Source organism: Argopecten irradians, chromosome 15 (assembly GCF_041381155.1).
Source record: "Argopecten irradians isolate NY chromosome 15, Ai_NY, whole genome shotgun sequence".
NCBI lineage: Eukaryota > Metazoa > Mollusca > Bivalvia > Pectinida > Pectinidae > Argopecten > Argopecten irradians.
The window spans coordinates 19571487-19715665 of NC_091148.1; the positions used below are offsets into that span (position 1 = coordinate 19571487).

The following is a 144179-nucleotide window of genomic DNA, read 5'->3' on the forward strand; positions in this document are numbered from 1 at the left end:
CACGCTATCTGATGGTCACGGTTAGCTTCAGCGTTAAATGAAGTATACTTATCCTCTTAAGAAAAAGAAACTTGTTATCATTTTTCCGAAAGGGTAAATTTCAGCATGAAGTTTAAGTGTTTAGATTTTCCTTGTATGTATTTATATCAATGTGTATACCTGGACGAATTTTACCTGTACAGGTAATGTAAAGTTAGGTAGGTTAAGGTAGGCAGTCTATTGTCGGTATCGAGGTTATACACGTAGGTGATATTCTTTAGTCTCGTCTAAAATATGAACATAATACACAGATATGTCAATTAGGGCGCGAAGCGTGATAGGAAACAGACATTTCTAGTGTTCCGACATCTTGTCATTTTTTTCTGGTCAAAGGTCATGCAAATAAAAAGGTAAAAGTTGAAAAACACTTATTGAAATGTATATTGTCGTACATAAAGTACTTTAAAGTGCATTTGTTGAAAAGTATAGGACGTAAAACGAAACTGCATATACCATGAACGACTAGTGGTAATTGATATCGCCCATAAGTCGAAACTCTAGTGTCACATTGCAATAGCCAAGGTCATTTAAAGACGACCTGAAAGTGCAAACGGCGTGTTATGTTTGGGTTGAGTGAGTGTTATTAGGGAAATGTGGTATGTGGAACTATTGCCATGTTTCATAGTGCTATCTCACTGAATCATACAAACGAAGACACTAAACAGCACACCCCACTCACTGATAAGCAATCGAGACATTCTCCTATGTATAAAAGAGGGGAAGTTGCAACATTTTAGCAGATCATTGGGGCCTTTCTCAAAGGGTAAATAATGAGCTTACATCCTACCTTCGATGAAATCAGTTGCACGTGTAAAGTATTTAAAATTTCCTAGATCCATTCTCGATACTCCATAGTTAAATACACTGTATCGCTGCCTACATCGGACGGAGCTTCTTCAGGAAGTTTTCTGAGAGTGTGAATTCGAGGATTTGGGAGAAATATGACGCGAAGCCCACGAATGGAAATTATATGAAAATTAGGATTTAGAAATGTGATGTACAGATTATTTGTTTCACCATTAATTTTATTGTTTGTATGATTTGCCACTTTGCAAAATATCTTGCATTTTGTTTAAATATGCTACACCGCTAGCGAGGGACTTTTTTCTCTTGTCAATAACAGGACCAGACGCATTAGAATTTGTCCATAATTACAAAAGCTACTTACTCTACATTTTTACCACCATTGGAAAGTCTGGGCTTCTCATTTACTTAAAATAAAGATGAAAATATTGAAAATAAAAAGTTGCGTCCGGATAAAAAAACCATGACACTATGACCTACGGAATAAAGTACTGTTTGTGCATGCATCTAAAACAAAACAACTTATATAATATTATTTTTTGTGTTAAACAGATATACATTTACAAGAGTAAACACCAATTATTGTTCAAAAGATGAGTATCGTTTATGTTCTGTCGGAGTTGGAGCATCTTTAAAAAACCAGATGCAGTTCGTGACTAGTTCTGACTTCCGTGTCCAGATCGTAACCGTCCGTGCACGTCCGTGACCAATATTAATAAACATACCTAGGGTGCATCCTTGTGCGTCTCATAAAGCAAATCCTCCATAAATATCATGATGTGTGGTTTAACATTGTGACGATTGAATTCTACATTAAAATGATACGTTAATTCTTACTAAAAACTCAGCTGAGTATGTATGGTTTTTCCTCCTGTCTTTCCATTTTGATTTGCATGCGTTTTCATAGCAACCACAAAACCGACTAACTTTTTTGTCATGGTAAAAAAATATCAAAGTTCCACAGTGGGATTTGCACCTAGGATTGAGACTTGTTAATGACTTAGTTTGTTGAAATTACCTAACACGTGGTTAAAATGAATTTTTAGTTCTGTAATATTACTCTTTTTCCCTGCTTTATGCTATTTCATATGGAGATGCAAGGGAGGCAACTCAAAAATATAAACATCGTTTAGTCACTGATAAGGTGACATCAATCCATATGAACAACCAATTGAAAAGTATTGTTATCTTACATTGTACATACAATACGTATATATTGAGGTGGTTAATGGGATCATTAAAGTACATACATGTTTTGCTATTTACGTAATTAAAAGATGATCCATCGCCAACAGAGCACAAACGAATGCTTTGAACATTAATTGAACAGATGTAAAATCGTGTATATTAAGGGATTGGATTTCGTTTTTATGTTAACCATGCTTGTATGGAGCAATTCCTCTAAGAATATATTCTATGGGGCGCTAACGCGCCCCATATTGAATATATTCTTAGAGGAATTGCTCCATACAATCATGGTTAACACAAAAACGAAATCCAATCCCTATATTTACACTCACACGACTTTTTATTTATAATTATGCAATAAAATCGTCATTTGAAAGTGACGTAAATATTCAATAAATGTCGGTCAAAAGTGGGAGGAGCTTACTCAATTGAACAGCGAATGATGACGCTTCACGTAAGGTAGAATTATTCATCCGCGACGACAAAAAAGTTCAATATTTTAGTGTAAAATAACCGTGACAAACAAAGTAAATTTCAGAGATAATTTTATTTAATCAGATCAGAACTTTAAATATATATTCAATTTTGCTAAAAGTTAATATATAGCGTAATAACATAAAGAATTTGTACACAGCCACATGTGTGAACTCGGTGACTGTTATTGTGCAGCGAGGCGAAACTGACGCACGCTTACACACTTTAGTTTGCCGGAGTTGTCAAAACACCGATTTTCAAGTAGCTCAATGTGTTTGAGATGTCGTCTGACTTGACGGTTTTACATCCTTGGGAGCCATGTGATTATATAATCTACGCTTAGATCCATATCGACATCGATAGATAAAACAACTTCACTTGTGTTCGATGGATACAATGTGTTTGTGGTCACGCGGAACTGTCAACACGTTGATTATTAGCGGTGCATGTTTTATAATACACATGATTAAATACATGTACTCAAAGAACAAAGACAAGAGGATATGTTTATAACTGACTTCTATCAGAGGGTCTCACACCCGTCCACCCCAAAGGCTCGATCGTAGGACGAACATAGGCACAGAGGTAATGTTTACATTTGACACCCATCATTTTTAACAAAAATGAAAGCACGTCGCCCTGGTCGGGATATTTTTCCGTTTCTTAATACAATTGTTAATTTAAAAATTGTTTGAATCATGTATAAATATAAAACATGTATATATTGTTTACATTTTTCCAAGCTGCTATGAAAAACAACAATATACACGTAATGTTGCGTCAAAATGTAAACAAAACCATGTGTTTCTTTTTAAAAAGTAGTCCTTTTACGTTGCACAGAACATTTCCTTACGCAAGTTCAAAGTTCAATGTTACCATGCAGTTATGGTAAACAAAATCGGCTAGTATTAGCGTATAGTGACCAAGCCTAGCAAGTGTAAATATATTTGTCTAATTAACACAAAACTACAAATAAAAAAAATCTTTTGGTGCATGCGCAATCAGTAAAATAAGAAGCTCAAACTTTTAAATGGTGATAGTAGTAGTTTGCTGACATGTGTCGGTAGTCTCCATTGTTCTATCTTTCTTCTAAAATCCTGATGCATTGTAATTTCTTGATAATAAAACGCACAAACAAAATCCTGACTTTATCACAAACAATGATAAAAACGCACCCTGTAATATACACGAATTTTCATGAATGGAAAAAATTCTAAAACTTAAACATGAAAGATAATATATCAATAGCTTCATTTTAAAACTTAGGCTCATAAATGCAATAAATCTATCAATTTTATTTACTTTGTTTATTTGTGACTTTTAATGTGAAATTATTATATACCCGTCATCACAATGCATACTCACAATGTACAAAGTTTTTCACAAACTAAATATTGCAAATGCATGATAGACTACATATATATTACAAGACCATATTCATAGTTCGTTTGCTGATTCAATATATCATATAACGTGTGAGTAAATCTACGATAGTCAGGAGATGCAATGCATTATACAAAGCTAACAAAAAAAATGCACACACATATAATCTTAAATCACAAAGCTCCATAAATCAATAACATATTCCAGTTTCATTAAGTACTCCGTTATTTTGTGTCAACGAGATTAACAGATGTCATCGTGGGACAGGACAAGCTGTATTTATCACAACTGTGGATATCTTCAAATGCTCCATCTCACTTCTACTTGTTAAAACTAGTTATTGAGAAATAAAGCTTTCAAGTGTATTGCTGGAACACTGACATACCAGTGAGGATGTCACCGAAGGTTCTCTACAGATTAAAGTAACCATAATTTGATCTTAATACCAGATTGGTCATGTACTAGTACCTGATCATATGTTTGTGTAATTGATGTCTGTCTGTGCCAGACGTGCGATTAATACCGGATACATTAATCAAGTTTGTTCTTTGTTATGATGATTGATTCTTAGACAATAAACAAAATATGACATCACAGTATACATACGTGTGTCAAAGACAAAATGGACTAGTTGTAACCCGACATCGGTAGTCCGAAAAACTCGCAATGCGGACGGAAACGTCAGAGAACGCTTTTTTTTTCTTTTTTCTTTTTTGTTAAGTAAATAGAATCCCATCCCCGATATTCCAGGGGTTACTATCATTATCGTAATATCCATCCCTGGACTATGACATGGCATAACTAAAGGCTCTGTCTACAACCATGAACAGGAAATTCCATGTGCATCAACATAATCGAATAATGGTAAACTGTTGTAAACTGTATGGTGTCGCTTTCTGTAATCTTCAATATAGTTTTACTAGCTTGTGATTGGTCAGTGTTTCTCTCCTGAAATGCCTACAGTTTTACTATGACATATCGCGGATGTAACAACAGTACTACTAGAATGTCGAGGGTGAGTGACTCCCGACTGTCCAGAAAATCCGGACGGTTTAGGACAAAAGTGTTGGTATCATTAAAGGTTCACTATATGCTTATTCATATAATTTTCATAAATATCATCATTCCCTAAAAACTGATATAATGTTAAATTTAAAAGAAAAATAGATTATATTGCATTCAATATCAGTGATTGGGATACAATGCGTGAAGTGGAGAAGGTTTTCTACTTCTTTACAACTTTGAAGGGTACATTATGTATACATAGTGTAAGGGGCATATAAAAGAGTTAACGCTTAGCTTTATATTCTGAATTACATGCAATCAATATTTGAACAAGAACATGTGATGATTTTATGTAATGTGTAATAAATAGAGCTGAAGTTTCTAAAACATTTTACGCTTCTGTGGCGCCTGCGTCAATTATTATGTTTTTTTTTTTTTTTTTTTTTACCTATTTACTTATTTTTAATAAACAATTTACCTCCACTCTAATCATACGCATATTGACTGGTTCTTAAAGGCGTATCAGTAAAACCGTTAAAAGATCGGCTTATTTCATCATTATCAAAATTAATAGAAGACATATGATGATCATTAGATATCAATCCCTGTCAGTTTAACTCCGCCGTACCCATGGTGATTGTGGATAGAAAATGGGTAAATGATGTCACATGAATTTTGACTTCTTTTAATGGACTGATATGACTTTTGATTTTTACAGTTTACCGTTATTACTACACTTTAATCACTCTCTAAAGAATTTTGAATAGATTACCTAAGGAATGAGTTTACAATGCTACTTATTTGAGCAAGGGAGTGTGGTTATTTGGAGGTTGAGGGGAATCATGAGGGACTCAGTGTGTAGTTAGTTAGTAGGGAGGGAGTGAGTGAGGTGATTGGGTGAGTAAGAGAGTAGTTAATTTAAAGCGATCGAGGTGATATCAAACTTACTTGAAATCATTTTTCAAGCTTATGTCTGTATTGTTGTACAATAACTTATTTGAAATTATTGGAGGATAATTGGTTACCTGTTAGTTGATGAATCGAATAATCGCCATCACCGGATGTTGAATAATTACGACGCCATGGCAGTATGTAATACTAAATATTGTTTTTATGTATCTTTTTAATGTACAGTTACAATAGAGTTATATCCCTTCGCCCTTTTGTGATCTCTCTCTTCACTCCAGTCGTATTGCAAGAGTTATACTTCTTTCCTCGTTCCTTGAAGATTCAATTATTCTTAGCATCGCTTTCATTGTGCATACGTACAATTCAGCATTGATGTCACCATATATTTTTAACTTCATCGGGGCATGAAATGAATTTTGTTTGCAAACTGTGTGAATCCGTGTATCAGATTCTCACAAAAGTTTGAAAACAAAACTTCATTCATAACCCAATGAAGTTAAAAAAATAGTTACACCAATGCTTATAATTAATTTTTCAGACTACATGATAACATAAAATACGTTTAAACGTATTATTCCATTGATTTTCCACTGTATTGGTTTTTTTTCTAAATTAATAAGCAACGTCAACGTCTCTATTGTGACGTCATGATAACGTCGAGTTTTCGCGCCATTCTCCGATTTTTTTTCTTCATAGTCGTATAATTAATGTTTACTTGTTTTCATACTAAATCCAACCCTCTGATTGCCAGATTTTTTCCTTTATATACTATGAAGATAAAATTCTGTTATCAAGGAGTCTAAAAATTAATTATAAGCATTGATGTAACTATTTCTTAAATTCATCGGGTTATGAAATAAATGTGTTTGCAAACTTTTGTGAGAATCCGCTACGCAGAAAGTATGAAAACTCATACAACTTAAGCAAAATATGAATAAATATAAACTATGAAATGTAAATACTTCATAATAATTGAAAATGATGCTGGAACCATTTCCATTGCAGTACTGAAAACGGCATCTTAATTTTTTCTCCCAAAGGTCTACAGGGCATAGTTGTTCAAAAGGGGATTAAGCTAATCACAGTTTCCAATCTCGATAAATATTTTCTGGTAATACCAATTTAACAAGATTTTATAGGATTCTTAAGAACATCATTCGTTACCTGCGTGCTTGTCTCGGTGAAGATATAATCACAAATGTTGCAGTAAATCAGAAATGAAAATCCGCTAATCATGTCATTAGGCTAAGCATCCTTTTAACAGCCGGACCCTGCTGAATGATTACCTCTTTGTGTTGTGCATGAACGAAATCTTTCAACATATTCCCTAATACATTAGTTCTTGACACCCGTTAAAGTTATATGTACCATAACTGCGCGAAAATTTTGACCTGCTATTTTTTCTTCAAAAAATCTATAGAAAAGGTTTGGTGAATAAAGTTGTGAAAATTATTGGAATAGACAGACAAACATTTATGATGGCGCCTGCGCACATTAGTTACAACACTGACTTTGTGCACTCTACAATTCTTGCTTTTAATGTTCTATGTATGTTGAGATGGAAACAAAACTGTAGGAATCACTTTATACTTACTAATAACACTGTGGAAGTGTAAAATGAAATTGCAGCCACAACTCGGATTCATGGTCTGACTGTATGTACTCATTTTACTGCACAGTAAATATAATAATTTTTGACAGTACTGACAAAATCATTTTCAGCTCTTATTTGTACTTGTAAAATTAAAACCTATGCATTTTACATCTTGTAATTCCAACAATCTTGGTAATGTTTAATGGTGAAAAATATATTAAAAGCTCTTCTTGATTCGTGGGTATGAAGATTACGGCACATATAACTTTAAATGTTGGTAACGTTTGGTGGTGAAAAAACATGTTAAAAACTCTTCTTGATTCGCGGGAATGAAAATTACCGCATATAACTATAAATTAATTATAACGTGTAATATTAATAAGTCAATCAGCCAAATTAACTTTCTAAACAGTAGTGTTCACTCTCCCAAGTCGCTGATGATATATTCGATAAAATGAATAAGACAAAATCAAGTTTGGATTATTTTATTCAACAATAGAACAGAACAAATTCTAGAGTTGTCGTTCTTAACTTCCGCTCTCTCTCCCGAACGTGTATGAATATCTCTTGCCATAAGTTTAAATCTATTCACGCTTCAATTAGAGTTCTCCATATTGCAATTTTTAGCAAATCGCATTAATTATAAATTACATATTACAATAATGTAGTCAAAGAAATTTGCTGGAATTAGCAATTATAACATTTTTTAGCAAATTTCAATATCTACAAAATACAGATAAATGTAGCAAGAAAGTAGTCTAAGAGTTTTGCTTTAGTTTGCAATTATTGCAAGTTTCATTAACTGCCAAACATAGACAACAACAGTGTGGTCAAAGATTTCTTCAAGGAAACTCACTTATAACTATACATATTGTACAGTTTTCGGCTTATCTCCATAACAATTATTTCGGCAAAACAAAGAAAAAACATATTGTTTTGATAAGCTTCAGTATATTTATTTATTTTAGATAGTTGGTTAAAATTGATCTCTAGCTAATATTTAAGTATATGAAGTGTTTCCAATGCGATGGAAATGGTGCGTCTTTACACTACTTACATCAAATTGTTCCACGGAAGAAACCATGACACATTGCGTAATAATGTCACTAATATTCAGCTCCAAAAGCATATCCCATATCGTTGAAATCAAACTGAAGACGCCAGGAATAAGGACTCACTATTGAACACAGAGGCACTTAAGACGATCACTCAAAAAAGTTGCATATATCATAGATCATATTTGTTTTCCACCAATCTGATTAACACCAGCTCTTAAATACGCGTGCGCTGGACGTGACCCAATATTGGGTTTTCTACGATCTTCATACCGTAAGCGTATTAGAACAGCTGGTTTTGATCAGATTGTTTTACCCCATAAAGTTTGACCAATAAGGTTATGTGCAAGATATGTCTGAATATTTTGAAATATCGGCTTCACATTCTTGTCGGTAGTAGATTCAACCACAAAGGAATTAAAAGAAGGTTTTTTTTCAAAAAATCTATATCCGCCATTATTTACTGATAATAATTCCCAACCACTAAACTATAAACAGAACATCAAAATATTGAAAATCTCCGCGCGGATAAATTCATAGGAGTCACTCCCAAATGTTTGAAGGGGTTTTCTAATACGTCCGAGGGACTATCGGAAATGTCCCGTATTTCCTGCATGTCCTCCATATCGAGTTTCACTTCCTCTAACATGTCCTTGTGCGCGTCACAGCTCCTCTGAAGCTTCAGCTGATGGATGTCGTGACGTAAGGAGAGCAGCGTCCTAGCCAATGCCTGGTCTTGCGAACGCATCTCCTCCTGAAATAGTTATCAAATGTAAATGAAAACGTGAATATCTTTCGCGGTATATTATACCATTGTACCGGATTGTAACATCTTTCTTCAAATGGCGAGTATGTTTAGTTTGTCGCCGCCATACATGTTTTCATAAGCCTCACCAAATCAGTAAACACAAAATTCAAAACAGGTTATTTATGCTTTAGGAAAATTAATAAATAGAAAACACATATTCGTGACATATAAAACATCGCTTTAGCATTCTTATACTTTTTTTTCACTTAAACAGGTAAAAAATAGTTATTGTGGAAACATACTGTTTTCGAATTTGAATTTTGTTCTCTAGACGGTAAATATTACCTATCTTTCATTGCCAAACTACTTCAAGCGGTGACTAAACTTTGTCTGATCATTACCTTTGGTGCAAAGTTGTATTTAGTCTTGGTATCACTTTTAATATTATAAGCATGCCTTAGTAAACTCGAAATTTCTTATTGGCAGGTTTTAACAAAGCTAGAGCTGACAATGCAAGATAAAAGATATTTGTTTGACATTTTAACAAAATAAAAGTATTCGTAAAATCGTTTTTGAGACGATCCCTTTTCGAATGCTGCCAATTTGATTTTCTCTCTACCAGTAATCAACATACATGAGCTCAAATATACATGACTTAAGATTGCTCTCTACCCTTCCGTAATGTTTTCTATGGAGAAGAAGCATTCAATGAGACATCGTGTCTATTCATTCTGATACTTACTAATTCCGTCCTCAACCATTCCAATGCGTCGTTTATTCTTTCTTTTCTTTCATCTGTGAGTTTATCATTGTCATTTCCATTTTCGTCGAAATCTAATTTTAGATCCGGTTTGGATCTCCGTCTTGGGCGATCTAAGTATTTTTCCCGCCATTCTACATAACTAGCCCTTCTTGTCCCTAGCCGCAGTCTCGTAGCTGTTAACTTCAAACGACTGAGATCAGAATCACTTCCGGCTAAATTGTTCGTAGAAGAAGAAGTATTTGCTGCACTTCCGTTTCCGTTATCATCACCTGCGTCACATCCGGTTATTGTGATCAGTGGATTTAAAAGTGATGAGGTACTACAGTTTTTGCTGCTTTCATTGTTGTTATCATCGTTGGTTTCAGATATACTGTCTAACGAGGGGCGATGATAATCTCTCATCTTGTAATCATGGAAGTCCTGATCATCGTGGAACAGGAGTGGTTGGTGAAGCATTTGCATTTGTACTTTCATGTGTGTCCGTTCGTCCGTGTCACCTAGTCGGGAACTGTTCTGATTGGTCAATCTGTCAACGGAAAAGTGATGCATTAAATATTTATTTAAATCAATATCATGGCTTTTTATTTTGGCTTTTATTGTCAACCAACTTGTTTTTGTGACGACATGATTTCGCCTGCAAAACGTGATAAAACAATTACAATTTAAAAATTACAAAAGTTTTGTTTTTAGTAGAAATGTATGGTCGGATCCAGTAGATATGGCTTAATTTCTTCATTTTAGTTTCATTAATTATCTCTTACCTATTAACAAAACAAAACGAAATAACACCTTGCGCGTTATTTCTAATTATACTCATAAAAATTAACCTCACAAACCTCATTAAAATTTCAAATTAATACCAAAATGTAAAAACATGCATTTTCAGTTTCCATATTGAAAGCAGAGAGGAGGAATGTGCAATAAAGTTTCTTGTCTTCATAAATCACTACATCTAAAATTAAGAATTCTACTAATCAAAAAATAGCATTAATCTGAAATACCATCTTCAATACACTATGTACATATATATCAAGACACGTCGTGAAAATTGTATGAATGTTATTTTACAGGTAGGACATTGTCAGTGATAATTTACATTCCATTTCTACGCAACACTCATAATTAACACTAATTATTGTCTAATTACTAACGCTGACTTTACCTGTAATTAAGGATCACAGGTAGTGCACAAGGACATTAATAATAGAATCGGTCTGGGTTATTCATATGGTAACATTCTCGGATGATTGGAATCATCGTCGATCATAAATCAATATACATTAAGTACAAATTAATTCAAACTTGATTTATTGCCCCTACTTGGAAATATTCGATATGATCAATGTGCATAATGTACTCCCCATGCGTGCCATAGAAATATCCGATATGACTTTCAATACATTAAAGAACTTTTCTTTTTATTATCTAGAGATTCATCAAAGATAAAGAAATATAGTGTGTGCTCGTCTTCAAAAGATGACCGAATTTCCTGGGAAAACGACTGACATTTAATGTCATTGTTTCGCCATCAAAATATAAATAAATGTCCGAAGTATTAATATAAGCTAGAGAGGTTGGATGGAGGATATTTTACAAATGTCTCACATAGGATTATGGATATACCTTGAGTGTACGACAGACTCATTTGTTTTTATCTCAAAATCTCATTAGAAAGACTTTTATGACGAGACGATATTGCAGCTTTGGACACAACGAGGAATGAAGATGTTAGCCTATTACTGTAGACCACATGCCAAGACTTCGAGCTCAAAGTAGAGACTCATATTTGACAAAAACGCCATCGATGGTCATTTAGGGTATTTTATCTGTTGTTACAAGCAATCACTGGCGACGGAGATAGTAAAACCCTAGTAATTTATTGATTGTGCATGTAAATACAATGGTATAGTTGCTCTAAAGTAAATCCTTATTAGCGTTCTGGTAATAAGGTAGCATGCCACCGATCATATAAGGAGATGTATGATCAAATACATAGCCATCATACTTTTTCTACAATAACTTTTGAGGTTTTTCATTTTATAAGTAAATGTTTCAGCGTAACATTATTCTTACTCTTACATGTTTAACGTTCAATTGTTTGTTTGTTTTTGGTTTATTTATTTATTTATTTATTTATTTCATATAAAAAAATCTTTTCTGTTTTTTAAATACTGTGTGCTCCAAATGAGCTGAGATTGAGTTGTTAACATACGTTTAGTATTTTCCAATATTAACGTAGATATTTATCATATATGAATACCAACTAACTTAAAATATATACATACATAGTTAGATACAATACTAATTCCCAATTAGGATTATTTATATTTTTTACTTACGTTCGGTTTCCAGTTCTAGAAGTTTTCATGTTTGAGAAAAAATGAATTCGTAAAACAACGACCAACCTACTGCTCCACATTAGCCTCAAATAACAGGTACTGTAACTCATTGGAAGCTCTATACCATATATATAGGAAAGTGGCATTTGTTATAATGATTGTAAACAGAATCAATACCATAGACAGTAAGACTAGTAAACTTAATGAACACTTATTTAGAATCCAAACTATCGATATTGTTGTCCATGGGTGATTTTACTTATAGGCGCCGGTGAAATTGTATCTCTTTATTAGGAATCATAATGCCGATTTGGCCTACTTATCTTTAAAGATCGAATCCTTGAAACTATTTAGACATAGCCATTGATAGCTAATCGAGTGCATTCAAGTATCACACACACAAATAAACTACAATGTATATAATAAATTATGTTCGTAGGACTTCCCAATCTTAATTATTAAGAAGAATATTGTTGGAATTATTGTAGATTAAATAAAAATATTGTTATTCAATTAAAACCTCGAATTAACAACCTCTCGGGTATATTAGATCAATGAGTATTTGTCTCAGCGTTAAGTCCTTGAACTTCCGGTAGTCCTGGACTAACTGTGCCGACGAATGAGTGGATAAATCCATCTCAACATGATGGAGACTTATTTGTGAAGCCATTGGATCGTTTCGCAAAACGATGGATTGAAGTCAATGGATTGATGGCTATAGATTAAGGCACATGGGCAATGTTTGAGTAAATACAATACCTGATAGTGTAAACCTGAACATTTATAGACATATATTTAATTTCATCACTTGGAGCTTGATTATTATCATATGATATGTCGCCGATTTAAATCATATTGATAAATATATACTAAATCGGTTTCCATAAACAGGTAAACGTGTGGTTTTATTAACCATATCTCATCTTTGAAAGGCATGTTATTGTGTTTTCATCTTTAAATATTACTGACCTGGAAGATGATACACTTTCAACATTGAACAAACGATAATCATGATATGAATTGTAATTGGTGTTTTCTCAGGTAAATTTTGTCTTATTCACACACAAAATTATTTTTAAAAAAACTGTTTTCCTTTTGTGTGTGCGCAATTATCATTTTCATTCTACATATGAAATTATATGAATTAACTGAAAGAAATTAATACTAATTCGTCTGCTTTCATGTTTTTGATAGAAGAAAAATACTAATTTCTGTCAACATTCGTCAACGTGTAGCATCTTTAACTTTAATATTAAACATTATAATGTATAACATGACATTTTCATGGGTTTTTTTTTCAAGATTTTGATTTTTGATATAATTTTAAATCTCGATGTTTTTAAATCCATTGTAGATTTACTCAATAGTTTATTGTTGCGATTTACTTTTTACAATTTTTTCGCGAATGCTTATTTTCGTGACTATCAATTACACAGTCTTTGAAATCGTCATTCACACGAAAGGCTCTTATATGTATAACAATAATCTTGATAAATTACGCAGGATATAAATTTTCGCGAATTTGGGTGTATCTGCGAAAAAGAATAGAGAAAACTAAACCCCGCGAATATTAGGAACTATGTAGTACTAGCAATATCGTGTGTCTTATTGTCCTGGCAAATTATTATGACCTGTAACCATACCAAAAGTAAACTGTGAGCTCTGCGTCTCTCTTTTTTGGGGTTTTAATCAACTTTTATATTTACTTGTTGTTATCTTATGAGAACACATGATTTCTAGCAACTGCGGTGTAATTCGTCGTGCACATTATGTACAAGTTTTTTTCCATTCTCCATTCTGCTGCCGAGTTTCATTTTTGTTTATTCTCAAAAGAGATTTGATAAGTTAATATCAAGCTATCATGTCCATTGTATCAAATATTATAAGACTCTTTCATATGCGGATATGAAGGATAGGGATATTCTACCCGTAAAGGTAAAACCGTGCGAGGGTCAACACAAAATATCCCTATCCTTCATATCCACTTATGAAAGATTTTTTTTCTTTCATACCTCGACTTTTTATTGCAATTTTACAACTATAATATCCCGTCATTTTGAAATAAATTCGAAGAAATCCACAGCTGAAAGTCAATTTTTTTCAACAAAATATCCGTTGTTTGCATCTTTTATAGTAAAACCAGTCAAGTTTGTGAAAAAAATGTTAAAATATTACCGAGGAAATAGAAATTTTGTTGACGCCATGACGTCACGAGGCTTTATTGCATGGGTAGCCATGCAATACAGCCTCAAGCGACATGAGAGTATTGCCCTGGACCAGCCAGTATTACACTCGTAGGTATGAAAGAAAATTGTCTCCGTCAACTGTGGGAGGTCTGTTACTAAATGATCTGGCCTGTCGTAGCTGAGATATGCTTTATAGGACTCATGCGCACCTAAATCAGCCAATTAGTGTATGGTTTATAGAAGTCCTCGTAAAACAGAAGCTAAATACTGCATCACTAGGAAACATCCTCTGACACGACAAAGGAAACGTGCTTGTATCGTATCAGGGTTATAGATGTTTTGAAGCATCAGTAATTTACTTTAAGCAACCGTCGATGTGTTTAGGTAGTTATGTACTATCTGAGGTTGGCGGCAGCAAATACGCTTTTAGTTATTTGTAGTTTATTTTGTTACTTTAAATAGGCAGATGTAACATAACTAAAATAATGAAACAGAATAATGTCTTCGTAACAAACTAATCTAAAGCTCATTTAGTAAAATTGTGGAACCTCAAAGATAATAAATAATGATGCAGTTTTGATCTTAATTGAAGTCATTTACAGCCTGCATCTGTAGTGCATTTCGTATTAGATAATACAATACTATTTTGAGGTCTAAACTATTGACGTTAAATTTTAATTTTATTTATGAATGGTTATAGTAAATAAAAAGTTATGGTTTATCTTTTGAGTTCACTACCTGGCAAGGTAAAGGCGTGGTTCTGGGGGTTTGCAATCACATTTTGTACATATTTGAAACGTTGAATGTGTGAATGATCCACTCATATATATTCCTATGTGACACCACTTGAACAGATAAAATCCAACTAATTCAGATTGAGATTTAAGTAGAAAACATCCTTGTGTGTTGTAATTTCAATGGACTATGGCCTTAAATACTATCTGCCATTGTGAAAGATTTGTGTGTGACCTTGTGAGGAGGTTAAGAGAGTTTTCTAAGTCTGACAAATCTCTATAACCATATTGTGTTCCGAGGACACTACCATTGATTAACCCACACCTCGCTACCCTAGTGTCCCGCCCAATCAGTTATTATTAACACATTCACGCATCGATTCATTAAAGCTACTAAACGGGTTTCCATGGTCAACATTGAATAGTAACCTCGCTTCCTGATCAGTGGGAAGTTCACTATAGAACTTATTCATTTACTAGGGAGGGAATTTACATCTAAGGATTTCTATGTAACATAGTTATATAGTTAAGGTTGTCGTCTGGAAACCTAAGTAAGGATGTACTAAGCCTTGAAGTAGAAGAAAACAATTTACGGCAACACAATTTTGCGGTTTCACGGCTTGCGAATTTTTCACAGCTATTTACCCTCGCGATAAAGAGTAACAAAATGTTTCTCTTCTAAAAGGTAACGAAGTAAATATATAGCTTCTGTAGTATTCCACGCTGTTTTCCTTCGCTTATTCGATATTTCAGTTACAAAAAAATGTACTTACTTAATGCGAAATCTCAAATATTGCTCTTAGTTGTTAGTTTCCTATTAAACCAATAGTATAATGTTGTGCCACATTTTCATGTCTAAAAGGCAACGAAATAAATCTATAGCTTCTGTAGTATTCCACTTAGTTTTCCTCCGCGTATTTGCTATTTTGGTTACATAAAACAGGCTTTAAATATACTTACTTATGCGAAATTTCTAGTATTGCACTTAAATGTAAGAGTTTTCCACCAATAACTTAACATCGCACCACACTCTGACGATATCTCCTTGTTGATACACCTTCATTTGATTGCTACGTCCATATCGCATTGTTTTATACATGGACGCCCGGTCTGACCTTTTCTATTTAATTTGGGCCTGTCACCATTAGGTTAATTAACATGTCACAACTTTAAATCTCGTCACTGTCGACGAATGAAATATATTTTCCATATCGGTATTATCCTACATACCTTCAGGTCAAAGGTCATTGTAAAAGCTATTTTGAAATCAAACGGTATTATTTAATTGTGTGATTTACATAGATTTGTAATTAACTCGACAGGCCAATATCAAAGGTGACCAATTATCATTAATATATGCATGTTTATTGACATTTTTAACCTGTACAAGAACAGTAGCCTTTTCTTTGGTCTATATTTAGACTTGGCCAGACTCGTTTAAGATTTATATCGTTTTAATTTCAACTATTACTGTCGTTAAATATTCTTGTTAAACAGTTTTAAGATTTATTTTAAGTCTTTTAAAGACCTTCGCTTATGCAAAATGTAGTTGCAAAGGATTCCCACGACATTGCCAAATGAAAGACAATCTATCAAAGCATCACGGTATGTGTAGTATATAACATGTATTTGTTATTTCAAGTTAAGCTTTGCGATTGTAGAAAATATAACTCACAAGATAAGGATATTTCCTTTGATTTCAATGTCGATATTAGAAACATAAAAACCAAATTAAGTTAAATACATGTGCACTGCCTTTCAGAAAATACCTTTACTTTTATACACAGAAGTATTATATACAAAAGCTATATCAAATTACCAATGATTTGTGGAGAAGTCGATAACTTCCACTAAATAAACAAAAACTTTCATATAAAAAATATTGTTAAAAAGTCATAATCTGTAAAAAAAAAAAAAACCAATATATAACCTATATTACTAGTTTATGAAGTCACCTTTTGAGGATTTAAGGATATGCATGCCGAACGAAAAGGTTCAATACTTCCGTGCCGGAATTGCGTAATCAGTCGATATCGATTACGGTTTATTAACGGGCGTATGTGTTTGAACGTTTGAAATGCAACCTCTATTTGATTGCCGGATGCTGTAATATAGAGGGCGCTTGTTTCCGCGACATTCTGACGTCTAAGCAGGTCAGATATTAGGAGTATTGACATTTTTTGTGTGAGTGTTTTTATGTCGTAGTGGTTGATTGTTAGTCATGTGTGCAGCCTTGTCAAAATCAGCATGATCCATGTGAGAAAATTAAAATGCAATCGATTATTTTATTGGAGAAACGTCATTTAAATGACGATAAAATTTGCTTTATATAATATTCGGTTGGATAAACATAGGTTAAACTACAATATATGGTGTCATTTTTTTCATTTGGTTAACTATTTAAACTAAAATAATTCAAATATCATTTGTGATAGGATATCTTATTTTCATTTGTTTACTGTATGGCGTTATTCTGATGTTATTCTAAAATAATATATTTTAGAGACAAACATCATTAAATGGACGAGAGATATATAGGTTGAAGAGTGAGTGCCCAGAGAAAAAAACACCAACCTACATTGAGTCTATGGCAACTGCTCATCTGGACTTCAAAACCGCTACCAATAGAGAGGGACTAGTAGTAATCTGTCAATGCACATTTTCCACCCGACCACTGCAGCCCCCTTTCCGAATAGATACGTGTTCTGATCTATCAGAGTTACTTTCCTAATTCCATTCCGTCAGTACTGACGGAGTGAAACGAAGGGAAGTAACTATGATAGATCAGAATGTCAGTACTGACGGAGTGAAACGAAGGGAGGTAACTCTAAAATATCAGAACGATGCATACGTTATTACCCATCAATGCATCCTCGACACTCAAGGTGCTGCTCTTACTGTCAAAATATACATACCTGTACTATAACATAGCAAAACTGAAGGCTCCGTCTGAGACAATGGATGAACTGTGGTTCGATGTACATCAAAAGAATCGAATAATGGTACATTGTGGTTGGCTTTGTGGCTTTAAAGTTGAGCGTTGCTCTCTGTAATTTTCAAAGTACGTTTCTACTGGTCTGTGATCCGTTAGTTTTTCTCTTGAATTAACTCCAGTTTTACTATGACATTACAGAAACTTTTTAGTGACAGTGAAAGTAACCCCTGGAGTATCGAAGATGTCATAAATGTGACGATTAATATTTCTTCGTAACATTAGCTGTTGTAAGGGCATTTAAATATTTATTCTTTTTAAATGCCCTTAGTTTATTACCTTGTAAAGTGTAACTAAAATTAAAATACTATAAAGAGGTGTAACGTACCTACCATGCCCCTTTGACTCCTTATTAATTAGTAATATTTTAAGGTATCGTAGATATACATCAAGTAAATCAAGCGTTACTAATATAAAGCTATATAATCTGTAGTTACTAAAGTTGTTGGTATACCCAAATATCTATCTAACAATACGGCTTCGAAAAATGATTTAAAATTTTAAAGACTTTAAATTTCGCTGAGGTATAAAGCCTGTTATCAGTTTAAATGATATGAACATCAAAACTGCGGAGATGATGAGGTTTAATAATGAATTTTCTCAATGTCCTCTCGCGATGATGTTCCAGATCTGCCCTTACCAACAGACACAGATAAGCCATGAATATAAATCGTGGTAGATCTTTGCTGATTCAAAAAGAAAACAAAAACTGTTTCACCACTGCAGTGATTCATTGTCGGTTATCCTCTATAATATCTCCTAACATATAGCGACCATTAAACTCAAGGTCTATTAAAGTTTTCTTTAATACATTATATCACCTACTGACAGAGAACTATCATCAATGTACTTATGGCAAATTCTGGTAGCTCTGTTTTCTCTCGACTAAGCTTAAGGATTTAGAAAGGAAATGTAATTTCATATCCTGAACATCTTATTGAATTAGAGTGAGCTATTTTCATAAGAACGAACTTGAATACCTTTGGTAATTATTGAAAAGTATGTGTTAATGGTAAGATTGGTAAGAAAAATCAAACTTGAAGATTCGTAATATGGAGTTTTTGCAAAGTGTGATCGTTTCCTCCAAATTGCTGTTAAAATCATGACGCAACGACAATAAAAAAACATGGCTTAGTCATTTGGTAAAGAAGTAATACTCTCAGCAGGTACACGGGGCACAAGAGAACTGACGTCAGCCAGTACGGTTATACCATCAGCCCTGACAGCATTCACAACATGCTGCTGCAGCGACATAAAAACAGGCAAGATAAACGTTTGGAAATTTGGGCTGTGATTCCTATGCAGCCAACATTCTGTCTCATATTGTGTTGTTCGCTCGTCCGAATGGTAATTTCGAAATATGCTAAGTCGTGGTATTCGGCCAAATATACAAAATCATTCATCTTCTCTCGATGAACCACCAGTGTACATCGTTTCTTATATAAGACTACAAATAGTTCCCTCATGTCCCTAATTATATTCCTAAAGTCACTTGCCATCTCGTTATAAGGATTCCAGACGCAATTATGACGTTTTCTTTGAAAGCATGTTTTGGCAGTGTTTAAAATAGCTCATCTGAAATCACGATTCGAACATAAAGAACATATTTTAGGTTATTTAAGAACATTTTTGTCTGTCTGCATTACACTCCATTTTAATATTACCCTATCCTGTCCCTTTTCAAAGGTCCTTAATCATGGAGAAACATGTAAGAGTATAGGATAATAACTCAAACGTAATGAAACAATTGTTTTTTTATATGTATGTCCAGTGTGACATTCATTTTGTTAGTGCATAATTTTTGTTGAGCGTTTTTCAACTCATTATTACACTTTAAGCTGTTATTACACATAAGTGTCTGATGAGAAAAGGTTGGCGAATCGCTTCAAAGAGTGTATTCTGATCTATTAGAATAGAGTCACTTCCCTTTCTTTCACTTCCGTCGGAACTTAACTATGTTACATCAGATTTCATAGAGTGTGACGTTTTACACGTATACTTCCACGGCATAGAGTGTGACGTTTTACACGTATACTTCCACGGCATAGAGTGTGACGTTTTACACGTATACTTCCACGGCATAGAGTGTGGCGTTTTACACGTATACTTCCACGGCATAGAGTGTGACGTTTTACACGTATACTTCCACGGCAAAGAGTGTGACGTTTTACACGTATACTTCCACGCCATAGTTGTTGGTAATTCGGATCCCACATTAGACAAATCCCAGGACCATATGAAACATATAGATTTTTCCTCTGGAACTCCAGTTTCCTTCACCACCTTCAATAAACGTTTTATAACACCATTTTGGGTGTTAGTAATACCCCAAACAAAATAAATAGACCAATAGCGTTTATGGGAAAGAACTACTCCATATGTGTTTGTTTACATTTTATATTGCCAGATGATGTTCTTGGATTGAGACAAAATCACATGTGATATGTACGCATGAATTTCTTTCTAAATCAGCAACACCTTTAATAAGAAAGTTATGTCATGCGAACTGAACTGTAAACGATATAATAAATATGCTACTATATATAACTATACTTAATAAGTTAGGTCATCCGCTTCATTTATTTCTAAAATAAGGTTTATTGACAATTTAGTGTTGCAAGTGAGGTAGACCTTTTAACAAATAAAGCCACCATTATGATATACATCATTAAAGTGTACATGGGTCATTTAACCATTCCGAACACAATTTTTATCACAAGAATGCATGACCATTAAATTTCAAATAGAACGAAAGTTGTAAAAAAAAGTCATTATTTTTATACAATACTGTGTATAAAGTTCAAAAATGACTTGCAGAAATTCGCAATTTGAGGAACAAAAAGAAATATGTCACTATTATGTGAAGCATATGGTAGAACTACTTGTTTCAATAACGTTTTATGCACTTTTAACTATCTGATGTAAGTTATTCATAAAAGTAAAAGATGGACCTGTCATCAAGGCTTTGTCTATATATATATACATAACTGCGATAGAATATCTTACAAGAAATATGGCAATGTACTATATCAAATTAGTACGCTTCATACAAAATGTAATAAGAGTTGAATGATTCCAACAGCTTCAAAAGAATTTTAAATGATAATCAAGATTGTACGTGAAGATTGGCGAGTGACTTTTTGACAACCATTCAATATAGTCCTAATTTGATGGGTTGACACTAAATGTCAAAACAACATGGGAAGTCCGGAAATTTTTTTTATTATTATTTTAATTAAGAGGACAGTGCAGTGTGGGGGCGAGAGAGATGTTCACAAAACAACAATGAATTTTACAAATGTCACGTAGGGTCTCTGTCTGACATTTGAAACTAAGGTAATTTATGGAAATTTACGAATTATGGTAATTCAATCATTCTGTATTAAATTTCGTGAATGCTTGTCATCAGAAATGCAACCTCACTTGTCGACAGTTAGACTATGCATCTTTCTGACACGTTCAGTTTGTTGACGGTCATTACAAGTTCCATTTCAAAAAATTTCTCCGTTTTACAGCCGATATTTTCAATTTTCCCTGACTTTCATGGCGGTTACCTAAATAATGTTGATAAAGTAGCACATGCTATTCGGTATTTGCATAATACATAGTTATCTGCTCTTGTGGGTAGGTATTGATTGTGACGTCATGTGTTTGCGAGCGTAACATCATACATTTCGGAGAAAATGACGTCAAATTTGCGCCCTTAAAATATTGACGTTACAATCGATACCTACCCGCAAGGGAGCTAACTCTGTAATATGCAAAGACGGAATAATGATAGCCATAACAGTTAAAAGAGTTTTCCTAAATTCTAGCCGCGATGACCGTATAAATTAAAAAGATGCCCCGTCATATTACCATAAGCCCTCCAAATCTTGGTTGCTAGTTCGCATTTTATTAAGGAAATACCTAAGATTAAGATTAACCACAGAAAAATATAACAGAAGTGAAGGAAATTTTCATAACTTCAGAGTTTCCCCATAACTTTTGTATGTTTTAATGAAGGTTTTAATTTGAGGCCTACTTAATTTGTATCCTACAGACAAACGTTTGTAAGAGTCCAGTTTTATCTGAAATACAACTGTTAGTATTACTTCTTCGGCCTATTTTTAGACTGAAAGTTTTACCTTAATGGTCAAAGTAAAAATTCTATAATCGGTTGTTTTTATTGACTTACGTATTCTGATAAATATTTTGACACCTTGGAACATGTAAAACCTCACGAAGATTTGAGACTCTCAACCTGATTATAAGATACGTAATCCAATACTTACATATGGTAAGGTGTGAATGTTTAAACTTTACATTGTCTCAAATGTAAACAAGCGAAGGTGCGTTCGTTATAATCCATATGTGACCAGGGGTCACATCACAACCTAATATCTATTACATTAGACTTACACAAGTGCCGATTATTCTGCGATTCCCTACTTAGTAATACTATTTAACTGTTCCATTGATACCGTGTTAACTTACAGCTTAGATTTATAGGATTGTGCCAGGCTTGGACATGTCAAGGCTTTCGGTAGTCAAAGGAGGCGTGTAGTCTCAGTTGTTCCTCTGCTAACCTGTGAAAATAAAAGAAGGAAATTATTTTACTTTACAATGTATCTCAAGTCGTAATTCATGTTTCCGAAAATGGCACATGTTCAGAGATCATGAATGAAATAATACGAAACCTGACATTCGCTATTATTGGGTTTATTATTTTAACGTCCTATTAACATTTGCAAACATTTTTGAGAAACAAATCAATACATACCAGATTTGATAATAGATATATGCCTATTACGTCAGGAATCATTTTTATATTCTAGGTCTAAGTAAAACACAAAACGACGGTATCATAGAGTTTCCACTGTATGGTGTTAATATCGTTAGTTACATACAATGACGTTAAAAATGTTTACAACAAAGTGAGCTATAGTTGAATAAAGGCACATAGATTTATATTTAATCAAAGAATTCGCAAAGAGTGTGTCCAATTTTTTTTAATTGCAAAACTCCATCTTTTTATCAGTAGAAAATAGTGGGTATTTTGATAATATTTCTGGTAGGTCATATTGTGACGATAATTTCGAAGATAATTTTCATATACACTGGTATCGTAGTTTGTCGTGCTTTGTTTTGTTATCGTTTTCATATTGACAACTAGGTTTACATTTAGGACGTGCCATATTTAGGAGGTGGCGAAAAGCCAAAGTACTCGAAGAAAAAAACATCGATCTACGATCATTATCCATACAATTTCCTTACATGAAATTCCAACTCGACACTCAGGGAAAGGATTATATTTGTGTGTTTTCTGATATCTAAAACGTTATCTAAACTGTCTTGTAATTTAGATGAAAAATTTCTGTGACAATAAACTGTCGCAAATTATGGCTAAAGATACGGTGTCAACATAAACACGCGATAGATGGCAATTCCAGCTCTTTAAATCACATTCCTATCTTTTGATCTTGTTGTGATGTCATATAAATGCACTTCTATATACTGTTTTATCACTCAGCCAACACAGCTGTTTTATGACAGTGTTTACGACTTGTACTTTACAGCAACTATTTTTCTCTTGCCTTCAGCTTTTGCTCATTTCGCGGACGGCTAGAAATCCCGAAAATTAATCTCCGCTATAATGTTACAAACAAAGGTAATGTAGAAAGAATAGTCTGGCATGCAAACGCGAACTTAGGACTCCGCGAATATGAAGTCGTTTACAAGATGTCGCCTTACTGATTTTAGCACATTAAAAGCATGTGGAATGTTGTTTTAAGTGTTTATGATATTCCAATCATGCTAAATATGTAGTTTATTAAACAAAAAATCTGACAAAATACTAAATGTAAAACATGATAATAGAGTAATCTATTTTAGATTTTAAACGCGAAAATACGTCTCTGCCAAAACGAAATTGTTTACAGTATATAATACTATACACATTACAGGAATGTGGAATGTTGTTTTACTGTTTTATAATATTAGGCATTCCATTTAGGCTAAATATACAATTCACTCAACAAAACATTCTCACAAAATACCAACGGTTAAACATGATATTAGAGTTATTTATATGAAGTGAGGACGCGAAAATACGTCTCCGCCAAAATGAAAAAGTTTACAGTATAACACTATACACATTACAGGAATGTGGAATGTTGGTTTTACTGTTTTATAATATTAGGCATTCCATTTAGGCTAAATATACAATTAATTAAACAAAACACTCGAGTAAAATACAAAAGGTTAAACATGATAGACTAAAGCTATTTGAAGTATTTGAAGGCGAAAGGGCAATGATTTTTTATAATCCTAATTTAATATCATTAACTCTGTAATCATATTTGTTAACCACTATTGCCGTAAAGTAATACTGTATTAACAACATTAGGGCACTGTAACAACATACCGTATATACTAAACAACATTCAATACTAAAAAACACATAGCATGCCTATTCCGCATTTGCAGATTACATAGTCAGATACTATGTCAGTCTGTAGGTGAGTGACGCAGCGACGTTCAAACTTTTAAAAATATCGAATCATTTATGGTAGCTGACCCAAAGGCCGTGCTTGACCCTGGTCATATAGAGCGTCCACCCAGAATATATAACACCTTTTTCCTAAAGAGAGATTTTGACAATCTCCTTCCAAAAGGGGTGGGTGGTGAGGCTGATTTTCCACATGTGTCAGATACTCGGAGGAGAGGGTGATTCTCTTCCACATGATGTCAGAGATACTCGGAGGAGAGGGTGATTCTCTTCCATCATGTGTCAGAGATACTCGGAGGAGGGTGATTCTCTTCCATCATGTGTCAGAGATACTCGGAGGAGAGGGTGATTCTCTTCCCCATCATGTGTCAGAGTCGGAGGAGAGGGTATTCTCTTCCTCATGTGAGAGATACTCGGAGGAGGGTGATTCTCTTCCATCATGTGTCAGAGATACTCGGAGGAGAGGGTGATTCTCTTCCATCATGTGTCAGAGATACTCGGAGGAGAGGGTCATCCAGCTTTACAGATAAGCCTTCTCTTCCATCATGTGTCAGAGATACTCGGAGGAGAGGGTGATTCTCTTCCATCATGTGTCAGAGATACTCGGAGGAGAGGGTGATTCTCTTCCATCATGTGTCAGAGATACTCGGAGGAGAGGGTGATTCTCTTCCATCATGTGTCAGAGATACTCGGAGGAGAGAGGGTGATTCTCTTCCATCATGTGTCAGAGATACTCGGAGGAGAGGGTGATTCTCTTTCCATCATGTGTCAGAGATACTCGGAGGAGAGGGTGATTCTCTTCCATCATGTGTCAGAGATACTCGGAGGAGAGGGTGATTCTCTTCCATCATGTGTCAGAGATAGTCGGAGGAGAGGGTGATTCTCTTCCATCATGTGTCAGAGATACTCGGATGAGAGGGTGATTCTCTTCCATTTTCGCCCTACGGTAGTTACAATGGGAATAAAATTGCATCTTCAAAGCGATTAGTCAACTGCCCGTGCGGGTAGAGGTTTTCATTGTGACTTACGTGTGTTAACGAGGAGTACAACGTCATTGTTCTTCATTGCGTTTCAATGTATACCAACCCACAAGGACAGATAACTCTGTAATATGCATAACATGATACATTTAACACAACTATGCTATATCATAGAATAGTGTTATATATTATATATCGCCATGAACGAGTCACTATGATTTGTCCGATTGATGGGGATTGAAAACTCTTACTGAGAGGAGAGCGGCAAGAATACAAATGGAATAGATCCTATCTAGAACAATGTAATTAGATTATTCACGAGTGTTAATCCTTGATCTTTGATTCTTCATTACTTTCCATTTAGTCAGTACATACATGTAAGCTTTCGTCAGCTAAGGGTGACGCACCCGTAGTGTTGTGAAATCCGGTAGAGTATTAGCTACCTCTGGAATCATTCAGTCAGTATTTACTGGTTAATCAGCTCCCCAGGGAAAGTTTTCTTAAGATAAGAAACAAGACTGGCTTAAAGGGGTCGTACTTGCTATTAATTCTCAAACTTCTTGTATTCAACATACATGTATATTTTAAGGATTTCCTAGAGGATTTTTTACCATTGTAATTACATTACATTTAAAATAGTGTTATAGAATGTTGATTGACTTTGTAATCACGATTGATCGACGAGTATCATTTTGATTCATTTGTTTAGCAAAATATACCAAAAAATTGTACATTTCAGTTAAACAAACCAAGTCGCGATTTCGTCTATGATTTGCAAATTAACATATTTAGATATTCAATTTTCTCATTTGATCAATTGATTCGGAAGGAGATTAGCATGATGTAAAACTACTTAACGATTAAAAAATATATTCCTGCCCTAAGCGAAATCCAAATTTAGATACTCAAAGTACTTAGTGACTGACTAACCATAATGTATGAAATTCCACTATTTTTTTTGTCTCGTTAAATTCCTCCACATTTTCGTAAAACTATACTTCTAAAAGTTATCAAACAATTGAACTGAACTATGTAACAGGCTTGTCTACGCTCAGTACAGATAGCTTTCAAAGTCTTTTGCACTTTTATCACTTGAGGTTATGCACTGAGATTCATCTCGAGGAAGTCTGTCATAGTTTTGTTTTCTATACAGTGGAAAATAAATACCTCTGTGTAATCTAATTCTCAATTGGAACATTATGGAAACTTTATACAGAATCTATATAGTTTACAGATAAACCTTTTCGTGAAAAGGATATGTAAACGGACTCGGTCAACTGATTTTAAGGAGGCAAACTTTTCACTTGGATTATGTTTTGAAATGGTATACGTAATTATGGTTGAAGTTGTGAAATAAAGTTCTAAAAATTACTTTCTGGACATTAGTAAAAGAAATAGTCAGCGGTCTCTTATTTTATGTCCAAAGAACCAAAAATATCAGGAAAATAAAAAATAAGTAACAACAAAAACATAGCTTAAAAATATTGATGGGGATCTTTCAAAGCCGAAATATATATAAAAACTTAGCTCGATTTTGATTTAAAGACAACGTATTTGTGTACTTGCGTTTTGTGTTGAAATGATGACTTGGTGGAAACATTATCTGATGTTCGGGTAACCTAGTCTTCTAGATGACGCCCTTATTACCCCATTAGTAATATAAGTACTTGTGTAGTTTACGATACAGGACTGAGTGTATTGGATAATATAACATTTCATTTCCTAATGTACCGTATCACATCATGAATTACACAAAGGAATATACACGTGCTGCGTCTAAGAATGTCACGCTCTATGCCCTAAGATATTTACATAAATATTGTATTTCCTTAAGTTTGTGATTAGTAATGATAGAAACCTATAATTGATTCCATATAAATACTCATTTACAGAATGGTACCAGTCAGTCAAGTGTAGTTAAGACGACTTAAGGTTTTGTTCCGATACTCCGTCGAGAACATGTTGTATCTAGTGTCTTCTGATATGATAACTTGAGCTAAGAAGGAAAGTTGCTGTGTCATTAAATACCCTTATATGATACACATAACGACAAATACCACAAAAGGTTACTTCTCTATAGAATATTTCTTACATTAAGACATAAGGGAACCTATCGTGCGAAAGATCATCTTTAGATTACATCAGTACATTTTGCAATTAAACTAATTAACATACTTAATATGTTATATTTTGCGCATTTGATACAAAAAAAGAAAGAATCTATTCTGTTAGAAACGATTGAATTCTGTTGAAAACGGTTGAAAAGTGAGAATGGGTAATAAAAGTATAAACGGGTGAAAACAGTATACAGCAAAACCTGTAATAGCGACCACATCTTCATAAAGACCACCTGCTCCGTCTGTTTTCGAATGGTCTTTATACAGTGAAACCTGTCTATAACGACCGCCAAGGGACCAAGACAAATTGTCTCTATAGCCAGGTAGTTTTTATACCGGTGTTGGAATCGACCATTTGGGAGCTTAAAAAAAGGCGATTTGTAAGGCAGGTGATTTTTTTACAGAGGTGATCGCTAAGGCATGTTTGTCTTTATGACGTTTTAAGTAGTTTTTTGATATATGACTGCTGATGGTAAAGGTACCTTCAGAATATTACGACCATAGCAATAAACAGCAATAAACAGACCGGGACATCTTCATAAGAGGGCAATGAAATATTCTGTTTTTATAGTCACACTTTAATTTGGTATTAATGAAATCTAATTGAAAGATATAATCACATAAAATAGTGTAATTATTTCATAATTATATAAATACCTTTCTATACTTCTCTTTTTTACCAAATTGATCTCCTGAACATGTCACATATCAAATTACTGTATACGCCAAAGGAAGTATCAAATTTTAAATTCGGGACACATGACGTCACAACCGCAATTATTTCTCCAATTTTGTTTAACCAAATGGCAAATCATTTCCACTTTAAGTTTTAAAAATACGGCTAACTTAACTTGAATAGGAAAGGAAAGCATTAAACATTTTAAAGAAGACTTCTTAACTTAAGAATCTTTCCTTAACTCATGTAATGCTTTCTTATGAAGAATTTTAAGAAAAAGAATTTCATAAAGTTATGGATTCCTTGTGAACTGGGCTGTTGACGATTTTCACAACTGCACAAATAACTCCCCTCCTTCAGTAAACGAACCCCTGACACGAACAGTTAGTACCGGCACACCAGTTACAGGGGCCGTGACCTTACAACTCAATACTACATATCACATATACGTAACGAGTAGTAACGGGCCACATCCGCGGCTATAAACAAGTACTCGTGACGGCAATCAGGCCTAGATCTATTTCACTCAGTGAGTTATGAGCATTGCTTATTGACTTACGATTGTATGGGAGCAACAATGTATACTTGTAGATTAGCCAGCATTGTTTCCGATAGAAATATTCTTTATCATAAACAAGAACATAGAAGTATTATTTACATTTTTAAGTCTTGATAAAAACACTGGAAGGAAAGCCCATTTAAACAATGGTTAACACCCATCATATAATAAAAGTAAACTTGGTATGTATATGTATGTGATGTTTGTTTCAGAGTGTAAATGGAAATCACCCAGTAATTATATATATATTGTAAAAGTGGAAATTTTCGTGAGTTACTTTGATATCTTACACTGCGACTAGTATTTTGTGTTTATGACATCCGGTATATTGATACCAGACCGAAAATATAAATTTACGAAAATAACAATGTCGTGAAATATTTTAACTTGTAAATCGCAAAAATAAACAAAGTGTGTAATGATTTTATGCTACACAAATGGAATGCAGATGTTTAAGTATGTCAAAACTAAAGATATATTATATTTTAATGACGTGACGTCCTCCCTGTCTGCCAGTTGACAAATACAACACGAGAGACACATATCCCCTGTAATGTAATTAATTGGCACAAATCGACTCTAATCTATGTCAGTGATTACTTAAGTGCTTTAATGGGTAGCCTTTCTGACCTTGTGGATATATCAACAACAAGCAAGGTCATACTGATAGATTCACCCTTCCGCCCTTAGACTTCCATGTCATTAGAATCAAATCCCCAGAGCCAAGACTACTGTTATTGAGCTATTTATAAAGGTATGTATTTAAGCCTTTATCTACAGTTGTTAATACCTCGGTGGTGTTTTTCTGGTTGATTTCACCATCAATCTTGTTCAACAATATACCAAAATGAATTGTATCAGACACAACTCAGCGACGTCCATTACTTGTGTGGTGTCGATAATCCAAGCACAAAAATCTTTACACACGCCTTAGAAGACAATGGCCGTTTGGCCCAAACAGATCACCGATGATTTTATCGGCTATAAATTAGACCACGTCAAAGGTGGTATGATATTTTTCCTCTAGAACCTGTAAAAAAGCATCATGAAATGAATTCATAGTGAAGTTATAAATTCTCCGTTTTATTAAATGCAGTCATTATTGTGCAAAACATATAAGGTAACATTCCCAAGAGTTAATTTTACTCAAGCCGCGCAACAAACAAGTGTCTTTCGACTTCAATTTTTCCACTTCTATTTCTTTGAGACATATATACAGGTGTCAAAAATTGTATTGGCTTTGTAAATATCATTCGCACAGTTAACCATAAATTACTATATTCAATTTGAGATCAGGGTTTATCGGAAATAACGTTAGATTAGAATGATTCTTCCAGTTGGCTTTATTTTCAATAGCAGTTGTGGATTCCAACAGTGCTATACAATGTAAACTGTTTTTTCTACTCAATTGTTATACTGTATGCATATGCTATAAGTATATAATTATAACATTATTAATTTGTACTTTTATAGTATCAATATTAAGTATCTTCGGGTGTTATTTTATTATAAACTATTAGAATATCTTAGTAATGATATTTATATACCAAGTTATCATTTCTGAATGAAATCCCAGCTGAAACCTCTCCTGTCATTTAAAGAAATCCTAAAATTCTGATTTTACGTTCCCATACAGTTTCTGTTATCAGTGATCTCTAACTATAAACGCCGTGTTTAAAGAACATGACGAAAACAGATAAGGATAAACGTGCCGATGTAGTTACGTAAGTTATCCACAAAAGTGTCCGACCAGTTCCCAACTAACAGTTACTAATGCTATCCATTGACTCCAGTAATAAGCGGCGACATCTCTAATATACATTGTGTTTCTTCCCTGTATTTGCACGTCGAACGTTGCCAATACTGAATTCATGTACAACGATAAGATGATACGTTAACTGATTGTTTTTAAGCGCTACAGTTTCCATTGATGCATGTAGATGTATTACTTAGCACAAAAACACACAAGATACAATCCTTTCCGATTATCATCCAGAATGGATACGACCGTAATATCAAAATTGGACTTTAAAAAAACCTTCCTTTTATAACTGCATCGGAAAAGCATACATTTATTTGTATGAAGTCATAGGCTCTGAAAAAACAAATCATTCCAAAATGAGAACAATGACCATTGGTGGAATATCATAAATATATATAAGTATTCGGGGAAAAGCAACCGACCTACAAGTAAATTTTCCTAACTGCTCTTCGTTGGATTTAAAGTTGAACCTTAGGTACATTAACAGTGGCAATGTATCGGAATGTTGCGGTACATCATTGTATTTTAAGAAAGGTATTACCGACGATATCTAGATCTTAAGTACACCCCTGTTCTAAAAATGACACCATAATCCGTGGAATTTTTAAAGTACAAAATATGGTTCTTTTAATCATCTGTTTAGATGATTAACTATGTAGACATAAGCCCTGAAACCGTCTTGGCTAGTTTGAAGATTTAAGAATTAATAAGCAACATTTATCAGCCTTTATTAGGCCCTACAAGTGACAGTTTGAACTTTACCACATGCCTATATAAACAATGTTAATGTCTACAGTAGCGTTAACCTGAAGCCGCGTTACCCAGGAAAATAAATTTATAGAATGATAAAACATGGTATAGGGAGATATCAAAGTGTTACTCACACTGCATTAAACTAAGATGGCACTAGGATCAAAAGGATGTGCAGTGATAATCGTCTCGTGCTGTGAAATTGATTAAGTTATGTATGCAATGTCCTGCACTTTCAAATATGCCTACCCAGCAACCGAGTCGCGAATCCTCCTAAAAATGTAACAAATTATTCGTACAGCACTAATCTCCTGGTGCACCTTTACTGCCGAGGCATGGTTTGATTTTATGTCGTTGTTAGGTTTAAACGTAAACATTCAAATGTCACTTGGATGAGTTTGTTTGGTTTAACTTCATATTAATTGCCATGGTCATTTAAAGATGCTCTACCACCTACAGAGCATACACGATACTCATCATCTGAACAATAATTGAAATAACTTGTAAATGTATGTCTAATTAACACAAAAATTATGTAAGATAACTTGGGTTGTTTTTGATGGTTGCGCTATCAGTACTTCATTCCATATAGGGCATTATACCATGTGAGTTTTTTGGGACGCAAATAATTTTTTTTTTCAATCTTGAAGTAAAATAAGAAGCTCTAACTTTTCAACGTAGTAATGGTGGAAAGTAAATAACTATTGCAACTGAAAAAAAAATTTTCTTCCGTTCCTGTTTTTGATAAAGAAAAACTAAAGTGTCATTTTTAAGGAGTTGTCGGATTGGTGGGAGGCTGCAGTATACTAATGTGTTGTGTTCCCTTGCCATTGTGTTGCCTTGTGAAAGAGATTATATTGGTGTGTCATGGAGATGACAAAAGACACAATTGTATGTACCTTTTGTTACTGTAAATCACTTGATTATCGTGAGACCCAAATGTTCGCGAGAGAAATACAATGTTAATTGAAATGTTTCGCGAATAAACTTATATATGACTTCACTTTTGTAAGTAAGAATTCCTGCATGATCGCGAATTTACGTTTTAACTACTATATTGAAAATAACGACGACGCCAAATATTGTTCACTCAAAAATGGAACGTTTAGCAGTAAGTGCTTATATAAACTAAACTGAGTTGTCATTAGGAAAACAAAGCATCACTTAAATTAAACCTCGTGTTATAGAACGATCCACTAAGTAATGTAGGTAGTTGAAGTTTGTCTTATTGTTTATTTTAAACGCTAGGTTTGAAGATATACTATTACTCTAGGGTGTCCAAGGATTTTCTGTCAGAGTAAATCGCGACCTCATACAAGTGAGTACATTGTATATTTTCATTCTTACATTCCAGGCGACTTAAATCAACAATCTACACCTTGTAGCACAAATTCTAGGCTAATAAAATTTATCAAAATAGCTTCAGGAATGCTTATGAACTATATATCTTATTAGCTAACTCATCTTCTTCTAGCCTTAAAAACAAGTTATATTTGTCTAATGCACTAGATTGTATTTTTATTTAAATCTCAATAGAATGTTGCATGAAGTAGAAAAAATGAAAGTTGAAACTTCACTCCAAAATAAACTCAGATTGCGTTTTTGTAACGATATGTACTTTCCAGTTTCTGTTCTAATAGATAGTACATTTCAACCTTATCACACAAGACAGCTTTTCTCGTGGTGCGAGGTAAACGACCTTGACCTGGTGAGGTCATTTTGAATAGTTGTGTAAATTAGGCTACGCATTACAGTAATCTACTCCCCAAACTCTCTCCGTGTGTGTCGAACAATGATCTGAATATTTTATAGCTCAGTCGAAGCGATTAATTATGTAACGATCCTACAATCGCCGTTTTATTGTCCGTCAACAGTGACTTTGTATTTTATGTGTGACCTTCGACCTTTGACAATGGAGGTTTAAAATCCAGGCTTAAGATGTTCCACCGCTGAAAAACAGTATTTTTCCCTATTAAAAACACGAGCAAAAAAATTGTTATTTTTCTTCAATTAAAAAAGTTACTTTCTTTACACTATTACCACCATTGAAAAGTTTGAGCTTCTAATTGTACTTCAAGATGAAAATATTTAAAATAATTAATTGCGTCCCGAAAACATTCCGTGGCACTATGACATATATGGAATGAAGTACTGATTGCGCATACACCAAAAGCAAAATAAATTATTATATATTTTTTTGGTGTTAGATAAACATATACATACATGATTAAACACCAGTTATTGTTCAAATGATGGGTATCGTTTATGCTATGTCGGCGGTGAGGCATCTTTGACAGACAACAGCGATCCGAAATAACAAGGGAATTTTTTTTTAAATGATAACTGATGTTTTAAGAAAAAAGAAATTAACATTTTTAATTAGTGATGTAGCGACCTCTAAATTTTGTAAAATAACGAAATCTTATTCTTAACTGTAAATTTATTTAATAAGGACAGATAATTTTCCTTTCTTTGAATCTTAGAGTCTATGTTAAGGGAGGATAGTTTGTTGACATGCCTCCTAGCAGTCTATCAGTCTTGATCCCATGTATTTCTGAATGAACTTTCATTGATCATTTCAATTGTTTAATTTGAAACTTGTTTTCCAGTCCTATTTCTCTGTACTTAATGCCTCATGCATTACATATTTAGTTTACATAAGAAGATAAATGAATACCTTATAACATAAGCCAAATTCCTTTGACTGTTTAAATAGTTATTTATGTCAAGGATATTTTTTTATTTGTTCAAATACTTTTTTTGCGAAATTGAGCATGATGAATTTAAACCTCAAGTATCAATGTAAATACAAATGTGTATTAACAAAGATCCACACAAAGGATAAATATCAATGAACAATATAGAGGCTCCACACGTCTAATGCAGTAAATATATAAACATAATTGTGGTTTTTAATCTTGTAAAATATGTCAGATATTACCTTAGTTTCTCATACTTTATGACATGAACTATCCATGGGTATACAGGTAATATGTCCTCACGTGAATTTCACGTGACTTTATTTGCATCTGCATCTCACGTGAACGTAACTTAACTATAACGTGAAAACATAATTTTAAAATCATATGTTTGGTGCTTTCAAATCATTTCCTGAAAAGAAGAACACCAAAGAAAGAATGATACAAAAGGTTTAATACCAATCAATACAACAAAGGTTCTACAGAGTGAATATACCGATAGCTAAGTTGGAAGAAAGGTTCTGGCTGGGTTGAAATTGATAACTAGAAATCAATAGTCAATGTAATTTAGGACGGACTCGTCCGTGTTTACGGAGAATCTGTATGGTGAACACATCTGTGCATTGTAATAGATTGTGTTATAGTGTAATCTCACTGAATCTGACTGCTAAAGATCTAGAGCAGCACACCCCAACCAGTACGTTATAATGGAAAGCCATTTAGAATAGACGGTAGAATCTACCGTAATGTTATTACACCATACAACATTGAATTCAAGTCTATGGTTAATGGCCATTTATTTTGACAAGAGAATACCGTAACATTGTCATTTACAAAAAAAAGTTATTCAGAATACATTTTACAAGAAATGGATATGCATGTTACTTTTATAATAAGATCCTATGTTAAGATATCGCATAACTGAGCAGTAATATTAGCTCGTTTTAAATATTTAATAGTTCGTCAAAAGATGCAGCTTATTTTTAATGAGGCGTCGATGAAAAAAAATATCAAAGAAGAAGTACTCTTCTAAAGCATCTGGAACCAAATTTTGATTGCATCCTAGGGATTCCAAACTTATTCTTAAATGATCTAGATGGGAGGTTAGTTGGTCCTCCAAAGTATACAAGCTGTCTATGATTTAATCACGTTGACATTATAAGTAACATTTATTTATCTAACTTTATTTTTTAGATATGATAAGGAAAGTCATGTTTTGAATGAGAGGGACCTGGCCTAACTCAGCTGCAGCAAACTGAAAATGTTTATTGCAGACCGATTTCGTTTGATGTGTTTATAATACCAAGACATTTAATGCACGTGCATCGAAATCCTGGTCGATGTTGCACGTGTAGATACCTATCTCGCGCGCTAATCTCTATTGATACTACCATGTTAAACAACGAACAAGAGAGATAGCCAGAACGGCAGGGAACCAAATGTAGTGACGCGCGTGCTGGATTTAAGGGTCAACTGGGCAAAGTCATAATCACTCCTCTACCTGAAATAGCACGTGTTATCACCGAGTGAATCAGCGCCGTACACATAGCTCGTCCGTTTGCCATTATTTACAGAATGTAATTTGTGCAATCCTCAAAACTACATAGAACTCACTGTGTACCCACACTACAGACAACACAGAAAATAAAATATTGAGGAATTAGTAAATACGTTATACATGTATATTAATCATAAGCCTTAAAATACAATATATTTTATAATTTTATGTTGAAGGCATCAAAACGTCCTGTAATATCAAAAGCTACTGAAATCTTCCGTTAAGATACGATTGATTTTTACTATAAATATATGTAACAAACTCAATTAAAATATAATTCAGCGGGTATATTATAACTGTGGATGTAGATATCTTAATCATTGTAAAGTTGTTACAATTTTTCGATTTTTGTTGGGCCGATTGGTTAAGAAGTCCACACATACCTTATTACAACACACGCTCCATCTCTGACTGTCGATAAGACGTTAAAAAGTCTTTCCTTCAGATGCAAAATAAGCATATGGTTTATTATAACTCTGTTTACATATACATGTGAAATTTCTCTCCAGGAACCACTAGTCTTCTTGTGCTTTTTAACTATTTCTGATTGAAAATAATTCATCCAATATATATTTCCTTGTTATTGATATGTTTATCTCGGTCTATAAAATTTTGCTGTTATTATTGTTTGTTATCTTCAAACCTGTGCCTTCCAATTATTGTGTTCCTCTTTAACACGGCGTTAACCACTATCTAAATCAATGGATTGACAAAGAGGGCACTGACCAATTTGTTCTGTCTATAATTATACACGACATCCCTAGTCTTATCTTAATTGGCCAGACAGATACTAATTACCGGAATGTTTGACCGTACTGTCCGTGTTTATCAGTTATTCAAGGATTGTCCGTGGCTGTTTATAGAAATAACTGACCGCATTCAGACTACTAGAACAATTCACGGGGATGCATATAGATGGACATCAACAATGTAAACCGAAAACTGATCGACCGGAAATGGCAGCTAGGTATCGTCAACAATCAAAGAAACATACGAATATAGATCGCCTTTGTTTACGTGCGTAAGTTGTGCATTTGACCTCACTGTGAACTTTGACGCTTCGACACTAAATCATTCAGTGATTTCTGTTATACGCATAACAAAGTATCATCGTCGAACTGTTGATAAAATATCTGACCAACAACAATGTTTGCTTTCATTATAGTTTCGTTTTGATATATTCTGTTGTTTTTGAAACACCATAATGTTAAATATGGCATAGCTACATAATCTTATTATTGAGATTAAATCCAATTACTCAGAATCTATTATCACAAGGAGACACGTCATAGATATATACCACAGTCTCCCAAAACACACATAAGCTCACCAAACACTCTCACATCGCATACTTGGTTTGGTTTGGTATTGCCGGATATCCCTAAATGACGTTTGCACTTGTTGGGACGTTGAGCAATATGAAACATACACTGAAATTTAGATGAGATTGTCAATTTATTGATTACTATCGGTCAGTCAAACATTAGCGCTTCATGGATATTTTTAAATTTTTCAAATATATAGTAGGCCTAGCTTGAAATATTGTGAATCGCTTTATTTTCGAGACATACATATTTTCGCGTAACTTCAGGAGAAATCTCAAACGCGAATTCAAATTATTTGCTAAAAATATAAATAATAAAGAATGTGTTCACGAATTAGTTGAAAGTATGAAAAGACGCTAGACGTAGTTAACACCGAAAATAAATTGGTGGACAGTAATTTCACTTTTTACAAGTATCCTCACAAACGTTATTAAAGTATTGTCTGGTAGATGTAATCAATGACTGGGACTGAAATAGATATCTGCATTAGACACCATTCATAGGTAATCTGTTTCGTTATCTTTAGTTAACAGCTAACCTTACAGCATGCCAAACAAAAGTGCACGTTATTATCTAGAATAGTGCATCGAGGACTCCCGTGACGTCATATACTTTTACGTCAGCTGCTGAACATCAACAGTATTATCTACCAGTACTCCTATAGCCCAGGATTGTCTTCCAGTGATAATGTCAAATTACCATTGGAGGAAACGCGGTACTTTAGTAACATTTATCACCGTGTCACTTCATAGGTTGAAAGCTACAGTAACATCTAGATAAATTTTGTTTTCAGCGTTTAGAGCATTTTTTTCGATTTGGTAAGAACTAAATCTAATATCGAATTTATCTACATTGATTAAATGCTACAATAGAGGGTAAAATCTCCTTTGATCACTGCTTTAACTACAACATTAGTATTTTGTCGATTTGGTAAGAAATGAATATAATATTGATGGTACACCTCTTATTTCTAGTCTTAGAAATTAATGCTTCAAGACTACGGGAAACTAAATGAGTACCAATGAAAGGAATTACATAAAAAACACTTCTAATTTATACAGAATAACACGTGATATGTATTACCGTGATATTGTGATATAATGAAGGTAATAAAATGTATTGTAATTCCATAACCATTCCTTCCTAGGACCTCAAAGAGGGTGTTATAGCAACGAGCGAGGTATCAAAACTGGAATTAATGTGATAAAAAAATGTCCATGCAATTGATAGCTTGATTAATTATTCCATCTTAACGATGCAGTAAATAACTGAAGCAACATCACGGAGTGGGTGTGTGGATGAGCTCCTAGCTATATATGGATATTCACTTCCCATAGTCACTGTCTTTGTAACGATAAAATGAACATTAGAACCCACGAAGAATTTGATTACCAGCAGAAAACAAAAACGTTATGTATTAATTATACAAGCGAAGCAATAGAGAATGTTTCATATCCCCTATGGGGATAGCCAGAGCTATTTTATTTCTTTACAGTCGCTACAACGTGGCGAAATAGGAGGAGATCTGACCATTCGGGAACCTTTCAGAGCTTACAATACCCGTATACAATTACGTTTTACGTTTTGAGGTGTTAAATATTTCTAGCAATTTTCTCTTAGTCGTCAAAATGTTCATGAATAATAAATGATATTTTGATTGTAGTCAGGTTGGTTTTTTTCTAACTTTGTTTTCCATCGTTATTATTACAGTTTAGTTGTTGCTTTCTTGCCCCCATCCTCGATACTCCAGGGGTTCCGATCACTTACGATATCTACACCCCTGGATTATCTCGTAGTAAAACTGGAGGCAACAGAACAGAACAGGTAATTGAGTCCTTTGATGTACATCAAAAGAGCCGTATAACGGTACACTGTGGTTGACTGTGTGGCTTTGAAGTTGGGCGTCGCTCTCTCTGTAGTCTTTAAAGGAAATCTTTGAAGGTCTGTGATTGGTTCAGATCTGTTCACCTGAGCTGCCTTCATTTTTACTATGAGATAGTCCAGGGGTGTAGAGATCGTAAGTGATCGAACCCCTGGAGTATCGAGGATGTCTTTCCCCTATTACATACCATTCTATTGTTAACTATATCTATTTTGTTCCCGCATACCATGGGTTATTGCTTATATATTGATCGTAAAAATGAGAAAAGCTATTAACTGCAAGAACAATATACAATAAAGCTCTTTATATCAATTGCGAAATAAAATTACCGCGATAGACAGTTTGGAATAAAAATCGCGAAGACATATACCGGCAATGTTTGCTGTCATATCTATTTGATATTCTTCAATACGATTGTTTGAAATTGCATAAAAACACGAAAAATGTGGTTTGTTCAGTTAGAACCAAAGACTAGATGCTTATGCAAGAAACCGATTAGTGTGTAAATTCATCCATCATTATTCATCACAATTTGTCTCCGACAGGAAATTCAGTTAACGTGTCTATTAGAGTTGTGACGACTCACGTTATACGATGTTACTACAGTAAGTAATTAGCTGGTAACATAGAGTTCCTACGACAACACCCTGACTTATTATATAACAAACCCCGCCTTACATTGATACGTGCCTCCGTTCATGTAGTAGTGATTATGCCATATGATCCGACACAGCGGAGGCGGAAGACGTATAGTAAACCTCATCATTACCCAGTTACTTCCGCTCTATACTATCTGCTATCCTGTTCGCTGGTGTTCACTTATGGAGGTCTATGGCAATCATTTCGCTATAAAACGCTTGTGGCAAACTAAACTTGTGAAAGAGTTATCTGCCCCTGTGGATATGTATTTATTGTGAGGTCATGTACTGGCGAGGGTAACGTCATACGTTGCAGTGAAAAGGACGTGAAATTAGCTCACAAATTAATGACGTCATAATCGATACCTTCTGGTTAGGGAGATAACTCCAATGTAACATACAAAGACATAATAGTAGTTTAGTACCTTCAATGATTGCCCTGTAGTATAAATGATCTCGCTTTTGACTTGTACGATCAATGATAAAACACTAAATAAATGCTAGAAAGCCTTGACAGAGTTCGCTTCAGAGAAATGTTGAAAGGATGAGAGGAAGATTCACGTAGCAAACATTTTCCCACATATTCAGTTTGTTTGTCGTTAGTGGTGTATGAGTTTACACTCAGGTTAATTCAATGACTGGCCATGAGCAAACCGTGTCCATATGATAACAAAATTTACTCAACCATAAAACAATAATTTTCAAAGCTTTTATCTTTTTCAGTTAAAAAGATGTAAATGTTCAGCATAGAAGATACTGATCTTATCAACGGGAGATTAAGTCGAGCGGTGGACAAAAAGACATGTCGTAAATACATGTTTTCTTTGTGGTTATAGATAACAGATTGAGATATTCTGTAAAAGACATATTCAATATTGACAAACAGCTGATTTAATCTTTTTATTTGTGCCCTAAACAACCCTATTTGACCTTTCATTGACACCCACGGGAGTTTATACGACACATGTGCTTATCCCTATAGGGAGGCTTACATCTTGATGGATATGATACATACTAACCCCTGTTCACGCATGCATGCTACAGTTATTTTAAATAAGATTTTTGTATTTATAGTTATTTCATCTTTTGCGAAGTTTGATGAATTTAGTTGAAGTTTTATCGAAAGTTAACAAGTTCGTCAAGAATACTTTCAAATGAAACTAAATTCGTCTTATCGATCATTAGTGTATAAAGACCACTTGCACAAGAAGACCGCTTTTTGAAGGTCCCAAAAGACCAATTCCAACACAATACTACATGAAAGACAACTTGACTATAAAGACTATTTTTCACTGTCCATTTTATGGTCGTTATAGAAAAGTCTAAACATTTAATAAAATTGTTAAATATTTCATTCAAAATCCCGCTATGTTAGAGCAGACACACAGAGAAAAGTGTATAATGTAAGATTTCAATACTTTTGAAAATATGGACATTTTCCTGTGTGTATCAGTGAACTATGGACATTTTCCTGTGTGTATCAGTGAACTACGGACATTTTTCTGTGTGTATCATTGAACTATGGACATTTTTCTGTGTGTATCAGTGAACTATGGACATTTAAGTATTAGTAGAAGCGCCATTATAAATAGTTCGGCAGGTATTGTTGTATAGATAAGATAATTACAGCATGCCACTTCACTCTATGCTTCAATGTCGTTCTAATTTTCAAATTTGCTTTGACATGTCCTATCACACATAATAGACTCCTATAGTTAATATGTAAATATCTTACAAGGATCTTCGATGAAGTCAGTGTATTCAATTCCACAGTTTTCGTCTATCTTACAGATATAATAATGCAGTACAACCCTGTGAGAAGAGGGATGACAACTAGTGACAGTCACGGCTACTCACAAGCATTTGATTACATGTGTTGTAGGGGTGATATGTAAATAAACATTGATAAAACGTCAACAGGATTTCATTATGAACTCTATGTTTACTTTAAGCTACCACTAATGTAGAAGAAATCTGACTTCGATAGTACACGAGAGGGATGTTATTTCGTTTGGATATTCAATGTAAAAGTTTTTGTTTGGCAAGCTTACACTTAATGGTTTTTTTTCACTTTTTATCGACACAGGAATACAGATTTCATCAAGTCAGTTCGATTGCTTTCCAATGATTATTGTTAACTGAAACCAAGAATTCAACAAGAACTCAAATCCATTTCTGACTATGACAATGATCGACCTCCACTCTCACATTGTATAGTTGTATCCATTATCAGGAAGTCAGTTTAGTATTATTATAAATGCACTTAGATTTTAACGAACTAATGGGTCTAAATAAACAGTGACTGGTTGAGCAACATACTTCTTATTTAAATCAAAATTCAATTGAAGTTGCTTGTGTTTACTTTAAAATAACCAGAGGATCCGGACCCAGTTTCATGAATATGCTTTAAAGATTGTCCACCACTGACAAATAGTATTTTCTCCATCAAAAATAGGAGCAGACGAATTAGTACTTTTCTTCACTTGCGTCCCGAAAACAATCCTTGGCACAATGCCCTATATGCAATAAAGTACTGATTGCCATGCACCAAAAGCAAACTAAATAATTTTGTATTATTACTTGTGTTAATTATGCATATATATGTGCGATGAGTATCTTTTATGCTCTGTTGGCGTTGGAGCATCTTTAAAGAACTTTAATTGTACTAATGCTTTCCTACGGAAGGTTTGCTTTAGGGAATTCCCTTAAATATCCATGCAAAATGCAAAGGCGGAAAAACATACTAGTATTTAGCATTTTATGCGTCCTCATTCCAAATGCTAAAATCCTATTGATGTTTTAAAATTGCCAGGATTCTATGTGGTTCCCATAAGGAAGAGGCATTAACAACAAGTATATATAGAATTCTAGTTATAGTCATATCAGGGTGATTTATTGGTTTAACTGCGGTCCTACGTCTTACATTCCAATACATCATATTTGAACATTATTGTATTAATATTCACACCTGGTTTTAATATAAAAATGCATCCATCTGTGCACATGATTGTAAGTTATGGTTATGTTATTAATATTTTATGATGAATATATCAAACTTACGTGATATTTATGTTAACAAGCTACCTTATCATTACAAATATGTCTGTTGCATTCTCTGAGCATGACAGAAGTTTTAACTTCACGTGAGAATATATTTCTTACTTATATCACGGGTACGTGTTATTCATATAAAGATTTTTTGTATTAAGTAACCTCTTCTGATTTAGTTAAAGCTTGATTTGTAAACATTGCGGACAATGAGTTGCATTTTCAGTGGAATTTCACACATCACACCGACAATATAAAACGTCATGACCCTTGTAAAATTTACAGTGCCATAAACTTCACTTTGTATGCGGGCCATAGTTCTCCTTGAGACATAAATATTGTTTACATTTCATGTAAACGATGGTTAAATACACGTAATATTTGCATTGATTCATCGCGAGCAGCTTCTATAAGTCAAATTTAATGCGCTGAAATTGAAAATTATACTCCAATAAAAACACGAGTATTTGGGTACATACTCATCGTAAGAATTGCATGCTTTCATGTTTGGTGTTGATTTACGATTGAAATTTACAGGTATGGCGGACTAGTGTTATGTCGAACAAGTCAAATCACTCATTTACAGATTTAAAAACTGTAAGTAACTTTAATATGAACTTATGTAGACTCTATCTCATATTGAGACTATTATGCTTTTGTGTTTGCATACCCTCAAACCTGTTTGTTGGGCTGTTAATTACAATGAAACAATATCACGCAAATACATTATACATAAATTATAAGTTTCTGATAACGCGTTCGGTTAATTAATTTATGTGTAGATTTTGTGCTTATTTATTGATATTTAAGTATTTTAATTATCGCAGGTCAAAAATCTCGCTACTTGTTTTACTTTTAACAAAAAATTTGAAGTTTCATTAATCTTAGTTAAGCGATCAATGTGTTGAGATATAACTATTGAAAATTATTTGATGATCTGATATTCGCAGCCCCATAAATGTCCCACGAATAAGGTAACATAACCGCCAGAATCATGTACTTGCATATTACAGGGTTATCTGCTATTGCGAGTAGGTATTGATTGTGACAAATATGAACACGCCTAGCGTCGTATTTTTTTTAGAAAAAGCTATGTGAATTTCGCTCAAAAATAATGACGTCACAAAAGTATCCCTAACAACAAGGGAGGTAACTCTGTAATGTGCAAAGACAGAGTAGCCGTCTATCCCGATATTTAGTTTTATCGGTTATCGGATCGGTCCTTACTAACGAGACTTTGGGATGTACTTTACCTAAGATAATGTAAACCATGTTTTCTTAAGTGTCAGCTCGATTGTGATCTTGTTATCCCGCCAGACAGTCTTACACCGTCCGATATCTGACATACAAACAGCCAGCTTATATCATGGTACAGCTGCTAGAGTTGTAAAATAAGAAAACAAAAGTTACGATTTGATGACGAAAGGGGAACAATCAGGCACACTAACTCTGCAGACTAGAATCTTACACCAGCAGAAACCTCTCGACTCTAGATTTCTACACCAATGAACCTTCTCAACACAAAAGAACATCACAACAGCGTTACACCTCTCAACACTATACTCCGGATTCCCTACTCTTTACAATGGAAAACAATATAAAACCCTGGAATATTACACCATCAACAACAGCTCTCGTCATCTCGATAGCTTTTGTCACCGTTCCATTAAACACAATAAGTTATGATCCCATCGCTCTTCGAAATGTACATTTTATATCTGTAGCGAGTGGCGTCAGCTTAAATGGCTGTTAACGTAATGCATGCGCTATTCCTGTTATTTTTAAATTTTGATGCTAAATATAAAAAGCAGTTAAATGATCTCGAGTTGCCACTTTCAAAAACCATCAAGACGCAGATCTGTAATGAAAAGTTGAATGGTATAATGGCTGATTCGGTTGTTTTAATGTAACTTCACGGTGTTATGAAGTTGTAGCAGCTTCGATCACCGAGTTTTCCTGAGTATCCACTTAGGGCGCTAAGGAGCTGTATCCTTATGATCAGACGTATGCCAGACTATTGACAGGTTTGGGGACGATGGTTGTACTTGTGTCAGCAGTGTTATCGCATACTCTTTGAATAGAGTGCCAAAAAGCTCGATAACGCGAACTTGTATAACACGAACACCGAGTACGTGTTTTGTCGAGGACTGTTTTCGATAAACATAATACCTTGAATTAATGAAAAATATTCGATTTACTGAAGTTTAACTTACGACCTTGCACTACCAATTGATTTAGCAGGTAAATATGTAATCTAAGGAAAGTCGACTTTTTTTAATGACATAATTTGTTGATTGGATATTACATAAAACATCAAACTAACAAAGCTTCAAAGTGCAAAGTTTCTGACAAGAATTATAGGCTAAATACATGTATTCAGGTTATACTATATATGACATAGCATCACCGAGTGTCATATTAGAACCACCGAGATACAATTTGAGCGGTTTATACCACAAATTAGCATTTCAATAGTCCCCATCGGTTTTTTGTGTAGTTTTGTTCATACGATGATGTTCTGGTATCATAAATACATACACACTACACAATTATGTAAAGATGGCTCAAACAGGGTGGTGTAATGCATTCATCCTTGGTGGCACATTTAGACTCTTCTAAATCAAAGACTAGACCAGCCCATTATGAAATTCCAGGGGGGAATGGGTTAAATCTTCTATTTCAATCATCATCATTACCGACATCGTGTACAAGGCGGAATATTTACTTTTCCCTATAGTTGCATTACCAGCGTTTAACTGTCTCCTATTTTATTCTTCTTTTTTTTCACACAATAAAGATAATCCCACAAACTCCTTAAAGCGAATGGAAATATATATTGGATCGTTACACTTTATCATTGGGTGGTACCACATAGATTGCACACCTGCTTATGAAGGTGGGATGCGGTTAACCAATCATGTAATTTATACCTGTATATGTATTCAAAATAATTCATTAAGGGAATCTGCAGTATATACACTCGTGACATTTTATAATTTGTGGTCAAATTATCAAAACCACAAAATCATATTATGTATATTAATCAACATTTAGAATTCATTGTGCTGAATGTTCATAGGCTAAAATGGTAACGATGTGACACATTTCTTCATAAGACAATAGCATACAATCGTCCATTGTGTCGGCATGTGCATCTTTAATGTCTTATTTGGGTAATTTTGCATATTTCGTGCATTGCACCACACCTTCTTTAATGCACAATGAACAATAATGAAAGTGATAATGAAATTTGTTTGACAAATGACCACACGAACATGTTTGAAACCTATCCTGATTCAATTAATTTTTCATTATAATACATAAGAATGCATCATGAAATCGTGTCATGTAAACGAAGATATTTTCGCACATCGTGTCGGTATCATTTATGCGATAGATATAACTTAGGGAAATATAGATTATGTATTCACAAAATGCTACTTGCAGTGGAAATATTCACGGTTAAAAGGCCCTCGTGTAATTAGCGAAATCTCTCCCTATCATAAATTTCCTTACGTACAGTAGTAGCGCAGCAACAGATATGGCAAATACTATCTTGATAGCCATGGCTTACAATAAAACCTTCTGAATGGTTCTGATATGCTCTCTCCTGCGTACGATTTATTTTTTGAAACTTATCAAAAAAAACAAAAACAATGATGCTTAATGATTAAAACTATAAAAGAAAAAAACGTAAATCTAAGTCTAATGTTATTGCGTATTAAGAGAGTGTGTGGTACAATATCTAGTAATATGCATAATCAGCTAAAAACGCAACGACGCCAGTTTATGATGGAGAACCATAAAATAAGTTTACAATTTGCCACGGAACATTTTCGCTCTATTAACCAAACACACGAGAATGTTTTCCCATCTTTCTTATCAACAAAGCGTGATTCAGGATAAAATTTCTCGTGTTTACTTACCAATTACAAGGATAAGCCTTGTTCTGTGTTCGAACAGTATAAACTCAACGGCGAGAAACAGGTGTTACCGATACGACATCACAAAAATAATAATGTTTACAGGAAAATATGCATTCTCTGCATGTTTTACATTTTTCTGTTAACACGCATCTACTTATTTTTATGTAACATTACTTTGGTGACACCTTTTTAAAGGGTTTAACACGTATATATTATATAATTACCTTCCTTGCGGGTAGGTCCCCTGTGACGTCATTCTTTTTTGAGCGAAACGTTATTTTCTCTTACGAGTATAGCTTTGAAGCATATGATATCACAATCAATACCTATTCGATAGGGCAGATAACTCTGTAATATGTAATATACAATAAAACATTATTAAATTATCTTTACTTTCTATCCTGTTTGATTGAAACATAGAATTTAAGTAAAATGTATATCTTACCGGCCCAAGGTTTTGTTGGGTTTTTTTTTCAATGGTGGTATAATGATATGACATGAAATGTTATTTTCTCCACAGCTCCATCATGTCCTGTTTGAAGCTAACATCTCTTGACAGTACAAATACACATGGTGTAATAAAATGTCCATACCGACTTTGAAATTGCACACGTTTGCCTTGTGGGATTCCCAACACACTCCCTCGTATCAATCGATTGTTTTCGAGTTTTATCCGACTTCAATGACATCCAAGGTCAATGTTCTTCTCTTTTTTTCGATAACAAACGAAATTGTTAAACTGTCTGTTGATGGTTGACAATTAATATAATACTGTCTCTATGTCCTCTTGCATTATCAAATATTAAAATGTTTCAATCATAACCAGCACATTCTGGCATTTGTTTACGAAAGATTTTAATTAAAGACTAATGATGTGCCTAACATTTGTGTTAAGTCGAAAATGTGGACATTTCTTAAAGAAAATTATATTTACTTAATTGTTTCTACACGTATTTTTAATTCAAATATGAAATCAAATGAATTGTTAACTTCTGTCATGTATTTGAATGATTAATTAAATGTCTGTTTCTTATTTTGTCGATTCAAAATATGAGAGATGAGAACAAACCTTTTAATGGTTATTTTTGAATCGTTGTCTCTGTCAACATCAAAGCAGAGATTGATAACTAACCAACTAAACACTAAGGCGTAACTTTTATCTCTGTCAATAAAATGTCACGGTTTGTAGGAATGTAAATAAATAATGATATAGATCACTGTAAGTCACATTCCTTTAACAACACAATACCTTTAACATAGAATCGATAAAACACTACATTACCAATAAGGATTTCACTGAGATCAGCAAAGATCAGCCAAGTAATTTAAGACTAAACATTCCAAGTGTGTCAGAAGGCAACATGATACAAAACAGGAAATCTATTAATATTATTCCCATTGTTACGTCACTTTCTTCTGTTTTACAAAAAGATGCTAAAACATTATTTTCTGTTGACGAGAATTAAGATGGTGGTATATGTATCCCGTCTTTGAACATTGCAGAGAAATCGCCATTGTGGTAGGTATCCATTGTGACGTCATTATTTTGTGAGCACTGTTTTCTCTGAAAATTATGGTGTTACGCTCGCAAACACATGACGTCACAATTAATACTTACTTGCAAATACTGATAACTCTCTATTGTGAAAATACATAATAGGTGCATTATGCATGTATAACCTTATGTCTAGAACGTATGTAACTCTAGATGTTCCGAGCTAAAATACCTCTGATTTCTAATAGAGAAAGATTTTCTGGAAAAAACCACATATATTTTCATTAACGTCATGGATCCCTGTAAAGTTACTTACTGATAAAAGATTAACAAATAATATTTAACACTTTTCTTTTAATTGGTCTTCATCCCATTATGGGTCATGTTAAGATAACCTTTGGAAATGGCCAATAAAATTGACACTGCCATCTTGACTGGGGACGAAATAGTTTGAAAAAGAATTAATTTCGTGTACGTAGTCATCTCGCCTAAAGTGCACAACATTGCTTAATGTATATGTTTATTTGGACGAAATGTGTTATCAATAGACGTAGCAATGTGCAGAAATGTATTTGATCTGAACCCCACGATGTAAAAGGTCATCCGTTCATGACCTCTTATTGGATGTTGTCAGGTCCTTTATTGAACGGAGTGGTTGGAAGGATCTGTATTTTAATCAGATTGCTAAAATTGCAAATACTGCAACAGCATCTTCTTTTTTTGTAGTACATGTATATACAGTAAATGAGTCTGTATATCTTGGCATGATCAGATAAACTAGTAGAGGTCTCTGATCCTTCAGGAACAATTGCATGATATTTCAAATATTTATTGAAATAGGATGTCTACACGGGAACCATTCCTTTTTATTCCACCACCAACTGCCGTGTATCTGTCGTATTGAAAGTCAACGACGTAAATCAACCTTCATTTAGAGAGTATCTTGCCAAAAAGTACCGTCAAACGTGGTCGGAAAATTGTTATTACTGCTGGTCGGCTATTTGTACCCAACCTTCTCGTATAAGATTGTGTCCTTACCCGAATGTAAAAGGTTAAAATGAAGGGTTAGTGAAAGAGACAGAGAGCGCTAATCCTCCCAGATTTTATGGTTAGACTATCCTTTCAGTTTCTTAAGTCTCTGTTATTATAATCTCTGTTTAATTGATTGATTTAATTATTATTGATCAGTTTACTTAAACCAAGTTTCAGTACTTTTGCTTGCGATTAATATTCATTAAATTCCTTTTCAATTTTAACGAATTATTGCAAAAAGCGTTTGGGGGGAATAAAAAATCTCCATTTTTAATTTCGAAAAATATAAATTGTTTAAATTATATTCAGCTTACAAATTGGCTGACTCTTTTTAAAACAATACATTCGAAGGTATTGTTATTGTGATCCATGTGCTGTGCATGTAAGTATAGTCTACTTATGCTGTGGATAAGATACTATCATAAAACGAAGACACTATTGGATGCAGCTTTCGCTGTCTCCAATGTTACGTATACGTGCCTCTCCCCTGACAGACATACTGTATCTACAGATAATAAAACTTCAAATGTGATTAACGAGATGTGCCTGTGTATTATGCTGGGCCTATCATTGATCAAAGATCTGTACTGTGTAAGAGAAAACCACTAACACTTATATCCAACATTTTACCGAAAAAAAAAAAGAAAAAAAAACTCGGGGTCTGGATGAAAATTATTTTCTTATTATCCCCCAATGATCCGTTGTGCTGAACTTTTCTGGTTTTAGATTGTGTCCTTATTAAGTTTTTCTATAATATCTGATTTAAAGATATCCTTTTTCCATTCCGAACTTTGTAATGGTGGTTTTATATAATAAAGAATGATAGATATTATATCCTCTAGTGTTACCAGACACAGAATTAAACAAAACAATACCATTAACGACCATATTGTCCTCCGTTTTGTTTTGTTGTCAACATAAAGTATAAAGTACAACCTGTTTATATTGATTAAGATGTGCTGTACATATAATGTTTATCAAACTATGAAGAATCACCAATATCGTCTGTAGTACCACATATTGTCTACCTTAGCACATTTTTGTTTGCATGGATATACACCTACTGGTTTTATCTCGGTCACAGTAGCTATTGTAAGGTGGGATAAACAAAGCTTCCTTGCCAATAACCATTACATCACTTAGGTAATAAGACAGTTTAATTACCAAGCTTTTTTTAAAAGAAGATCTGTCAGACGCTGTATCGAATATTGAACATTTCGCCACACTAGACTTGGAATTGTTGACAACGGACAGAGCTGTTGTGTGGTAGGTTCTGAAGATGACAGTTTCCATGTGTTTTATTTTATTTTATTTTCATGTTTTATTTTTTATTTTTTTGAATCATTGTGTGTGTGTGGTGAGAGTGGGAAAGGGAGAGAGAGAGAGAAGAGAGAGAGAGAGACAGAGAGAGAGAGACAGACAGATATATACAGAGAGAGAGAGACAGACAGAGAACATTTGAATTGGAATTTCAAAGTTAAATGCTGACCATTTTCATACCTATAAAATTCATAGAACTCTTTAAGATATTATCTAGCATCACAAGAAAATAACATTTGGGAAATTACCATATTTATAATTAACAGGTTTGTGTAGATTTCTACAGCATAATTCATCAAAAGTGGGTTTCCAATAGCATTGAGGTTGAAGCGAAAAATCACTAGGTTATACTTTCGACTAGTTGTGACACATCACTTTAAAATGAGAACCAAAATTAATGGGTATGCACGGTAGCTGGGCCCTTAAAATCACACTGTAATAGCACACAGTCAGACCAGCTGCATTATGCATCTTAAAGATATTAATATCTCACGTTATGCAACGTATATGTATCCCGAATTATTGTCAACATTTATCAACACAGCGTGTAGCAACTCTTAAAGACACCACAATGATATCTGATGAGTGCTAGAAAGAGAAGACGGCTGTTTTAAGATGCTTAAACATTGCTGGTGCTGTGTAGAATATTGCTAATTTAAAGCAAGTTCAGCAATTACCAGCAATTGATTTTGGACATAATAACCCTGGCGACATGCAGGAGTCTCGATTGATCGAGCTATTTTCCATTGCTCCTCTTTAATAACAATCCATGGTACGTCTCAGCCCTGGAGACGGTAAGGGAGATATTTTGTGAATGAAAGTAAGTCTCAGCGCCGTCCTAGGTGGCTACAGAAAATAAAATAATGATGAGTTGTATGATTACATAACACTAGACGTGGCAGTGTAAAAACGATTATAGACAAAATTACAGAGATAGATGGAGAAGGTTGGGGCGGCTGTAACATCGCAATGTTTTGTAAAGGACTCCAAATATCGATCATATCAACCTACTGGGGCTTCATACACTCGCAAGTCTGGGGCACTGGGGGCTGGGAAAAAACTAATGAAGATTCATACACTTGCAAGCCTAGTACACAGGGGTCTGACATAAAACAATTGAAGGTTCATATACTGGCAAGTCTAGTACACAGGGGCCTGGAAAAACTGTTGAAGGTTCATACACTGGTTAAGTTTAGTATACAGAGTCAGGTTTATACACTGATAACTCTGAGGCACAGGGCCTGGCACAAATTGTTCAAGGTTCACATACTGATAAGTCTGAGGCACAGGGGCTTGGCACATATTGTTTAATATATTCATACACTGGCAAGTCTATCTCTGGGGTACAGGGGTCTGACACAAACTGTTGAAGGTTCATACACTGGCAAGTCTGGGGTAAAGGGGTCTAACACAAATTGTTGAAGGTTCATACACTGGCAAGTCTATGTCTGGGGTACAGGGGCGTTGCACAAACTCAATGCAAACTATTTGAGCTTTGTTCAATGGCAAGTCTTTGGCATGGCATACAAGAGTTTAACGTGGGTTCCACCAAAGGGCTCATCTGTTTGTTTCTTCGGCGGACACAAGATGTAATATTACAGATGTCAATTTTGGAATTAATTACAATTGGCTCTTCAGTATGATTGAAGGTTCTTTATATACTGGCAAGTCTAGTACACAGGGGCCTGGAAAAACTGTTGAAGGTTCATACACTGGCGAGTTTAGTATACAGAGTCAGACACAAACTGTTCAAGGTTTATACACTGATAACTTTGAGGCACAGGGGCCTGGCACAAATTGTTCAAGGTTCACATACTGATAGTCTGAGGCACAGGGGCTTGGCACATATTGTTAAATATATATTCATACACTGGCAAGTCTATCTCTGGGGTACAGGGGTCTGACACAAACTGTTGAAGGTTCATACACTGGCAAGTCTGGGGTAAAGGGGTCTAACACAAATTGTTGAAGGTTCATACACTGGCAAGTCTATGTCTGGGGTACAGGGGCGTTGCACAAACTCAATGAAAACTTTTTGAGCTTTGTTCAATGGCAAGTCTTTGCTTGGCATACAAGAGTTTAACGTGGGTTCCACCAAAGGACTCATATGTTTGTTTCTTCGGCACAAGATGCAATATTACAGATGTCAATTTTGGAATTAATTACAATTGGCTCTTCAGTATGAGAATAAAAAAAATAAAATCTTTTAAAATGCATACCTTAAATGTTTAATAGTGGAAATAGAAAAGCTAGTATTATTCCAGGGATACAAATATACAGAGAGAGGGAGACAGACAGTGAACATTTGAATTGGAATTTCAAAGTTAAATGCTGACCATTTTCATACCTATAAAATTCATAGAACTCTTTAAGATATTATCTAGCATCACAAGAAAATAACATTTGGGAAATTACCATATTTATAATTAACAGGTTTGTGTAGATTTCTACAGCATAATTCATCAAAAGTGGGTTTCCAATAGCATTGAGGTTGAAGCGAAAAATCACTAGGTTATACTTTCGACTAGTTGTGACACATCACTTTAAAATGAGAACCAAAATTAATGGGTATGCACGGTAGCTGGGCCCTTAAAATCACACTGTAATAGCACACAGTCAGACCAGCTGCATTATGCATCTTAAAGATATTAATATCTCACGTTATGCAACGTATATGTATCCCGAATTATTGTCAACATTTATCAACACAGCGTGTAGCAACTCTTAAAGACACCACAATGATATCTGATGAGTGCTAGAAAGAGAAGACGGCTGTTTTAAGATGCTTAAACATTGCTGGTGCTGTGTAGAATATTGCTAATTTAAAGCAAGTTCAGCAATTACCAGCAATTGATTTTGGACATAATAACCCTGGCGACATGCAGGAGTCTCGATTGATCGAGCTATTTTCCATTGCTCCTCTTTAATAACAATCCATGGTACGTCTCAGCCCTGGAGACGGTAAGGGAGATATTTTGTGAATGAAAGTAAGTCTCAGCGCCGTCCTAGGTGGCTACAGAAAATAAAATAATGATGAGTTGTATGATTACATAACACTAGACGTGGCAGTGTAAAAACGATTATAGACAAAATTACAGAGATAGATGGGGAAGGTTGGGGCGGCTGTAACATCGCAATGTTTTGTAAAGGACTCCAAATATCGATCATATCAACCTACTGGGGCTTCATACACTCGCAAGTCTGGGGCACTGGGGGCTGGGAAAAAACTAATGAAGATTCATACACTTGCAAAGCCTAGTACACACAGGGGTCTGACATAAAACAATTGAAGGTTCATATACTGGCAAGTCTAGTACACAGGGGCCTGGAAAAACTGTTGAAGGTTCATACACTGGTGAGTTTAGTATACAGAGTCAGACACAAACTGTTCAAGGTTTATACACTGATAACTTTGAGGCACAGGGGCCTGGCACAAATTGTTCAAGGTTCACATACTGATAGGTCTGAGGCACAGGGGCTTGGCACATATTGTTAAATATATATTCATACACTGGCAAGTCTATCTCTGGGTACAGGGGTCTGACACAAACTGTTGAAGGTTCATACACTGGCAAGTCTGGGGTAAAGGGGTCTAACACAAATTGTTTGAAGGTTCATACACTGGCAAGTCTATGTCTGGGGTACAGGGGCGTTGCACAAACTCAATGCAAACTATTTGAGCTTTGTTCAATGGCAAGTCTATGCTTGGCATACAAGAGTTTAACGTGGGTTCCACCAAAGGACTCATATGTTTTGTTTCTTCGGCACAAGATGCAATATTACAGATGTCAATTTTGGAATTAATTACAATTGGCTCTTCAGTATGAGAATAAAAAAAATAAAAATCTTTTAAAATGCATACCTTAAATGTTTAATAGTGGAAATAGAAAAGCTAGTATTATTCCAGGGATACAAATATACAGAGAGAGGGAGACAGACAGTGAACATTTGAATTGGAATTTCAAAGTTAAATGCTGACCATTTCCATACCTATAAAAATTCATAGAACTCTTTAAGATATTATCTAGCATCACAAGAAACTAACATTTGGGAAATTACCATACTTATAATTAACAAGTTTGTGTAGATTTCTACAGCATAATTCATCAAAAGTGGGTTTCTAATAGCATTGAGGTTGAAGCGAAAAATCACTAGGTTATACTTTCGACTAGTTGTGACACATCACTTTAAAATGAGAACCAAAATTAATGGGTATGCACGGTAGCTGGGCCCTTAAAATCACACTGTAATAGCACACAGTCAGACCAGCTGCATTATGCATCTTAAAGATATTAATATCTCACATTATACAACGTACATATATCCCGAATTATTGTCAACATTTATCAACACAGCGTGTAGCAACTCTTAAAGACACCACAATGATATCTGATGAGTGCTAGAAAGAGAAGACGGCTGTTTTAAGATGTTTAAACATTGCTGGTGCTGTGTAGAATATTGCTAATTTAAAGCAAGTTCAGCAATTACCAGCAATTGATTTTGGACATAATAACCCTGGCGACATGCAGGAGTCTCGATTGATCGAGCTATTTTCCATTGCTCCTCTTTAATAACAATCCATGGTACGTCTCAGCCCTGGAGACGGTAGGGGAGATATTTTGTGAATGAAAGTAAGTCTCAGCGCCGTCCTAGGTGGCTACAGAAAATAAAATAATGATGAGTTGTATGATTACATAACACTAGACGTGGCAGTGTAAAAACGATTATAGACAAAATTACAGAGATAGATGGGGAAGGTTGGGGCGGCTGTAACATCGCAATGTTTTGTAAAGGACTCCAAATATCGATCATATCAACCTACTGGGGCTTCATACACTCGCAAGTCTGGGGCACTGGGGGCTGGGAAAAAACTAATGAAGATTCATACACTTGCAAGCCTAGTACACAGGGGTCTGACATAAAACAATTGAAGGTTCATATACTGGCAAGTCTAGTACACAGGGCCTGGAAAAACTGTTGAAGGTTCATACACTGGTGAGTTTAGTATACAGAGTCAGACACAAACTGTTCAAGGTTTATACACTGATAACTTTGAGGCACAGGGGCCTGGCACAAATTGTTCAAGGTTCACATACTGATAGGTCTGAGGCACAGGGGCTTGGCACATATTGTTAAATATATTCATACACTGGCAAGTCTATCTCTGGGGTACAGGGATCTGACACAAACTGTTGAAGGTTCATACACTGGCAAGTCTGGGGTAAAGGGGTCTAACACAAATTGTTGAAGGTTCATACACTGGCAAGTCTATGTCTGGGGTACAGGGGCGTTGCACAAACTCAATGCAAACTATTTGAGCTTTGTTCAATGGCAAGTCTTTGCTTGGCATACAAGAGTTTAACGTGGGCTCCACCAAAGGACTCATCTGTTTGTTTCTTCGGCACAAGATGCAATATTACAGATGTCAATTTTGGAATTAATTACAATTGGCTCTTCAGTATGAGAATAAAAAAAAAATAAAATCTTTTAAAATGCATACCTTAAATGTTTAATAGTGGAAATAGAAAAGCTAGTATTATTCCAGGGATACAAATATACAGAGAGAGGGAGACAGACAGTGAACATTTGAATTGGAATTTCAAAGTTAAATGCTGACCATTTTCATACCTATAAAATTCATAGAACTCTTTAAGATATTATCTAGCATCACAAGAAAATAACATTTGGGAAATTACCATATTTATAATTAACAGGTTTGTGTAGATTTCTACAGCATAATTCATCAAAAGTGGGTTTCCAATAGCATTGAGGTTGAAGCGAAAAATCACTAGGTTATACTTTCGACTAGTTGTGACACATCACTTTAAAATGAGAACCAAAATTAATGGGTATGCACGGTAGCTGGGCCCTTAAAATCACACTGTAATAGCACACAGTCAGACCAGCTGCATTATGCATCTTAAAGATATTAATATCTCACGTTATGCAACGTATATGTATCCCGAATTATTGTCAACATTTATCAACACAGCGTGTAGCAACTCTTAAAGACACCACAATGATATCTGATGAGTGCTAGAAAGAGAAGACGGCTGTTTTAAGATGCTTAAACATTGCTGGTGCTGTGTAGAATATTGCTAATTTAAAGCAAGTTCAGCAATTACCAGCAATTGATTTTGGACATAATAACCCTGGCGACATGCAGGAGTCTCGATTGATCGAGCTATTTTCCATTGCTCCTCTTTAATAACAATCCATGGTACGTCTCAGCCCTGGAGACGGTAAGGGAGATATTTTGTGAATGAAAGTAAGTCTCAGCGCCGTCCTAGGTGGCTACAGAAAATAAAATAATGATGAGTTGTATGATTACATAACACTAGACGTGGCAGTGTAAAAACGATTATAGACAAAATTACAGAGATAGATGGAGAAGGTTGGGGCGGCTGTAACATCGCAATGTGTGGTAAAGGACTCCAAATATCGATCATATCAACCTACTGGGGCCTCATACACTCGCAAGTCTGGGGCACTGGGGGCTGGGAAAAAAACTAATGAAGATTCATACACTTGCCTAGTACACAGGGGTCTGACATAAAACAATTGAAGGTTCATATACTGGCAAGTCTAGTACACAGGGGCCTGGAAAAACTGTTGAAGGTTCATACACTGGTGAGTTTAGTATACAGAGTCAGACACAAACTGTTCAAGGTTTATACACTGATAACTTTGAGGCACAGTGGCCTGGCACAAATTGTTCAAGGTTCACATACTGATAAGTCTGAGGCACAGGGGCTTGGCACATATTGTTTAATATATTCATACACTGGCAAGTCTATCTCTGGGGTACAGGGATCTGACACAAACTGTTGAAGGTTCATACACTGGCAAGTCTGGGGTAAAGGGGTCTAACACAAATTGTTGAAGGTTCATACACTGGCAAGTCTATGTCTGGGGTACAGGGGCGTTGCACAAACTCAATGAAAACTATTTGAGCTTTGTTCAATGGCAAGTCTATGCTTGGCATACAAGAGTTTAACGTGGGTTCCACCAAAGGACTCATATGTTTGTTTCTTCGGCACAAGATGCAATATTACAGATGTCAATTTTGGAATTAATTACAATTGGCTCTTCAGTATGAGAATAAAAAAAATAAAATCTTTTAAAATGCATACCTTAAATGTTTAATAGTGGAAATAGAAAAGCTAGTATTATTCCAGGGATACAAATATACAGAGAGAGGGAGACAGACAGTGAACATTTGAATTGGAATTTCAAAGTTAAATGCTGACCCATTTCCATACCTATACAATTCATAGAACTCTTTAAGATATTATCTAGCATCACAAGAAACTAACATTTGGGAAATTACCATACTTATAATTAACAAGTTTGTGTAGATTTCTACAGCATAATTCATCAAAAGTGGGTTTCTAATAGCATTGAGGTTGAAGCGAAAAATCACTAGGTTATACTTTCGACTAGTTATGACACATCATTTTAAAATGAGAAACCAAAATTAATGGGTATGCACGGTAGCTGGGCCTTAAAATCACAATGTAATAGCACACAGTCAGACCAGCTGCATTATGCATCTTAAAGATATTAATATCTCACGTTATGCAACGTACATATATCCCGAATTATTGTCAACATTTATCAACACAGCGTGTAGCAACTCTTAAAGACACCACAATGATATCTGATGAGTGCTAGAAAGAGAAGACGGCTGTTTTAAGATGTTTAAACATTGCTGGTGCTGTGTAGAATATTGCTAATTTAAAGCAAGTTCAGCAATTACCAGCAATTGATTTTGGACATAATAACCCTGGCGACATGCAGGAGTCTCGATTGATCGAGCTATTTTCCATTGCTCCTCTTTAATAACAATCCATGGTACGTCTCAGCCCTGGAGACGGTAAGGGAGATATTTTGTGAATGAAAGTAAGTCTCAGCGCCGTCCTAGGTGGCTACAGAAAATAAAATAATGATGAGTTGTATGATTACATAACACTAGACGTGGCAGTGTAAAAACGATTATAGACAAAATTACAGAGATAGATGGAGAAGGTTGGGGCGGCTGTAACATCGCAATGTGTGGTAAAGGACTCCAAATATCGATCATATCAACCTACTGGGGCCTCATACACTCGCAAGTCTGGGGCACTGGGGGCTGGGAAAAAAACTAATGAAGATTCATACACTTGCCTAGTACACAGGGGTCTGACATAAAACAATTGAAGGTTCATATACTGGCAAGTCTAGTACACAGGGGCCTGGAAAAACTGTTGAAGGTTCATACACTGGTAAGTTTAGTATACAGAGTCAGGTTTATACACTGATAACTCTGAGGTACAGTGGCCTGGCACAAATTGTTCAAGGTTCACATACTGATAAGTCTGAGGCACAGGGGCTTGGCACATATTGTTTAATATATTCATACACTGGCAAGTCTATCTCTGGGGTACAGGGATCTGACACAAACTGTTGAAGGTTCATACACTGGCAAGTCTGGGGTAAAGGGGTCTAACACAAATTGTTGAAGGTTCATACACTGGCAAGTCTATGTCTGGGGTACAGGGGCGTTGCACAAACTCAATGAAAACTTTTTGAGCTTTGTTCAATGGCAAGTCTTTGCTTGGCATACAAGAGTTTAACGTGGGCTCCACCAAAGGACTCATCTGTTTGTTTCTTCGGCACAAGATGCAATATTACAGATGTCAATTTTGGAATTAATTACAATTGGCTCTTCAGTATGAGAATAAAAAAAATAAAATCTTTTAAAATGCATACCTTAAATGTTGAATAGTGGAAATAGAAAAGCTAGTATTATTCCAGGGATACAGGTAAATGCAGAAGGTCTCAACAACGTCGAAGGACATTTTACTACTGTTGGTGACAAACGTGTATGATTCCATTTGCGAAAGGCAAATTCACTACTGGTTTTGAAGGTCGAACGGGTTACTAATGTGCAACCCGACCACCTCTTCTTTCTTTCTTCTGGTATAGAGTAAACATTAACCTTCAAAACCAGGGTTGTTCATATTACACCTAAGACCCACGACATCATTTATCTTATACATACTGTACTCACTTTAATTCGCGGGACCCCTATTTCCCGATTTGGTAAAGGTAGCCTATTCGCGGGGCATTAATTTTGCGGTATTGACATTCTTCTAAATATAATATTCACAGAATAATAAAGTGGTAACGATGTCAATGTTATTATTGTTATCTATGCAATTCATTTTGAGTATAATTACTCAAGACTGGCGCAATTTTGGAATGGATACACAGTATTCAAAGTTACAAAGATGACGGAGCAATATTTAGTGGGGTTTTTTTTCGCTATTACAAGGAAAATAAACCACCCGTTATACAATAAAAATGTCTACAAATAAACCTGTACTGACACGAAATGTATCGGCTCTACGGCAATGTAAAGTCAGTGTACTCTTACAGGTAAATCTGATCAGACATGGTTGATGTTACATGCAACCAAGCCACTTCAGTTGTGAGGTTGTCTACATTATCAAGTAAATACTTGTAATGGGGCTAATACCTTGGCCAGTATATCTAACATCATAATGTGATGCATACTCATATACCGTAATTCGATATAGCTTTTTATGCCATTTTTCGAACGTTACTTTGCATTAAAGATGCTCCACCGCCGGCAGAGTATAAATGGTATTCATCATTTGAACAAAAATTGGTGTTTAATATATATGTCTAGTCAACACAAAAAAAGAATATAAAATAATTTGTTTTGCATTTGGTGCATGCGTAATCAGTACTTTATTTCATATAGGATATAGTGCCACGGAATTTTTTTCGGGGTGCAACTTATTATTTTTCATATTTTTAACTTGAAGTAAAATTAAAAGCTCAAATTTTTCAAAGGTGGTAATAGTGTAAAAGTATTCAAACATATGTTTATGAAATGTATGCATTAAAACGGCTCAATCTATATTTTACTTTTCATTGCGATCATTTAGATGATACTGAGTTTTATAACATCGCTGCATAAACGAGATAAAGATACGTGCCGTTGGAAAGTTTTAAAAAGATGTCTATGCAAAAGCACTTTCATAAACATAAAATTTCATACACATTTCATAAACGTGTAGAGATAGGGTGGCTGGTTATAGGATAATCCTTGGACACCAAAACCATAGACGGATCAGCGGTTGTGGTGTAGAGATGGGGTGGCTGGTTATAGGATAATCCTTGGACACCCATAACTATGGACGGATCAGCGGTTGTGGTGTAGAGATGGGGTGGCTGGTTATAGGATAATTCTTGGACACTCATAACTATGGACGGATCAGCAGTTGTGGTGTAGAGATGGGGTGGCAGGTTATAGGATATTATCCTTGGACACTCATAACTATGGACGGATCAGCAGTTGTGGTGTAGAGATAGGGTTGATGGTTATAGGATAATCCTTGAACACCACAACCATGGACGGATCAGCGGCTGTGGTGTAGAGATGGGATTGCAGGTTATAGGATAATCCTTGGACACTCATAACTATAGACGGATCAGCAGTTGTGGTGTAGAGATGGGATGACTGGTTATAGGATAATCCTTGGACATCACAACCATAGACGGATCAGCAGTTGTGGTGTAGAGATGGGGTGGCTGGTTATAGGATGAACCTTGGACACCACAACCATAGACGGATCAACAGTTGTGGTGTAGAGATGGGGTGGCTGGTTATAGGATGATCCTTGGACACCACAACCATAGACGGATCAACAGTTGTGTGTAGAGATGGGGTGGCTGGTTATAGGATGAACCTTGGACACCACAACCATAGACGGATCAGCAGTTGTGGTGTAGAGATGGGGTGGCTGGTTATAGGATGAACCTTGGACACCACAACCATAGACGGATCAACAGTTGTGGTGTAGAGATGGGGTGGCTGGTTATAGGATAATCCTTGGACACCACAACCATAGACGGATCAGCGGTTGTGGTGTAGAGATGGGGTGGCTGGTTATAGGATAATCCTTGGACACCACAACCATAGACGGATCAGCGGTTGTGGTGTAGAGATGGGGTGGCTGGTTATAGGATAATCCTTGGACACCACAACCATAGACGGATCAACAGTTGTAGTGTAGAGATGGGGTGGCTGGTTATAGGATGATCCTTGGACACCACAACCATAGACGGATCAACAGTTGTGGTGTAGAGATGGGGTGGCTTGTTATAGGATGATCCTTGGACACCACAATCATAGACGGATCAACAACTGTAGTGTAGAGATGGGGTGGCTTGTTATTGGATGATCCTTGGACACCGCAACTATGGACGGATCAACAACTGTAGTGTAGAGATGGGGTGGCTGGTTATAGGATGAACCTGGGACACCCATAACTATGGACGGATGACCAGCGGTCAATCAAACAGGGAACCACATGCATTTTGTTTTTTATATTGTGTATGACATTGAATAGGTACATGTTTGAATTTGCGAGCACGAGCTATTTACTGCCTGGCGTTCGGTCAATGCAGGTACTTGGCCTTAATGTGAAAGTCAGTGTAAAATGTAATACGTGTATACGTAAACAATCGAACTTTGTGGTCAAAAGCAGGATGGCTAGTGGTCGGATGTTCGACATATTTCCACTTCATGGTAAACATGTCCCGTGTAAATGTTAAACATAAAAGCATGTCGGCATCTTGACGGACAGACTATGTCACCCGACGCCAAACTTCCTGATCTTTTATTTACGAGATGCATTAAAACTCGACCTGTATGCTGTCGACATGTCCTCAATTCCAAGGTCAACTGGCGTTATAATCCTTGAGAGGGTGTTATATCATAGTAAACAAAGACATGTTCGTCCATGTTTAAATAATACACCTGTCGGAGTGTCTCTACCTATCATCTGGGACTTCAGATACCGGTGAAAAACACTTATAAAGGTATAAATAAAGGTAGAAAGACAACATTTGAAAGAGCTAGGGGATGGATACCTTACCTAAAAGGTTTAGAATTAATTACGAACTTAAATACAAACATCGCATTAATACAGTATTTCATGAAGAGAGTAAAATCTGTATGATTCTTTGGTTCAATAACTTGTAAACTTTAACGACATATGCATTTACAAGCTGGCCATCAAGTCGAATGAGGATGAACTGTTATCGAGGCTCGTTATCTCCAACACGACGTGCTTCTCATATATTACACTATAATATTTGAAATCCGAATCATTTGATCATTGAAACATTGTTTCAAACTGAATTTAATGTTACTTTTGTGTATATGTTTCTACTCAGTCGTTCCTAAATAAATATAACATTACCTAATCCTTGCATGTTTTATGGTGCCTTTTCTTCTACATTGTATATAATTCACATTATAACGATGCACACAATGTGAAAGTTTCATGGAATAATTGCATAATTATACATAGAATGACAGCATGAAGTACGTAAGTGTGCATGCATCTTCACTTCACTACCAAAACGACGACAATAGCAATAGCAGTTCGTTCCATTGTGCATTATGAATGTCAAATTAGTTCTTTAAGATGCATATTATATGACGGAGTTGATAACATAAAAGTTATATTTTGTTTCATTACTTTGTGTAAATTAGCTAATTATTGATTATAAAACATGTTGTGAGTGGAGTATTAAGATATTCATCCCGATAGAAAACGTAAATGCAAAATTTTAAAAAAAATTTTACAGATTACATAACAGCTTTATGTGTTTATAACCTTTAGTTCGGTCAATATGTTGTTATACTAACATGGCTCATCGCTGTCCATGATAATTCAAAAATGAGCTAATGATTGATATAATGATATACTGTCCTCACTGTGTGCCCATAACTAATATGTACAATGTATACTATAGATTCTATACCATTATACAATTGACATTACCAGGCTTTAACAAACAAACATTAAAACATAGTATATCTGAAATAAACATTAAATGCCTCCGTTGTATTTTTCAGCAGCTTGACTATTGATGCATTTATATCAATTTTGATTGAAATATAGTCGTATCATGATATTTTTCTTCTACATGTGTAAACATATGAAAATTAGTCAAATTGTAGTTATCAATTAGACCCTTTATATTGTTAATGGAAAATACAAAATATACATGTATACTAAATCAGATAACTTACCTATTTCATCTAATTACGATCCAAAAATGAATTTATAATAATCCATATTATGATATATATGTCCCACACTGTTACTCAGCACTAAATTCAACGATAAATTCCAGGGCTTCACGACGTTCACTATCCCATACAACACTATAGCTCCTAGGCCTCTATCAGTGTTATTGTTGTGTGCGGTGTATACGCTGTAGTATGGTGTACTACGCTGTGTGGTGGTGTATTGGGCCCGGCGCTCCCTAAGCTGTGTTACATTCCTCCACTGTGTTCTGAACATTTAAAGGTAGACTTGTGTATAAGTAGGTGTTGCCTGGCCTCTGTTGTGTTACATTTGTTAAATTTAAAAGTATCGCTCAACATATTAACTCAAAATCTTCAATAATTTCTAATAATTCAAGTTTTTGTTAAGGCGGTATGCTACGGTTTTTAATCCATGTCTGAATGTTTCTTTCTAATAATTCAAGTTTTTCGTAAAACGAGTGTAAGACTTTTTATCAATAGATTAATATTTGTTTATCATAATTCAGAGTTTCTGCAAATGAATACATTATCAAATTTGCATGTCAAATATTTCACAATGTGTATTCAATCGGTAAGCTTGTGCAACCTTTATGTTAAGTATCGATTATTTCAAAATAGGAATATCGAAGACAATGCCTTTAATTTTTCTTCTTTTTATGTTTTTATTCGTGATTTTCATTCGTTTATGTATAAATACCGTGATATTACCTCAGCTCCGATTGTGATGCTATAATACAGAAATGTGTAATCAACAATTTAAGATTATGGAATAAAGATGCAATGTATCTGTCATATATAGATATATATATATATAAATATATACCGTAACTTTCGATGTGACGGTTCGTCAATGTTTTGCATGTAATTGTTTCTCTTGGGCATTGATTTATACAGTAGGAAAAAAAAAGGTTTTTTTATTTTTTCCTAAAGTCAAAAAATTTGCATAAACTCCTAACAAACGATATATAATTAAAGTTTTTTTATTGAAAATAAAATAAAGCATATGCTTCATAATCAAGATCTTTAGAACATTATTCATGCCAATGCTACCGACGAGTTATAACAAGTAATTCCTTTATCACAAGGAGACACAATACTTATATACCACAGTCTCCTTACACATACAGGCATCTACACTCTACACACACTACACATAGCATAAAGGGGAGGTGTTCTGACACGACCCTGGCTGTCAAAAAGATGTTAAGATTAAGTAATAAACAAAACCACATTTCAATTTAAAAAATAAAACAATTAATTTGAAAGCGATCTCTAATATTGCCTGTAATTGATAACATAGGTCAAGGTGCTTGGGTAATGAATCTATGGATGTTGTAAGTATGCATTTATACATTCTTTTGCTAATACATTGCGGATGACAAATCACATTTTTAATAAATGTGACGCGAAATTGTACTTAAAATCACACCTCTTTGCTGTAATTATGTGTTATTTATATGAAAAAAACACCAATTAGAAGAGTTTATGTAGCATTTACAGTCCAATCCAATTTCCTATGTACTCGATATAGAAGGGTTTTAAAACAGCGAGATCAAGAGATTTATACTGTCAGTATAAGAGGTAAATATCAACAGTCATGCCGAGTTTCAATGAAGTTAATACATAGAGTTTATTCACCTTAAAAGTTTCACCTTTTTATCGTTCTTAACGGACGTTTTAAAGAAAAAATGTGTGATGATGAATTGTGTTTCTTATTAATATGTCTTCTGAAATTTTATTAAAACATGTCTATTAAATCATTATCCTACCATGTATATTTCATTTACATTACTCGAATATTATGTACTTTTCACCAATTTCTTACTGGCTATCAATCATTTATATATATATATATATTATCATCAGTAAAATGCTATTTTTATTTACTTTGTTTAACAATGAACTTATTTTATTATGAAACATGTCCTTTAAAGTTAGTTTCTATATATTTACTATAACCACTATTATTTACTTTTAAGCATGATCCTAACGAAAATCACTCGTTTATATATTTGATACTGATAACTGTGCCATTAAATAAGAATATCGTAACCTTCATGTTACATTTTCTATACTCACCTAGTAATATATAGCTTTCAACAAAACTTTACCGACAATCAATTATTTATATATATTTTTCTGATACACATTCTGTTATAATCAGCAATTAGCTTAGTTATTTTTCTATTTAGGTATTAAAAAATCGCTCATTTAAATCGTATTATTAATGTATTTGTTATATTTTACTATTATGTAGTTTTCAACATTACCTTACCGACATTCAATTATTTGTATATAGTATCTTAAAAACCGTACTGTGATATTCAGCCTTATTGTTGATCGACAGGACGGTAAGATATGTCTGACAATAAAGAACAGATAATTGTTAATATAATTGATTGAGTGCCAAGTCTTTGTTTGTTTTCATACTGTAAAATGTCACGATGAGAGGCGTGGATTCTGGTTAATGATTAATTAATATGTATTATCTTACAGAGTAATTGATAGAAATATATACATTTAAATTGATTTCATTGTCATTTCTGAACTAAATGGTGATCGATCGTTGTAAGTTATACCGTGACTCCCTCATACACTGCTTGTGAAGATTTTAAGGTTAAACACCAAACTACTGTTTATTTATTTCCACAATTAGCATGTTTGTGGCATCAAAGTGACGCTTAATGACTGTTTATTATTTTGGTATGTTCTAGAGAAAGACTGTCGATATTTATAGAAACAGAGTGGTGTTAGATTAAAACTATTAATGCATGTGTTGTTTAATAAATGATTATTATGTTGGTTTTAAATAATATTAATAAATTAAAAATTCGATATTTATAGAAACAATGTTGTGTTCAATTTAGACATCTAATGCATATGTTGTTTAATGAATGCTTCTTAATTTGGTATTGATCTTATATAAAACTTGGAAAAGACTCGATATTTATAGAAAAAAATGGTGTGAAATGAAGATAATCAATGTATATATTGCCTTAAGATAAAAAGACGTGATCTACATGTATATACAGATATTTAGCTGGATGTAATTATTTTGTTTTCGATAGACGTAATTATGTTATTGAAATGAAACTACAAATGTATCCAAAGTATGGAAAACAAAAATGTATTACTCCTGGCGTTATTTCAATTTTAAAAAGGTTTTTCAATATTAACACTTATGAATGCCTTATATTGTGGATTTCTATTTTATTCCGTACGTATGACCATTTAGATAACATGTTTTGCATTTATTCTTACGTATATATATATATGTAATTGATTTTAGCTGTTTTCTTTGTCACTTCACTTAGCACCACAACGAGAGGAGAAAAGTGTTTTTCACATGCCTTTTTTCATTTTGTATGACTAAATTAATGTGTTTTTTCTTCGATTAATTACGATAAGTCTATATCAATCCACCATCAAACTTACTACAATGACGATGGCGTTTGGTAGTTTGACACTTACTTAATTATCGCATGTTGTATTAACTTAAAAACAACATTACTTGAATACAATATTTACGAAATCGACAGCAAAACATTCTTTGATTTAACCTCAGAACTATGAACTTATTTTAAAGTGAAGGTACAGATGTACTTTTAAATGTTTATTTAGCTAAGATGAAGATAAAAGACATAATGTACATTAAACACGATTGAGAGGATGACCTGAGGCCATGTATACAACTGACCGTTGGACACGAGAGTCTTACGTCAATAATTATAGGCCGCCTCCTAATGGCAGCCATTACAATAAAATGTTAAATTGAAATCTCGTGAAGTGACCAAGATGTACGAGGTCATCGAGGTCACATCCGCAGTAAAAGGTCATCCCGCGCGTTGAATACATTACAAAGCGTCACGGTGATCATTTAGACAAATTGTATAATAGATAAATTGCCTGTCACAATTGGGAAACTTCTGTTTCGCACGAGTCAGGACAATTGGAATATCATTGTTTACATAAAGGTACGGAAACTCCTAATAGATACAATGTGACGTCAAGTGGTAAGGCTTGACCTGACCTGGTCACGACAACATCTGCCTCCGGCCAAATCCTGTCCGGTGGTCATTAGTACATCACTGACCGTTACAGGACCTTTGTTGGCAATCAAGATAAGTCAAAATTAACTCACATACGTGTTTTCATAAGAACGATCCAGGAAATTGAAAAGTATGCAAAATATGCGGCAAGGTATTAATTAACTGTTTACATTACAAAAGCAATAGACTGTATCATATCTAAATAAAACAAGAGAATATAAAGTATTTTATCAATAATACAATAAGAGCTACATGAATAATGCGAAATTTTATTTTATTCGTATATTGCATTGATCAGAACTTGTTTACGGCTTTATCTGCATTTTCAATTTCAGATGAAATTTTGTAATACAATTTCAATCATCATTAACATATATAAACAGTATATGTATAGTACAGTCAGTACAGTTCAGGAAAATATTAACATTTATAGCATTATGTGTGATATATATCTTTAAGTATCTTCTCTGATGAGAACACAAATGCTTCTAACGACTAACTTTTTTAAATAAAAATGGATTTATGGAAATAGCTATCATACTAAAGTAGAAAATATAATAAAAAATAATATGGCGGTGTACTTGATTGTGAGCTTATTGTGAATCAAAAATTAATATTTGATGCAGATTGTGAAACTAAACTTTTTTTACTCTGTCAATATAATTGAAATGTATTTTGGTATTATTTTTTCCCTTCATAGCTTGTAACTTGATGCTCTTTAACTCCGTATATCTCCCACTTCCTACCTCAAGAACGTTTGTGCCAATAATTGGTACATTTATTTTAAATATAATCAGAAACAAATTGAAAAGGGACATGTTAAAGTATCTAAAGCATGCGCAACTAGTCGGGACACGCTTTTGGCTTTTTATTATATATAAACATTTGATATATTTTTTAAAGACTTTTTAGCATATATGATACCTGAATGATACAGTATGGTGATGTTATCAATGTTTTGGGCTTATATTGGTTTGTGGGTGTATAATGCATGATACAAGGGATAAATACATTTCCGTTCGATATAGAAATTTGAATGAAGGTCAGAAGCAAAATATTTATATTACATTCCTTCTTGCCGTATAAAAACTATACAAAAAGTGATAAAATATTTGAACTTATTAATTTTACTTATTATTGCTTGCTGAATAAGTCTGAATAGATAAATAAAATGTTAACTTTCATAACACGGGCCTCATGTGTTTTTGTCATCGTTTTGATTACCGCGCAGGAGTTGATTAGTTCTTCTTGGGTCATTCAGTCATAGTGCTGATGCTATATTTGTTATAATGATAACATTTTAAGTTTTGTCTTCAAATATAGTGTAAATTTAAAATAAAGAAAAAATAGGTAAACAAAATAAAATCCAAACGATTATTTAAAGTTCTAAACGAAAATCTCAATAAGTCTATAATTTACTACTTTCTAAGGTGTGTACGTAAAAAAAACCCTGCCATTTTGACATCCAAGACTGCAACATTAAGATAACTACTATGCTTCCCTGCCATTGATAATGTGCGAAACACTAAAAATCCCCAGATAGTCGGCTCCCGATAACCAACTTTTATGTATTCTATTACCCCCTCTAAGACAGCGCATTCAGGGTGCAGTTATAGCATATGGACAGAATTTTCAACTTAGAAGACTAGCATTGTTATTTGTTACCATGTAGAAGCATCTAATTGTGTTCGCTTATTAAAGACGTATCTGCCCTTACGAGTAGGTATTGATTGTGGCGTCTTGTATGACATGCCGTAACGTCATACGTTTTCAAAGAATAAATACCTCACTCAAAGGGGATACAGTGATATGTAACTGTAATATGTACGGACAATTAAAACAATATCCACAGGAAACGAGATTAAATTACAAATTAATATCATAAACTTATATCAAATGGGCAATTTTAATACAGTAGTAACAATGGATAGACATTTGCAAGTTTCTAATCTTATTATTAAATAGTATTGAACAGAGTAACAACTGCATACCAATGATGCACTGACATCCATTTATTAAAGCATATAGATAAATTTAATTACTAATTTAAAATTATTCAACTTCCTTCACGTGTCATCAACAAAACATAATTCTGATGCGAATTGATATCATCGCTTAATACAATAAAAAGAAACAAATGTGGAAGTTCATAAGGTCAGAGGTAGAGTTGCCCAAGTTCACCTAATCCAACTTGTATTACGAAACAAGGGCGTCAACTTTAATACGATAACATTTGTAACCGGAAGTTGCGATAACTCTAGCCAGACAATTGAAGTCTATAGCTCAAAAACCTTAGCGTGATAGCGAGAAGATATAATGGATACTACATGGGATATTTTATTTCATTTACACAACGGTATGAATATCATTTCTTTCACACAATCTCCCAAATATTTGATACAAGTATCTATTATCGTCGTTACACTTAAAAATCGCTGAGTTGAGGCATTGATATTATTACACCACCATCGTGGTAATCCCACTGGCCGCAATCAGTGAGGGCGGTTATAGTGATAGCAGTCTGACTGAGGGATTGGTGTCTAGGCGTGAAAGTTACTATGACATCAGTTCTTCATTACAGGGGTACTGTTTCTTAGATATTCAAGATAGAAGTTCGGGTTCAAGTGTACTTATACTGATCTGCATTTTTCTGAATCAAATAGACAAAAGAATCAGCATCGTAGGTGGTTTATTAGAGAGCCAGCTTTATTTTAACGCCTTCACTGTCCCTAAAAACACGTGTAATACCGAACAGCTGTTATTTTTGTGGGGTTTATAATTCCAAGGATTCATGGGACATTTCCATGGTCATGAAAATTTCATCCTCAAAAATGAAAAATTGATGTATTATATAATTATACTTCTATAGACCAAATTACGAAATTTGAAATCCGCTTAATCAAATTGTTTTCGTTTTAATCCGAAAAAAATTAATCCGCGAAAATGACCGTATATACGGTATCTATATATCTGCAGACACTGATTATACCAAAACGGGAACAGGGAAGTATAGCATTTAAATTGGAAACAGCGAAAAGTTTTACTGTATATACATGTACCCTGCCAATTCACACTTAAAATCTTTTTGTTAATAAAATATATTTAAATTGAATATCTTGACAAGGAGGAGCGAAAATTCACAAAATACGATGCAGTTTATCTAGTATCATTTTAATTCCATCCTCAGTGCCAGGTGAAAGTCGCACTGTCCCTTATCCTTGGGCACATAGGTCGCACTTACTCTAGTTAAAAGGTGATAGGGCAACTTACAGATGGGGTCGAGGATGGTTTTTTTTCAGAAAGTCATCGATTCTTTAAAGTCAGTTTTCATCTGTGTTTCCCTAGAATGCAGTCAGATACGACGACAATTTATCCATTTTTATATACATATATACTAGAAACTAATTTTCTTTCGCGTGCGGTTAATTGCGCAATCCAAGAAAATTCGCGAAAGTTTGTCTCTGCGAATTGATATCTACATGACCTATGTTAATTGAACTCGGCTGAAAACATGTTTTAGAATACAAATGGCGAGAATAAGTCGTCGCGAAAGAAAGTTGATTTAAAGTAACTTATAAGAAAACGAGAAAGTTTTTGTATGCAGTCATTTGTTTTGTAAAAGAACACAACTACTCAATTAAGACCATATTGAATTGAAAGGTGTTACCCAGTACCAATGAGAAAGATGCTTAAAATGGAAACTCTCACGAATGTTATGAGACACTTTGGTGAATTTCACATCATTCCAAACGAAACAACAGACAATTGATATAAATACAGTATCACTATAGTCACTAAAGTGACGTAATCTTTTCAGTGATATATTCCGTCTTTGCATATTAAAGAGTTACCTACCTTGCGGATGGGTATAAATTGGGTATAAAGGGCAGATGATTCGACATAAGAAATAATAAATGTTTTGATAACTCCCTAAGCTTGTTCATTTTATTTCATATACCCTACAGATAAGACGAACGCTGTATTATGTTATGGAGATCTAACGCACTGGATAATTCGACCGCAAATTTAATATCCGTCATTTGGAGACAAAATGTGATATAACTAGTCATAAACAGAGTAAAATTAAATGTATGATAACAAATTGAATGTCGAAAAGACGGTTTATGTATCCTACGTCAGACAGGCTGTAACTTGAAGTCTACTTTATTGTTTCATCTGTAAGTAAATTGGTGAATTGATATTTACATTCTTTTATGCTGAAATTATTTTTTACTACAAATTGGTAATTTGTCAACCAATGTTCGTCTTATTAGTGGATAATGACACAATAAAACATGTACGGTTTCAAGTTTAATTATGGTATTATTGCCCTATAAAGTATATCAAACATTTGTATGCATACCAATGTAGTATTTAAAAGTGACACGATGTGTAAACCTGTTGAAAAAGATAGTTTTCAACGATATACGCGTCTTCGTTAAGTTTAGGATATATAATATGTTTTATTAAATCAAATACTTACAAATGTATTCATTGGTAGGAAAAATATTATACTTCAATGGTACAAAGTGTTCACAGAAATACACTTGTATCGATCAGCCAAATATGGTATAGTGCCCTTATGTATATAATATTATATAAATCTGGTTTTATTGGTTTAACGTCCTATTGGAGTACCCGGAGAAAAACCACCGACCAGCGGTCAATACCTGGTAACTGCCCTCACATAGGATTTGAGCTTGCATACCAGAGATGGAGGGCCCTATGGTAAAATCTTAGCTACTTGGTCACCACAGCCCCTTTTATATAAAACTAATGTTGTAAACAACATATGCTCCCTTTTAACCTGCATTCAATAGTTTTTTTTGTTTTTTTTTTATTATTCTAATGTCGTATTAACAGCAAAAATCATGTGATGGAGTGCTTGGTTTGTTGGTGGAGAAGACTTGGGGTACCCAGAGAAAAATCACCGATCAGTGGTCAGTACCTAGTACGCATTCGTGTTTTAAACGAGAGATACAATGTAGGATTGTCGTATTTCAGTGGTTTTGACGGTACGATTCAGTGAGATATCAATACACATTGATTTCTGTTGTCATAAAAAGACACAATAGGAATCACTGCGGTTTCTTACGTTTATTCTGTATTTTGCATATTAGAAGATTTGGTATTGGTTGTGACGTCATGTGTTTGCGATTGTAACATCATACTTTTCAGGGAAAAAAACGTTCACTCACAAAACAATGACGTCACAATGGATAATTTCCCGCAAGAGAGGCAAATATGTAATATTCAAACACGAAATACGCATTAATCATCACATATGTGCATGTTATTTGAAGGTCATACCTATGATACATACATGATACATGTACAAGATTTACAATCCTATAGTAGTCAGCTCTTAGTTTACAGAATTATTATGAGAGAATAAGAATATTTTTGTGACTGATTTTCCCAATGTGAATAAAGTTCATATTCAACTTGTTTAATTTTCTTAGAATGAACAGCATTTGATGAGAGACTGTTCCAAGTCTTCACGACTCTCTGGGTAAAAGAGTGTTTTCTCAAACACAACCTTGAATGTTCTTTATACATTTTAAAATCATATCCAAGGGTACAATTTTTTTGTGTTGAACGATCAAAACACAAAACCTAACTGCGACCATTTTGATAGATTTAAGTGTTATGGTGGATGATATATAGATGTACGTAATAATTCTGTTAATAATGATATTGTAAAGTTGATAGATGAATAGAAATGCTTTTACAACTATAAAATCAAAATCATGTTGCGTAAATGAAAAATCACCGTAACGAAATAAGGAATAAATATATTCCATATCTAAAGCAAAGATTCCATTTCATTTTGGCATGTAGCGGCTTCGCATATGGCGGCTTCCTTAGTTATGTGGCGTCAGCGAGGAATTCAATCTGCATTTTCGGACAAGACTTCGGCCTATAAAATGTTACCTCATATATGTATAATATATTAACACGTCTAGTTTACAACATACATACACACAGCGGGACTGCGATTACACGAAGCGAACATAAATTGCATATTGGCATTTTAACGATGTCTTTGAAGTTGATAATAACTATCGGAAATAAACAGGCCTGATATTATCCTAAATTGATTTATAAGTTTTGAGATATATCAATACCAACAAAATTGCAAGACGCTTGTCAGTGACTGCACTGTTTAATAGAGTTATTTATAACGAGGAACGCGGCGGAGAACTCTCTAGTGTGTGAGATACGTTTCGCATCGACTTGCGTTTTCAACAATGTTTGGACCTTGTCATAAGAACTAAGCAGCAGGTACCAATCTATCATATATAAATTGAAGAAGCAGATCGGAGTTTTAACTACCATAAACAAATATTCAAGTCTTCTTAACATTTTTGCCTGGTTGTTCACTTTCTGTATCCTCATATGTCTTATCGAAGAACATGACATGATGAGTACGCGTTTGCAAACTCGGAAGTAGACAAACATCTTAAAAGAAATGGAAAAGAAAAAAAGTTGAATTAGTGAAAGATAAGTGTTTTGGTAGTACAGTACAATAATAGATAATGTCATACTGAAAAATAGGAAGATAAAAGTAACTATTGTGTTTAAAGATTTGCTCATTAGAATGTTGATTAACAACCTTTTTTCTATGCAAAATCATATTTTACCAGTAATGTCGTGTAATACTATGCCGATCTGTAGATATACACAATTAGTAGTTTAAAGCATTCAAAGCGAAGATACAAACACATATTCTAAGCCACTCGCGGAACTAGCTATATAGGCAATTGCATTGTAATACTTTTGATATATAACGATAACGTTTATGACAATAATTGGTACAGTTAAATAAAAACAGAATTAAAAAAAGACATGTTTAAGTATTTAACAAACATTTTAAAAGAAATGTTGACGTCTTGGAAAAGGAAAAAGTCACATAAGTAATTTATCTTATTATTTTGATATTATTTTGCATAAAATAGATATGGTAAAAAAGATAAAAGTAAATAATATATTTAACAATTTGCTGATAAATAGAAGAACATTTTTAGGAAAAATTAGAAGTTATTGAAAAGTGTGAGGGGGAGGCTGTTCCAAACAACTAGAGCACTGGGCGAAAACAATTACCTGTAATGTTGTGTCATGCTATAAAGCTCTGTAGACTTACCCCATCAGTAGATTCAAACAGACAAAGCGAAGATTTAAAACATGCATTTTAAGCCACTCGCGGAACTAGGAAATTACATTTTAACACTTTTGATATCTAACGATATATTTTGGCAGACGGACATTAATCTTGTTGGTATGCATAGCGCTTGTCTATGTGTATAGGGGTAGGACGAAGCCTTGTTGAAAACAGCTCTACCAGCTCGGTTTTAAGATCGCGACGTCATAGTGATGTCGCTGGTATCGGGATACTGTAAACCAACTGCTTTTGGCGATAACATAATTTCGCGTTTCCATGAATAACGAATTCTCATTTTGATTTTGTACTATTTTGCTTACAACCAGAGGAATTTCGCGGCGATTAAATATCCCGACGCCTTTCCCATTTGGCGCTATTTGCCGTCTCGCTGTAATCACAAATTTAATTTTATCACTATATCCCGTTGTTTGTGATTTAGTCGTGACAAATCATATTTACTTTACTAGCATGATACTACAGAGTCGCCCCAACAATGTTTGGTTAGATGAAATGTAAAGCATTTGTAAACACAACTGGCCCGCCTATCGGTGATAGACTATTTAAAAAGGACAATAGGTTTATCTTTGAAAACATTACGACTACACGTCGTACAAAAACAAGATATATAGGACAGAAGGAAGTCGTTGAGTAAAATTGTTGTTTTGTGGTTAAACGCGTGTGTAGGGCGTTTGATACTCAGAATTCCAACAACAGGAATAGTTTCCACTAAACATGTTCGCAGTTTTATCTTAAGCTTTGAGGATGTAGAAATATCTTATCCTCTAGAAAGAAATCTGTTAAATCTGAGAAAATATGTTTCCTGATTAATATTCATTTTAGTCATGATAACGCATTTAAATTAAAAAAATCAACATATAAAATGGACGACTACTTTAAAATACTTTTTGTTCCATAGTTATTGCTTATACTGAGAAACCTCGATAATCCGGAAACTTTCATTAAGCCTCAATTGTTCGAATTACGGGTTTTCCGAGCTGTCAATTCTGTCTCTTATTCAATACATAATGTGACGTTATTCAGATCTCTGAAATTTCCGTCCGGACTGATTTACATAATAAGAATATCCTAATCCCCATTCGAACAAATAAATGTTGGTTATGAACTCATAAACATTAGGAAGGTTTTCTTATTGAATATCGTATACTATGAACGTAGTTATTTTAGCGCGATTGAATTTAATGTGATCAAATTTAAATATAGGAAAGCTACGTGAAACATTGTAAGACAAAAGGACAAATGGATTTCAGTAATACATTAGCATAATTTTATACTGCCGTCTAATCGCGGATTCAATTGTGGTCCAACCTTCCCTTTTGTCCAGTTACCAGGTCCTGTTAGGTTTGCTCCTGAGTGAGCTGGTTCAGTTTACCCAGGGGATCTTTATCTGGTTGGTAGTTTTGTTGGTAGCCATGCCTACGAAACAATGGATCTGGATGGAAGGGAAGGCTGTATCACAATTGATGCTGGGATTACAAAACAGAACAAAGTTCTGGTAACGTAGAACTGAAATGAAAATTTGAAAATAGGAATATTGAAAAACAAACCTCAAGTTCATGCGTATTCACTTTAGTATGAGTTCCCAAACAGCGACAAGTCAGAAGCCGGAGACATTTCCATAGCAATCCAAACACAAATACCTCTATAACTGCACTATACCATGCCTTTTCAATTACAAAAATTAAAAAAGAAGCATATAATTGGTATTTCTAACGGCAAAAATATCAAGCTAAAACCATAAAATAAGTTATAAATGATCCTTACTACCATATGTAGAATGCTGATCTGTAATAAAACAGGATGGTTAAATATCACAATTCATCAACGTGAGATCATCACATAAAACGAAAGAATATTTACATAATTAGGCAATGAAAATCATCTCAAGTGTTAAAGCTTTCTGTCTTAATTTCAGCAGCTAGTGTTATTGGTTGGAACATCATTGAAAAATATTTTTGCATATTAAAATAGCATCCAATAATATCTCGTCGAATAGGACACAATATTCATTGTTGATCCCCATACTGCCAAAACTTTCAGATACTGCAAAGAATATATATGTAATGCATCTGTATTACTCATTGTGTAATGTTATATAATCACGAAAAAAAAAAAAATTCATTTCTCAATTTTCAATTCAGTTGATGGATGAATTGGTGAACAGTTTGGATAAGACAATGGTTTTGAAACTCAAAGAAAGTGCGACTTAATTGCATTTCAGATTAATTATTGTCAAATGTTGAAGACAATGGAAATTGGGCAACAGATTACATGCCTGCACACGCCCTCTCATCTTATTCTACCTATGCATGTTGATAGTATCTTGATAGAAGAACTATGTCCTTGTTACCTTTATAACGTATGTAATGCATATAATGATATAAGACAAAAATTAATTTTGTACTGCATCAATGAACACCCAAGGCTAGCAGATAAAAAATATATGGTCAGATAAACTTTGTCAGTTAAATTGCAGTTTAACAAGTTTTGAAATCGACATTAAATTGTGTTTCAATTAGTTTCTGTCTAACAGAACCAGGTAGGCCATGGGCTAGGAGGGTCCCACATGCACCCCCCCCCCCCCCCCCCAAACCTCCGAACCAATATTTTTCTTAATCCTTATGACCCACTGATCACAAATCAAAATGTTAACATTGCATAAGTTGGGATGAACTTCCGGTTATGACGTCATCAAGATGGCCGCCATCGCAAATTTCACTAAAAAATGAAAAATAGTCATAACATTGACATTTTTCAACTGAAGTAGACAAATGAGGTATCAAAATGACCACAATAGAACACTAAAAACATATGAGGACCAAATAACCAAATATATGTAGTGATTTTTACGCAGGAAGTGAAAAAATAGGATTTTAAGCTCAAAAATAGTAATTTTTTAGTAAATTTTTCATATTTTGCTTGACGCAACAAAACCGTTTTCCAACCGCAAACTATTATTTCTAATTAGTTTTTTGTCCACTTCTAAATCAGTTCAAACAAGGATTTATAAGTGAGAAGGATTCGTGTCTGTCTCTTTACATTACTAAACACCACGCGAGACGCCTATGAACCGGGAATAAAAACCGTTTTTCTCAACAAATACTTGTCTTATCGAGTCAAACGAAACACCATTGTAGAGTTTATTAAATTTCGCGACGTTTATAACTTGCTTTAAAGACGGAATATTTAGGGGATATGTCTTAAATTTTCGTTAAAAAAATGGACAGGCCATGAAATGACAGCACCGCTTCAGAAAGTAAGACGGTAACCCTCGCACTCGCAAGCTACATCAAAGGTTGCGCCGGCGGATATCAAAGGAAAATCAGTCGTCGCCCAACGTCACGGTCAGTGCACAAACACAAAAGCGCCTGCCTCGGACTTCCCCAAAACCCAGTGTGACTTATCCTTCTCATATACGTCCTTGGTTCAAACAAAAACAAGAAAAAAAACAATGTTAACATTGTATAAGTTCCGGTTATGACGTCATCAAGATGGCCGCCATCACGAATTTCACTAAAAAATGAAAAATATTCATAACATTGACATTTTTCAACTGAAGTAGACAAATGAGGTATCAAAATGACCACAATAGAACAACAAGTACATATCAGTACCTAATCATCCAATATATGTAGCGATTTGTACGTAGGAAATGAATAAATAAGATTTTAAGCTCAAAAATGGTAATTTTTCAGCAAATTTTTCATATTTGTCTTCATGAAGCAAAATGTTTCCCAACAACAAATCATTATTCGTAATCAGTTATTAATCTCTTATCAATCAATAAATCAATGAAAACACCAACAAAAATTAAAATATATAGAAATGCAAAAGATAATTATTGTTATATCCCCATTAGGTTTACAAACATCACCAGGTGCGTATAATGGGCATATGCTATTTTTCGAACTCGAAACCGCTGACGCTGACCAGCGTCTCAAAAATAATTATTACAGCACAACACCTACTGATAAAGTAACAAATGTAACCTATATTAGCCTGTGTTTTGGTTTATATCATTGTCCAGAACGTTTGTGTCTTTGAAAATGAGAAAATTCATTGTTTATTTCCTATGCATCCCATAGGCAAAATGTTAGATGGTTACTACAGTGTCCACATATTTCTTTCACTGGTTCTTAATGATAACCATTATCATTGTACGTGCTATCTCGCCTCACTGCTCCATCCACTGAAGAGACTCGGCATGTCTTGGTAGCTGGTAGTCCAAATTATCAGAATAATCGAGATAATCAGTATCAAATTCGTCGAAAGCCATAGCGTTGTCTTCACTGTCGATGAGCTGATGTGACAGTACATTACCAGTGTTGTTCTAGCCTGTCATCTTTCATAACCCATCCTTGGCCAGAGTTCATATCAGGAACAATAGGTTCGGAGATGTGGGATCTCCCTCAGATTCTAACATATCGTATATACTTTTCCAGACTTCTTCGGCATAATGGAAACTACACCAGATCCACATTATTCGAATAGTGGAATTAGGTTCTCCTTAGCACATAGCTCCATAATTTGTATGAAGTACCATTCATTAATGACTAAAATAGTGGAACTTCACTACAGACCTCATTATGACCTCAAAGAATCCACCTGTGCCATCTATGGTCACTGAAGGTTCACACACAGAATGAGGAATTGTGCTTCATACGAAATAAGGAGAACCAGCTCAAACCTTCGCAGAATGTGGATCTGATAGTCTGGAACATCATATACGATATTTGAATCACTGGAAACAGGAAGAGCTCCTACATGACACTGATGTTAACTCTGGCCATGGACGGTTTACAAGCTACAACCACGATGACAACCCGGTAATGTAATGTCACATCAGCTCATCAGCTCATCGCTATTGAATTATTTTGAAGTCCCACTTAGATATTCAGCCAACCTGAAATTCTTTGTTAAGATTTAAATTTTCAGTAGCCACTTTATATATTCAGGAAATTCTAAGACACCAGGAAACTGTAGTCTCGGCGGTTTTGGGAAAAATACACTATCATATGACCTGTATACGCAAACGGTGATGCTTTGTAAACCAAATGATGTATAACAATAATTCTTTTTTGCATTTCTATATATTTTGTTGTTGTTTTTACTCATTGACAAGAGATCAAATAACTGATTACGATCAATAATAATTGTTGGAAAACATTTTTGCTTCATGAAGACAAATATGAAAAATTTGCTGAAAAATTACCATTTTTGAGCTTAAAATCTTATTTATTCATTTCCTACGTACAAATCGCTACATATATTTGATGATTAGGTACTGATATGTATTTGTTGTTCTATTGTGGTCATTTTGATACCTCATTTGTCTACTTCAGTTGAAAAATGTCAATGTTATGAATATATTTTTCATTTTTTTAGTGAAATTCGTGATGGCGGCCATCTTGATGACGTCATAACCGGAACTTATACAATGTTAACATTGTTTTTTTTTTCTTGTTTTTGTTTAAACTGATTTATAAGTGGACAAAAAAACTAATTAGAAATAATAGTTTGCGGTTGGAAAACGTTTTTGTTGCGTCAAGCAAAATATGAAAAATTTACTAAAAAATTACCATTTTTGAGCTTAAAATCCTTCCTGCGTAAAAATCACTACATATATTTGGTTATTTGGTCCTGATGTGTTTTTCGTGTTCTATTGTGGTCATTTTGATACCTCATTTGTCTACTTCGGTTGAAAAATGTCAATGTAATGACTATTTTTCATTTTTTAGTGAAATTTGAGATGGCGGCCATCTTGATGACGTCATAACCGGAAGTTCATCCCAACTTATGCAATGTTAACATTTTGATTTGTGATCAGTGGGTCATAAGGGGTAAGAAAAATATTGGTTCGGAGGTTTGGGGGGGGGGGTGCATGTGGGACCCTCCTAGCCCATGGCCTAAGGCTTATAGGAATCCTCACATTGGAATGGTGGGATGCCAAGACTGAATTAAGTTACCAATCAATCATGCAAACGTTCTTTTTTAACAATACCCCCGTCTGCCTTTATTTTTACAAAGCCATCCATCTTAATTTTCCAAAAGGTTGAGTGCAAAAACTGGGCTTCTAGAAAGATATTAATACATTATAGTTCCTCATGTTCATCAATTTGTCATTTTAAATTAGAAATGAGCAAAATACAACAAAGTGTACTGATTTTGCATGCATATATTTAGCAATTATTCACAGTTTTATTGCCATTAATATTGAGTAGTGCGTATGGCATATTCCGTCTTTACGTGCATCTATCTATTTTATGTCTACATTTATCAAGTTATTTATGATGTTTCTCAGTAAATTGTAGTGATGCCTTACAACTGTAACACCGGTCTTATTCAGGTAATTTTTAGACGGTAAACTTATTCTTTTAACGGATGTGTTGGTTACCTGGTGTAACAAGCAGCCTCAGAACCGGTCACAGCATAGCTCAAAAACAAATATACACAGGTCAATACTTTCAAACAAATGACTTTACGTTGAATTCATAATTCCTGGAAGGATTATGGAAAAAAATCTTCATGTTTGAATAATCCGGAGATCTTGTCCCATTTTTCCCATTAGACCCACTCTGGCCACCCAGAGAACATTGTTAATTCATTCACCTCTGAAGACACATTTAGATTCTTCTAAATAAAAGACTAGACCAATCCATTATGAAATTTCAGGGATTATTAAGTTAATACAAACAAAATCGACGGATTACCGTCTGTAGGGTAGTGCAGTTCTCAAATATTATGTAAGAAAATGGACCAAATTCTATATTAATTAAAACTAATTTAAACTTTATTTTTTGCAGTTTTTGCTATGATGTATATGATATATGATACATACTAAATTGAATTATTTCAATTGGAAGCAAGAGACCGTACAGTGATATTTGATTTAAAAACTGATAAGAACATGAACAAGTTATGAACATGGCAACTTTAGTGTTTGAAATATTAAACTTTAATAAATAATACTGTTTGTGCGTATATACGTTTTGCCAGCAGCAATAAATGAAAGATCAAAGAAAAAGACCACTCCCTCCTAAGGAGAGTACGTGATACGTTGCGTGCGCGTGCTTCATCGCTAGGGCTGTACGCATGCGCTTTAGTGGATTTATGAATATCAGGCATGATACATAAAACAGACTGTAGTTCAGAAGTGAAGTGTTAGATTTAGATGTTAATGTTCTTATATATAGCACTACTTTAAAAAAATTTATCACAGACCTATTGAGTTATAAATGTAGTTAAGAACTAACACAATAAATCAGGAGTTTAATCATAGCATATCTACAAAAATTTAATATAACGTCTATGTTCTTATTCTATTTTTGAAACAAAATATTAATATATATGCAGAAAATTATATCGTTATTTTTCTTATTAACCGTTTGATTTGCAATTTCGATGACTTGTTCAGTTTTATTAATATATGACAAGGCAAATATGATATCTTATTATTTATTTATCTAAAAAGGCTTGCAGAAAATATTTATTTTTCAAACAAAATAAACGTTTTCGGACATTGTCTTAACAAGCATTTTTACAAAACGGTACAAAGACATTCACTACCACAGTTTACTTTACAAGATTGCCACTGCCTTAATGAATATTAATACATCCTCGATACTCAAGGGTCTAAATCAGTAACATCGCCATTCTATTATGCATTTATGTTGAAATGTATTCACTGGTATTATACATATATATTTCCATTCAACTTTCAGTATCCCGTTTGATCTATGTTAAATCAAATGGTCAATACCAGGCTATGAACTCCAATCTGGTCAAAAGTAGGAATATTTAACGTTTCCGCTGCGTCACTGACAATGTATACAAAACTATACTTACGCCTAGACATAACGGTCAAATAATTTAAAAAGGGGTTTTAAAGTTGTGCGGTCTTTGAAATCCAATAATGTTATCGTGTTGACAAAATAGAATGTATTGAAAAATATCATCGCATAGTTTTCATTTGTTCGCTTGTTTCAAACCGTTTTTTTGTTGAAATTTATTCAGAAGCTGCTGCTATAGCTGTTCCGTACATTGAACTTGGTGACGTCAACACTAGCGTAAGCGGGAAATTCAAAAGATAAAGGTGTATGTTTTTGAATTTGAATGCCGTATGCGCTGTTCTATTTATCTTCCTTCCGGATGGCCTTTATATCAACTGTATATCCAATCTGGTGGCACTTTATTGCTAATATATTTGAATTTTGTTGAAATGTTTGTTCTATAATGCAAACATTTCGAACGTACAAACTCAATTTTGCACTAACTTATCCGAAATCAATTTTAAGCTCAAATCTAATTGTGCCAAAAGTATATATGCATTAAGTTATCATATTTTTGTACCTTTATGTTTTAATTCGTACCATTTATCAATATCTGATAGAAACTATATACTACCTATCCGTTTTTTCACTTTAATTTTGAAGTCAAATGATATAACGATAGCTTTATGAACGGAGACCTACTAGAGTATGATACAACAGCTATGGGTTTAGAACACATGACAGATTATACATTTTATCCTCTTCTTGGTGTAGTGGACGTCTTAAAATGATAAATGACATTACACTTATCAAACAACGATTTATAAATGTCATTTGTCACGCCAGACAGGTAAATTATTTTCTAGTTTGTTGAACCATTCTAACAAGTTTGCTATACACTCCAGTCACACGTTTGATGTGTTGTATTCCCAACGTGACGGAAACATGATTTAGAGATGAAGTGTATTTTATAGCTCTCTAGATATAAACAGTTGGGCGACCGCAATCAATTTTCTAGATTCTGTAAAAAAATGGGGAACACAGTAAAACCTCTGTAACCCGAGAGGACCAGGTCCATAGTTCGAGTAATACGGGGTATTCGACTAAACAGAGATTGGTCATCGATAGTAAGATATAAGCATATATACTGGCCACAGTCTGTGACGAAACTTGAATTTCAATAAATTTTGAAGTATTGTTTTCCAGCATTTAAAATATTTATAAGGGCGATTTTCAATCGTAATGTTAATAAAATGTTAATTTTATTAAAATGCACGTTGTGAAATGCTGATTTGCTACAGTTAGTGACAAACCTTGCATGTCAATAACGTTTGAAGTATTATAAGTATATCTATTTGGATGCCTATTTATTTATTTTCTTCTCCAGGAATTCACAAATTCTGTATATAAGAACACAAAACGAAAAAACATTATACATATTCTCACAGTTCCAAGTGCTACATAGGTTACAAAGTATATGCATAGGTATATTTAAGTGATCCCATCTCTAATTACATACATTTAGAGTTAAATTATTTTGATGTATTCTTTTAACATTATAATACATATGTAGTATTTAAGATCTCTCGTTAATTCCAAAATCAATTATCAAAGTTAACGCCGAAACTGATACTAGACTGCTATACATGTGTGGATTATGCTGAACTGTTATATTTTGTTAGATTGGAGAGTGATTTCTGACAATGCTGAAATTATAGTACTTCATTACTTTATTACACAGGTCCCGATTTCTCGAACCAAATGTACGTCATTTTTTTTCACATAAGTTACATAGTGAGAAAAACTTTCGACTTAAGTCTTTTGTTTCGGGAAATCGATCTTATTTTCTAAATCTCGGAGAACAGTAACAAAGCTTTAAAAATCCAGTTTATATATCTATGTAGGTAAGTATAATGATATACAGGGACCAATGATATAGTTTTGATAAAGCAGTCCTTCAAAAAAAATACGAAAATGCTAAACATGTTTCCAACTGGGAAAGGTCCGGTTTGTTTTATTTAAGACATAACATTTTTCACAATCCACGTTCCATTCGAGTTTAATAATTACTTTATTTCCTGGTGACTACATGACCAAATTTAGCAATAAAGAGATTGACAATTTAAAATCAATTAAAGTCACAATTAAATATACCAAATGGTCTTTGTAGGATTGACTTGCCCTTCAATAGAAATACTGTCGATTGCAATCGTATCACGAACAAACAAAGCGGAAACGATATGCTAATCATTTTTATTTAGTCTTGACTTTTGTCCTTATAATATTCCATAACTGTTGTTGGACATCAATCGGTATATTACATGTTAGATTATGTGATAAAATATGTCAGAGCTAACTATACTTTTACATTGTTAACTTAAGTCTGTTGGTCCTGATGTGCCTAACGCTTCCAAACTTTCAATGTCAAGAAGGATAACTCCTATCAGTATATACGCAAAATACAAATTACATAATACTTGACATCTGCTACTAAACGTGGGCCTATTGCATGTTTTGCTAATTTGTAATGATAATGCAACAAATGACTTGGAGATATGGAAACAGATCAGATAAATATCCATAAGGTTTCATAATTGTTTAATTGAAATCTGATCAAGTTATCAAACGTAGCTAAAATTTCAATATGTATAGACATGTTTGATACATAATAGATACTTTTGTTCATGCAGTCAATAATCGTTAGGTGGAAGTTGAAGGGACCACTGTCAACTCATTGGGACTTCGCGTCATGGAGACAATAGGCTAACCAACAAACTTTACATTAACGGTAGTTACCTCTTCTTAGAGGTTTATTACTTTAACGTGAACTTAGTAATGTTCTTATTTTATAACTTAAACGTAAATATTTTCTTATTTTATACTTTATCACTTTTAAAGTGAACAGTCGGGTAAGGATGGCTAAAGTTGGTAAAAATGGTGTGAATGTATCCAGTATTATTTCTTATGAAATAGAAAAATAAAATCTCAAGTCAAAATCTGTCTGCGTACGAAAAAAATAATTTAAAGTATGGGAATTCTAAAACGTCCTCCCGGCTCACTATGTCTGTGGTTACATTTCCACGCAGCCTCGCTTTCAATGCTTTCAACTTTTCTTTATTTTAATGGTCAGAACTGGGAAACTAAGCAGAACTTGACCTTCCTATTAATATGTGAGAACTATTGGAAGGCCAATGAACGCATTTAGACTGGTTTTCTTTGTCCGACTATTCACTTTAACTTTTATTTCATTTTCTTTTTAAATATTGATATTCATATGGAATGATATATTTCAGTATTAGATATACCGATAAGTGTATAGAGTACCGAGGTACTTCGGATCTAGAGAATGGACTTGCCCCGATGGTTTGTACAAACACTAGTAATATAAAGCCGTTCGGTCCGTAGGTATTATTTACATATATCGTGAAGTGTGTTATAATCTAACTACTTTGTCGGGTATATATACCAAGGAACTTAATAAGGAAATAAGATAACTCTTAAGAATCGTGAACGACCTATTCAATTAGGTATCTAGATTTTTTGTAAACATTGGACAAATAGACACACACAGAATGTTTGATTAATGTATCGAAACACTTAATGCTTCACGATAGAATGCAAAGATATATTTATACAAATATTGATTAAATTCCATTTTAATTTACTGTATCAAATGAACTAAGTTTCAACTCACTTGAACCATAGTCATTATCAAAAAGCAACACGAGTATGAAAGTGAATTGTTATGGTTTATATGAATGTTAACAATGTATTTGACATGTATTTGCAATGTTTGGTGTCAGCCTAATAGAATGTTTGTCAGGGAGGTAAACTTTTGAAGGAGGCTCAATAATTTCAATATAGACGAAGTTACAATTGACATAAGTTGATGATTTAGGTACATGTAAGTGATTATTGTTATTTGATTTCAACCAATTTTATTGAAAATAATGTGCAAATGGATTTGGCATCAGGAATAAGCCTATATTAGCCATCTCTAAACTATTCCGATATGTTACAATTATCGACAAAATATTTTAACATTTACCATTACATCATGAATGAATATTATTATTTGTGTAATGAATTGTTATAGTATATTATGTGTAAAATAAATATTCAATCTCAAATAGTGTTTAACTAAACTTTGACTTACTTCAATTTAAATCGATAATTCAATTGTTTTTTACCTATTAGGCAGGTGCACATACGTCAGCTGTTACGAATAAATCAACTTTAAGAAACCCTAGTCTGAAGAGATGTAATTTAGGGAATGAATAGGCATATTTTAATTATTCAGTTTTTTACTAAATAATGAAAGATGTTTTAGTGTGTACCTTTAAAAGACATGTACGATGGCCAATACCAGCCGTCACGTTAATCGCATTTATGAGAGGTAAAAGTAGAGTAACATGTTTACCTATGTCAGGATACGCTCATCACATGTGAGCAGTCTGCCATGATATTTTTGCCTGTCAAGTTACTCGCATCACGTGTGTGTAACCTGCCATACATTAATGCGAGCAATGTGACGGCTGATACCGGCCATCGTAGAAATGTTCTTCAAATGGGAAAATGCCTATAATATTAAGAAATTTCATATCATGTTTATTTTTTGTTTAATGTGTATCTGTAAGTTAAACATAACAGGATAAAACCTAAGTTCGAACATGGGGCCTCCAAACACCAGCTGAATGTTTTATCTTGTGTCCAATGATCGACCTCTTCCAACCCAACCTCACTCCTCTTTCCTCCCTCAAAATCTACGCCCCCAAAGACACAGCAACTCACAAGTTCGCATATTACCTTTTAAGTGCACTCCCAATGTTAGTCCGCTAAACCTGCCTATGGTATTAGGTGTTGTCGTTTTTCTTTTTCTTTTTTTCTTTTTTTCTTTTTTGTGCCTAATACATATTAGGCATAGGCAGGTAAAAACAGCTAATGATATAGGCAGGTTAAGCGGACTATCCCAATTCTTGTTACACGGGTGGGCAAGCTAGCCAATATTGACACAAGAGATGAAATTATGCAGCGGCTAGACGACTCGAACCCTGACCCACCGCCGATCATCAGCAGGTTGGGATGTTCTGCTGTTCGATTTTGGCAAAAATGAAAACCTCTCTGTGGAAATGTATGATTTCTTACCTAGGTATATTTATTACGATAGGGTTAACAGAGCTAGCTCTGGGTCAATAATTAGACTCGCCCATTGAAATTTGCTGGTCGCATGCCAAACTATGATTCGCGGGGGAAAGTTTTAATTTCCTTTGTATATACTTACTGATTAGAAGAAGGAGAAACAATGCCAAATATACAGATATTTCAATCCTATTACCCATATTTAATATATATGTATATTATGTTTTGAAACATAAAAAAAAATACTGAGCTTAATTGCATGGAATAATTTTCTTAATTTCCATCACAACAGAAGTACTAAATTTAAAAAAAAACAGTGTCAAACCTGTAACAGTATCAGAAAATAATGATAAAAAATATTAGATCTAATTTGAGAGAGAGAAAGAAAAATTCTTGGAAATTTACTTAATTTAAATGTATTAAATATTGTGGCTGGTGATTTTTTGGCCGGAGTTTTATTTTGCTTTATAGCTCTTTGTTTTGATGGAGAAGCCGAAGGCTGTTATTTATTGGCCTTCCACACTGGGAACATTGTGTAGCATTGCAAATCAAACAGCATCACAATTACCACCGCTTAAAACAAGAACAACACAACACTGATAACGATATCGACATTGATTTACCTTTCTTTCTTACAAGTCTCATATTCAGTTTACATATGTTTAAACATCATCTATTCATTTATTTACTTGATATCTGATTTCATAAACATTTCACAAATAAATGATTAATTGGACCTTTTCTGACATTTTGTAATTGAAATTTTGTTCTACTATACATTCCTACATTTTTATGTCGTTAATAATTTCAAAGTTTCTGGTATTGCCATTCTGCTACTTCTCAATCAATATTTCATCCATGGTTAACAACTACAAACTGGAATTATTATATATATCATTCTATGGTCATATCTGGTAATTTTAAACGGAAGTTATTGCGTAAAGGCCATGTCACTACCATGGAATTGTACTAAATGGTACTTAAAGGTTTTATTTGTGTATTTCAAAAATTTTGTAAAAAATATACATGTATTGTATGACTGTATCAGATCTAAGTCAGACTAAGCGTATGAAACATATAGCATATGCTGTAAACGCTAAGCATTTATACAGATATACATTGAATGTAATGTTATATTTTTAAATCAATTTTTATTTCCACAATACATCATTGAAAAGGCATGTTCATAATTTATAATCCCAAAATAAAGATTTTACAGGCCTGTGATTCATATACGTTGATTCGTAAATCCTGTTTTGAATAAAATCGAGATTTAACAGCTGGATGCTTCTATCGATGAACACACACAGTCAAGCATTATGTAATATACGTACATGTACTATAGGTTTGGCTTACAACTCTCGTTATCTAAAAGATTTGATATTTCAGAGATATCGCTGACTTTCTATGTAGTTAATCCAAGCGTTAACTAGCGTTAAATTTTGCACCTTTTAAGTCAAATAATTTAATAAAAGCGAAAACAGCTTTATGTAACTTTGCTTACAATGTAAGGAAAATGTGCACTTGAATTTGAAAACAAAATTGTGCTGTATAACAGACAATTACAAGACATTCTTCTGTCGACTTGTCAAAAATATAACCCATTCCAAGAAACATCATTAAAATACATCGTCACTTACTTAGAAACAATGGCCAATATCCCAATGGTCATGAACACATGATTTCAAAGAAAAGGAGTATTTTATCTCATCAAGTAAGTTTTTAAAACTTGCATTGTCAGCTTTAAGGAAAACGTGACTTAGCTATATTCAGATTTTATATCAATTACTTTTTTAATTCAAAAACATGCAGTCCTGTTATAAAAACACTCGGTGTCTCAAGCAAAACTGGTCTTAAAAAACAAGCGATCTTTTTACACAGGTCACATTGAATTGAAATTGGCCATTTCGGATCATTAGGAGGTGGTCTTATTGCGGAGGTGGTCTTTATACAGAGGTGGTCGTAGGATAGGTTTGCCTATACCCCGACAGTAGTCTAGGAAGTGGAAATAGACTAGTAGTCCAGGAAGTGGAAATAGACTAGTAGTCCAGGAAGTGGAAATAGACTAGTAGTCCAGGAGGTGGAAATAGACTAGTAGTCCAGGAGGTGGAAATAGACTAGTAGTCCAGGAAGTGGAAATAGACTAGTAGTCCAGGAGGTGGAAATAGACTAGTAGTCAAGGAGGTGGAAATAGACTAGTAGTCAAGGAGGTGGAAATAGACTAGTAGTCAAGGAAGTGGAAATAGACTAGTAGTCAAGGAGGTGGAAATAGACTAGTAGTCAAGGAAGTGGAAATAGACTAGTAGTCCAGGAAGTGGAAATAGACTAGTAGTCCAGGAAGTGGAAATAGACTAGTAGTCCAGGAGGTGGAAATAGACTAGTAGTCAAGGAAGTGGAAATAGACTAGTAGTCCAGGAAGTGGAAATAGACTAGTAGTCCAGGAAGTGGAAATAGACTAGTAGTCCAGGAGGTGGAAATAGACTAGTAGTCCAGGAAGTGGAAATAGGCTAGTAGTCCAGGAAGTGGAAATAGACTAATGGACTGTAAGTGTTTGTAAATGAAATCTGTAAATTAATAATTAACACCTAAACTTATCAAATTAGGACAAAATGTATTATAGATGTTAGCATAAACTAAGAAACTTGATATCATATCATCCTCAATTTACCAGAGATTACTATCACTGTCGTTATTTCCTCCCCTTGGATAGTTTATAATGAGCCTTTGATGTACACCAAACTAACTGAATAACAGGACATTGTGGTGTGATTGACTGTGTGGCTTTGTTGTCGAACGTCGTTGTGTATTTAATCTCCATGAGGAAGTCTCTATACGCCTGTGATTGGTCAGTTTATTCTCCTAATCTCCTAAACTGTTTTTAGTTTTGCTATGAAATATTTCAATGGGTGGATATAACGAAAGTGATAGCAACACCTGGAATATTGAAGATGTACCGGTATCATATTTGATGCTTTAACCATATCTTGTCGACGTCAGCGAAATTATGTTTCGAATATTCGATTTAAAGAAATATGTACAAAAGTAGCATGCATTGAAAGGCATATATAAATACCACTTTATTCTTTGGAACCCTGAAACACATGCAAAATTTGTTATAAATAGAACCCAGGAGCGTGCGTTTAAATAATAACAACACAAGCACATCACCTCTTAAATTTCGATATATTGATTTAATGATTCCTAACGCTGAATTTACTTAAGATTTTAATAAGAAATGATATGATTGGATAGTAGATCAAACCATGAAATATAAAAAAAAACTTAATGACATTTAACCAATTAACATTAATCAAACACTATATATACTTTCCCTATTTAGCACTTAGCACAATATTAGTCGTAGATGATTTGCCGACATCAACGAATTCAGATAAATCAAGAAAAACGAGTGTTGAATATATAAATATATATTCAAATCATTGTATTTTTTCAATTTTCAAAAGGTTTACATTAAGATTTGACATCGTGATTTGATATGACTAAACATTAGTAATAACACAGCAATGCATGTATAAAATAGTATATCTAGCTGTACATACATTGTATATAATATTATGTATCGGAAAATGTAAACATAAACTGTTATTATAGTGAGAAAACGCCAGTGGAGATATTTACTGTAGACAAATATAACCATTGTGACATGTTCAATTAATTCGCACATGTAATTAACAGGTAGGCGTTTCTCGTATGTTCCATTCATGTGACCAGAAAATAATTTTTTTAAGAACTGTGTTGTTATAATCAGCACTTGCTGACCCTCTTGTACATTCTTGGTGAGCACATTAAGTAAACGTTTTCATCAAAGATCCTTTATTACTAACAATGGCATGTACTTCGTTAACTACACAAACATAATTATGATTTTCATTCATTTTTTCATATGCTATTGTATGAAATTAGAAAACTTTCGGTACGAGGTTGATAATTCCTACTCTGCATATTAACTTGCAGATAGGTATCGCTTGTGACGTAATTACAATGTGAGCACAAAACTCGTCGTTTTCGGTAATAAATGACGTTACGCTTACACATACATGACGTAACAAGCACTACCTAACCGCGAGAACAGATAAATCTGTAATAGGCAAATACAGAGAAACTGGATTGAAATATAGCATAAACATTTGGCTTAGATCTATGCCAAGACATGTATGACGGTTTCAATTGGGTGCATTATTGTTAAATCTTTCACAATCCTGATATCATACCATAATTACAATACATGTATGACATTGAGCACATTCAATATGGATTTTTCTTTTTTTATCTCTTATTCCATTGCGTTATGACATGACGATCTCAAAATTAAAAAGAAATAGCATTCAGATTTAGCAGACCACAGTACATAAGTTATTAACACGTACTAAATCGTCGTGCACTTAGATTCATCCGCGTCACTCCGAGTTGTTTAAGCGGATTGACATCTACTGGGCCAAGTGGTTGATCACAAACGTCCTGAAGAACCTGACGTTCCTCCAGATCACACGTCACTTCCTCCATCATCTCTTTGTGGTCATCACAACTCCATTTGAGTTTTAAGGAATGCATTTCGTGACGTAGATTCAGAAGTGTTTTTGCTAGACTCTGATCTAGAATCCTCATGGCTTGCTGTAGAAAGAAATAATAAAAATATTGATAAATATTGTATTCAAGTTTATGGTATACAATGTAATTGATACTTTCATTATTGTATTATCGTATAGTCGGTTAAATATTCCGTGTTACAAATATTCGAGCTTCTAGAATATTAAATTAAACAAACAAATTTCGATTTGAATTAAAAATTCGCAACCTGGTGAAATATATACATGTATGATACACATATTGTTATTTTTCGGGGATTGAGTTTTTGCGATATTAATTATATCCAGTGAAATATTACAGAATGCAGCCGGCCACACTTTTTTATGTTGATGACAGACATGCTCACTGATAGTAAAACATCTACGTCGAATAATGTAATTTTTATTTGACGATATGAATATTAAATATTCTTCATATGAAGATTTAAAATTTGCCAGTTCATATATATCATTTTTCTTAATATATCCATTTTAATTATACATCTTAGAAAGCATAGGCGTCATTCAACATATCCTAGCTGTAACATTCCCACGATTCAATGTAAACAAATTAAAATAAAAACAACTGTTGGATAAATGGGATTTGTTTTTTACGACAAACGACATCAGTGGCGTTGGTGTTTCCCTCAAAGCAGTTTCTACGTGACTGTGTTATCAATTAAATGCCATTTCTAAAAGAAACAAAAAAATCTACACGAACTTTAGAAATCTCCCACGGATTTTTTCAGTGTGCAAAAATCAATGGCTCAATCAAGAAGAGGAAACATAGCAGAAACTTCCAGAAAGACTGGGGATCTATATATTTATATAGTCATTATCAGTATGATTGTTATCACAATGATTTACACAACATCACAACTATTCTCGTAAAAGGTCTTAACATTGAATATAATTAATATACACGTATTAGATTAATATCAATTTCTAATTTAATAGTGATCAAAAATATACAGTGCAAGAAAATTACTTCGAACATCAGATCAACAATACACTGTAAATAGTCCTTTTTTTCTTTGTCAATATGACATGAACAAGACAATAAGCCAATCAAGCTCACTCTTCACCAATCACTTGGCTCTGTTTTCTTGAAGTCGTACATAGGTTTTTACCACTATCTTTACTAAATATCTAAATATTTTCATTGATTAGTAATTTTTGTTTGCTGTTTCACCCCTATTTGTTATTTTTTTAAATGTTTAATCAGAATAAATCCTTGTTCACGCGTCAACATTTTGTTGTTGTAGCCAAGTAAGCAAGTATGTTCTGGTTCATTTGTTTTCTTACAAGTATACATATTGTATTACTATGGTGTAACATACATAGTTGTAGGTGTAAAAATGTCTTTACAATATATAGACAATTTAATTTGTCCATTTAACGGACTGTGACGGATAATGTTGCTAATGATATCGTTCGAAATCGGGGACAGAAAACCTCTGATAAATTATTCAGTATCAGGATTTTGTTTGATAAACGTTCTATTAACAGTCAGTATCATTTAAGGACATGGCAGGTTTAGATAATGGAGGAAACCAGAGTACCCGGAGAAAACCATCGATCAGCAGTCAATGCCTAATTACTGCCTATCATGGGATTCTCGATCTAGAGTTGAAGGGTTTACGGTTTATGTCTTGATATGTTGACCATTCCGCCACCGCAGCACCCAAAACTGTTCAGTAGCAATTCTTAAATTAAAATGCATGAACTCTAGAAATCATTTAGAAATGAGATTCTTCATATTAAATCTTTTGAACTTGTATCAGCATTTTTCATTTCAAATTCGGTTATTAAATATTAATAGTATTGATTTTCATTTTTCTTATTTTTTTCAGTCTTATAGTTTTTCTGACGCTATTTTACCAAGCTTTAACGCTTAAGTGTCTCAACCCCATTTTTCAAGAATTTAAAAGTGAATGTTTAAAAACAAGGTATGGTCTATGATTTGAGGTGCAAAGTTGTCTGCTTACTAAGGACAGATAGACACTTATGGACGTGTTAGGCTTTAGTGATGTCGGAAACCAAAGTTACCACTAGGTCAAACCTGTCCCGAGTTTGAGGGTAAGCATTGGAATATAGGATACTGTAGCCCTTAAAGTCGATAACCTAAATATGTACCATCGATTTGTCACCAATTTTGATTGATAACATTTGTCGTGACACAGACAATAGAATGTTCGTTATATCCTTTGCAATAACTATAAAGCTTATCACATTCAATTCGTAATAATACATTCAGTATTTCCTACTTTCATTCAACGGGCGTATGATTTGGGTTGTTATAAGAACCGAAATCTATCCATTTCTTAAGTGTTAAGATATTACGTTGTTTTATTTGGAATATTTGGTACATCCCTGACTTATCCATCTTGGTAGTTAGGTATAATGACATCCCTAGCACACTGTAACCATCTAGAGTATGGATACTTCAGGCAGGCATAAACATATTTTTGATAGTTTTTTTCCTTACAAGACACAATATAAATCTTATATTGGCATTTCGAATACATCCCCAGGGGAAAGTTTGTTTCAAGATGGGCTTTACATTGTATGATCAGTTTATGAAATAAATAAGTAACTATGCTACATTTTCCAATCTGCTTAATTCAAGATTATTTCGGATTGTTATCGTGCTAACTACATCTATAAGATACACGGCTACCATACCAATTGTATTTAATAATTTAACCTAAAAAAACAAGTCTAATATGCCTTTGATTTTGGACCAAAATGGCCCAAACTATTCATAGCCCTTTAATTATTCATCCTGCAAAAGAGTACCCTGATCTACGTACCAGTTCCTGGCGTATCCAGCCGATATCGCTGTTTATTTTATCTTTACGTTCGGGTGTAAGCCTTTGGTCCTCCTGAGGATCTTTGACCACTTCCTGTTGTATCCTTGCTTTAAACAATGCACCAGATCGAACTAGCTTCTCCGTTTCCCAGGTAACGTAACTGGAGCGTCTAGTTTTTAGCTTTAGTTTCGCAGCTTTCTCTTTCAATGTCCCAAGGTCATTGTTATTTTCTGTACCACATTTGTCACATTTGTCTGTGTCACTGTTACTATGGAGATATGTATCATTTGATTCTATTGTTGTTACATTGTTATTAATTGATTCGTCTGAATTATTTTCTTTTGTCTCTGGTTCTGCATTTAATGGAGCTAAGCGATTAGATTCGCATGATTCTGTTATTGGTATTTCCTCGATGACAGCAAGTGTCGGAATTCTGTATTCCTTCATAGTTGCTACAATAAAACTAAACTGCTTGTTGATGAATATATCCCATATACTAATCGGTCAGATATTCTAAGAGATAATCCATATGTCAAATAAAGACATCCTTGATTATGGAAGGATATTGTCACAACATTGGAATGGGAATGTTCAGAATCATTAAAAAGATTACATCTTCATTGTGGCATTCAGGTAATTAACTGTTCATCTGAAAAACGAAAAACATGTATTAATAACAGGTTTTTTGAAAGACTGTAAATCCATTATGTTTTAAATCAAAACATTGAACATGTTAGTTACAACATATCATTCTATCCTAAAAACTGAAACTTCATGCGCTTTCCTATTGCGATGACATCAATTTTATAAAATTATTTCAGTTTTAATTATTTTCAAATATCTCATTTGTTTTCGATTCACACATCAATCCATTCAAGCATAGCTCTCTGATAGAACGACATATACATGACAGGTGTTCAACATCCAACATACTTGTATAATGAATAAAGAAGTCATCAAAATGAACCAAGACACAAGATATTAAATAACGTCTATAGAAATAATTTAAAACAATATGATAAAGAAAATAACACTGTTGTTTTACCTGTGAATGGATACATAAATCCAATCGTAAATTTCAATCACTATATTATAAAGACATGCCTAAACGTACATTAGAAGCATGTGCTGTACTTTACCACAGGTAGATGAGCAAACGTTACATGCAAAGACGATCACACTCTACATACTGAATAGAGCGTGGGTCGACTCAGCTTTTCAACACCTTTTTTACCTGTTCAGGTAAAATATCTCAGGTAAACTATTTGATTGATTGGGAAGCAGTCATCCTTCTTCTCAATTTAGAAGATCAATTTAAAACGTTAGATAGTTTTTCTGACCTCGCCATTGAAAGCGAAATAGAAATTATACATTCGAATAGAAACAAGTTATTCTAGTTTGTAAATTTTGTATTCATATGTACACTATACATCGATGTCAATCTCTATTATACAGTCTCATAGGTTTCGTTTTCCTAGTTTCAATCTTTAGAGTAAACAATTTGAAACGTTGAAGCGTACACATTTAATTATTTCCGTCTGAAGTTAAGTAGTATGTTGTGTTTGTGTAAATTAATAAAAAGATTAATTTGTTTCCTTACTGAACTTCCTTCCAGATGGAACGTTTATATTGGCAACATAATAGAGATTTTATTAACGAAGTAACCGGTTTGACGAAAAATTGTGCATTTTGTTGTTTATACTGATATTTGATTGATTAATGATAATCATCCAGTCGGAATAAGGGATATCTTAATGTTTTATAGATAAAAGGTCATAAAGTAATGGTTTTTTCACAGTTTTATAGTTTCGATTCCCCATTTCAATCTTTAGAAATCACAACTTGAAATATTAAAATGGACATGTAAAATCATTTCCGTCTGATGTTATAATATAACAAATTATATGAATGAATTACAAAAAAATGTTTACTTTCAGATGGAAAGTTTATTTTGGCAACAGAATATAGATTTTATATACATAGCACTGGGGTTGACGAGAGACTGTATTTGTTGTGTTTGTTATGTGATTGATTGATTGATCATTCAGCTGATATAAGTTTTTACTCAAAGTTTTAAAGCTATAAAATAAATTATGTATAACCAAAAACGTAATGTTTCTTTGATGTCGCTCACACATACCTAAACGTATGTTGTTAATGTGAACAACAACGTGATAAAGGGGTATTAAAATGTGTAAGTGATACTTAATTCAGTTTCACGTGGTTGATACAAAGTCAAAATTCATTTTAGATGGATACGAAAGATGATAGAGATATTTCAGCTGGTCGAGTTTTCATTAACTCAGTAAAAATTAACCATTTTTTAAATATTTTTGTGAACGGTTTTTATTAAGTGGAAAAAAACTTTCAATTGGAAGGATCATCTCGACAGATTACCACAGTACGACGTTTAACATGGAATTGATCAGATATCTAATATATTTATTGAATTATGTAAATTATCTAATTTTTAACGTTAAAAGAACTCATTACAATAATTTGGTGTAACTGCACGAATCAGTTAGTGTCTCATTATGCCCTCTCCTGATCATCCGCGATACTCCAGAGGTTACTACAGTATCACTATCGATATAACCACCCCAAACTTGAAGGCCCTGTGTGCGACAACAGATGACTTTGAAGTTATACGTCGCTCTCTGTAATCTTCAACGGAAGTCTCTGTAGACATATAATTGGTAGGTTTTTTTGTCCTAAACTGCTTTATTTTTCAGCTTTAATATGACAAAATATAATAGTCAAGGGATGCATATTGCGACAATGATAGTAACCCCTGGAATACCGAGCATTACTTTGATATCACATTGCATAAGGATTTCAAAAGCAGAAAATATCAGTTATACGTATTAGGGAACCCCGACTGTTGTAATACGCTGTCTGCATGTATTCTGTTTGCATACATGTATAAAAGACCTTTTATAGACGTAGTATGCACAGTACTGATAAGGTTTATGACAAGTAAAAACTCCTCATTGGCCTAGTTTCGCGGAAATGTCAAGAAAAAATAAATATATAATAACTATCGAGGTAGCAAATTGAAGCCGTGATATGAAGCAAAATTTTTCCGTAATAAAACTCATAACTTATCACTTTCAAACCACGTCACCTTAATTATGAATATATATATTTTTTCAAAACAACAGTATAATTGTAGTGCATTGACTACAATATAACAAAATTCATAATTTTATTCTGCATTCTACATTCTACATTCTATTTTTAGTGGGTACATGTAATAATGTTTGATATGTCGAAACACCACAATTGCCAAAGATATAATCAGGCCGCGGTACATTTGTCTAAGAAATAAATCGAAGTAATTTATATCAAATACTCTTTCGAAGATGATACTATATAATTTACTCATTAAAGGGACAATTCACTCAGGCTAAATCTTTTACATAACCAAGAAGCAAAATATGGCATAAATATATTGTTCTACATTTCTTATGAAACATATAACATAAAATATTGACAAATTCCACGTCATTGTTTAGTATTTTAATTGATACCGTTGTAATTACAAATCGTTGATCAATACGATTAAGCAGGTACAATATGTACGCTGTACCCATACCAGAGCCAAAGTCACGCACGTCAAACAAATGAACTACATAACCACTGAGGAGGTGATAAAATTATTTTTAGGCAAGACAATTCACCTAGTAAGGTAAACACACTACTGTCAGAGCGATTTGAGTAGTTCTAGATAAAAGTTTCATTGCTCTACGTGCAAGGGACAGGTTCGTCATACAAGATGTTCGACCACAACGTGTAATGGCGGACAGCGAGCGAGTTTGAACGTTTCATACGCATTTCACCACCATGGGCTTTTCTGGCATATCACAGTAAAACCGGTTGATCTAATTTCCATTAGAACTGACGTTTTTCTATATGTGTACAAATTTTAATGTTTTCTTTAATATTCAAATACAGCTATAATTAGTACATGAACGCCGAAATGTGTATTTAAGTCAATGACGTCTAAAGCTGTGTTAAATGGCTAAATGATTATTAATATGTGTAAGTGATACTTAATTCAGTTTCACATGATTGATACAAAGTCAAAATTCATTTTAGATAGATACTATTTCAATATGATGGAGATGTTTCAGCAGGTCGAGTTTTCATTAATTCAGTAAAAATCAATCTTTTTTAAATATCTGTGTGAACTGTTTTCATTAAGTGAAAAAAGTTTTCAATTGGAAGGATCATCTCGACAGAATACCACAGTACGACGTTTAACATGAAAGAGATCAGATATCATTTATTTATTGAATAATGTAAATTATCTACTTTTAAACGTAATTACAATCATTTGGTGTTACAACACGAATCAGTTAATGTCTCATTATGCCCTATCTTGATCATCCGCGATACTCGAGAGGTAACTACAGTATCACTATCGATATAACCACCCCGCAATTCTGTGATAGCAAACTTGAAGGCCATGTGTGCGACAACAGATGACTTAGTTAGACGTCGCTCTCTATAATCTTCAACGGAAGTCTCTGTAGACATATAATTGGTAGGTTTTTTTGTCCTAAACTGCTTTATTTTTCAGCTTTAATATGACATAGTCAAGGGATGCATATTGCGACAATGATAGTAACCCCTTAAATACCAAGCATTACTTTATTATCACATTGCATAAGGATGTCAAAAGCAAACACCAACATTTATTAGTTATACATATTTGGAAACCCCGACTGTTGTAATCCGCTGTCTGCATATATTTAGTTTGCATATAAAAGACATTTCATAGACGTAGTATGCACAGTACTGATAAGGTTAACTGACAAGTAAAAACTCCTCATTGGCCTAGTTTCGCGGAAATGTCAAGAAAAAATAAATATATAATAACTATCGAGGTAGCAAATTGAAGCCGTGACATGAAGCAAAGGTTTTCCATAATAAAATTCAGAACATATCACTTTCAAATCACGTCACCTTAATCATGAATATATATATTATTTCAAAACAACAGTGTAATTATAGTGCAGTGACTACATAACATAACAAAACTCGTAATTCTGCATTCTCTATTCTCCATTCTACCTTCTATACACCTTTTCGTGGGTACATTTAATAAGCTTTGATACGTCTGAAGATATAATTAGGCCGCGGTACATTTGTCTAAGAAATAAATCTAAATGATTTATATCAAATATTATTTCAAAAATGGCGCTTTATAAATTACTCATTAAGAATTCAAATACAGCTATTGTTAGTTCATTGATTTAGTGAGACGCCAAAATTCTTATTAACGATATGAATGACCAATGACGTCTAAAGCTGTGTTAAATGGCTTACAGACATGAATGAGAGCGGGACAGTTTTTAAGTTTATCGCTAAATGGTCATTAACAAAACTGTTTTAATTTGGACCGATCTTAATGATTGAAGGTCCAACAGACGTGATCAATAGATCAAACAAAAACATAAATCGTGCCTTGGAAATACATTCGTAGTTTTCGTACTAATGGGAGTTGGAAATATATGTTATTTCAATCACAGGTAACTTAGAAGTGATGGTCTAATAATATGAAAAAACGTTAACAACTAATCACTAATTGGTAACAGAATTCTTCAAAGAATAAATAATATATTTTACAAGCAAACATGAAATATTAATTGTAGAGTGGCATGCACTTCTAGTTCTTAAATATATGAGCTTATGGTCAAATATTTTGACCATGAGAACACTATGTCCCCAGTAAAGCGGTCAATTGTTAAAGAAAAGGTTAATTGATTGAAAATATGATGCGATCATTTGATATTCAGTGGAAGGAAAACGTCGCACCGTGGGAAACACGGCTTAAATTCAATGGAAAACGTCTCAAGAGCCCTTAAGACATATCCTTTCGATTTTTTTTCTTTTCTTTTTTTTTAGGTCTTGCAAAAACCTATGTTAATTCCCGTGATGAAGCTATGATCCATTTCTGTTTCCGGTGACACATCTCTCTTCAATCAGTCCTACATGCATCTGGTGTAAACGAAACAGATACCGTATATCTGTTTATTTTCGCAGGGATGATATTTTCACGATTTCTTGGGACATTGCTAGGATCGCGAAAATTTGATCCGCGAAATATTGAAAAATAGTTGAATGATCCATATCGTGAAAATGTAAATTCGCTAACATATGATTTTCTCGTTTTTAGATGAAATCGCGAAAATTGTGATCCGCAAATATAACCGGCTATTCGGTAGTTATACAACATTTCACACGTGGGTTAGGTGGTGTCCTATTTATAGCACACAATAATAATTTGGCTGGACCTGTAAATGATTATGAGACATTGAGGACTTAACCAAACTCGACTACTTGGTTGCATACTGACATGTTTTCCACAGCAAAAAATACCTTAACCTTTAAATAACATATATATACTGTAAACTAACTTTCTCTTGCGTGTTTTTTATTTCCGCGAATTTTGCGATCAAGGTAAAAGGTGAAAGTTTTTCTCCGCGAAAAAATATATAAGACCATTCTTTCACAATTAAATTCAAATGTATCTCCATTTAATTTTCTGTTCGTGAAACTTAATTTCCACGAAAATGTTTTGAAACAGAAAACGCGAGGTTTAGTAGCCTCGAAAACACGAAAAAAAGTGGTTTATAGTATATTATACAATTGTACGAACAAAGATGAATTTGGGCATATGTCTTTTGATCAGCGACAGTTATTGCCGGTTGAAATATTTTAATTACGTATATCTAGGCGCAACTAGGCACTTTGCTTATTTGATTGGAACAAATTTTAACACACCAAACCATCTATTTAGAACTGACCATATCGATAGTGTTTACAATCAGTCATTGTCATGGTCATTAACGGCCAAGCACCAAACACGTTGTTTATGAGCTAGGGTGACTTGCAGATGTTGGATCTTTCACAAATTTAGCTTGGTCATACTTAATGGTATCGGTCAGTTGACTTAACAATGAAAGGCAATCAGCGTCAGATTAACACGAATTTAAACCCCGGTGACACATGAAGTCTTCTACCTAGGAAGACAGCGTATCTATTCACCCCTAAAATTCATAATGAACTGTTCCAACGTTTGAAGTCGAAGAGCCTAAATGTGTTTTAGGGGTGAATGAGTTGATAAAAAGTGGATATACGTCAGTCTCCCCACACCCCATGTTGTGTTTACCTTAATTGGTAATAAACGGTAGGTCACGTGTCTCGTGTCATTGGCCTGACGCGTGGAACTGGATATCCGGTCACTTTTGTTTTCAAATAAATATTTGCGGCTCCCCTGCTTCATAGAAATCTGTTTGTTAACAAAAGATTTAGATTGGAAACTGAATAAACACTACATACCTCATTTCCTTAACTCAAGCTCTTTCCATACATGTATCAAAACTGATAATTTCCGGATGGTTACGCCCCTTGTTATGAATATTTTCATCATTCAGATATTTTGAATTTCTAGTACAAATTTCACCGTAATCATCAATGACACATCCATTGCCAGAACAGGTGTTATATTAGGTACATTTTGTACATCATATGTCAATTTAATCAACGAGTTTGAAGAATACATACAAAATATAAAGCCCGTGTCTTTTGTAACTTAAAAATACCTCACTTATGTGGAATAACTTTCATATCCAGCAACCATTCGTTGTGAAACATGTATGTAATCAAATGGTTTAAAGAATAAACACGAAAAACATTTGTATCTATTAAGTTAATATTACAAGTAACAAAATGAAGTTGAATATCATGGAGTCTGGAGCATTATTTTTTATCTTTAATATACTATTTCATCTACACATGCTTTGTATAATACGATTTTATGATGTACAATATATGTACTTTGTATATTTTTGAGTCAGGTATTTCGTAAATATATTCTCGAATTATCGTTAATATGTTATAAAACAATTGACGTGTGAAATACGAAGACCAACTCCTGGCAGATATTCTCTCACATCAAGGTTTCGGAGAGATCAATCACAGTGAAATTCTGAATCGCAAAACCAATATGATTTGGGCATTTTCAAATCATTACTCTAAAAGTGTATGCAAAGAATATGTTTCAAGAAATACCTTCAGAGATATCAAAGATACATTTCTTTATCTCTAAAGAGGTTTAGAATTAATAATTGAGTAATTGGGTGAATCAAAAAGAAAGAAATTTTGATAATTGAAATTTGATATAGACATATGACGATGTTTGTTTTGCGTACTTTAAAAATATCTTTGACAATAAAATGACATTATAAATTTACTTCAAAACCATAAAATCATTTAATTAGAAACCACATAAACCAAAGTAATATCCGGATTTGGACATGAAAGAAGGCATCCTATGGATTTCAAACGGTCCACCCGTATTTTGTAGGTCTAACTAATGTAAGCACTGACTATAATATCTATAGGATTTTAGTAGGTGTATAAATACAGAAACGGAGTCGGATTAAGATGTGGACTCATCCGGAAATAAGGTCAGCGTCAATGGGTACATGATAACTTTCCTTTCTATCAAAATCGACCCGAGATGTTCACAGTTCATTTATTTTCTGTTGCCTTGAACGTCCTTTTATACAGTAAACGAGAGTACTTAGCTTCTTTATGTAGTTAAAGTGGTAAGGATGAATATGTTTATATCGTCAATGTAGGTCTGACTAAACCTCTCTCGATACTAGTTGTCCACAGTTTCGATGATGTCGAATAGAGACATTATGCGCAAAGCATCGTAATAATTAGCAAAACACAAGTAAAGTCCTGAATAACAACGCTTAAAAACTAATAGTCGCGTAGTAATTTGATCGCAATTGATTGAAATGGTACGTAAAACCAAGAAATATATTTACCACATAATCCTGTCAATACCTACCAAAAAGGGCAGATAACCCTGTAATATGCAATTGCGTAATACATATATATAGTATAAATTCCAACAACAACTGCTACTTCTCAATACAAACAACTGAATGATTGATTGATTATTTGAAGGTATGTTTTATATGATAAATCTTACTTTTCAAATATTTTCTGCATTGATACAACACCACCCGATGACCTTGCGATATATCTAAGACCTTCGAACACATGTTGTTGTATGGTGTACATTTTTATTAAATTACTTTATTGTTTATTGTTACACCAATCTTTACATTGCAATTTTATTTGCTTGTCTGATATGATTACTCCATATAAAGTATAGAAAAAATACAACAGAATGAAAGCTTATTAGCGTTTTGATCAAAATAATTGGGTTTTGCTTAAACCGTAAAAATAAATAAAATGTCCGAAACCAGCGTATGGAAATATTGAACATCGATTTATCGTAATTTTACATTTTTATTTTTTTATCGTTTTTTTTTTTTTTTTTTTTTTACATTTTCTATTTTTTCCAAACTTTTGTGATGTCATCTTAATTTAAACGAGTTTTGTTTGCCTCCACCATCTACATAATCATGCACTATAAAATCAACATATTTTCGCACACAATTAAATTGTTAGACCTATCAAAGATGACTACAAAAAGTTACGTCATCTTCGATTGGCTGAGTCTTATTTTAAGTTTAAGATTAGTTCATGATCCTGGAGTATGATCTTTCATAAGAAGCCGAAGAGTGCAAAGATGAAAACATAATATCAAATATTAAACACACCCGTAAAGCCTGTTTTGAAAGTCAATTAAACAATACTCCGATGAAGAGTTGAATGTTACAAATAAGAGCAACCATGACTTTTCAAAATGTTCGGTCAAAATAACCTAGCGATCTGACCTAAATTTCGACTATAGAACACTGGCTACCGTTTTTCATCGCTGAGGCTAACGATTAAATTATTCATGCCTGTTTTGTTTCCCTTTTTTATCTATACCTAGCATGCCTATGCTCACTGACCGTATCAATAGGTCTTAAATAACTGTTTGGCATAATTTAAAACAAATAATAATGATATTGTTTAAATCTAGGTCAAACATTTATTTGCAATCAAGACTGTTTCAAGTGGATTTTCTTTCGTGATGGAAGTCGCAAATGCCTTCATTGGTAGCGAAAATAGAACTATTTCTTTCACAACTTTCTCAACAACCACGCCCGATATTCTATAAATGTTATAATTCTAAATAACTTTTGACCTTTTTTACAAACAGCTTTTAAAAGAAAAGTATTGCTAACATAAATTCTAAAACCAATGACGAAATATAAGAAGAATTCAATGTATTAGAAGCACATAAATGTCATTATTGGTATCGCTTGCAGATGAAACTTTTATTTCATCACCAGGTTAGCTTGTTAAGTTAACAATACTCGGTCACAATGTTAAGTTCCGTTAGTAAAGCTAACAATACTGTAATCTGATCCGTGAAGTTGATAATGTTGCATTTTATCTTTTTACAAGTTTGACATATCAAGCTAACAAGACTCTGCCATTTTATTAAATTCCGTTACTTAGTTAGTTGATACGTTAAGCTAACAATTGTGGCAGTGTATGATATATGTATCATTTCCAACGAATGATTTGATAAATTGACAAGACTTTTTCATTTTGGTTAATTCCGTTAGTAGCTAAGTTATCATGTTTAGCTTACAAGACGGTTATCTGATCCATGGAGTTGATAATGCTATGTTTCATGCTGTTTAATTCCGTTAAGATGACAATGCTTTACATATTCCATCAGTAGATAGACTCTCACGTGTGGGTGTCATATTAATTACCAGTAATTAGACAGTGATTTACTCACTGTACTCACGTGGGTGTACTTAATGTCACAGTAACATGTGTCAATCATCATCACAGGTAAAAACTTCCGTAACAGGTGATGGTAAGTAGCCAATTCGTTCTACACCACACTATATACGGAAGATGTCTCAAATATCATGCCGCGTAAATCATAAAATTTCCTGCAGATTGTTTAATTACAATGGTTTGATTAAAATATTAACCCCTTTCGAATTCCTTATTATACATCTGTTTTATCATGGAACGCACCGCGTAAGAAATGTCAATTTAATTTGAGCATCAGGTGACAGTGAAGTCGCCTAATACATAATTATGTACAGTTTGTACGTAGTGTAGTTACTGTAATAAATAACTCTTTATAAAATTGTTTTTGAAATAGTAAAACAATTCATACTTGTGAATCCTCTGGTCGAAATTGTGTGTACAATGTTTCACATTTACGTTCGTTTACTCGCCGCAGGTAGGATGTTAGAATTGCAGCTGCAATCCCATGGCATGACATTGCAAAAGGCGACTAAACTTAATATTTTATCTTTGTATTATTTCTTACTGACTTTCCCCTTCCTAAGTTATAGTCATGGTCATAAGTATCAAACTCGTTTAACATTCCAATTTTAAAAATGAAAAGTAGCTTCGTTTTAGGTGTGTATATTTAACGAAGAAGACGGCAACTACATCAGGCGTCCTGAAACATTCTAATCTAAACAATAACTTAAAATTTTATTACATTTATATAGAAAAGCTTTGTTGTACTTACCCCGTAGTGTTGAGATGACAGTCTCAGTTATCTGTTGAATAGAAAAAGACAATATAAGACTTCTCATTTCGAAATGAATCCTGCCTGAGCTCTATTGATCGCAGGCGGTAGTGATTCCTCCCCGCAAAAAGAATACACAAAAGGGGAAAAATATTAACTATAGATCAACACCAACAAATAAAGATTGGACGGAGGTGCAGGAAATATGGTCAATTAGAATCGAACCAGGTGCTTCAAGAGAGTGAGCGTTTTCTGCCTAATGCTTCATAATTGAAATATGGGTCACAGCATCTACACAGAAACATGTGGCTAATCAAGAATATCTAAATATTCAACCAGTGTCAATCCTTACCATTAGTAAGAGTGCGTAATGATCAATCCTTTTATAAAATAGGTATAATGAGCGACAATCGTTCCTCGATAGTAGACATATTTATATAGTCAAACCTGCGTATAAGGGACATGGCAAAACGTCCTTTATAGGTAAATGTCCTTTATATTGAGGTCAATTCCACCTCTGAGGTGAATTGCACCAAGTAAGGTTGATGAGTCTGTCCATTATAGCAGGTTTTATTCTGTTTGCTCTTCAAATACACAATTGCTATGCGAGTGCCACGTCGTCACATTTTATTGATATTGGATCTTGAAATTTTGTTTAAACAAAACCTTTATATTAAGGTCACGTGACAGCACAAACATGCAGATCTGTCATGGTAACAATCGATAATATCACCACCTGGTGAGGAATTAAAGTGTGCATAACTGTTAATTGATGTGGAAAGGGAAATCAACTCATTCACCCCTCTTAATGCGTAATGAACTAGTCCATCCTTTGATTTAGAAGAATTCAAAAATATCTTCAGGGGTGATCAAGTTAAAAAATCACATATAAATCAAAGACTTTTATATCATCGATCTGTCAAATATCTCAATACTAGATATAAGTGGAAGAGTATTGCACTCATTAATTATGAAAAATTAAAATTCAAATCAATATAATGACATAAATGATATTCCATTGAATTTTTTTTTTGTTTGATGATGACAATTAAAATTGACAAACAAGTTGTAATAACATTTTCATTTGGAACACCTGCAATATTTGTCAGGTGAGAAAATCTGTCAAATAATGGCCATTAAAGATTGCTTAAAAGGAAACGCATGAGTTGATTAAAAAATCTCTTTGAATTAATGCATCAACATCTATTACATAGTTGTTATATCATTTAATAGCTATTCAGTTCAGTCAGGAACATCTGATATGACATTATTCATATTGAAAGCCGAAACATCTAAAAGTTTGTATTAGCGATCACTTCTATATAAAGACAACTTTCTCAATAAAAAAGTTTCTTTGGGTCGCAAATGACCGCATCTAGTACAAGATGAGATATACACAATGACCACTGGCTATAAGGACATTTTCAGGTATTGGTTGTGCATAACATCATGTGCAATAGTAACGTCGCATTATTCAGAGAAAATGACGTTCCGCTCACAAAAAAATGTTGAATGTTAAAACTTCAGCTGTTAAAGATATGAGCATTTCATTTTTCTTCTCAAGAAACAATCTAAAACGTTTACGTATTTTGTTATGCGCTATCACTTGAAAATGTTTTTTATGTATTTAATAATTTTTTATACTAGTTACATACTAATACGATTTAAGAAAAGTCCATTGAAAACAGCATCCGTCTGTTAATAATTTAGTCTTACTTGTAAGAAGCATTCCCATTTGTTTAAATCGTAAAAATACGTCATCATGTGTAACTTCACATCTGATTGACTGAATCACCAGCGTAGCGATATTTTAGAAAAAGAGTCCTTGAATACATTTAGAATTTTGTTGGATAAGATTGAATTATAAGGATTAATCTAAATAGATTCTTGTGTTGTGGAGCTATCATTCACATGAGAAATTGTGTAGTCACATCATCAACCACTTCTTCGCTTAACGGTTTATTTGATTTTTTGTTATATTTCCACAACATAAATACATATTGACGTTATATCAATTCATAATTATTGGAAATTACTCAAACTAAAATAAATTTATTTATTAAAAAAAAGTTGCATATCTCGACACTTAAGGCACGATCATGTGCCCTTATCATGATTGCCACGAACTGAAAATGTCAAAACATATAAAACTTTGCCCCTATCGGTAATAAAATGTACTTAAATACAATACAACATTCCACTTAAACATTACAAAACACCCTACTTGTCACACCCCGAGATTCTCTCAACATTTTATTGTTGTTTATAACAGTTTACTGAAATTTAACGACTGTTAGCGAAACATGTAAACAAATCTTACCTGTACTTAAACACATACAAACATCGACAAAGGTAAATAAACACTTACCTTTTAAACATACATTAAATCGTAAATTTAAGGTGATAACGAATGTTTTGTCAGTCATAAAATAATGTTGAAGTCAAACCTGTCTTACTTGCTTTTAGCAAATAAAACATATGTTAGTTGAGTGCATACGTATTGCAAAATGTTTACAGTTTTTTGTTTCTTTTAATGTATTGAATATATAAATAACTAAATAAATTAAGTTAATAAACATTTTGATCTAGTGCATTCATCATGTAGGTACATGTTTTCTACTTCTAATATAAATATATAAATACTGTAACCGTTTATATTTTTAGCGAGACAAATATTTTGCTATTTGCAGCAAGTGATTGTATGACTTTATATATAAATTACCTTCTGAATGGTGGTAAGCTTTACTATAATGCATTGGAATCATACTACTTATTATTATCATTGAAAACACTGAACAGTCACACTTTGTACAACGGCTAGACCAAAGACATGAATGTGGATGAGATAGTTTGATTTGTTTATACAATGCTATACATGCATAGCCTTGTACATTGTATTTGCAATATTCATCTCAAAATGTATTAGTTTTTTCTTCATATTTACATTGTTGTTTCCATAATGTGCGACAATTAATGTATTATAATGTTAATATACTATCAAATAATAAGATTCGCGGAATTAAGCATCACTACAGTGACACATCAAAAATATTTCCTTCGTGGTTATTGTCAATTGATAAATCAGCATCAGTTAAAAACATAATGGTGAACCATCATTCGAAATTAATTTGTTGCCCAGAGAATTTCTTTATTTTAAAAGGTCAAATCTGGGACTAGATCACTTGGCAGGTGTTCTATATGTTGGCACAAAGTCATCATGCATCTTCATTTTCTTTTTACAGTATTAAGTTCTCAGAAAATCTAGACAGCAAACAAAATAGTTACAAATGTAAAATTACATTTTAACTAATCACGTTCGCTGTATAATGTAAACGACAGTGATGTTGGTTACATTTTACATTCTAGGCAAAGGGACGCAACTCTTACGTCCTCGTAGTGTCTACATAAAAGTTATACCTATAATGTTTACAATTTGTTACATTGTATTACTAGCTAGATAGATTTAACCGAACACCTAAATCTTTTCACTATGCAAAATGGTCATTTCTTTAAATAGTCAAAACAAGTCATTTCACAAACATAAACTAGTAATGCAGACAGGAGGCCAAACTTTTCGGTAAGCTACCGTACAACGTACAACTTACTTTTAATTAAAGTTACATATGTAAGAAATTAGAAATACGTGATTGTACTAAAATAAAAAGGGGTTTTCATACCTTTCTACCACAATAGGCGGTGTTATTCAACTCTCAGGACAATGAATAAACACTGCAGCTGTTGATTAACAATTTGTTTATACCACACGTGGTATAAACTCTGTACGCATTCTGATTGGCTAACACGGTGAACTTTGACCGAACTACTTCTTTCCCAGTGTCACGTCATCATTTTCATCGTCATCAATAATCAAATGACGTCATTCTATGTTGTGATGGCCGCTTGACGTCCAAAACTGCTGTTGGAAAGCGTATGCGCCGTGGTCATTGTGTCAAAATACGTGACGTTTTCATACATGTAAAATTGACCTTTAGTACTAATAATACATCTTGCCGGACAAGAATTTTACTGATGAGTTTCGTAGTTTTAACGTGTATGAAACGAACTTGATCTTGACGGAAACGGCTTGATTATTATCGGGCGGGAAATAGACGATGCCGTCTCGTGCAAATGTTTTTACATTTATACATGTAGTCCGACATTGAGTTTTATTTTCTGGAAGCAATTTTGAAGATTTGAACTCAATAAGATGTTAAATGAGTATCATTTGACCCTAAAGATGTTCCCAATTAGAAGAATTTGATATCGACGGATTCTTTATCAAACGATGACTTTTGAATATTAATTAGAGTCTTTTTGCTGAAAAATATTACTACACCTTATTTGCATATTTCGGTAAATACACGTTACCGTATCCCTGCTGTATTTCTTTCGGCTTAAACCGAATATGATTGTGGTAGAAACAGGTCACACTACTCGTAGTTGTTGAATATTGAATTTATTCCACACTTGTAAGTGTGTTTTTTTTTAAGTTACAAAAGACACTCGCTAAAGCTCGTGTCTTTTGTAACTTTTAAAAAATAACTCACTCGTGTGGAATAAATTCAATATTCAACAACCACTAATTGTGTAACCTCTATTTACACCACCTTATTATGCAGTACAACTGTACTATAGGGCACTTTTAAAACGAAGGAGGTAGGGTAAATAATATGCTGCGTTTTGCTTATCGAGGTCTTGGTTGAAGTGAAATGGGTACGCATTGTAAGTACACAGATCAAACATTTTTTTATCAGGTCCTATCCTAATTGCCCAAAAGTTATTATTTTGGAAAATGAAATAGTTAGGTGTTCCGTGAAAAAAAAGGAATATTTTTATCATGAAGTCGATCAAACTATCCCATACATTTGCATCACTTTGTTTCCAATATGAAGCACAATAAATTATAATGTATAGAGCTATTGGTTATATTAATTTTATTGATTAAACTATTTTGTGATTTTGAAAAATATCTAAGCATGGTTATGTCGTTTAGATATTGAAGGTATAGATAAATATTCAGAATAGTATAGGCCTTTTCTGAGAGCTGTCTGTAGCACTACTGAACGTATTACATATTGATGAAATCATGCTATTTGCTGCAATACAATGTACCTGTATTGACCAACTAGACGCGTTATAAACCACCCATATAAAAGGTGATGTAATCATTTCCAACATTATTTACAGCTGCTTTGCAATTCCAAAATGTAAGTTATTAAAAAGTAATATATTTTATGAAAATGAAAATATGAAATTATTGATAATATGGTCTTAGGTATTTGGTTAAGTTGATGTATTACCGGAGATGTTACGATTTCGTAGCCGCCACTTCTTGATTTCATTTGAAACAAAAATAGCAGTTAAACAGAAATTAAAACACATTTGAAAGAAAAACTTACACATGTATACTGATATAACATGAATATTTAAAAATACTTGAAATATACTTGGAAAAAATAACAGGTTTAAACATCAGTAAAAATGCAACTCATTACAAAACATCTCTCCACAAATAACCTATATACCTATACGTACCTGTCAACTCCTACCACATGCCTGTGTTTAGATAAACACCCACTCACGAGTTTATATATATACATACACGTCCAATGGTGTTCCGTTTTATACTTAACTACCATTATTGATACGAGCGTTTATGTCGTTACGAGATCATCCCCTGATAACATTATATATGACAAAATGCTTATGAATATTCATAAGTCATCAACGACCTTGAATTTCTATGGTAACGATTTATAAATCTTGCAAAAATATGATAATCAAATTCACTTTTCATTTAACCTTTTTTTTCTTCATAAGTTTTACGTGTGAGAGATTTTCATTGGTACACTATTTAATTGATAACTTAAAGGTATGTTTTTTGGTAAAATGATAGGTACATAATGTAATGTGATTGATGAATAGGCGTTGTTATGAAAACAGCGTTTAATTCATATTCCATAATCTAACACAACACATATGGAAACCATCAACCTTTCAGCAATATTTACATGTATAAAAGTCTTCTATTTCAAAAGAAATAAGTCATTTCTCTCACATTTAAATTATGTTTTATTGTGAAAGAAATTATGTATTTATCACGTTTGTGTTTGATTTAATTCTGTTTACGTTCTTTTTGTCAAGGTTACATGAGGACATGACTGGTTTTGATGGTTGAGAAAACCGACGCTCCCAAAGACAAAATCACCGATCTTCGGTACGTGCTAAGTATTTAACAATTAATCAGTGAGGGATTCTAACTCGTGATCTCCAGATATCTAGGAGGCATGAGTGGGGGAGGGGCTCCCACTTGATTGTTATTGGACACATTATCCACTCAGTGTATGCAGCCCTTCTTTCGTTCAACATTAATCTGAGTTTCTCCTCATTATTTCAACGTACCGGTTATTTTTGTCGGAGTGTTATTTTCGCGATACATTGCTCTGACCCGCGAAATGCGGTGTAATTATATGACTAGATATGATCAGTTCGCGACAATTTAAAACCACTAATGTTCACCCTCTTAATAATGACTCGCGTTAATAATTTCCCGCGTTAATAACTTTATACGATAGAAGTCACTAAACAATGGGCCGCGGTGGATGAGTGGTTAAGATGCCTCGATATATGACCACAAACCCTCCACCTCTTGGTCGCGCGTTCGAATCACATGTGGTGCATTTGCCAGATACTGACCGCTGGTCGGTGGTTCTCCGGGTACTCCTGCTTTCCTCCGCCATCAAACCTGGCACGTCATTACGTGACCATGGCTGTTATTAGGACGTTAAACTTATATAAAACGAAACCAGCGCGTTTATACATATGTTTGAGCTTCAATTGTATTCTCTATCAATCGACTATAATAATTTATTCATACTATCATTGTGTTCATTGTGCCCGGTTGACATAACACAATGGACTTATTAAATTATCTATATAATATGATTACTAATGCTTACTACACCTAGAGCTTACTCAATGTGTTATCCTATACAATATCAATATTATTACGTAGAATCGGGTCTATAAGTGGGTCACTTTGAGTGCTAAGGCCTAAATATGAGATGTCAAATATTTTCTTTTATTCCCAATATGAATGTTGTACAAATATTTATAAGAAATGTATAACTTAATGGTTTATAGCTTTTAACTTGATCATTTCAAATGTGTTTTCTTCTTTTTTTACACGTTTTATTTATTTAAGAATTCCAAATATGTATTAAAGATATATGGTCATAGTTTTTAAATAGCTGTGCGACTACTTGTCGGGGGGGGGGGCATAGAGGAGGTTTTTTTGTAATACATGTAAAGATTCCTTTGGTTGAACCCAGGTGTTTAATTGATATGCCACGATTTCAAAATTTCAAGATTTGTATTTACTCAGACACAGTAAATGTGAGAGGCCCACTGTAAACTGTATAGTAGCAGTCTTTGTGCATGACAGGCACGAATCCCTACGTTTTTATTGAAACATAACGGCAATAAACTAAATACCTTGTTCATTTTTTTCTAGAAATTGATTAGCAGGACTTAATTAGAAATACACGAGTGAAGTAGTCTATTGTATACCATATACTAAGATTCAAATACATAATGCAATCCTGTTGAATGGATGCTTTATGTTCCCTTAAATACTTGAGAGAGTACACGCAGTATAGCTATAGACTATGTACATCGTCATTTGCAAAAATACGGTAAGACTAAATAATATACAGTGACGTTTGTCTTTTTTCTTTCATTTAATTTACATCGATGCAGTAATGCATTATAACGTGTCACTATAATGGATTATGAGGTATTGATATATATTGTTGTGTAACTTCTGTAGATAAATCAACGTCACTGCTGAGTATGGGGCACTTATCTCAAATGCATAAACAATAGTAACAATAATCAAGATTTATTACACCTATACATCACAATAGCATTCATAGTTTTACATTAATTAATGTTTTAAATAATTATTAATGGGTATAGTATTTCATGTAGTGAAGATTTAAGTATTGTTCTGATTTAACGAAAACCTTGATCCAGTGCAGCGCATAGTTTAATGTTGTTTTTTAATGAATTGTTTCATTGGACGAATACAACACCAAAGCCAATTTCCATTTGATATTTGATGCTAAAGTTAAATAATAGTAGATTTGTCGTTCGAAAATGTCACCATGTTTGTGCTGCTATATGATATAAATACGCAGTCTACTTTGCCTAGCAACCACGGCGACCTTAGTTACCAGCTTTGCCCTGTCTATAAAAAAGCATGGATGTAAATAAAAGTCTATTCGCACCTTTACTTATAAAAATGCAAGTCAAACATGTGTTAAATTTTCCTAACATAATTATGAATAGATATCCGACCATCCAACGATGAGGTGAGCTATATTCCACCAATACCTTGTGTCATTTTTTTCTCAGTATTGTTTGCTTGATTAATTAATGCCCTATTAACAGCCAGCGTCATGTAAGGATACCCCCTAATATTGTATGCTGTGTGTTGTGTGTATGAAGTACGGGTGTGTTTTGGGAGACTGTGGTATGTTCTTGTTGTGTCTTCGTGTATAGCGAAACTAAGAAAACGTGAGAGAGACAAAGTAAACAGATCTTGCTCTCCATTATAGAGGTATAACGGTTGAACCAACTTCGGAAGCCAAGGGTAATCAGTGTGATACTCCTTTCGGGAAGAGTGATAATTTGAACTCCCTTGGCTAGCGAGGTTCGGGTTGAACATGCTATAATAATCTAATTTCATATGTTAAACTAATTTCTATCGGTTTGATCTTTGAGGTTATTTTTCCATAGACAAAAAGAATGGTACGTCAATTATTATGACGTCATACCTACCAAACGGTTTCGCGGGGAATTTTAAAACCGGCACAGTCATTGGACACGTTGAATTATTGGATATCAATGCGCCTCTACTCCATTTGTTTTAATGTAAAAGTAAGTAAAACAAGAAAATGTATGCCTTATTAGTACCTGAGTGAGTTATCTAAATTAAATTATAAGCATTATTCTCAATATCTTTTTGCGTTATGAAATCATAGACAAAAACCGGATGGACATTCTTTTTCATAGACGAAGAATGTCCTTCCGGTTTTGTCTGACTTCATAACCCCAAAGGATATTTAGGGTAATGTTTAAATAAATGAAAAAATATAAGGAATGGTATTCGCGTTGACTGCATATATTTGTATATGGTAGTATGAAGCTAATGCGCTCCATAGAATTTGTGCGTTGCCAACTGCAGTCCTATACTGTCTCTTAATAATGTATTTACTGAATTATTCTTTCATTGAAATGATATCAATTGTGCATGAAATTTTACGTTGTATAATTGTGTAATCCTGATGTACTGTGCGCTTTATGTGATTGATTTTAAGATAATAATACATAAAAAATTATTTTATCAGTCCTTGTGATTATATTGACATTGATTTTATCTTACGACATTATCAATAAATGGGGTTTTTATGATTAAATATAAGCCCATGCCACTAAATCAAATAATAATGAATTAAATTTACATATATTGATAAAAGAAAAGAAAATAGTGACAAACGGAACTGAAATTTAAGTAAAAGCAAATAATATATTGGTAATAACAAATCAAATATTCTTAAAATGATGGGTCATATATTGATCAAAACATACGATAAAACCAAAACATAATGAAAACATAAATTCATATAGTACATTTGAACCATACACTTTTTTCCCTCAATTTCTTTTTGAACTTTCACTCTAACTTAAAATTCATATAGTATATTTGAACCATAAACTTTTTTTCCTTCATTTCTTTTTGAACTTTCACTCTAACTTAAAATTCATATAGTATATTTGAACCATAAACTTTTTTTCCTTCATTTCTTTTTGAACTTTCACTCTAACTTAAAATTCATATAGTACATTTGAACCATAAACTTTTTTTCCTTCATTTCTTTTTGAACTTTCACTCTAACTTAAGCAAGAAACACAGGCAAAAAAAATACATGTGAAATATTGAAGTATTTTACATTTTATGTAGGGATAAAACATATCCTTTTTAATTACATGTAGCATGCATACACCCTCAAGTCAAAATCTTACCTCTATCACAGAGAATGGACTAACAATCAGTGACACAGAGAGAAGAAATTTGGGCCAACAATCGGTGATATACGTACCGAGTTACTAACATACCAGGAAAATATCACACGCTTTTAATAGGGAAGTGTTATATAACATACCGGGAAATCCCGTGGCATGATTGGTTTAAAAAAATCTTGCTTTTTTCGTTCTGAATTGATTGCACTTAATTTAATGATAAGAAACTATGAGTTGTGGGAGGACGTGACTTGTAGATGCTGTATCTAAAATCACTTTAAGTCTGAAAATTATCCTATCCCTGATCAAATCCCTCCTTAGAAAAATAACAATAAACAATTTTGAATTGTAAAGTCGGTGTCCCCTAAATTGTATCTCCCCGGGCGTCGTGCCCTGAACTCACGCGGGGAGGCTTCATTATTTCATCATTAATATAAAACTCTATTCTGAAACCTAAATCTACTGAATTAGAGTTTATTAACTTTAGACTTATCTATTAAATCCAAAAAATGTATGCTACAGCAAAGGTTAATGGGTGTTATCAAATAAAGTGCTTCTGTTACGTAGGGATATTTGGCTTGTTTGGAATAAACAAGATCAAAGTTTTTATTGCATCAACGATGGTCACTATACTAAAATTGATTCATTTTATTTATTGAATATTTGCCGTTATAGCTCATACTTTAAAAGCTTACATATGTTTATAAAACGACACAAGATATCATTATTCTGTCAATACCACGGATCTTTTCATCCTCGATACTCAAAGGGTTACTGTCACTGTCGTTATATTTACCCCTGTAATGTGCCATATCAAAACTGACGGCAGTTTAAGAGAGAAAAAAAATGACAAGCACTGGCCCCAGCAACATCTACACTGAATATGGAATATCTGACCGTTAAAGGTGACTAAATTTGGGATCTTAATCTTGTGGCTATCAAATCTGACGGCAGTTTAAGAGAAAAACACTGACCAAGCACTGGTCTACAGAAACTTCCTTTGGCCTAGATATATATTGATGTGGAAACAAATCCACGACTCTCGAGTGTTGCAATACCAAATGGTGGAAAAACAGTTGCATATAACTGATTACTACCTGTAGTTATTTCAATACACTACAGTTGGGTTTACAACATTTTTACCTTAACTCGGTTCATTTGATGACATCAAAAGGTCAATCAAGCTGTCTCATCTATTGTCGCACACACGGCCTTCAGGTTTGTTATGCTATTTTCCAGAGATGGTTATAACGAAAGTGCCATGTTGAGTGTCGAGGAAATATGAAATAAACTTAAGACCCCCCATAATCTGATAACACAACTGATAAGAAAATGTGGTTGGTGATCTGAAGAAATTACTAGAAATGCATTGTTCTAGTTTAGTTTTTCAGAACGGTGAGAAATGGGCCCGGCTGCGCTATAGAGTATACGTTACTAGAAAATCCAATCTTCGAAAGTTTTTCTCTATGGTTGCGCTTAGTAATAGACATTCTAATTAAACTAGCTGACGTCATTGTTGTTTATTGCTGAGTGCTATGAAAACAAAGAACATGGACATTATTTATGTTTGTTTGTGAGAATATCCCCAGAAACACCTACGCTGAAGGTAGGATATTTGAATTATGCCCTATGTATCACTGTATGATCGTAAAAGGCGACTAAATATGGAATCTTAATTTCGTGTTTTCATTATTCATAGTATAATGTGACCGGGTGGAGTGTGTTGCTTGGTGACTTCGGCGGCATGCTTGAGTCATATAGCACTATAATAAGGGCAACAGTTCCACTATATAGGGATTGGATTTCGTTTTTATGTTAACCATGCTTGTATGGAGCAATTCCTCTAAGAATATATTCTATGGGGCGCGTTAGCGCCCCATATTGAATATATTCTTAGAGGAATTGCTCCATACAAGCATGGTTAACATAAAAACGAAATCCAATCCCTATATTTACACTCACACGACTTTTTATTTATATTTTATGCAATAAAATCGTCATTTGAAAGTGACGTAATTATTCAATAAAAGTCGGTCAAAAGTGGGAGGAGCTTACTCATTTGAACAGCGAATGGTGACGCTTCACGTAAGATAGAATTATTCATCCGCGACGACAAAAAAGTTCAATATTTTAGTGTAAAATAAACATGACAAACAAAGTAAATTTCAGAGATAATTTTATTTAATCAGATCAGAACTTTAAATATATATTCAATTTTGCTAAAAGTTAATATATAGCGTAATAACATAAAGAATTTGTACACGGCCACATGTGTGAACTCGGTGACCGTTATTGTGCAGCGAGGCGAAGCTGACGCACGCTTACACACTTTAGTTTGCCGAAGTTGGCAAAACACCGATTTTCAAGTAGCTCAATGTGTTTGAGATGTCGTCTGACTTGACGGTATTACATCCTTGGGAGCCATGTGATTATATAATCTACGCTTAGATCCATATCAAACAAATTCACTTGTGTTCGATGGATACAATGTATTTGTGGTGACGCGGAACTGTCAACACGTGGATTATTAGCGGTGCATGTTTTATAATACACATGATTAAATACTCAAAGAACAAAGACAAGAGGATATGTTAATAACTGACCTCTATCAGAGGGTCTCACACCCGTCCACCCCAAAGGCTCGATCGTAGGACGAACATAGGCACAGAGGTAATGTTTACATTTGACACCCATCATTTTTAACAAAAATGAAAGCACGTCGCCCCGGTCGGGATATTTTTCCGTTTCTTTATACAATCGTTAATTTAAAAATTGTTTGAATCATATATAAATATAAAACATGTATATATTGTTTACATTTTTCCAAAATTCTATGAAAAACAACAATATACACGTAATGTTGCGTCAAAATGTAAACAAAGCCATGTGTTTCTTTTTTAAAAAAGTAGTCCTTTTACGTTGCACAGAACATTTCCTTACGCAAGTTCAAAGTTCAATGTTACCATGCAGTTATGGTAAACAAAATCGGCTAGTATTAGCGTATAGTGACCAAGCCTAGCAAGTGTAAATATACAAGAATACAACACGAACATACCAAAGCCTCCCAAAACACGCACCTCGCACTTCACACTTGCTACACACTGCATACATGGGAGGCCGTCCTTACATGACCCTGGCTGTTAATAGGACGTTAAAATAATCAAACAAACAAACAAATTATTCATTTGATAGCTTGTGATTATGTTTAGCATTGCATGTGAGTTACATTGATTGGTAATGAGCACAAATTAGGTCAAGTAAACATCTTATGGGGTATTTTGCTATGTGTAAAGTTGCATTTTTTGCTGGAGCTGCGAGATCAAGATCCCAACTTTAGTCGCCTTTTACGATTCTAACGCTTATCCAAATTTGTTTAAGCGTTAGAATCGTGAGAGGCGACTAAAGTTGGGGTCTTTATCTCGCAGCTTATTGGATAAGCTTTAGAATCGTAAAAGGCGACTAAAGTTGGGATCTTTATCTCGCAGCTCCAGCAAAAAATGTGATATATTCAACATTTGGTGTACAGTATGAAAGTGTGTTTATTTGGAAATAACTGGTCACAGTAACAGGAAAAAGTACTCCTGAGAAAGTAACTATAATGTTGTTGTTTTTTCACGAAACAGAAATCCAACATTTTTATCTAGATAACCACGAGATTTAGATCCTAGATTTTGTCGCTTTTTTCGATCATGCAATGAGTGCAAACAGGTGTTACTTGTAGAATCGAGATTCTGACATCAAACAAACTTAAAAACCTGTTTAAATCACAGAAAACCAAAAGATGTTTAGTTGACATATGAACCATTCATTGCATATGGCCTAATGTATTCCAGTCACATAGTCACTGTAATCTATTGACGAAATCATCATACACAGAGCATGTCCAGATCAACAAGCAGTGTTAACATCAATCCCAAGCTATCAAATTGCTGCAAAATAAAAGTGTCTTGATTAAGGTAGCAACGAGATTAAGATCCAAATTTGGTCGCCTTTTACTACTTCATGCAATGGGGGGTTGCTTGAGATTAACTCATAAAACAAACTTAAATAGCTTATAAACTTGCTTTAAACCTGAGAAAACCAGAAAATGCTTAGTTGACAGATGATACCATTAATTGAATAAGACATAGTTTATTCCTGTAACCCACCTCATGTGACACTAGGATGTAATCATCTTAAGCAGGTCATGTCAAGATCCACATCCAGTACTATCAAATCGTTGTCAAATGAGTTTTCAGCATAATAAATAAAGTTTTAATGCTAAAATAGGACAAATACTTTACTAGGTTAATGTGACCTACTTCTTTCATTTTCTGTATTCCGAAGTGACATTTTTACAAATCTTTTGCAGGTAAAACTGCACAAAATATCATTTCTACTTTTATTTAATTAATGGAAACATCAATTTTAACCTTTTGACCTTTAACCTCTGAAATTGCATGTATACCATGAGCCCACAAAAATGATGTTCTGGATAGCATATGCAGCTGACCCTATCTTCATGTAAAATATTTCCTTTGTTCAAGGTATTGCGATAGGATCAGGAAGTCTTCCGTCCTTGTGTGTAGGTATTGACTGTTACGTCATAGTTGTATGAATGTGACGTCACAACACCCTGTATACTATCCAGGTTCACTTTGGCAAATTTCACAAATATTAACGTAATTTATGTACACACCTATATTTCAGTGTTCAAAGTCAATTTTCTCAGGAATATCTGCCGAATCATCTTTACGAGTTCTTTAATATAAACCGTAGTTGTGTGATTTCCCCCAGACACAATATTCAGCGAACTCTCAAACTTCTTTGACAATAAAAGTACGCATGCATCGTTATATTCAACGTCCCTGAATCTATCGCCTAGTATTTTACACTTTCTACTGCAACCCCACTGAGTAACCTTGCCAAACCAACGCAGTTGGCGTTCACAAGTGCATGACTGCAAAGTCAATTATTTTGACGTCATTATCGAAATGTTAATTCATTATAGATGCAAAATGACTTAGGATTGTATCATAAAATCAATATCAAACGTAAAAATATGTATAAGCATTGAACTACATTCAGTTGCCAATTATGGAAGGATAAATGCCAACTGGACAGCGGCAAACTCAACATGAAGCGCATTTTCCCGTTATTGTCAAAGCAGCACAATGCATAAATATTAGCACATACAAATTCAGTGTAAAAGAGAAAATTAAACCCAGATACAAGCTATATAACTACCACAAATCTAGAACCATGCTTGCACAGGAATGTCTATGCATGTGAATAATGTTTATCTTCCGTGTTTTAGACTGAATATCAAGAATAATTAGCTATACCTGTAGTTAACTCCGTAAGTAACTACTCACCTTGAGCTGACGGCTCCAATACACCTGAACATCATTACCTGTAACAGGTAAGAATCATGCTAACGCCTGATCACTGACAGGTAGCAATAGAAACTAAAGTCTTATCTATCTACATAAACACCTCCTTAAACTCCTCAAAGGGTCAAGGGTCGCGCGCTACTGCCGGACAATAGGTTATTATTGTATAAGTGATTGTAAATTATCCTCACCTGTTCACAGGTAGAGTTTACATGTGATCCCCCATTCACCTGTTTACGGATACTGCTATATTTCCCTCGTCTGCCTTGCTTCCGCCATCTTGCGTCGAATTCAGCATTAGTTGTTTAGAAGATTTTTTTTTAAATGAAATAAATATGTTAACTCTTTTTAGAATATCATATGATTGGCGTATTCTTACTTTAACAAAGAGCACCAAGATTTTTGGTCCACCATCATCAGATGGTGGGCTATTCAAATCGCCTGTCGGTCAACAAGATGGCCGACCGGCCGCCATCTTGGATCTTGATAGTTACCGCTATTTCTCAGAAAGTACTAAAGGGATATCTCTCGAATTCCATATGTAGGTTCCCCTTGAGCCCTAGTTGTGCATAGTACCTTTTGGGACTGATCGGTTGACAAGATGGCCAACCGGCCACCATCTTGGATTTCATCGTTGAAGTTTGCTACCGCTGTTTCTCAGAAAGGACTAAAGCGATCTGTCTCAAATTTTATATGTAGTATGTTTGAAAAAGTTTGAAAAGCATGGTAAAAAAAACCTCTTTCCGTTGTCAGACATAGGTCATTCTTTGGTGAGCGCCAAGATCCCTCTGTGATTTCTTGTTATATATATTTATTAATACAGCATATTTATTAATACAGCATATTTATTAATATAGCTGCTCATTCCCAGTCATCCTCGATACTCAAGTGGTTACTATCACTGACGTAATATCCACCCCTGACCTATATAGTTATCTCACAGTAAAAAACGGGAGGCAACAGATTATGCAGGTAATTTGATCCGAAGATGGTTAAAAACAGAGCTTTAGCGATAGACAGAACCAGAGGTAAATATGTTTATTTAGACTTTAAATATGTAGAGTAATCCTCCCTTGAGAGGAAGTATTGACTGTTACGTGACGTCACATTTCTTTGAGAAAATGTTGTCATTTCCTAGATTTAATGACGTTGCCATAGAAAAGAAGTGTTATTGCAGAAGGGACTTAGATAGTATGTTATCTATATTTCTTATATATCATGTTTTTCCATGTTAAAAAGGTTAGATAACTCCATAAACTAAATGACCGGGTTACTTCATACTTCAACCAGTCCTCGCATTAACAAACTCCGCCGTAGCAGTAAACCGAAAGCAGGAGGGGATACAGTCTCAAGGTTGTTACCTAAATCTTCACTATTATCTACCAAACGAACAATCTACAAATAAAGATTCTTACACATATTCTTCTGATTTTGATGATTGAAAGTTTTGTTCAGGTCATAACTTCCAAACAATAACATGTAAAGATATCGTGGCTGAACAAACTGAATCTGAATTACATAAAATGAAAGCCCAGTGCACACCCCTTATGTCACTATGACCTTTACATTAAGGTCGAATTTTCTATTCCTCTCAAGACCTAACAGGTCAGGCTCAATAAATAAATGCCCTTGATCTTTTTATTCAAGGTAGCAGGGTCCAAGCAGGCTAAACTCATTATGATCCTAGATAAAACTTAAAAAAATCAACTAGGTGTGGATCAAGGTGCAGTGATATGCCCTCCACTATTAAACTATTCAAATCAAGGTGCAATATTTTGCTCATGAATTAAATTTCTGTTCAGCAAACGTAACTTTGAGTTTCCATTAGAAAAGAAGTTCAGATGTTAAGGAAAGTTTCTTCTCATCTTAGATTTTCACTAAACTTCTTTAAAGGCCCATTACCTTTCCGGAGCAAAATATAAAGGTTTCTTAAAAAACATTAATAACACCAGAAAATGCATACCGATGATCTAAAATAAGGTTACGACACCAAACATATGCAAGATTGCCTGCGTAATATATGAAAACCGTAGAGAGTCAATTCGCTGTTTTGCCGTCTGGCGCAGTAATAGTCAACTACCGCGCGGTATTTAGGACGACGGCGGGAAACATAATACGACCCGCGTTATGAAAATAAACATTTTATTTATTTTAATCAAATCGTTCAGAAGGTGATGATAAATGTAGTATTAACGGTAAGTTAATAATTTTTAGGACTCTACAAAATTATCAATCTTGTTTTACATTCCCATTTTAAAAATTAAAAGCCGTTTCGGAAAGGTAGTGGGCCTTTAATACTGTCAAAAAACATTTCACGCTTAAGATTTCCATTGAAATTCGGTAATTATAAGAATGATAGCTTTGAATGTGTGTTTCAATAATAAAAAAATATAAAAGAAAACGTTCAGAAGTAGAAGCTTTTGAACCCTAGTTACATTTCACCTTTACTGATACATGCCTCTCGTGCTAGACTACAAATATATCATTCAATAATTGTGATATATTATAAATCCATTTCGATATTTGTGTAGCTAGTTACAGAATGATATCTGTATGGTATTCACACCAGGGCAGAAATCATGTAAATCCTCCACAGATGTTTCTAAACCTTATATACACTAAACACAAAAGTGTTAATTTCCCCTATCTCTGACCACAGGGACTCGATACATATTTCATCTCAAATTTAATTTGAAAGTATTATTTCATATTTCGGTTAATATTTTGACATTTTACCAACGTTTTTGATAAATCTGCTTTCTGATTTCAGCTTTTTTTTACCTTATCACTTTTTTATATTTTCTCCTGTAGTTTATAAGAAAGGGAATTTACAATTTGATAGTAAGTGTTTTAACTCGTGTCAAGTCCCTGTGTTTGAAAGTACTCGGAATGAAAACACCTACATTTCTATCTTTATCGTGTGTGTATATGTTTACACTACGGTTTGGCCTGTTTACAAAGATATGCCTTATCAGAAATTTTAAACTTTAAACTAAAAAGTTATACTTTTTTTCAAATCGGTTGAGTTGAAATATCTTGTGCCTGATCCTTTTGTGTTCACGATAAAATTTGTTTAAAGTAAATCGGGTAAGAATTTACGAGGCAACGCGATCTGATATACAATATATGTTAACATTGTACACGGTACACACTCATTTTTAGTAAGACTTAGAAACAGTTACGAACCATATCTTTTACTCTGACCTACGTACCATAGTTAAAAGATAGACTGAGAATGAAACTTCGATAGATCTGAATGCATATCTCGTATTGCTTGGTTCGGGTTGTGCGTCCGATATGTATTTACATGGAGCTATTTAGGACACACATAGTATGGGTGGGGAAGAAAAGCCAGAAAAATTAAGAAAGAAGAAGGGGATAACATCGGCTTTAGCCAACCATCCCCTGGGGTATCTAAAACATCCATATATATTGACCTCGATCCATGTATACATGGAGGTCAGTCCACGCTGGACAGTGGCCATAAACCCATTCACTTGTGACCTAGGTAGATATAATTTCAAGTAAAATTTAGATAACATTGTGTATCTTATGACAATTACGCATAATAAATTATAATAAATTATCTCTGTGTACCGAATCAACACGACTCGGGTGAAATCTCCAGGTGTTTACTCTTTAAAGTGACCGATGTTTAGTTGTATGACCTACGACTGCAGGGTCGACAAATTCTGAGGAGGAAAGTTTTACTTAATAGTCGGTCGAGACAGGGAATGGTCCTCATTCCAGTTTATATACTCAGTAACTTTGTACCAGTAATCCAGGGGAGATAACAATGACATCAATTGATGCATCCTTAAATTTCTGCAGCTAATTGAAATGATACATTTTGTGAAATATTACAGTCATATTTAACGTTGGTTTCGTGTTTGTTAGTACAATAAAGACGTATTGCCACTGGCATTATACATGTACCTTTAGGTTGCGAATACAATTAAACAACAATTATTGTTCAAACGATGAATATCGTTTATGCTACACTGTCGGCAGAAATTGGTGAATCATTTATTTTGATTTTGGTGCATGTTCAATCGGTACTTCATTCGATATAGGACATGCTTCCACGGATTTTTGTTTGGGACGCATTTAATTATCTCAATATTTTTATCTGGAAGTAAACTTAGAAGCTCTAACGTTTCAATAAAGATAATGGTGTAAAGAAAATAAACTTTGTAACTGTAAAAAAATACTAATTCGGCTGCTCCTGTTTTTATTAAGAAAAAAGTATTATTTGTCAGCAGTGGAGCATCTTCAAGGTTATGCTTGATTTTTATGGAAGACATCCTCGATATCCCATGGGTCACTACCACTGTCATTTTATCCAATATTGTAGTATGTCATAGCAAAACTGAAGGCTCTGTGAGCGACAGCTAATGAACAGGTAATTAGGTCATTTGAATCAAATTACGGTATATTGTGTGTCTCTGGAGCTGGACGTCACTCTCCCTAGTAGTCTTCAACTGAAATTAAGGAAAGCCTGTGGTTGGTAAGGTTGAACTGCCTTCATTTTCACCACGTCTTGTCCAGGGGTGGATATGACGACAGTGATAATAAACCCTGGAGTATCGGGAATGCATCCTACACAATAAAAGTTACGGATATTGTAGGGACATTTACACGTACTATAATTCTGAAAGATAGTTATGATGCTTGGTTGTCAGTTATCTGAACAGCGAGACCATCGCAGCACTATAAGGTGCACCATTGATTAAGCCTCATTTGCTTTTGCGAGGCAAGAGAGATAACTCTGTCATTATTGACTTTATCAGCCCAAAAAAAACTTACAAGGGACATAACTCGTACACACTTGTGTGAACCTTTCGTTGCAATGAGACCGTGGCAGCACTAAAGGTTCTTCTTTTCATTGTAGTTTGTCAGCCTATACTATAGTGTACAAGGCCTTGCGTACAACATGTCAATTACATTAATGAACAGCCCAAGATATGTGCTCAATTCAGGCAATTCAGGAAATGTGGAAAGGAAACATAATTTAAAACCAAACAAAATTAAAGTATGAATGTGTTTGGTTCTGTCGCCACTGACCCATCATATCTGGCTTGAGCTCACGTCACGAAAAGATGCACTCAAGAAACAGCAACAATATTTTTACTTTCTTCTTTTGCCATTGCTTAATTGCGTTAACAAATAGGATGTGATTATTTTCATCGTAAAATGATGTACTGAGGATTGGAGATTTAAACAAACCTATAGTAAATGTGACATGATAAGATTACCTAATACAACAATAGCAGTCAGACGGGGTTAATATCGGGGTTAACTTCAGGGGAGATAGTAGTCCGCTAAACCTGCCTATATTATTGGGTTTTTTTCATTTTTTTTCCTAATATATATTTGGCAAAAAAATGAGAAAGCCTAATAATATAGGCAGGTTTAGCAGACCAGGGTGATAGAAGTGATAACCAGGGTTAAATTGAGGGGAGGGAACAAAGTAAAATAAAGGTTATACGAGGGGAGAAGAGAAGCAATGATCTGGGTCTAATTGAGGGGAGGGAACAAAGTAAAATAAAGGTTATACGAGGGGAGAAGGAGAAGTAATGATCTGGGTCTAATTGAGGGGAGGGAACAAAGTAAAATAAAGGTTATACGAGGGGAGAAGAGAAGTAATGATCTGGGTTTAATTGAGGGGAGGGACAAAGTAAAATAAAGGTAATACGAGGGGAGAAGAGAAGTAATGATCTGGGTTCGATTGAGGGGAGGGGACAAAGTAAAATAAAGGTTATACGAGGGGAGAAGAGAAGTAATGATCTGGGTCTAATTGAGGGGAGGGAACAAAGTAAAATAAAGGTTATACGAGGGGAGAAGAGAAGTTATGATCTGGGTCTAATTGAGGGGAGGGAACAAAGTAAAATAAAGGTAATACGAGGGGAGAAGAGAAGTAATGATCTGGGTCTAATTGAGGGGAGGGAACAAAGTAAAATAAAGGTTATACGAGGGGAGAAGAGAAGTTATGATCTGGGTTTAATTGAGGGGGGGAGGGACAACGTAAAATAAAGGTAATACGAGGGGAGAAGAGAAGTAATGATCTGGGTCTAATTGAGGGGGGGAGGGACAACGTAAAATAAAGGTAATACGAGGGGAGAAGAGAAGTAATGATCGGGGTCTAATTGAGGGGAGGGAACAAAGTAAAATAAAGGTTATACGCGGGGAGAAGAGAAGTAATGATCTGGGTCTAATTGAGGGGAGGGAACAAAGTAAAATAAAGGTTATACGAGGGGAGAAGAGAAGTAATGATCTGGGTTTAATTGAGGGGAGGGAACAAAGTAAAATAAAGGTTATACGAGGGGAGAAGAGAAGTAATGATCTGGGTCTAATTGAGGGGAGGGAACAAAGTAAAATAACTGTTATACGAGGGAGAAGAGAAGTAATGATCTGGGTCTAATTGAGGGGAGGGAACAAAGTAAAATAACTGTTATACGAGGGGAGAAGAGAAGTAATGATCTGGGTCTAATTGAGGGGAGGGAACAAAGTAAAATAAAGGTTATACGAGGGGAGAAGAGAAGTAATGATCTGGGTCTAATTGAGGGGAGGGGACAAAGTAAAATAAAGGTTATACGAGGGGGGAAGAGAAGTAATGATCTGGGTCTAATTGAGGGGAGGGAACAAAGTAAAATAAAGGTTATACGAGGGGAGAAGAGAAGTAATGATCTGGGTTTAATTGAGGGGAGGGAACAAAGTAAAATAAAGGTTATACGAGGGGAGAAGAGAAGTTATGATCTGGGTCTAATTGAGGGGAGGGAACAAAGTAAAATAAAGGTTATACGAGGGGAGAAGAGAAGTAATGATCTGGGTCTAATTGAGGGGAGGGAACAAAGTAAAATAAAGGTTATACGCGGGGAGAAGAGAAGTAATGATCTGGGTCTAATTGAGGGGAGGGAACAAAGTAAAATAAAGGTTATACCAGGGGAGAAGAGAAGTAATGATCTGGGTTTAATTGAGGGGGGGGGGGCAAAGTAAAATAAAGGTTATACGAGGGGAGAAGAGAAGTTATGATCTGGGTCTAATTGAGGGGAGGGAACAAAGTAAAATAAAGGTTATATGAGGGGAGAAGAGAAGTTATGATCTGGGTCTAATTGAGGGGAGGGAACAAAGTAAAATAAAGGTAATATGAGGGGAGAAGAGAAGTAATGATCTGGGTCTAATTGAGGGGAGGGAACAAAGTAAAATAAAGGTTATACCAGGGGAGAAGAGAAGTAATGATCTGGGTTTAATTGAGGGGGGGGGGACAAAGTAAAATAAAGGTTTTACGAGGGGAGAAGAGAAGTTATAATCTGGGTCTAATTGAGGGGAGGGGACAAAGTAAAATAAAGGTTATACCAGGGGAGAAGAGAAGTAATGATCTGGGTTTAATTGAGGGAAGGGGACAAAGTAAAATAAAGGTTTTACGAGGGGAGAAGAGAAGTTATAATCTGGGTCTAATTGAGGGGAGGGGACAAAGTAAAATAAAGGTTATACGAGGGGAGAAGAGAAGTAATGATCTGGGTTCGATTGAGGGGAGGGGACAAAGTAAAATAAAGGTTATACCAGGGGAGAAGAGAAGTAATGATCTGGGTTTAATTGAGGGAAGGGGACAAAGTAAAATAAAGGTTTTACGAGGGGAGAAGAGAAGTTATAATCTGGGTCTAATTGAGGGGAGGGGACAAAGTAAAATAAAGGTTATACCAGGGGAGAAGAGAAGTAATGATCTGGGTTTAATTGAGGGAAGGGGACAAAGTAAAATAAAGGTTTTACGAGGGGAGAAGAGAAGTTATAATCTGGGTCTAATTGAGGGGAGGGGACAAAGTAAAATAAAGGTTTTACGAGGGGAGAAGAGAAGTTATAATCTGGGTCTAATTGAGGGGAGGGACAAAGTAAAATAAAGGTTATACGAGGGGAGAAGAGAAGTAATGATCTGGGTCTAATTGAGGGGAGGGACAAAGTAAAATAAAGGTTATACGAGGGGAGAAGAGAAGTAATGATCTGGGTTCGATTGAGGGGAGGGGACAAAGTAAAATAAAGGTAATACGAGGGGAGAAGAGAAGTAATGATCTGGGTCTAATTGAGGGGAGGGGACAAAGTAAAATAAAGGTAATACGAGGGGAGAAGAGAAGTAATGATCGGGGTCTAATTGAGGGGAGGGAACAAAGTAAAATAAAGGTTATACGAGGGGAGAAGAGAAGTAATGATCTGGGTCTAATTGAGGGGAGGGAACAAAGTAAAATAAAGGTTATACGAGGGGAGAAGAGAAGTAATGATCTGGGTCTAATTGAGGGGAGGGGACAAAGTAAAATAAAGGTTATACGAGGGGAGAAGAGAAGTAATGATCTGGGTCTAATTGAGGGGAGGGAACAAAGTAAAATAAAGGTTATACGAGGGGAGAAGAGAAGTAATGATCGGGGTCGTATTGAGGGGAGGGAACAAAATATAATTAGTGTAAGACGAGGGGAGGAGAGATGTTATAATCAGGACTTACATGACTGTCTGTATGTTTTTGCGAGTCTGCAGTATATTCTTGTAGTGTCTCCTCTGTTGTACGGATGTCCATATCCTAATTCTTACACTAGAGCACTGTATACTCCGTTTTGGCACAAGTTTATTTTGATTAGCCTGTATTTAACTAGTTATACGTAAAGAATGAATGTAGTGAACTTTAAGAGGTATTTCAAAACAAACGGAATTTCGACTCAAGGAATTTTGAGGGCTATAGTTGCGATTGTAAATGTTAAAAATTAGCTTGGGCATTTAGTAGGTAAATATTCTACATCTTTTCCATGGATCCATAATGAATACATATAAACGCAACTCCAATGAAATATCAAATCTTTTCAGGAAATAGTGTTGAATCTATTACTAAAATACAACAAATTGAAGTGTTTCATAGAGTATAATTATTTCAATTAAATATTTCAACTAAATATTTTAATGAAATATTTCAATGAAATATTAATTAATTAGTTCAATCAGCAATTATCTTGTTTTTAATACATTCCTAACTACCGGAGTTGTGTGTTATTAAACATTATACAATTCCGGGTTCAAATTCTTTCCGCGTTTATTATTATACAAAGCGGGTCCTTCCGCCCTCTCAATAACCCCACACATCCTGGTGTCCGTATGATATATATATGGTGCGTTTCCGGAAATATTATGATTTCGTGGGTGTTTGGGAACGGTCTGACAAAGATCCGATTATATATTTCTCAATAAGGTCACGTAATATCATGTTTGCCAATTGCAAGCTAATTAGGTCTTAATGAGTCAACATTTGTTTTCACATGTGAGATAGTCCAGGGGTGGATGTAAAGATAGTGATAATAATCCCTGGAGTATCGAGTATGCATGGACGACAAGTACAGATTACTTAACAAGAGAGATAACTCTCTCACGACTGACTCTAGCAGCCGAATTTAGCTTACAAGGGACATAACTCGTACACACTTTTGTGTTAACAACTGAGGTCGTCACTTCTTCGTTGTAATTTGTAAACCTATAGTAGCTACGTACAGTTTACAATGCCTTGAATACATCATGTCATTTCATTAATACAGTATTTGTGAAATCGAAATATCAGTAAACAGACTAAGATATGTTTTTAATATATCTAATTGACGTTCTCTCAATAAAACACTAGATGTGTTAATTCAGGCGATTCAGGAACTGTGTAAAGCAAATCAATCTGATTAAAATACAGATCCTTATTATCACTACGTTGGATAAGAGGATCTGAGAACATCTCATTACGGGTCACTTCAAGATGACCTTTTGAAATGGCCAATCAAATTGGCACTGCCAGAATCTTGACGGGGGACGAAATAGTTTGAAAAAGCTGTCCAAATTATTTTCGTGTATGTAGTCATCTCGCCCGAAGTGCACAACAAAGCTAATTGTTTATGTATACTGTGGCGAAAAGACGTTTTCAATTGATGTTGTAAGGTGTAGAAAATGCATTTGCTCTGAAATACAGGTGGTATAAAGGTCATCTGGACGTGACCCTTATGTGATATTGTCAGATCCTCTATTGAACGGAGTGGTTATGAGGTTCTGCGTTTTAATCAGATTAAAAGCAAATATACTTTAAAGCCAATCAAAATCAAAGTATGAATGTGGGTGGACTTGTCGCCAATGTCCCACCCTACCTAGCTCACGTGCACCAAAAGATGCACTTACGAAACAGTTATTACTGCACGTATTGCCCAATCTTTATACTTTCTTCCTGTGATATTGTTTGCGAGCAAATAGGATGTGGTTACTTTCCTCCTGAAATGATAACAGAGATCGGAGATTTGAACAAACCTATAATAAATGTTATATAATGCGGTTACCTAATACAACAATAACAGTGAGACGGGATTAATATCGGGGTTAACTTCAGGGGAGAGAGAATTAATAATCAGGGTTTAATTGAGAGAAGGGTTTGAGAGGAAGGACCAAAATAAAGTTAGAGTTACACGAGAGGAGGAGAGATTTTAATTACCAGATTACACTTGAGGGGGAGGAACAATGTAAAATTAGAGTAAGACGAGCGAGGAGATCAGAAATAAATCATCAGGGTTTACTTTCAAGAGGGAATAGCTTGAGGGGGAGGAACAAAATAAAATCAGGGTTACACGAAGGATGAGAGGCGTTATAATCAGGGTTCACATGAATGTCTATGTTTTGGGAGGCTGCGGTATGTACATGTTATGTCTCCTTGTATGTACTACCTCACTGAAGTGTCAGATCCTAATCCCTATACACTAGAGCACAGGGACCGTGTACGAATTTTTAACCAACAGTATTTATATAAATATATTACTACTATAGTAGGTCCCTGTGTCTTAGAACACTAAACTGTATACTCAATGTACTCCATTTTAACATTATTGGCCAGTTTATTTTAATCCATGTGTGTCTTTAACTAATTATACGATAAGGATGGGAGTAATGAAATTAAGCCTTAGTTCAAAACAAACAAAATTAAACTCAAGAAATTTTGAACGGTTACAAGTATATTTCAAATGTAAATGTTAAAAGTGAGATTGGTCATTTAATGGGTAGATATAAATGCCTAGCGAAGTTGGCCATTTAATGGGTAGATATAAATGCCTAGCGAAGATTGGCCATTTAATGGGTAGATATAAATGCCTAGCGAAGATTGGCCATTTAATGGGTAGTTATAAATGCATGGCGAAGATTGGCCATTTAATGGGTAGATGTAAATGCCTAGCGAAGATTGGCCATTTAATGGGTAGATATAAATGCCTAGCGAAGTTTGGTCATTTAATGGGTAGATATAAATGCCTAGCGAAGATTGGTCATTTAATGGGTAGATATAAATGCCTAGCGAAGTTTGGTCATTTAATGGGTAGATATAAATGCCTAGCGAAGATTGGTCATTTAATGGGTAGATATAAATGCCTAGCGAAGATTGGTCATTTAATGGGTAGATATAAATGCCTAGCGAAGATTGGTCATTTAATGGGTAGATATAAATGCCTAGCGAAGATTGGTCATTTAATGGGTAGATATAAATGCCTAGCGAAGTTTTATTGTTTTACGTCTTATTCAATAATCCATAATGAACAAACAAAAATATACGCAACTCCATTAAAATGTAAAATCTCTCCAGCGACCAGCGTTCCGTCGCCAAACAATGATTATTGTTTTGGGATGATGGAAATTCCCTGATTGGTTATGATGCTTTTCGATTACTTTCAGATCAAAGTTGTTTATTTCATAACTAAAATGCAACGATTTTGAATGTTTCACAGTATATACAATACTGTAGTTCTTCGAATTACATACATGTATTTCAATTAAATGTTAATTAATTATTTCAGTTAAATGTTAATTATTTCAATTACATGTTAATCAATAAATTCAATGAAATTTCAATTAATTAGTTCAATAAGCAATGTTCTTGCTTCAAATACGTCGTATGTTTCTATAACGTCCGGAGTTGTGTGTTTTTCAACATTAAAGATGCTCCACCGCTGATAAATGGTATTTTTCCACTATCAAAAACAGGAGCAGACGATTTAATATTTTTCTTCAGTTACAAAAGTTACTTACTTGACACCATTACCACCGTTGAAAAGTTTGAGCTTCTAATTTTACTTCAAGTTAAAAATATGAAAAAATAATCAATTGCATCCCGAAAAAAAATCCGTGGCACTATATCCTATATGGAATGATGTACTGATTGCGCATGCACCGAAGGAAAATAAATTATTTTATATTATTTTTGTGTTAATTAGACATATACATGTATATACACGATTAAACACCAATCATTGTTCAAATGATGAATATCATTTATGTTCTGTCGGCGATGGAGCATCTTTAAACTGTTCCGGGTTCAAATTCTTTTCCGCCTATGTTATTGTACAAAGCGGGTTCTTCCGCCCCCTCCCGCTCCTAACATCGCCCCCTCAATAACCCAAACATCCTGATATCCGGGTGTTATGTATGTGGCGCGTTTCCGCCGTTTTCAGAGTATTATGATTCCATGGGTGTTTGGGAGCGGTCTGACAAAGATAGATTATATCTTTACTTTGAACAGGTTTTTATTCATATATTGATACATAAAATACAATACATATACATATTTCGGAATCGGAAAACAAGCTTACAGCTTTTATAAATCTCAATAAGCTCCAGTGGAACATGCGCATAAGTTTGTTTTCTCTCCTGTTTAGTAAAACAACTATAAATATTCGACTGGCTTTTTATTATTTTCATTTATACTAATGGACACGTGAATCTTATCTCTGAATTATATATTGGATTTAATCTTCTTTTCCAGTCCGAAATAGTCAAAGTTTTGTATGAAAATGTTCATACAAATGAATATATACCGAAATAATTGAATTTCTTATGTTACAGCCATTTCTATTGGTTATATCTTTGAGGTTATTTAAGGAATGATTTGTTTTCTGGTGTGTAAACTGCATTTTTGAACAGATACTTTAAATGACGCGCGTCGTCATATTGAAATATCTGTACAAAAAATGCGTTTTATACACCAGTAAACAACAAACAATAACAAACATACCTGATATTTACATTTCGACCGACCATTCCATTCAAAATAAGTGTTCAAATAAAGTAAAACTCTGTTTTTTCAATGTTATACGACTGTTGGAACAGTCGGTGAATTGATGGAATTCCGGAACAGCTGGCTTCAATTTGGCGGGAAATGTTGTCAAATCCAGAGAGTACCCAAAATATAGTTCCACATATAAACTTTATCTTTTTTATCCCATTTATACAATATTTGTTAAGCATTTTATTTGCTGATATATAATTTAAGATTTACATTACATTCATACATGCAGTATATTAAAGATTTGTCATACAGATACAATAGGCTTAATCGGATGCCATTCACAGGCCTAATCGGTGTTCTGTGTGCGTATTCTTGCGCTGACCATTGCATTTACGCAAGTGTACATGTAAACGATTTCGCAGTTGTTTTTTCGGGACTTTAAATATAATGCAGTCATAGACCAAAAACGGACGGACATTCTTTTTCATAGACGCGAATGAAAAAGAATGTCCGTCCGTTTTTTGTCTATGACTTCATAACCCCAAAGATATTGAAAATAATGCTTGAATATCAATAATATCCTCTCTACCTTTAACTTGCGGTCTCTCCCTTTTGCGTGTTTAATACTCCGGGGTTACTATCACAGTCGAGGATGTAACAACAGTTATACATGTAGTAACCCCTGGAGTATCGCGGATGTAACGACAGTGAGAGTAACCCCTGGAGTGTCGAGGATGTAACGACAGTGAGAGTAACCCCTGGAGTGTCGAGGATGTAACGACAGTGAGAGTAACCCCTGGAGTTTCGAGGATGTAACGACAGTGATAGTAACCCCTGGAGTATCGAGAATTTAACGACAGTGATAGTAACCCCTGGAGTATCGAGGTTGTAACTACAGTGATAGTAACCCCTGGAGTGTCGAGGATGTAATAACAGTGATAGTAACCCCTGGAGTATCGCGGATGCACTTAGGTACACAACATAACACTTTGACATCATTCATACCAAATGTCCGTAGAGACGACTAAAATTAAAACCAAAACCTCAGAATTTGATCAAACTTTGATAGATTTGTATGGATTACGTGAAATATTAGATCGCATTGTCCAGTTGTCCGCAGCGTTGTAATGTAAAACTGGTTTTGCAAGGTTGTCCACATGTCCACTGTGACAATATGTAAAAGTTGTGTTCAGCCGTCTCGTTTTAGCCTCAAACTATTTGCTAACAATGCTTTTCAGTTAATGTACATTGTTCATTCAAGGATGAAAGGAACCCTAGTTGTTGACAAACATTTTGCTTGCTTCAATCGACACTTTAATCAATCGGGAAATCTGAATGGTGGAACCCGAGGCATATATCAGCTTCTAGATCCGGTTTTGCGATAAGATTTCTGTTTTTACCAGAGACGAATCAACATTACCTTAAAGACTGTTAAATTATTTACAGCAATAAAAACATTCTGCACGAGAACACGACTGCGGAAATAAATATAATAATACCTAAACTTGGCATAACGTACTAGAAAAATGATCTACATAAATGTATGAACGATATATAATACATGTACAATGAACCGCACACTACTTTTTGGTAAATTTTAAAAACAAACTATCACGCAAAGCGATTCAGGTTTAAAACACATATATGTATACGGTGTTACAAGTACATTGAAACTATATACGTGTATATATAAGAATATGTGGCGAACCGTTTTTATAGCGGAGATAATTAAAAAGATGAATAACAATTACCGTACATGTACCATATACATTTACTGGGTTAAGTACAAGTATAATACCGAATATCATCAGTTGAGTGCATCTTTACTAATGATTCAGTAGAATTGTTTTCGATTCATACTTCCTGGAAGCGAAAATCCCCAAAACAATACACATTCAGACGCACGATTAATACTTTTCTCGTTTACTCTATCACGTACGGTGGTTACGATTTAGTGGTCACCGGCGCGTGACGAATTCTTGAGTGTTTTCCGCTTGAGTGACAATTTCCATACATATATCAATGCGGCTTCCTGTCATCCCCATAGAGCCTCTTGGCCAGTCCGATCCGGGATCCTCGATCAATGTAAATAAAACTATTATTATCGGCGAATTAGGACCATTTTACTACTGGGAGTTTACAGAGCACGGAGCAGACGAGAGCTGCAGTGAGTGTGTGGCCGAGGATTATTGCCGATGTGGAAATAAAATACGTTATATTTACCAACCCCGAGCTAAAGAGCAGATTGTGGAATTGATCAATGCTAAATGTGGAATTGATGCTGTGCATGTACATATATTAACAGTGAACATCAACTGACCGCTCGCGCCATAAGTCCAGCCTGACTGTCAACCTGAACTCTAACGATGGTTCTGTGGATATCTGTTATACTAATGCTTGTTGTGGTCAGTCTGTTCGTCCAATTCCTCTGGGGTGGTGATCCTTCCAACTACCCCCCGGGTCCGTTAGCATGGCCCCTGGTGGGAAATCTCTTCAGCATTGCTGGAGGCGACGGATTTTATTCCAAAATTCTTGGGTTACGGAATCGTCATGGTGATATTTTCCGTCTTCGTTTAGGAGAGATGTCCATGATTGTCGTGTTTGGTCTCGAGAATGTCCGACAGGTGCTCGTGGAGAAAGGTGACATTTTCAAAAACAGACCTAACTGGCTCTATATTCCAGCAAATGTCATCAAAAACAGAGGTAAGTTTGAGCATTATAGTGTTTGTGAAATATCGCTTATTGTCATACATATTTGGTCAACGTGAACACAAGCCTACAAAGTAACATTGTTGATTCTAACCAACTAAAGTACATGTATCAAAGCTGCACTACTCCAAACATGCTAACATAAAAGACTCATTACATCGAAGGACACTTGTCTATATTTCAATAATATTAGATGATTGTCGACGTGTGAAACTTCAGGTGGGCATGCAACGTCGACAACGACGCAATCTTGTAATTAACATTGATTGAATTATTACTTATCTATAAAAGACAGACTCCCCAACCCCATTTGTACTCTCATAATATGAGAATCGACAGTGTTGGTCAGCCGTTTTTATGCGACATTATTTTGCCGACAGTTAGACACGTGCACCTCGACCAATGTTTCAGACACTTCTGGTCATGCTATACCTCTAACATTAATGACGTTTGTCTATACACGATAGCATCATCTCATTTAGGTACAATTTACTATATAATTGACTCTGTATAAAGGGCACCTGTCTATAAAGGACACCTGTTTATAAAGGACAGATCCATCAACCCAATTAGGTACAATTTACTATATATTTGACTTCTGTATAAATGACACCTGTCTATAAAGGACAGATCCATCAACCCCATTTGGTACAATTTACTTTATAATTGACCTCTGTATAAATGACACCTGTCTATAAAGGACAGATCCATCAACCCAATTAGGTACAATTTACTATATATTTGACCTCTGTATAAAGGACACCTGTCTATAAAGGATAGATCCATCAACTCAATTAGGTACAATTTACTATATATTTGACTTCTGTATAAAGGACACCTGTCTATAAAGGACAGATCCATCAACCCAATTAGGTACAATGTACTATATAATTGACCTCTGTATAAATGGCACCTGTCTATAAAGGGCAATTGTCTATAAAGGACACCTGTCTATTAAGGATACATGTCTATAAAGGACAGACTCATCAGCCTCCTTTTGAGCAATGTACTATATATTTGACTTCTGTATGGTGCCTTTGGCGTCCTCTATAGATATGTTTGATGAAGCATTCTAATTTAGAGTAAAAAATGTATGAGCAACAATTAAAAGATAATTTACAATGAGTGATTTTTATGTACATTTGGGACCAAATAAAGGTCCCTTCCCCTAGAGAAATATTGCTGTATGTAAATATTTTCCCAAATAAAGAAAAACTCTCTAAAATTTACATGTTTCAAGAAAGATGCAATATACTGTTTTCCCAATTGGAAAAAAAACCTGATTTTTTTTATTAGAAAATTCACTGACAATAAACTATAAAGAAAATATAATGTAAAGTCTCCCTGGTCTAGGTTTCCCTGTCAGTAGTAGTGTTTTACCTCTGTGGTTTCATGGTTTAAAGTGAATAGTCAGGCAAAGAAAACCAGTCTAAATGCGTTCATTGGCCTTCCAAAAGTTCTCACATATTAATATGACAGTCAAGTTCTGCTTAGTTTCCCAGTTCTGACCATTAAAGTAAAGAAAAGTTGAAAGCATTGAAAGCGAGGCTGTGTGGAAATGTAACCACGGACATAGTGAGCCGGGAGGACGTTTTAGAATTCCCATACTTTAAATTAATTTCTTCGTACGCAGACAGATTTTGACGAGAGATTTTATTTTTCCATTTAATAAGAAATTATACTGGATACATTCACACCATTTTTACCGACTTTAGCCATCCTTGCCCGACTGTTAACTTTAAACTCTATGTTTGCACTAATTGCAATGATTGACATTTTTGTTTAACCCATGTGCCTTTTAATTTGACTCGCTGTTAGATTGATTTTTTTTCACTTCTATGTTGTTTATCTTGCTTTATCTTTACTTGTCCATTGTCTTGTACAATTTTTGGCTCATTTTCATCTCTTGGTTTGACCACTGTTTCTCTTGTGCTGCACCTTTTGACCTCTTGACCTCTATATGATGATCTTAACTCTATATTTAGAATTCTGTGGGTTTTTTCCAATTTTTGATTTTACCATCTTTCATGAACATTTTGTTTGACATTTTTGTTTGACATTGTCATGGTGGATGATCTCATTTATAACCTTATGCTAGTTGAAACTTTGAAACTTTCTCCTTTATTTTACAATATTTGGTTCAAATGTGTTGTTTCCCCCTGTACTTGACCTCTAAATTTTTATCCCTGTAATTGACCTCTGAATATGCACCTCTACTTGACCTATTGAATTTGCCTCTGTAGTTGATCCATGTGTTTCACCCTATTGTGTGATTTCATTATTTGACCTCTGACTTAGCCTTTGTAGTTGACCTCTGACTTTGCCCCTGTGGTTGACCTCTGATATTTCCCCTGTAGTTGACCTCTGACTTTGCCCCTGTAGTTGACCTCTAACTTTGCTCCTGTAGTTGACCTCTGACTTTGCCCCTGTAGTTGACCTCTAACTTTGATCCTGTAGTTGACCTCTGACTTTGCCCCTGTAGTTGACCTCTGACTTTGCCCCTGTAGTTGACCTCTGACTTTGCCCCTGTAGTTGACCTCTAACTTTGCCCCTGTAGTTGACCTCTAACTTTGCCCCTGTGGTTGACCTCTGACTTTGCCCCTGTAGTTGACCTCTGACTTTGCCCCTGTTGTTGATCTCTGACTTTGCCTTTGTTGTTGAACTCTGACTTTGCCCTTGTAGTTGATCTCTGACTTTGCCTTTGTTGTTGACCTCTGACTTTGCCCTTGTAGTTGACCTCTGACTTTACCCCTGTTTTTGACCTCTAAACTTGACCTTATGTGACCTCTGAATTTGAATTGTACCTGGACCTTTTGTTCAACCCTATGTTTACTCTACCTCTATGTTTGCTTTCCATACTATTAGGTCATGTCTGCTCTTTACTTAATTGAGCTTTAATCGTATGAAGAGGTATGTCAGCAGTACTTAAAGTTTGCTTAAAAGGTCATCTGTTCCTGGTTTTTGCTGAAAAGGTCATCTGTTCCTGGTTTTTGCTGAAAAGGTCATCTGTTCCTGGTTTTTGCTGAAAAGGTCATCTGTTCCTGGTTTTTGCTGAAAAGGTCATCTGTACAAAAAATGCGGTTTATACACCGGTAAACAACAAACAATAACAAACATACCTGATATTTACATTTCGACCGACCATTCCATTCAAAATAAGTGTTCAAATAAAGTAAAACTCTGTTTTTTCAATGTTATACGACTGTTGGAACAGTCGGTGAATTGATGGAATTCCGGAACAGCTGGCTTCAATTTGGCGGGAAATGTTGTCAAATCCAGAGAGTACCCAAAATATAGTTCCACATATAAACTTTATCTTTTTTATACATGCAGTATATTGATTTGTCATACAGATACAATAGGCTTAATCGGATGCCATTCACAGGCCTAATCGGATGCCATTCACAATACTTGCGGAAGTCAGTGTTCTGTGTGCGTATTCTTGCGCTGACCACTGCATTTACGCAAGTGTACATGTAAACGATTTCGCAGTTGTTTTTTCGGGACTTTAAATATAATGCAGTCATAGACCAAAAACGGACGGACATTCTTTTTCATAGACGCGAATGAAAAAGAATGTCCGCCCGTTTTTTGTCTATGACTTCATAACCCCAAAGATATTGAAAATAATGCTTGAATATCAATAATATCCTCTCTACCTTTAACTTGCGGTCTCTCCCTTTTGCGTGTTTAATACTCCGGGGGTTACTATCACAGTCACTATATCCATGGATATAACGACAGTGATAGCAACCCCTGGAGTGTCGAGGATGTAACGACAGTTATAGTAACCCATGGAGTATCGCGGATGTAACGACAGTGAGAGTAACCCCTGGAGTATCGCGGATGTAACGACAGTGAGAGTAACCCCTGGAGTGTCGAGGATGTAACGACAGTGATAGCAACCCCTGGAGTGTCGAGGATGTAACGACAGTTATAGTAACCCATGGAGTATCGCGGATGTAACGACAGTGAGAGTAACCCCTGGAGTATCGCGGACGTAACGACAGTGAGAGTAACCCCTGGAGTGTCGAGGATGTAACGACAGTGAGAGTAACCCCTGGAGTGTCGAGGATGTAACGACAGTGAGAGTAACCCCTGGAGTTTCGAGGATGTAATGACAGTGATAGTAACCCCTGGAGTATCGAGAATTTAACGACAGTGATAGTAACCCCTGGAGTATTGAGGATATAACGACAGTGATAGTAACCCCTGGAGTGTCGAGGATGTAATAACAGTGATAGTAACCCCTGGAGTATCGCGAATGCACTTAGGTACACAACATAACACTTTGACATCATTCATACCAAATGTCCGTAGAGACGACTAAAATTAAAACCAAAACCTCAGAATTTGATCAAACTTTGATAGATTTGTATGGATTACGTGAAATATTATCGCATTGTCCAGTTGTCCGCAGCGTTGTAATGTAAAACTGGTTTTGCAAGGTTGTCCACATGTCCACTGTGACAATATGTAAACGTTGTGTTCAGCCGTCTCGTTTTAGCCTCAAACTATTTGCTAACAATGCTTTTCAGTTAATGTACATTGTTCATTCAAGGATGAAAGGAACCCTAGTTGTTGACAAACATTTTGCTTGCTTCAATCGACACTTTAATCAATCGGGAAATCTGAATGGTGGAACCCGAGGCATAGCAGCTTCTAGATCCGGTTTTGCGATAAGATTTCTGTTTTTTTTTTACCAGAGACGAATCAACATTACTTTAAAGACTGTTAAATTATTTATAGCAATAAAAACATTCTGCACGAGAACACGACTGTGGAAATAAATATAATAATGCCTAAACTTGACATAACGTACTAGAAAAATGATCTACATAAATGTATGAACGATATATAATACATGTACAATGAACCGCACACTACTTTTTGGTAAATTTTAAAAACAAACTATCACGCAAAGCGATTCAGGTTTAAAACACATACATGTATACGGTGTTACAAGTACATTGAAACTATATACGTGTATATATAGCGGAGATAAAAAATGTACTTAAAAAGATGAATAACAATTACCGTACATGGGTTAAGTACAAGTATAATACCGAATATCATCAGTTGAGTGCATCTTTACTAATGATTCAGTAGAATTGTTTTCGATTCATACTTCCTGGAAGCGAAGATCCCCAAAACAATTCACATTCAGACGCACGATCACTTTTCTCGTTTACTCTATCACGTACGGTGGTTACGATTTAGTGGTCACCGGCGCGTGACGAATTCTTGAGTGTTTTCCGCTTGAGTGACAATTTCCATACATATATCAATGCGGCTTCCTGTCATCCCCATAGAGCCTCTTGGCCAGTCCGATCCGGGATCCTCGATCAATGTAAATAAAACTATTATTATCGGCGAATTAGGACCATTTTACTCCTGGGAGTTTACAGAGCACGGAGCAGACGAGAGCTGCAGTGAGTGTGTGGCCGAGGATTATTGCCGATGTGGAAATAAAATACGTTATATTTACCAACCCCGAGCTAAAGAGCAGATTGTGGAATTGATCAATGCTAAATGTGAAATTGATGCTGTGCATGTACATATATTAACAGTGAACATCAACTGATTGCTCGCGCCATAAGTCCAGCCTGACTGTCAACCTGAACTCTAACGATGGTACTGTGGATATCTGTTATACTAATGCTTGTTGTGGTCAGTCTGTTCGTCCAATTCCTCTGGGGTGGTGATCCTTCCAACTACCCCCCGGGTCCGTTAGCATGGCCCCTGGTGGGAAATCTCTTCAGCATTGCTGGAGGCGACGGATTTTATTCCAAAATTCTTGGGTTACGGAATCGTCATGGTGATATTTTCCGTCTTCGTTTAGGAGAGATGTCCATGATTGTCGTGTTTGGTCTCGAGAATGTCCGACAGGTGCTCGTGGAGAAAGGTGACATTTTCAAAAACAGACCTAACTGGCTCTATATTCCAGCAAATGTCATCAAAAACAGAGGTAAGTTTGAGCATTATAGTGTTTGTGAAATATCGCTTATTGTCATACATCGGTTAAGCAAGGACGTAAGTGAGCTATTTGGTCAACGTGAACACAAGCCTACAAAGTAACATTGTTGATTCTAACCAACTAAAGTACATGTATCAAAGCTGCACTACTCCAAACATGCTAACATAAAAGACTCATTACATCGAAGGACACTTGTCTATATTTCAATAATATTAGATGATTGTCGACATGTGAAACTTCAGGTGGGCATGCATTGTCGACAACGACGCAATCTTGTAATTAACATTGATTGAATTATTACTTATCTATAAAAGACAGACTCCCCAACCCCATTTGTACTCTCATAATATGAGAGTCGACAGTGTTG

At 34.4% G+C, this 144179-nt stretch overlaps 4 protein-coding genes across 7 annotated transcripts in view; 1 reads left to right on the forward strand and 3 right to left on the reverse strand.

Annotated features, from left to right (window-relative positions):
- Positions 1–239, reverse strand: part of LOC138308913 (cholecystokinin receptor type A-like) — a 23742-nt gene extending 23503 nt beyond the window's left edge. For both annotated transcript variants that reach the window (XM_069249965.1, XM_069249964.1), the window contains exon 1: positions 1–239. This exon is cut by the window's left edge and continues 399 nt beyond it. The gene's annotated coding sequence lies outside the window, so the exon portion shown is untranslated.
- Positions 240–7865: 7626 nt separating this feature from the next.
- Positions 7866–63855, reverse strand: LOC138308525 (protein FAM167B-like). Its single transcript, XM_069249541.1, has 4 exons — positions 63588–63855; positions 22690–22781; positions 9942–10488; positions 7866–9205 (listed from the first exon to the last, which is right to left on the reverse strand). The coding sequence occupies exons 3-4, from the start codon at positions 10434–10436 to the stop codon at positions 8954–8956; spliced, it is 747 nt and encodes a 248-aa protein (XP_069105642.1). The 5' UTR covers positions 10437–10488; positions 22690–22781; positions 63588–63855; the 3' UTR covers positions 7866–8953.
- Positions 63856–90605: 26750 nt separating this feature from the next.
- Positions 90606–122184, reverse strand: LOC138309213 (protein FAM167B-like). Of its 3 annotated transcripts, none has more exons than XM_069250364.1 (4): positions 122064–122184; positions 106627–106657; positions 95142–95790; positions 90606–92374 (listed from the first exon to the last, which is right to left on the reverse strand). In XM_069250364.1, exons 3-4 carry the CDS (start codon positions 95586–95588, stop codon positions 92120–92122), a joined length of 702 nt encoding a protein of 233 aa, XP_069106465.1. In that variant the 5' UTR covers positions 95589–95790; positions 106627–106657; positions 122064–122184; the 3' UTR covers positions 90606–92119. The 3 variants fall into 3 exon arrangements, with proteins under 3 accessions (XP_069106465.1, XP_069106467.1, XP_069106468.1); XM_069250366.1 differs by lacking the exon at positions 122064–122184 and adding an exon at positions 116713–116786; XM_069250367.1 differs by lacking the exons at positions 106627–106657; positions 122064–122184 and adding an exon at positions 96187–96340.
- A 20805-nt stretch (positions 122185–142989) lies between these two features.
- The window catches only part of LOC138309854 (cytochrome P450 2J6-like), a 46412-nt gene continuing 45222 nt past the window's right edge, over positions 142990–144179 (forward strand). The window contains exon 1 of the mRNA XM_069251095.1: positions 142990–143803. Coding sequence (XP_069107196.1) covers positions 143467–143803 — 337 coding nt within the window. The 5' untranslated portion in view covers positions 142990–143466. The remainder of the gene's footprint in view (positions 143804–144179) is intronic.

Excerpts from the sequence above, each read along its gene's own strand:
- LOC138309213 (XM_069250364.1), bottom strand. The coding sequence starts at position 95,588 with ATGAAGGAATACAGAATTCCGACACTTGCTGTCATCGAGGAAATACCA. Across the intron at positions 92,375-95,141 it reads GCTGGATACGCCAGGAACTG|CAAGCCATGAGGATTCTAGA; the intron begins GTACGTAGATCA and ends TTCTTTCTACAG.
- LOC138308525 (XM_069249541.1), bottom strand. The coding sequence starts at position 10,436 with ATGAAAGTACAAATGCAAATGCTTCACCAACCACTCCTGTTCCACGAT. Across the intron at positions 9,206-9,941 it reads AATGGTTGAGGACGGAATTA|GAGGAGATGCGTTCGCAAGA; the intron begins GTAAGTATCAGA and ends TAACTATTTCAG.